At 43.6% G+C, this 144,179-nt stretch overlaps 1 protein-coding gene across 1 annotated transcript; it reads right to left on the reverse strand.

Annotated features, from left to right (window-relative positions):
• Positions 1 to 29,949: 29,949 nt before the first annotated feature.
• On the reverse strand, positions 29,950 to 116,782 carry DCAF5 (DDB1 and CUL4 associated factor 5). Its single transcript, XM_073609737.1, has 9 exons — positions 116,431 to 116,782; positions 90,981 to 91,124; positions 89,738 to 89,774; positions 89,510 to 89,649; positions 83,920 to 84,049; positions 65,970 to 66,183; positions 42,096 to 42,162; positions 38,558 to 38,685; positions 29,950 to 32,112 (listed from the first exon to the last, which is right to left on the reverse strand). Exons 1-9 carry the CDS (start codon positions 116,690 to 116,692, stop codon positions 30,400 to 30,402), a joined length of 2,835 nt encoding a protein of 944 aa, XP_073465838.1. The 5' UTR covers positions 116,693 to 116,782; the 3' UTR covers positions 29,950 to 30,399.
• Positions 116,783 to 144,179: the final 27,397 nt, after the last annotated feature.

Consider the following 144,179-nt stretch of genomic DNA (forward strand, 5'->3'; position numbering starts at 1 on the left):
AAAACTTTTCCGGGATAGTGACAACACTAATCAATATGAAGTTTAGTATGTAGTTATGTACTGTAAGGATTGATTTATGTAGGGATTGGTTTTAAGGTGCACATTATTAGAACACTTTAAACTTAAATAAAGTAGTGCTGTATATTAAAGGAGGACAGAATTAGGATATCCAAGGAATATCATTTACAGCAGCCAGGAATCTATTGGTAAAGAGTACAGATTTCAGTAAAATGTATAGTTTGTGAGGATAATATCTACAGCTGGAAGTATTTGAATTAATTATTTGAATTTAATTAAAAAATATGGTAGTGGCTATGGAAGGGGCATTTTAAAATAAAACTGACAAGCATGGGGACTTAGACAACAATTTTAGGCAAATAAAGCACACTATGAATAAACAAGTGCACACTTGGAGGGACATAGCCTCCTTGGAAAAGTGTTTATCACACCTGGAAGAATAAGGTTGGCTGTCCCTCCAAATGACAAACAGCTTATGTAGGAATGGTTCCAATTCTTAAAGCCCATACACACGATAGGAAAATCGGAAGTAAAATTTCACCCGACGAACAATTTGACGATTTTCGGATCGTTAGTATGGCGCTTTCGACAGCTGATTCTGTTTTTTCGGCAAACAAAAGCTGGATGTGCAGACTATAAAATTTTTGTCGTATGTGAACTCTACGTCCGATTTTCATTTAATCAGTATGGTTTTCGGACGAAAAAAATCATAAGAGCAATACTACGCATGCTCAGAAACAAAAGAATACATACAAAACTATTCAACACATTACGTCACTTCTGAAGTTGTATTCTGACGTACGAGAATTTTCGCAAGGTGAGTAACCTCTTCACTTTCGACAAGAGACTAGCATGCAACAAAAAACGGACGAACGGTCATCTGAAAATCTGAACTTGTGTACGAGGCTTAAAAGAAATGTGTGGACAAACTTCTAGAAGTGGTAATACAAAGGATGAAAAAGAAACTACAAAAGATAGAAATAAACGCCCTCTAAGAACAAAATGAAAATAAGGAACAACCAAAACCACTCCAGAATTTCTTATGCTCCATACACACGGTCGGATTTTCTGATGAAAAATGTGTGATAGGACCTTGTTGTCAGAAATTCTGACCGTGTGTAGGCTCCATCACACATTTTCCATCGGATTTTCCGACACACAAAGTTTGAGAGCAGAATATAAAATTTTCCGACAACAAAATCCGTCGGAAATTCCGATCGTGTGTACACAAATCCGACGGACAAAGTGCCACGCATGCTCAGAATAAATAAAGAGATGAAAGCTATTGGCCACTGCCCCGTTTATAGTCCCGACGTACGTGTTTTACGTCACCGCGTTTAGAACGATCGGATTTTCCAACAACTTTGTGTGATTGTGTGTATGCAAGACAAGTTTGAGCCAACATCCGTCGGAAAAAATCCTAGGATTTTGTTGTCGGAATGTCCGAACAAAGTCCGACCGTGTGTACCGGGGAATTACAAAATTGGATCTGGATAAAAAAAAAAAAAAAGTGCAAAAAATATTGAAGGGTTGCCACAGATTGTAAAAGCTTGCAGGTTTATAAGAAGAAGAAACAATAGATCATTTCCAAGAAACTAAGGAACCATCCCTGGAAAAAGAAAATTCACCCCCAAATCAGAGAGGAAGTCAGAGACTGATCCTATTAAAGAACATCCAGAAATAAGTCAATGGAATGTACTGAAAAATGGGAAAGGGCGGACAGAAGAAGAAGGGGGGATGATATAGAACAAGAGGAGGAAACCAAATGAGTATGGTAATTATGAGCAACCAAATTTGAGACTACCTACCCTTAATTGATTCAACCCTTTATAAAACATTTTTTCATTTGCAACTCCAAGGCCAAATAAGTAGTGGCAAATGGTGAATTTTTCAGAAGGGAATTCTAGGAACACCCCTGAGGGGCTCCACAAAATACATTATTAGTGTCCACTTGTGTCATGGGTGGAGACCTCAAGATTCTCCCATTTAGAATAGTGTATTGCTCTCATGGTTCAGAGAAACAGGATCTCCCAATCTATGGATAGTGTAGGACCCACTAATCATGGGGTACTTTGTCGCAGTAAGTGGGCTTAGCACCATATAGCAATATGGTGTGACCAAATCCCCATATTTTTTGATAATTTTTTTTTTAAATCTTTAGGTGTTTTAAACTAGCCTGGCTGGATGTAAATGTCTTTTTTGCATGTGTGCGCTGTAATATTTTCTTCTACTGTACAGTCTTATGGCTGCACCATCTTTAATGCATCTTTTAGGGTGTGCCCCCCAAATATCTTGTTTGTCCACAAAATACATAACGCAAGGAGGAATGAAGGGAAATCAAAATCGCCAACGAGAAGGAAAATGGAGATACAAAAGGTGTGTATGAATACGCAGCTGAAGCAAGAACACAGAACAGTTGTTACATACTTATTGCACCGAATACGTACTGTGGAGTGTTGTTCACTGTTTGGTGGATCTGAAGAGTTGCACAAGTCACTTTATTATTATACAGGATTTATATAGTGCCAACAGTTTGCGCAGCACTTTAAAACATGGGTTAAAAAAGTTTTGCACTGTAGAAATGAACTAATCACGGCACGTGTATACAGTATTTCTTATGATGTATTTGTATGTGTGAAACCTATCATATAGGATATTAATTTGTTTAGTATGCAATTATTGTTTATGTACTGTATGGGTTCATTTATGTAGAGATTGGCACATTATTAGGACACTTAAACATAGAAGTAGTATTTCTTGTTAAAAAAACAAAACATAGAAGTAGTATATTGAAGAAATGTGATATAGATAGATGTCTTGCGAGCTACCAATGAAGAGTGTCCAAAGAAGGTTTTAAATGTAAGAGAACCAATCCACAGCCTCTAAGCATATTAACACTCCCATAATCTGTGTATAAAATATTAAAAATAAACAAATGCAACGCTATTTGATATATCACTCGGGTGAAAAAATATATATATAATTGCCATGGGCAATGCACGAGTGAATGTTGGAGCAACTTGAATTCCCAAACAAAGAATATAAATGGTAAAAAATATATAAATGAAATACTTGTTGTCAAGCAAGTGCGCAGTGAAAGAAATATAAAAAAATTGAAGTAAACATCAAAATATCAAAAATTCGTAATTTCAGCAAGTCCACAGTGAGAAAAAAATTATAATAAAAAAAATTATATTATATACACACACACTATATATACAGTGAAAAAAATATAATATAAGCAAGTGCCCAGTAAAAGAAATATAAAAATATTGAAGTAAACATCAAAAATTCTTAATTTCAGCAAGTCCACAGTGAAGAAAATATTTATATAATTTAATGTTCCATAAAATGACTCTGTGATGATGATCCAAATAATAACCGTGAATTCACACACGTGCTCCCCCCGTGTGACTGCACTCACCTCCCATTGTGTGACCGCACAATTAAGTTTGGTCCACAACAGCAGCTGAACCACCTCTGGGCTCTAAGTAGCAGGATTTACAGGCTCCCCCACGTGTAATCCAAAGATGGTATCCTCAATTTAAAATACAAAAGGACAGATAGTGCATTATCGTTTAAATATAGAAATTAATTGGAGGTAAACATCAGGGTACTCACACTTTATGGGTGCTTGCAGTGCACCAGGCTATAGAAAACATACAATGTTAAAATTCAAATCCCCCTGAGGAAGACACGTGATCGCCTGTGTTATCACGCGTAGGGGAGGGGTCAGGATGGTGGAGGAGACAGTCACTTGCTCTTTGAGCTAGCTGCTGATTCACACAAGCTTGCAAACCATTTGGCGAGGATTTTAACATTGTATGTTTTCTATAGCCTGGTGCGTTGTAAGCACCCATAAAGTGTACCCTGAGGTTTACCTACAATAAAATTCTATATTTAAACAATAATGCACTATCTAGCCTCTTTTGTATTTTAAATTGAGGATACCATCTTTGGATTACACCTGGGGGAGCCTGTAAATCCTGCTACTTAGAGCCCAGAGGTGGTTCAGCTGCAGTTGCGGATCAAACCTAATTGTGGGGTCACACAATTGACGGTGAGCGCATTCACACGGGGGGAGCAAGTGTGTGAAATCATGGTTAATATTTGGATCATCATCACGGAGTCAATTTATGGGACATTATATTATATAAATATTTTTTAACTTTGGACTTGCTGAAAATAAGTTCTGAATATATATATATATATATATATATATATATATATATATATATATATATATATATATATATATTACTACACCAAGCCCACAGCCGGTATTTTTTACACCACCAAAGTTGCCACCACCCCACATGGATTAATAATATTCCCAAGAGTCAGTTCTGCCGCCTCCGCAGGAACTGTACCAGAGAAACTGACTATATGGAGCAAGGGTCCTATCTGAAAACAAAAATTCATAGCGAAAGCCTTCCCACTCTAAGTTGTAGATGAAGCTTTTAATTTCTATCTGTCCGATCAATCTGTGCAGCCCAAAGACACCAACCAGTCCATTGACCAACCAGTTAGGTTTGTCGTTTGTCACTCAATTTCACACCAAACACAAAGTAATGGAATGAATATTGAGCAAACATTGGTCCATCCTACTAGTGGATCCTCAGCTGCAATCCACCATCCTGGTTAACCGTTAAACCCAAATTTTCTTATAGGAAAGCCAGGAACATCAAAAATCTTATAGCCCCCAGTAAGTATAAATGCCATTCTGTAGCCTCCACACGAACCTTGTGCCTCATTCCTCTAGTTGGCATGTACCAGTGCCGTAAGGCACTGTGTTTGACATTGTAAACACGTTAACTATGGCCAAAGAGATTTCATGACCAAAAGGTAAAACATACCAGATTTCCAACTTTAACTGCTCCACAGGGTTTGTTATTTATTGTCTCATTTACCCATGTGGCCTACACTTTGTTGAGAGAACCATACGGAAAGAGGTTTGGTGAACATCACCGTTTTGTAGAGGGTGGAGACGACAAGCACAGTGTGCCCCGACAAAACGTCACGGAAAATCCTCTGCAGGCCGCCGCCTCAGGGTGTGGGTCAGAGTCTGTCCCTGGTACGTTCCCACTGGCTTCAAACGCCTCTGCCAGAGGGAAACGTATTGGATATATACCTTGGACTCTCTCACACCCGGGGGCCTCAACGAGGAAATAGAGGTTAACAATCTGATCTGATTAGTCCCCTCGGCCCCCCCCCCCCCCCCCCAAGCCCTTCTTCTCTTCCACCCTCCCCCTACATTTCCTTTCCCTCACAGAATATATATGGGTGTCCACACGGATGCGTGCATGCATACACACCTCGTATGTATGTACACATCCCCATAAGTATAACTTTATTGGCATAATCTTACTAGTGATATTACAGAGTGGTTCACATACCCATAAAGATAATAATGTCTAAATAACTTTTCCATTCAGGACCCCTCTCTCTACCCCCCACCTCCCAGTCCACATATCTTATCCTGGACCCTTAATGTTTTCAACAACAAAAGTAAGTACATAGATATAATTAGCTATAGTCGTACCACTTCATTATCCAAACACCTGGTTTGTTGTGATCTACCCTAAACAAGTGTACAAACAGGGATTTTTTATCCTATTACTACAAGCAGTGACATTTTTATTGTTATTATTTTCATTTTTATTGTTAATTTCTAATTTGATTTATTTTTATTTTTTATTACTTATTTTTATTTCATGTTATTATCACCATTTTTGTTTATTTTGACCTATCTTCATTTTTTATCTTTCATCCCCCATATTTTGGAAATCATCTTAATTGCAACATTCATCCTCATTGTTTCTCATGCTTATGTATACTCCAGGGTGCACACTTTTATGTGTGTACACATGTGAGCTAAATTCCTTTAGTCATATCAAGTTGTTCTGTAGCGCTGTTTTAGAAATATCTACCAATGCCTGCTTTTTTGCTTCAGTGTCTTTGCCAATTATCTGTATTTGCTTCCAGTTTTTATGTCCTTCATTGACAGTTTTTATTGCCATTTTTATTGTTCCTTTTATTTATCATCTTAAATGTTGAATCTGATGTGCCTCCCTCCCCTATATATTTTGCCCGATCACAAGTGGCTAGCCCCACAACCATAGGACATTAGGACCCAGGAGCTCTGGCATTAGAGCATATAAGCCCTTATCCAACATGGCCCCCATTAGGCCTGAAGAAGGAGCACATGCTCCGCAAACGCGTCGCCTATTTGTCTATTGTCCCAACTGGAAGTGTTGTCATCCCCCCGGCTTCCTGTGTGCTTGAGGTCCAGGAAATGTCGGTAACCACTGGCGCAACCCGCTCCACTTCACCAGCGTACAGCCAAGGATGGACTCCTGGACGGTTGTTTTCTCATACTTGACATGCCTATTTTTATCCTACTCCTGTGAGTATATATGCACAATTTGCTCATTAAAAATTCATTAACATACTGCACCTAGATTGGCGCCTCTGCTTTTTTCCCAAGCCTTCTCAAGAGTTGCTTCTGGTCTTCATTGGGCTGCCTTGAAAGTGCCACATTATGGACTAATAAGGACTTTTTACAGTCATTTACTTTCAATTATTTTTCTCAAAGTCCCGCTTACTTTTAGGTATGTAATATTCAGGTGGATCTTCACTGAGGCTGGTGCAAGCGCCAACTTTTTTCTATGTGGATCCCAGTCTCCTGCCTGGAATTTTATAGTAAAAATGAGAAGAGCCGTGTGAACTCCATGAACATACTTATTGCTACACAAAGAGTGAGGCTCTAAGATAGGCAGCAGTAGACCTGAGAACTGACAGGAAGAACTCAACATTTGAACCTCCTCCAAGAGAAATGATTGACCAGCAACTCACACCACTACCCTTTACCTTATGTAATGGCCTGAGTCTTTAAGAAATTCTACTAATTGTTGTGATAAACCTACATACTGTATGTGTAGTGTTCATGTTCACAAAAGTATAACAGAATATAATTTTACTAATGGCATAATCCTGAAATTCTAGCTAGTCTTAGGTGATTGTTTTCAAAATATGAGTGGATGGCATTGGCCTAGGAGTGGCTAGTCAGCAAGAGGGTGCACCCAATTATGTTCATACCAAATAACTACATTGACAATAATCTCAACTAAAGTATAAAAAAAAATACTGTTTAAGCTTCTGCTTCATGTCTGTTCACCAGCATTGATGCAGATGCCATTGTGAATTTTTTTTAACAACAAGGTTGGTCTTTATTGAAGAAGACATCATTGTACAGTTAACATTTACAGTCAAGCTCTCGTGTACAATACAAAATAAAGAAAAAGGAATCAAAATACAGAAAGATTCATTTGTGAAGCAACGTAATATGCTGAGTCAGGTATAAGAAGGAAAACAATGCTAATCATTACAGGCATCTCTGATATAGCTATCCACGTGCATATGATCCAGGCTGCTGGGTCTAAAATATTGCTTATCTGGTGGGGGTGGATAGTACATTCCCCTACGTTAATACCTTAGAGTCTGTCTACATGTCCCACTAATCACACCATGGGGCACTAGAACTGTTCGGTCCAGGGCAGCCATATTCGATCAAACTTCTGTGGACATCCTCTATTGGTGTAAGTCATTTTATAAAGAGGCAGCACCGCATTGACAGCGGAGTCCCACGCCTCCACCTTGGGGGGGGATGGTGATGCCCATTTCTTAAGAATTTCTTTCTTGGCGTAAAACAGCAGTAAGGAGATCAGTATCTTCGTATACCTAGGCCTCTGGTCATCATCATGGATGCACAAGAGGGCCAGCTCGGAGGATATCGACAGCGTTAACTGTAGGCGGATATTAATGCTTTCAAAAACGGCTGCCCAGAAATTCACTATGAGAGGGCAGGTCCAGAACATATGTAGATATGTGCTGTCTGGGGATTGACATCTATTACAGTTTGGTGATCTATTAGGATAAATCTGGTGCAGTCTCTGTGGGGTGTAATATACCCGGTGTAGGAATTTGGTATGTAGCAACCTGTCTCTAGATGAAATCAGCAACTTAGACCCATCATCGAAGCATTCTTCCCAAGTCTCCCTATCCAAACTGGGAATATCAGTCTGCCATTTGGTCCACAGTGAGTGCATCTTAGGTGAGTCAGTTTCAATCAGAGCGAGGTACAGAGTGGAAAGGGTCTTTTTAAGAGTTTCATGAGCTAGCGTTTCCTCAATAGGGTCTGGTTTAAGGTGTATGGGAGTGGGAAACTGAGCTCTAGCTGCATGCCGCAGCTGATAATATCTAAATATCATATTACCAGGGAGCCCAAATTTCCCAACTAAGTCCTGAAACGAAAGCAATGTCCCTGAGTGAATAATATCCTTGAGGACCTTAACTCCAAATCTGGCCCATAGTTGTGGGTCAGGTATGGATCTAAAGTGATGGAGGGATGGGTTCCCCCAAAGTGGTGTAAAGGGGGAGTACTGACATGGGCGCAAAAATCTCCTTCTAGCCACTGCCCATACCTTTAGGGTCGTCCTGGTGGGCCCTGGGAGCAGAGAGTAAGCCGAGGAACCCCTATAAGCTAAATTTCCTAGCTCCTTAAAGGAGCCTATGATAGCAGCCTCTAGGCATGTGGCGGCATTAGATCTGGACTGTTCAAACCACCATCGCATAGTAACTAGTACCGCTGCCCAGTAGTAGATTAAAAGGTTAGGTAGTGCGAGGCCCCCACAATGGACCGGGAGCTGTAGAGTTGACCTAGCTAATCTGGGGGAAGATCCCTTCCATAAGAATGACCCAATGTATCCATCCAGGTCCTTAAATAGTGAGCTAGGGAGCCACACAGGGCAGTTCCTAAATACATAATTAAATCTGGGTAGGTAAAGCATTTTAATTATATTGATGCGTCCTAACAGATTGAGTGGTAATTCCCTCCATTTGATGCAGTGCTCCTTAAGTTTAGTGATAATGGGCTGGATATTAAGACGACGGAAGGCTTGGAGATCCCTGGACACCACTATCCCCAAGTACTTAAATTCCTCCACCCACACTAGTGGAGTCAATGGCATCTCGTCTCGGGCCTTAGAGTCTATAGGGAAGATGACCGATTTGGACCAGTTTATTTTGACCCCGGAGAACTCCCCATACTTATTAAAAATCTCCAGAGCTGCTTGCAACGAGGGACCAGCGTCGTTGAGGTACAGTAATGCATCATCTGCATATAAGGAGATTTTCTCCTCCAGAGGGCCAACCCTAAGCCCCCTCACAGCCTCCGATTCACGGATCAGGACAGCTAGTGGCTCAAGGGCCAGGGCAAAGAGGCTGGGCGACAGCGGGCATCCCTGTCTCGTGCCCCTCTGGAGGAGAAAATAGTCAGACAGGGTATCGTTAACACGGATCCTGGCCTTGGGCGAGTTATATAGTAAGCCAATCCAATTTAAAAATTTTGGGCCAAATCCAAATCTTTTTAATACCTCCCACAGAAAACCCCATTCCACGGAGTCAAAGGCTTTCTCCGCGTCTAGGGAGGCAATGACTCTAGTGCCTACATTGTCATGTGCTGTATCAAGATTTACAAAAAGCCTGCGTATATTGATATCGGTGCCCTTTCCCGGCATGAACCCCGTCTGGTCTTGGTGAATTAGGTCTTCAATCACTGTGGCTAATCTAAGCGCCAGAATTTTGGCCAGTAATTTGGCATCTGCATTTATGAGAGATATGGGCCTAAAGGAAGCGCATTCCTCAGGGTCCCTACCGGGTTTGGGCACCAACACCACCACCGCCTCCGACATAGATTCTGGAAGTGAACCAAGATCATAAAACTGTGAGAGGAGAGAGGTCAATCTGGGGGCCAGCAGCTCCTGCTGCTGTGAATAGAACTCTATGGGGATACCGTATGGGCCAGGTGCTTTTCCCGCCTGCATGCAACTCATGGCTCTTTGAACCTCCTCCAGGGTTATGTCCTTATCAAAGGCCTTTCTTTGGTCTGAGTCCAGTTCAGGTAGCGGTATGAGGTCCAAATAGTCAGAGAGGTCGGTTGTTGTATAGTTTACCCTAGTGGCGTATAATTGCTGATAGAATTTTAAAAATCTATTACTAATCTCCCTAGGGGTGGTCAGTAGAGCACCATCTGTGTCCCTTAACCTACCCACATGCGTCGCTGCAAACTGTCCCTTTGCCAACCAGGCCAAAAGTCAGCCATTCTTGTCTCCGTATTCAAAGACTCTTTGGGCACAGGCTAGCATGGACTTTCTAGTAAGGTCCACTCTCAGTAGCGCTAGTTCTCTGAGGGTGTGCTGCCAAGAGATATAATTATTAGGGTTCGGGGTGGTAACATATACTTGTTCTTTTTCTCGGGCCTGTGCTTCCAACTGCCCAAGAGACTGCACCAATATCCTCCTTTTATTTGCAATTTTCTTAATATATTGCCCTCTCAACCATGCCTTAAATGTGTCCCATAATATGAGTGGACCGGATGAGTCGGCATTGGTCAACCAAAAGGTGCACAGTTCCTCCGGCATCTCCTCCTGGATCTCTGGGTCCATTATCCAATATTTGGATAACCTCCACAATCTCAGGCCCCCCGGAGGGGCCGCCTGGACCGTGACTAATAATGGAGCATGGTCCGAGATGCCTCGCGAGAGAATCTCTGTGGACACCGTCTCTCCAAGCATCTCTGCCGAGGCAAAGGCCATATCTATACGCGACAGCGTCCGAAAAGTGGTGGATAGGCAAGTAAATTGAGTATCTGAGGGGTGGAAATGGCGCCAGAGATCCGTCATATGAAAAGAGGACGCCCAGTGGGACAGGCCTCCACCACTCTCTTTAATCCCATCACCCTGGCTCCTATTAAGTGGGTTTCCTGCAGGATACACATTTGGGGGTTATACTGCCTTATATATTTATGTACCAGGGACCGCTTGATTGCTGAGTTAAGACCCCGAACATTCCAGGACATCACTGTAAAATCAGCCATACCCCCTGTGCAACCAGAAATGAGGGATACCTGAGTGTTGCGACCTGCGGGGCCCATCCGAGGGAGCGCAGCCGCCCACCCCCCACTCGAGCCCAGGGCACGCTAAACCAACGGGGAGCGGGGACTCCACCCCCCCGGACCACCACACAGGGAGCACAACAATGAGAGCACCATGACCAACCATGTACATCTGAGACCATATATTAAGCATAACATATAACTTGGTGATGACAACGGTCATCCAACTCCCCCCCCCACCCCGTGTACCCTCTAACTTCAAGGGACACATATTCCCGAACAATCTATGAGTCCCAAATATAAAGAATTTGGTATCGGGGAGCGTGTACCCGATTAGAGCATATCAAAAATAGAAAATTGACAACAGAAATACAAACAAAATAGTAGAAAAAAATGCAAAATGAAAAACCTCACTATAGTGAGTTGCTGGAGAGCTGACTCATGTAGTGAACACAGTATGTTCCAGAACGGCATCAGGCACATATGGCATGTTGCTGTATGGGATCATCCTTTGAGGGTATAGCCCATAAAAGAGCATGGGCATCATTAACAGCTTATAAAGAGGCTTAGAAATACAGGGGTCACTGAACCTGAAACTCCATGTATGCATACAGGAGCATCTGATGGGAACAAAACCGGATAGCGTCTGTACCTCTTTGTGCAGGAGTTCTGACAACGCTTGTTACAAAAGGTAGTCAGCAGAAGAGGTAACAAGCTAAGATTACAGGAGGAGATTCAGGCCCACACATCGGAAGGTTTAGGGAGGCAGGGTTTCAAGCCAGGCATTAGCATCTTTGGGGCTGGTGAAAATCCGTACCGTTTCTCCATCCACTACACGGAGCTTGGCAGGGAACAGGATACTGTATCAGATCGCCTTGGCTCTGAGAGCTGCCTTCACCGCATCAAAGGATCGACGCTGCCTTTGTGTCTCCATCGTGTAATCCGGGAACAGCATTAGTTTCACATTGCGGTAGGGGATGTCACCTGCTGCTCGGGCTGCTCTCAGAAGCTCATCTCTATCTCTGTAATTTAGCAGACGTAGAATTAGCGTGCGTGGAGGTGCCCCTTCTGGTCCAGGTCTCGGCGGGACTCGGTGGGCTCGCTCCACCGTGAAGAACGGGGACAGGTGCGCTGCAGGGAGAACCAATCGCAGCAGATCTTCAGTGAAGGCAGTGGGGTTGCGCCCCTCAGCCCCTTCAGGGAGCCCAACAATCCGAAGATTGTTTCTTGTGCTACGATTTTCGGCATCCTCTGCCCGATACTCCAGCGCCTTCACCTTGTTTTGAAGTGTTCTAATGGAGGCCGCATGGTCGGTCACTACGTCCTCCGTATCTCCCACCCTCTGCTCCACCCCTGTAATCCTAGTGCGGATTTTGTCTAAATCTTGCCTCAGCAGCCCTACGTCCAACTGCACCGCTTCTATTTTAGTCGTTAGCGCCGTTTGACATAGGGAAATAGCCGCCATCACCTCAGGAATGCCCGGTGGAGCAGTCTCCTCGCGCTCCGTCTGTGACGCCATGTTGCTGAGGCGCGCTGGTGTAGGCCGCAGGTCTGGAGCCGGAATCTTCTCTGCCGCTATGTCAGGGGGGAATTTAAGCTTTTTGCCCCGTTTTGGGCCCCCGGGCGTTCTTGAAGGCATACAGGGGCTGTCAGACCAAGTATAATGTGTCTATCCCAGCTACGGATATATGGACGGATTTTTCTCCAGCAGAGCTCAGTGAGGCATGTCTGCTCAGTCCACCATCCCGGCCACGCCCCCGATGCCATTGTGAATTAGGCGACTTGTGGCTCTACTAGGTCATCCAAAGTCATTCCATGTCCATTGCCAAATGTTTCAAAAACACTAAACAGATCAGGCAAAAACAAATAACATATAGTAAGTCATGATCACTTATTTGCATTTCATCCTATCCTTCACTATTAACCAGCTTTCCCTGTTAATTACAGAGACATACTGTAGCAAAATGTTGGCATCACAAGTGAAAAAATTGTTGCACCAGATGAAAATGTCTGAAAGCTCAGTGCATAGTGTATAGTAAGGAGCTGGACCAATCACAGCACACATCTGCATTTATTGAGTTAAGCTGGCCATACATGGATGGAATCTTGAGTAGACATGTGCACTGCTGAAAAATTTGTATGTTTTTGTTTCCTTCATTTTTTTTTTTTTTTCGTTTTTCAGCTCATTCGTTATGATCGCAATTAGAAAATCCAAAAATAAGAAATAAAACCTGAAAATTCAAAAGAATAACTAATTATAACTATTAAATTATAGGTATTGGAATTTCTTTTCAAATTTGGCTGTTATGCCCCGTACACACGGTCGGACTTTGTTCGGACATTCCGACAACAAAATCCTAGGATTTTTTCCGACGGATGTTGGCTCAAACTTATCTTGCATACACACGGTCCCACAAAGTTGTGGGAAAATCCGATCATTCTAAACGCGGTGACGTAAAACACGTACGTCAGGACTATAAACGGGGCAGTGGCCAATAGCTTTCATCCCTTTATTTATTCTGAGCATGCGTGGCACTTTGTCCGTCAGATTTGTGTACACACGATCGGAATTTCCGACAATGGATTTTGTTGTCGGAAAATTTTATATCCTGCTCTCAAACTTTGTGGATCAGAAAATCCGATGGAAAATGTGTGATGGAGCCTACACACGGTCGGAATTTCCGACAACAAGGTCCTATCACACATTTTCCGTCGGAAAATCCGACCGTGTGTACGGGGCATAAGTGAACGTAACGAATATGAATTTATCCGAAGTTACGAATTATCCAAAATAACAAATGCCGCATCTAAACAAATGGAACAGAACTAATAATAATAAATAATAATAATAAACAATAATAAAAACTTATTATTAATTAGTTTGTTTCCATTTGTTTAGATACAGCATTTGTTATTAGATAATTTGTATTCGTTGCGTTCACTAACAGCCAAATTTGAAAGGAAATTCCAATACCTATAATTTTTATAGTTAGTAATTGTTAAGTTATTATTAGCTATGATTTCAGATTTTCGAATATTCAGGGTTTTCGGATTTCTGAATATTTAGAAAAATTTTTTAAACGGTTCATTTGGATTAAAAAATGAACTTGGAACGAAACGAATTGCACATGTCTAATCTTGAGCATTTCTTAACCAAAATTCCATTTGTAAATGGCCTTCCCAGCTTAACAAACTGAAGCGCAAAGGAGCCAGGTGGAAAATTGTCAGAATAATAGCTGAAGTCACTGTTTTTAAGGATTCTGACCGCCATGGGTGCTGGCCGTCATAATACAATAAATGATAGGAGAGATTCAGCCATAGGCATGGTTTAGTGTGGATGGGGAAATTTATCAGATTTTGTTTGTTAATCCAACAGAAATGAATGAAAGAAATCTATGTGTGTATAGGCAGCTTTTCAATGAAGGCATCCAATGAAGTCCCACAGGCTGTACCCAGCGTTTGGTTAATCCAAGTTGGCTAAATATGTCTGTAAATCATTCATCTCTCTAGCTCCTTCTGACATGTCTTTCTATGCTGAGCTGTGATGTCAGCAACCTAGTTTGGGGGGCTGTCAGACTTGTATATTAGCTGGTTGCCCATTACAAGAAAAAAAAATTTGTTGGCTGTATTTAACGTATATACTGTACATTTCACATCATTAGACACAATTCTGCCTTATAATGAGATTAATATTTTTCTAAAGATTGTAAAATGTCTATCTCATTATTTGGGCTGTTTTTATCTGCTAAGGGCAGCCTGTCACACTTCCTGGATCTGCAAAGCTTTGAAGAAGTCTAAATGCTTTTCTTTTTGATATTACGTAAACATCTTGAGAATAGTTTCCAGCTAAACTGTGTATAATGTTCATAAAATGCTAATAAAAATGGCTTCACATTCTCTAGTTTAAAAAAGAAAAGCAAATAACAGAATGTTTTTTCGCTCATCAAGTGTAAAATGTATTGGATGTGCGTTTCCTTTTAGGTGCTGGCAAGCTAAAACTTTTTTTTCTTAGTTTTAGATGGAATGGGGAATGTTTTGTACTGCTATCTAGGGCTCAGTTGAAGAGATTTCTCCTTTTCTTTATTGTACATCATGGGACACAGAGCAACCTTATTCCTTACTAGCAGGGATGTCCCAAAGCAATGCCCATGAGAGGAGGGAGACACAGTAACCTCTGACAGGTAAAAAAACAAACTTCACACAGCAGTTTGCAAAACGCTGCAAGCAAAGGCCACGTTTTCAGGGTCTCGAACATCCACCTTGTAAAGTCTTAGAAAAGTGTGAATTGAAGATCAGGTTGTGGTCTTGCAGACTTGAGCCGCTGAAGATTGATCACAGATCGCCCAGGAAGCACCTACACTCCTGGTAGAAAAAGTCACCACCAGAAAAGGAGGACCTTTTCCTTTCACACCATAAGCTTGAGAGATAAGCTGCCAAATTCAAAAAGAACTAGTAGACTTAGGCTCGGTTCACACTAGGGGCGGCGACTTGCAAAACGACTTCTATATAGAAGTCTATGCAAGTCGCCTCAAGTCGCCCCCAAAGTAGTACAGGAACCTTTTTCTAAGTCGGAGCGACTTGCGGCGCTCCGATTAGAACGGTTCCATTGTACAGAACGGGACGCTACTTGTCAGGCGACTAGGTCGCCTGACAAGTCGTCTTAGTGTGAACCGACCCTTAGTAGCCATGTGACCACTCTTTGCCCATCAGGAAGGATAAACAGAGAGCCTGATTGCCTGACTGTGGCTGTCAAATTCAGATGCATCCTGATAGCTCAAACCACATCTAATGTGTGGAGAGCCTTGTCCCCTGGCAACTGAGGCTTAGGAAAAAAAAAAAAAAAGCAATACAATATCCTGGTTGAGATGGAAAGCCAAAACCACCGCCTGAGGCCGAAGTACCACACTGTCATGGTAAAGTATCAGGAATGGCTCCTTGCAGGAAAGAATCCGCCAGTTCATATACCTTTCGTGCCGACATAATGACAAACAGGACACCACCTTCCATGTCAAAAGAACTCAGGGAAGGGTAGGCTCAAATGGAGCTCTCTGTAGAACAAAAAGAACAAAACTTGCACAAATGCATACACCAAAAAATGAGAAGCAATCCGCCTCTGAAAACGGACCGCCAAAACTGAAATCTGGCCCTTGATTGTATTAAGGCCAGACACATACTAACCCGTTTGCAGAAAAGCCAAAATATATCCCACAACATACTTGCAAGGATGAAATTTCTTGCCTGCCCTTCCCTCTGGTTTCACATATTGGGCATTACACCTTAGGTTACTCCTTTACACATTAACAATAGGTTATAGAGCCAATATGGTGCCTAACAGTCCCTAATGGTTTCTAATGGGATAGCCCTGTACTGTGGATAACCAAGGTTTTTGACTTTACACTCTATCCAGTTAAACTATACAGGAGAGTTTTTTAACCAATTTAATTTAATCCAATTCAATTTAACTTATTCTACGTTATTCTCCGTAGTTCTGATTTATATAATTTCTCTATATGATTTTTGTGTTTATCCTGTATGCAATTTGGATATAACAAATTTGTATATCCGCTTTCCAGTCCTGGAACTAGGGGTTCTGGTCAACCACTGCTCTTCCTGTTTTTTCTATCCCTACCCGGCACAAGGTGGGGGGCAATGTTTCACCGTTGCCCCCACACCCCAGGACACCAACTAATTGTGGGTGTCAGGGGGTTCCTTTACTGTGTCGGTGGTTATTAGTCCTAAATCTGGTTTTTGTCCCTCTGACCTCTCTGATTGGTGTGGAGTGACAAATATACCATGGCAAAGGGTTTCTGGTAAGTTACAGGTAGCAATAGCTGCATGTATCAATAATTTCCTCTATTAGCAAAAGGCGATCCACTACCCTTCCAGGCTCTACAATGTCCCAATAGAATTAGCCCCCTTTTTTTTAACACAGGGGATTCTTTTGTCCTTTTTGTATTCAAAATACGGAAAAGAACATTTTGTGTCTCCTGTGGTTCATTCACTTTCTCCACTCTGGAGACTACTTTGCCTTACACCCACCGTTGGGGGATCGCTGGATATATATGGTACTGTTCAGACCATACAGCACCTCCCCTTGCCTGTCACCAACAGTAGAGCACTGCGTGGCCTCATACGTAATGCGGGCCCTGGACGGACATCCTGGTATGTTGTCCTGGCAACACGACGCCTTCCACTTAGAGGACGCCAAAGTCATGTGACCCTGGTGTGGCCTACGTCACAGGCGGACTTCCAAAGTGAGCGGCGTTGCCTGGGCAACGTGACGCTTCTCCCTCCCCTCTCCTCGGCTGAGCGCGCCCACGTCCTATTGGACGTGGGAAGGAGAGGGGCGGTGCTGTACTCGGGGGGATGACATTGCGTCCCTAACAACGAGCTATAGGACCTCCCCTCAAGCCTCCCATATAGGAATTTCAACCTAATCCAATATGGGCGGGATTATGGACGGCCGAAACCGTGCCTCCTATAGAGTATTACCAATGGGCATAGAACATCACTGACAGTGATGAGATGCCCAATACTCCGACCACCCCCACAATCCCTTTATTAGGACGCCAGGGACGGCTCATGGCAGCATTCCTGACTTGGCTGTTAACCGAAAGGCACTCCAAGTTTAGAGCTCTTGGAAACTTGATTATCCATACTCTACAAACGACTTAAAGTAACCTTAATCTAAAATCCAATCACCATGCTCTCCTGGGGAAGATATTTCCCCGGATATTCATCACTATATTAATTCTCATTTTAATTTTATCTATATATTTTTTCACTTTTTAGCCTTCCTCCTTCTAAGGCTGCCCAATATTGTTTTTTTCAAATTATACCTGGCCGTTCTGTAGAGGATAGTAATCAGCATAGGCAGTTGGTGACGAGAGTCCCTGTCAGTACTGGGAATGCGGTTTTCTTGCAGCTACATGTAAAATGTAAGTTGTGATTGTTTTAATTGGTTTAAATGCAACAGGACATATGCGATATATATCTATATGATTTGTAACAATGTAATTTTTTGAAATTCTAGAACGTGATGCATCCCTTCTCTGAGGAAGACTTTGTTTTGATATTAAGTTGAAACGCATTGGAATTTCGCTACTTGATGCCATCGCATCAATTTAGGTGGTGATTGTATTGAGTAGCAGGATGTATCACTGTATAGGAGCTACTGCTCGCTGCTTTTCTCATGTTATCTGAAGATTTTTTAATTGTGAAAACATGTCAAATATTTTCTTTGTATGTTCTAACACTTTTTTTGGAATAATAAAATACCAGTTTTTAATATAAAAAATCCATTGTTACTACATTGCCTTAAAAATCCCATATCGAGGTATATATTTGCTTTTTTGAATTCTTTGGGGATGACGGCAATGACACACCCAACCCTCTGAGCCATATATTTGTACACAATTTTTTAGGGTGGACAATACACCCACACCTCAAGCTTTTGATTCAGACGGTGGTATGTGGACTCTCCTTTATGTAAATACTTATACAATTAGGAAATAAAGGTTCACTTCTCCTCGTGTTTTAAAGAAGGGGCTAATCCCCCTTTGAGGAGTTTAGTGACCCTATTAGGTCATTCAACAAAAAAAAATTTTTGACCAACTGTTCTTCTTTTCTGGAGCTGGGTGTATCTAAACCAGCTATTAACTGTACATAATGGGGGACCTACTGGAAGGAGAATGGGAGGAACTCATGGCCAACATGCAAAAAAAACTATCAGGACAAAGAACAGATCGCGTCTGATCTCTCTTCGCTTTTTTCCTGTATTACCAAAATTCTGGAGAAAATAATCTGCCTTGCATTGGCATATTGAATCCCTGGGAAGGTATATTAGAGAGGGTATTAACCCGATAGGCTTAAGAATACAAATATTCCCCACTTTAGATAATATCACCAAAGAACTTAAAACAAACTGGGAAACAAAATTAAATGAATGCTCCAAAAACCTTATGCTGCTGCTACAAAATGAATAACAGCAACAACTGAAAGGTATGGATATGGAAATCAACACACTGTATGCTCGACTTTCCACCTTAAAAAAACATGAAGAGTATTCAGTGTATGAAAAGAAACTCAAGGAACATTTGGAAATCTTCAGCAAGAATATCCTGATCAAGAAGGAGAAAAAATACTAGAGGGAGAAAAACGCCTTCGGTGAAGGCAGGGCCTATAAGTGGAATGTCGATCAAAGAGCAAGGAGAAACTCCAGACCTCCACGACAAAACAACACCAATCAAACCAATGATTACCTCTCAGACACACCCTCCAATAATTCCTCCTCCTCTGCCTCCTCTCAGGCAGGCAGATTTCAAGGCAAAAGAAAGGGACCTTTTCCCAAACATCTGGAGATGGAAGGAGAGATTCAACAAATGAACAAGAAAAGGACCACTGACCCACAATCCAGTGAAACTACACGAGGCGGAAAAGGAGGGGGAAATGGAAGGATTAGAAGGGCTGCATCGGGGAATCCCAAAGGTCCCCCCTCCCTGAACCCTGGGAGAAGCTATAAAGAGCAGGGTGCCTACCCTAAAACTCAGCAGACCCAAATCAACAATTTTTTAGACAAGGGCAATGCACAACCCCCCCAACCCCAATACCGCCTCCCCAGATACAGCTATCAATGATACCAATGACAGCCCCACCTGCGAAGGAAAGCTAAATGTAATCAACCTTTCATCCCATAAACTCACAGCAGCAGAACAGGAAGTGCTGTCTTTAGGCCTTTCTTTTTGTCCCAATCGCAGCCTAGATAGTTTCGAAACCATTAAGGACATAAATTTGTTTGCTAGAAAGCTTCTACTCAAAAGCCCGTATACCAAAAAAACTACAGCCACACCTGAAGTGGCACCCAACATGAGAGCGGCTGATTTTAGAGCTCTCAGAGACCTCAATCTATTATTGCAAGAAAGCAGCTTTGGAGAGGAATTCTGGGAGGGAGATCTGGACAGTGAAGGCAGTGAGGAAGAACAGGAGGAATCCAGCAAAGACAAGAAAACAACGAAAAAATTCAAAAGAAAATCGCATAAATTTCCACCACTCAATCAAAACCCAGCAATAGCCCTGTTTGTAGGACAGGTTACCAAAGAAATCGAAAAGATGGAAAAATACACTTTTAAAAGTAACTTGAACAGGGAACAACAACAGGCCCTAAATACTCTTAAAAACAACACAGGGATTACGATCAAGGTGTCAGACAAGGGGGGGAATTTTGTCCTGATGGACAACGCCAAATATGAAAAAATGTGTTTGGATATACTTAACAACAAGAAATGTTACAAAAAGATTTCCTCAGCCATGGTAGATAAATTCAACCATGATTTTTTTTCCCTGGTGGACGAATCCCTCAATGAAGGGGTCATAGATAGGGATATGTGGGACTTTATACGTACTCGACATCCACGCCAACCCACCTTCTATGCACTACCGAAGGTGCACAAAAAACTAAATGATCCACCAGGGAGACCCATTATCTCCGGAAATGGCTCTATCACAGAGGGAATCAGCCAAATAATAGATCAATACCTGAGACCCCATGTCATGGACCTACCATCGTATACAAGAGACACAATACACCTGCTGCAGATCCTGGATGGAATATCCGTTCCCAGCTCAGCCCTACTCGTCACGATAGATGTGGAGGCTCTTTATAATATTTGGGCATGGCAGAAATTGAACGGGTGCTGCAACAGAGGGCAACAACTGATTGGAAATTCAATGCCTTCATCTTGTCAATGCTGGAGTACATCCTCAGGCATAACACCTTCTTGTTCAAAGGCTCCCACTACCTCCAGGTACAGGGAGTGGCTATGGGGACCTGCTGTGCACCCTCATACGCCAACCTGTACCTGGGGGAGTGGGAGAAGGACTTCCTACAGGGGGATGCAGCGTGTGTGTATATCGCCACATCTCTATGTGGCAGAGATACATAGATGATCTTTTTATCATCTGGGATGGCCCCCCTGAGCACTTGAGGGATTGCTTAAAACTCATGAATAACAATAACTTCAATCTCTTCTTTACAATGACATCTGATATCCAGGAGGTAAACCTCTTGGACGTGACCATCTTCAAAAATCCTGATGGCGGAGTATCAAGTAAACTCTACAGAAAAGAAACTGCGGGCAACACCTTGCTGCACGCGGACAGTTTCCACCCAGACCCTCTCAAAAAATCCATCCCATACAACCAGTTTCTCCATCTTAAAAGAAACTGCAGCAATGATGAAGATTTTCAGAGAGAAGCGGACCAGCTTACCATCAGACTCTTGAATAGAAGCTATACAAAAACATGTCTCAAAAAGGCTTTCAATCGAGTCAAACCGACTAATAGAAGAGATTTGATTTTCTCAAAAAAATCCATCACAGAGGATACTTCTACGAGGATCATTGTAAGATTCTCCAATGAACATCCCAGAATCAATAAAATAATCTCCAAGTATTGGTCCATTCTCACTGATGATCCAAACCTGAAAGAATTGATTGGCCCCAAACCTCAAATTACCTACAGGAAATCAGGCTCAATAGGAAACCTACTAACCCAGAGTGAATACAGGGACAGAACTAGAAAGGATCCCTGCAGAACATTGGGTACATACCCATGTGGATCTTGTGCCCAGTGCAAGGTCATTGGCAGGAGGACCACACTGGCACTGCCCAATGGGGAGAGCTTCTCCCTGCGTCATTTCGCCAACTGTAAAACGCAGGGTGTGGTCTACCTCATGCAGTGCCAGTGTGGTGCCTTCTACGTAGGTAAAACAAGACAGGAATTGGGGAAGCGAGTCGACAAGCATATGCAGAGCATGCGCATTGGGAACTTGTATTTGCCCTTGGGTAGACATGTTGCCAGACAGCACAACTATCGGCTGCCTTCTGTGAATTTCACAGTTATAGACAGGATTCACCTGCCAATTAGAGGGGGTGACTGGAACAAGGTTCTTCTCCAGCGTGAAATGCGCTGGATAAGATACCTTAGGGCCACTACCCCCCCCCAGGCCTAAATGAAACTGAAAGTTTTAGACCCTTCTTGGAGGGTTTTAGCTCCGGGAAAACGGACTACTGTGGACCCAAACACAATGCACCCCCCATCCTGGTCTTGCCTGCCCTTCCCTCTGGTTTCACATATTGGGCATTACACCTTAGGTTACTCCTTTACACATTAACAATAGGTTATAGAGCCAATATGGTCCCTAATGGTTTCTAATGGGATAGCCCCAGTCGGTAGTTATGTACTGTGGATAACCAAGGTTTTTGACTTTGCACTCTATCCAGTTAAACTATACAGGAGAGTTTTTTAACCAATTTAATTTAATCCAATTTAACTTATTCTACGTTATTCTCCGTAGTTCTGATTTATATAATTTCTCTATATGATTTTTGTGTTTATCCTGTATGCAATTTGGATATAACAAATTTGTATATCCGCTTCCCAGTCCTGGAACTAGGGGTTCTGGTCAACCACTGCTCTTCCTGTTTTTTCTATCCCTACCCGGCACAAGGGGGGGGGGGCAATGTTTCACCGTTGCCCCCACACCCCAGGACACCAACTAATTGTGGGTGTCAGGGGGTTCCTTTACTGTGTCGGTGGTTATTAGTCCTAAATCTGGTTTTTGTCCCTCTGACCTCTCTGATTGGTGTGGAGTGACAAATATACCATGGCAAAGGGTTTTTGGTAAGTTACAGGTAGCAATAGCTGCATGTATCAATAATTTCCTCTATTAGCAAAAGGCGATCCACTACCCTTCCAGGCTCTACAATGTCCCAATAGAATTAGCCCTTTTTTTAACACAGGGGATTCTTTTGTCCTTTTTGTGTTCAAAATACGGAAAAGAACATTTTGTGTCTCCTGTGGTTCATTCACTTTCTCCACTCTGGAGACTACTTTGCATTACACCCACCGTTGGGGGATCGCTGGATATATATGGTACTGTTCAGACCATACAGCGCCTCCCCTTGCCTGTCACCAACAGTAGAGCAGTGCGTGGCCTCATACGTAATGCGCGCCCTGGACGGACATCTTAGTATGTTGTCCAGGCAACACGCCTTCCACTTAGAGGACGCTAAAGTCATGTGACCCCGGCATGGCCTACGTCACGGGCAGACTTCCAAAGTGAGCGGCGTTGCCTGGGCAATGTGACGCTTCTCCCTCCCCTCTCCTCGGCTGACCGTGCCCACGTCCTATTGGACATGAGAGAGGGGCGGTGCTGTACTCGGGGGGATGACATTGCGTCCCTAACAACGAGCTATAGGACCTCCCCTCAAGCCTCCCATATAGGAATTTCAACCTAATCCAATATGGGCGGGATTATGGACGGCCGAAACTGCGCCTCCTATAGAGTATTACCAATGGGCATAGAACATCACTGACAGTGATGAGACGCCCAATACTCCGACCACCCCCACAAACCCTTTATTAGGACGCCAGGGACGGCTTACGGTAGCATTCCTGACTTGGCTGTTAACCGAGAGGTACTCCAGGATTAGAGCTCTTGGAAACTTGATTATCCATATTCTACAAACGACTTAAGGTAACCTTAATCTAAAATCCAATCACCATGCTCTCCTGGGGAAGATATTTCCCCGGATATTCATCACTATATTAATTCTCGTTTTAATTTTATCTATATATTTTTTCACTTTTTAGCCTTCCTCCTTCTAAGGCTGCCCAATATTGTTTTTGCGGTTTTCTTGCAGCTACATGTAAAATGTAAGTTGTGATTGTTTTAATTGATTTAAATGCAACAGGACATATGCGATATATATCTATATGATTTGTAACAATATCATTTTTTGAAATTCTAGAACGTGATGCATCCCTTCCCTGAGGAAGACTTTGTTTTGATATTAAGTTGAAACGCGTTGGAATTTCGCTACTTGACGCCATTGCATCAATTTAGGTGGTGATTGTATCGAGTAGCAGGATGTATCACTGTATAGGAGCTACTGCTCGCTGCTTTTCTCATGTTATCTGAAGATTTTTTAATTGTGAAAACATGTCAAATATTTTCTTTGTATGTTCTAACACTTTTTTTGGAATAATAAAATACCCGTTTTTAATATAAAAAATCCATTGTTACTACATTGCCTTAAAAATCCCATATCGAGGTATATATTTGCTTTTTTGAATTCTTTGGGGATGACGTCAATGACACACCCAAGCCTCTGAGCCATATATTTGTACAGGATGAAATTTCCTAGCATTATACCTGGCCACATAAAATTTCCAGTCCTGTAGTAAATCTTCCTTGAAGTTGCCTTTCTGGCTCTCATAAGCATGGGAATAACCACATCAGATTTCCCCTGTCTTTCAGAACTCTGGCTTCAATAGTCATGCTGTTAAAGCTAGCAACTGTAAAGGATGGTAGACACACAGTAGAAATTGCAACAAAGGGAATTAATATATCAGAGAGAACTGAACCCATGGTGTCACCAGAGCATCCACTCCAAACACCTGAGAATTCCTGGTCCTGGCAATGAACTTGTTGAAATGAACCAGTTTCGCATTGAACCTGGACGCCAACAGATCCACATCCGGTGCACCCCATTGTACTGAGCACTTCTGGGTGGACAAGCCCATTCCCCTGGGGACAACTGTTAGCGGCTGAGGAAAACCGCCTGCAAATTTTCTACTCCCAGAATGTGCACTGAAGATAGAATGGGCTCTTCCCAAGACAAAATGAGGTCCACTTCTTCCTGGGCTGTTCGAATTCAGGTGCCCCTCTGATGATTTATGCATGTTGTGGCTTTGTCTGACTGAACCTTTACCAGGACACCCTGCAGCTCTACTGACCAATGCAGGAGAACTAGATGTCTTGCTTAGTTCACCCTCTCAATTGGAGACCAAATTCTATGCATCGTCCATCACCCCCCAACACCCCCCCCCCGTAAAGTTGGCATCTGTCATCAGCACTAACACAGATGGAGCAAGATCTTCCTACCGTGTTTCCCCGAAAAGGATTAATTTTCAGGGGGATGTCTTATTTATTTACGGTATGTACAATAATCTACATTTATTCAAATAGTTGTGTCATCTTTTCTGGGAAAAAAAATATCCTGATCCTTTAAAGCATGATAAACAGCACACTGCTTGTGCAGTATCATTTACCCCTGGAATAAAACAAAAAAATGTTTTAAAAAGTTCCTCTGTCCCACCTTCTCTCCCTCCTCAACTCAGGAGTCAGCATGACATTCTGTAATCCAAAAAGTAAACCTTGGTTAAAAAGTCCTTGTAAAATGATTATATCATGTGCAGTGTCTCTCCTTGTGCAACTTTATTGTGGAAAATACCTTATTTACAGCGCCGCTGGGCATTTACGTGACCCGCCGGTGCTATTCTTCCCCACTCCGAACTGCAGAGGGAGAGACCGAAATCCCCACTGACATCCGCCCCGCTCTGAGCACTGCAGAAGGTGGGGTGGCTGACATCAACCAGGAGGAGAGGAGAAGATCTCTGGCGGGTCACGTGAGCGATAAGCGGCGCTGTAGATAAGGTATTTTACACAATAAAGTTACAAAAGGAGAAACACTGCATATATAATATAATCTTTTACAAAACGGATTACATGTTCTTACAACAACTTCAACTAGGGCTTATTTTCAGAGTAGGGCTTACATTGCATCCATCCCCAAAAATACTAGATCTTATTTTCAGGGAAACAGGGTATCACCAAACTTTTGAGCAGGCAACCACCAGACTGTTGAGTGCCTGAAAGTGAGGACATTAGAGATTCCAATGACTGTGTTCCATACCATCAGAATGTTCTGCTGCAGAAATCTGGAAAGAAATTTTGCAAAAGGGTACTGCAAATGTGCTCATGTACAGAAAAATCAAGGGATAACCCAGGGACCTGACAGACGCCACCTGATCTCCAAGAGCAAGACATTTCCCTGAAGTGAGAATCACCTTCACCTAGGCAGTGTCTAGGATCAGGCCCTGATTTTCCAAGCACTGAGCTGGAAACAATGCAGATTTGTGGAGATCCTTCCAGAGCAGTCCTATCCTCACCCATCATGGCAAGCTGTGCCTCAAAGGGCCTTCAGGGACTCAATCCACCAACTGGGGCCCACTGCCCTGGGCCTCTATAGCACCCTACTGGAAAACACCTTGCCTTCTACTGTGCAGGGTTCCATATATATGCAGGATCCAGTACTGCAGCCAACATTACAAGCACTCCTGCGTCACGTCCATTCTTCATTCGGTGTGGGATCTGGGTACCTTTCTGTTGAGCGACGATAGTCATAGGAATGGATCCTGATACCAGGTAAGGAATAATATGGCTGCTTTGTGTCCCATTTTTTTTTTAAGTAAAGAAAGGCTAGAACTCTAGTCATATTTTTATTTATACCATACAGAAAGATAAATATTGGTCTTAGTAAACCATATGCCTAAGCGTTAGCACAAAAAAACGAAAAAATAAAATAAAAGAAGTGATCTGATGTTCAAAAAACATCAGCAGCTTAAAGGATAAGTTCACCTTTGGGAACATGTTACATGTTCCACCTAATTTTAGGGTGGAACATGGAACACGTCCCCAGTGCTGCAGCCGCCGCCCGCCCTCCCTCTGGCAGCCACTGTTTGAAAAACAGCGCTGCCGTGCTGGGCTCCACCCACACAGCCGCGTCATTCAGACACACAGCTCCGTGTGTCTGAATGAACTACAAGCCCCGACATCCGAAGCGGCTGTCGGCTTGTAGCTCTCAATGAACCACCACGGAGCTGTGGAACGCCCTAGTAGTTCATTGAGTGTTCCTGTCAGGGAGTATCGGCTTACCTGTACGGGATGTACGAGTAACCTGATACACTGACAGTATGCAGGAGACCTGCATGGCACCAGGGATCTGCTGATCGCTGGTGCAATGCTTTCCAGGCTCCTGCAACAAAAAATAATAAATGCACATTTTTTTAACCTGCAAGTGAACTTATTCTTTAAGGAGCAGTAAAAAGTCTAAACGAGTCTTACATTAGGGGAAATCTGTCAAATGGATTCCTGGATAGCAGTAAAAACTCAACAGGAGTTCAAATCTTTCCTTGCCATAACCAAAACTAGTAAAAGGTTTTTGGCTTGGCATACACTTTGTATCTTTTTGAAATAATACTACAACTATTATTTTTAAGATTACATTGGCTATAATATAAACTGCAAATCTGGTATAAAATAAGTGTGTTGGTGAATTGCCAAAAAAGAAGGCTGTATACTTTTTTTTTGAGACAGTATTTGTCACAATAAAGAAACCCAAGCTGAATTCAGTGGTAGTGCATTAACTAGTCAAAACTAGACATTGCAATTGTACAAACAGTACAATTAGCCTTTTGCTGCAATACCATGTGTGGTCTCTCATCTACCCATTAGCACAGGCATGCTGAATAGCCTTACTGGTTATCGGCCATGTGATTTACTAAGTCACTGGTACAAATGCATCCACTTCCATGAATAATGTGTTAATAATGTTCACCTTTGTTCGCCATTACAGCAAATAAACTGTATTAGAAAACCTAGACCTAGAGATGATTGCACACCAAGATGCCAGGAACACAAGTCCCTCTGTTATACAAATACCCACTTAACCTTCTGAAGATGAATTCATGTCTAGATCTTCAGTGCTTTGCCATATGTCCATAACTACGATGGTTTCCCCATTGAACGTTTCATGGTAGTGGGAAACTGGTATCTTCTTAAAGCTTTTGGGTTGTGGGGCTTCTGGAATGCTCTGGAAATAATCTAAATATGCGCAGACACCTTTAGCCACTTCAGCTCGGAAGGTTTTACCCCCTTAATGGCCAGGCCATTTTTTGCGATGTGAAACTGCGTTACTTTAACTGACAGTTGTATGGTCGTGCAATGCTGTACCCCCCCCCCAAAAAAAATTGATGTCCTTTTTTCCCCACAAATAGAGCTTTCTTTTGGTGGTATTTGATCACCTCTGCGGTTTTATTTTTTGCGCTAAAAACAAACAAACAACAAAAAAGACAATTTTAAAAAAAAACAAAAAACCTTTTACTTTCTGCTAGAAGACATATCCAAAAAAAAAAAAAAAAAAATCAAATTTCTTCATCAATTTCAGCCAATATATATTCTGCTACATGATTTTGGTAAAAAAATATTAATAAGCCTATATTGATTGGTTTGCGCAAATGTTACAGCATCTAAAAACTATGGGATAGATTTAGGGACTTTTTTTTTTTTTTTTTTTAATAATTTTACTAGTAATGGCGGCAATCAGTGATTTTTAGCGGGACTGCAACATTGCGGCGGACAAATCTGACACTAAGTGACACTTTTTGGTGACCAGTGACACCAATACAGTGATCAGTGCTAAGCAAATGCGCTGTCACTGTATAAATGACACCGGCAGGGAAGGGGTTAAAATCAGGGGCGATCAAAAAGTTAAGTGTGGTCCTAGGGAGTGATTTCTAACTGTGTGGGGGGATGGTTTAATTGGAGGAAGAGAGAGATCTGTGTTCCTGATTAGCAGGAACACAAGATCTCTTTCTTCCTCTGACAAAACGTCGGTCTGTCTTGTTTACATAGGCAGACCACCGTTCTGCCTCTCCAGGGAACGATCGGCGCCCCTATAGCTGACAACAGCAATCCCATACAGGTACGTGATTTTACGCTTAAGCGCCACCCTGCCGCACTACATGTATGTGGGGTGGTCCTTAAGTGGTTAATGGCTGCATTGATTCCCTTGTGTCCTTTACTAAAGCCTCGTACACACTATCAGATGTTCAGCAGAGAATTGTGTGATGACAGACTGTTGGCCTAAAATCCGATCATTAGTACACTCCATCAGACAATTGTTGTCCAACTTTCTGCCAACAAATGTTGGATGGCAGGCTAGTAAATTTTCGTCGGACAACGGTCTGTTGTCAAATTTTCGTATTGTGTGTACACAAGTCCGTCACACAAAAGTTCAAAGTACAAACACACATGCTCGGAATCAATGCTCACCAAACACGAAATTAGCAGAAGGTGCCCAAAGGGTGGCACTCAAGAGCTAGAAGTCCACGTAGTACGTCACTACGTTCGCGTTTGTTGGCCGACAATTGTGTGCCGTTAATATGCAAGACAAGTTCCTGGCACACGCCCTTCGGACAAAAGTCTGGCGCTTTGTCTGCCAAAAATCTGATCGTGTGTACGAGGCTTTACTCTTCCTTTAAGCAGTACTTTTAATGTTAGATGCCCAGGTAATCTCAATCTAACCCCATGGTGATGAGGAAACTGTCAAATTGGTTTTCCGTTAGCAGTTATGGATCAGTAAATGTTAGGGGTGAACAGAAGTAAAATATGTTAATGTCTAGGTTCTTAAGAAAGGAAGGTATAAATCAGTTGAACTGACTGGGATGCTTTTTATGAACTATTCTGTGTCTTTGTTGTAGCGTAGAATACCTTGCATCATGTTTCAACAGCAAAAGGGATGGACATTCAGGAAAAGGCAACCAAATAGCTGCTGTGCCTGAACATTATATTTCCATTTGGCACATACCATGGGACCAAGGCCTTAGCATGGCTCATACAGACATCACCAAATGGAAGAATTTTAAGGATTTGTATAGTAGACTTATGTGGACAGTCCCGGATGAGCCCCCCCCCCAAAAAAGGTGACCCAAGCCACTACCCTTGCACAAAGGCTGTCATAAGTTCTTTTTGCTTTACTTGTCCTGTCACAGCTCTCTCACTAAAAGGAAGGTGTGAAAAGTCTGTAAAAATCATCTTTGCTTTCAGAAGTCTGAATTAAAAAGCCTGCTATCTAGGGATTGTCAGAGAGCCCCGACAAGACAGAGGGAGTAACAAAGCTCACAACAGCCTCTATGCACAGATACTGTTAGACAGAAAGAAATGGCATGCATCACTTTAATATTCATAATTTATGTACTAAACAACAGGGCTTACAAATTAATTGATAACTCCCAAATATAAAGAATAGTCCACTAAAATCACCCCCATAATTAATTGGAAAGAAATACACATGTGAAAAAAAATGTTTGTTTTCTTTAATTTGATGGGTAATTCCTAAAGTTATTGTCACAAATATTCATATCCAATTATTAAAGTGTTTGCTTTGGCAATGTACAGAAAAAAATAAAAAAATATTCAGACTGTTACATTTCAGATTATTTTCCAATGCGCTGCATTACTTCCACACAAACGGGTGGTGATACGCACCAATATTTTATCTATAGCCACAGAAGTGAGTCACACTGGCAGAAGCCAGCTCTCTCAAGTAAATGTAAAGGGAGGGAAACCAAATTATAAAAACGGATTAAAGAAAACACGGATTCCTTTAGTGCAAACTAAATGTTGGCTATGCCCCATAAAGCCAAACAGTGGCTTAAGCAATCAAATACACATAGCCCCAGATTTCAGAACCAGATTGTACACACATTTTAATGTCTCTTCAATGACATGAAGAGAGGTGAACTTAGAATTTCATTTTCTTTTCAGAAGAACTTTCAGATTCTTCTTGCCATTGTCTCTTTAGTCCACTTGGAGACTGCTGCAAACCCCCAGAGTTTGTATGACATGTGATGTTGTTATCTTTGGTACCCCTATTAGAGCCCATTTCAGGTAAACACATGCCTTTGTGCACTGCTGCCTGAGCAGAGTTGGTAGTCTCCATGTTGGAGCAACTATGACAGCACCTTCCTGACTGTTCCCCATAACTTTGCCCAGTGCTATTACAGTCTGTGCAATGAGGGGGCAAATGACCATTACTCTGATGATTAGTACAAGGAATATCTGCCCCCTCATCCTCCATTTCACCCTCCTGGTTTCTTAGGTTATTGTCTGTGCTTTTATTCTCAGGACAAGGAGATTGCTGGTTTATTGTGAGCTGATGTGACTCTGTGCCAATTTGTACCACACTAGTCTCAAGCTGATCACAGGAATCATCTGAGCATGACGTGTGGACAGCAGTTCCATTTATCTTTTTAGTTTCTGATGGGCATTCTATAGACCCTGTGTCTTGAGAAGAATTCTCTAATTCTTCCAACCAGGAGTGAGGTTCATTTTGATGCTTCTTACGAAGGTTAAGGCTTTCTAATAAGAAGTCTTTGCGCATAAGCTGTTCATTGTCACTGGGATGGTTTTTGCATTCAAGCGGACTGAACGTATGGTCTGCTTCATTTGTGGGTGGTAACACACTATTCCTTCCACTGGTTCCTGGTCTCACATCCTCACTGTCACCATCACCTGTGGAAGTATCTCCATCTTTACCTTTAGAATAAGATATATAAGAATACTGAAGCCATTTGTAGGCTTTGTAGATTTTCCTTTCTACAGAGTCTATGCTGGTACACAGTGAAGATTTTCGGTCTACTTCCCTAGGACCTCTTCGGTCAGGTGAGGATTCGGCAGACGTTGAAACATCATCTACTGCGATTTGAGGATAATCATATACATCCTCACCGATTAGGGCGGCTGTACTTTCTGCATTAACTTTAGTCTTTTCCTCCTTATTTATTTTCTTTTGCTGCCTTAATGCGTTTCTTTGTCTCATTAAGGCCCTCCGATCATTAAGGTTGTCTTCTTCATCGCTGCTACTACTGCTGCTGCTGCTGCTAGATCTTTCTTCCTCAGGACTTGGGGAACGAGGGCGAGGGAAAGGTTCACCCTCTGCTTCCGTTTCACAAGCATTGTCCTCTGAGTCAGAGTTGTTGGACATGGCTGACAGTCGTTTGTCTTGATACTTTCTCAAGGCCAGTAGTCGTAACTTTTGGGATGTAGGTCCTGGTCTTGTTGAAGGTGATTCTGATGATCTTTGTGACTCGCCTGCATGGACAGCATCATCAGATTCCCCTGGAATTTGTGCTGGAGAAGAAGGTAATGAGGTTGATGACTCAGAATCACTGTAGGCAGAGCGTTCACTGACACCAGGATGGAGCTGTAAAATTGTGCTGTCGCTGTCAGAGTCAGAGCTCCAACCTTCGATCTCCCTCCTCACCAGCGAGTCAAAGAAGGCCATCATTCGGGGGTCTTCCTGGACAGACTGGTTGGCATAATCATGGGACAAACCACTTCCACTGTTGAGTACAAGTCCAATGTATTCCTCATGGGTGTACAGACTACGAGAGTCATCCTCTATTTCACCATCAAGGTCCCCAGTACAGTTTGGTTGCTTGTAAGGGCTCCAAACCTCAAAGAAAAACAAAGATTAATTACCAGAAACAAAATAGATGCAATGCAGATGTACACCACAGACAAGTATACTTTACAGGTAATCCTAATCCCAGGTACAGTAATTTGCTATAAACATTCTTAGCATAGTCTAGGTTGCATATACTTCACAAAATAAACTCTTTTGCTTGATTTACTAGTGAAGTTAAAGTCCAACACCAGCTTAAAGTGGTTCCAATGCCTAAACATTATTTATTTTAATGCATTACTTGCATTAAAGTAAAAAATTTTAGGCATCAGTTTCCCCGCTCACCCCTTCTTTTACATACCTGAGCCCTCATTCGATCCAGCGCTGTGCACATTTGCAGCACTTCTCCCCCCTCACTTCTGGGTTTCCCTGGCTTTGCAGGAGCACCAGGAGCCATTGACTCCCACTGTTGTCAATCAAAGCCAGTGACGAGGGAGTTGGGGGAGGGGCCGAGTCCCGCTATCTGTGTCAATGGACACAGTAGCAGGGCTCAGGAGCGAGCACACGAGTGCCCCCATAGGGGCACTGGACAGAGAGAAGAAGCCAGGAGCGCTGGCGGGGGACCGGAGAAGAGGAGGTTCTTGGCTGCTCTGTGCAAATCCATTGCACGGAGTAGGTAATTGTAGAGATGTTTGTTGTTGTTTTTTTTTTTTTTTACCTTTATAATCTCTTTAACAAATATACTTAAGAATTCAAAGTCCTGCAGTCATTTAATCCATTTATTGTGGGCGTCCCTGGGGGCGTGTCATCAAGCCATCCTGGGTTCAAAATGCTGCAGAGAGTTGTGTTACTTTCATTACGTGGCACCAGTCTCTACAGTATTCAGGACCACTGCCCATTGCTGGTGGAAGAAGGAGAGGAAGAGAGCACCTGACATAATGATAACAGAAATCAACCAAATGGCCCTGATAAAAAGTTTACATACCCTGGAATGTATGGCCTTGGTACAGATACAGAAGGTGGCACACACAGGTTAAAATGGCAATTAAAAGTTAATTTCCACATGTGTGGCTTTTTGAATCACAATTAGTGTCTATGTATAAATAGTCAATCAGTTTGTTAGCTCTCACATGGATGCACTAAGCAGGCTAGACACTGAGCCACGAGGAGGTAGAAAAGAACAGTCAAAAGACCTGTGTAACAAGGTAATGAAACATTACAAAGATGGAAAAGGATATAAAAAGATATCCAAAGCCTTGAATATGCCAGTCAGTACTGTTTAATCACTTATTAGGAAGTGGAAAATTTGGGGATCTCTTGATACCAAGCCAAGGTCAGGAAGATCAAGAAAGATTTCAGCCACAACTGCCACAGGAACTGTTCGGGATACAAAGAAAAACCCACAGGTAACGGCAGGAGAAATACAGGCTGCTCTGGAAAAAGATGGTGTGGTAGTTTTTAAGGAGCACAATACGATGATACTTGAACAAAAAAGAACTGCATGGTCAAGTTGCCAGAAAGAAGCCTTTACTGTACAAGTTCCATAAAAAAGCCTGGTTACAATATGCCCAACAACCTTGACATGCCTCATTGGCTTTTTTGTGGCATTGGAGCAGTAAAGGCTTCCTTCTGGCACCTCAACCATGCAGCTCTTTTTTTGTTCAAGTATTGTTGAATTGTATAGAGCATGCTTAAAACTGGCCCACCTAAAAAAGCACCGTTGAACGCCCAGGACAAATGCACTTTGAGTTCCTATGTAGTATATAAACGTCACACTTCTATGAAAATACAACACTAATTGTAAAATCACAAGTAAAAAGCAGCTACTAAAAAAAAGCGTTACAATAAGAAAACAATATTAAAACACTCAAAATGGAAAGAGTCCTCAATCATATTGTAGCAGTGCTCTTGTCAGATAAAACAAATGAAAAGCTTCTATAAAAAAATTAATATACGAGTCAATAAAACAAAGGAGCCCAGTTATAGCTTGTGCTGCAATTTGTTCAAAACACCATCCACCAAACAATTCACCACGTGAGGAAATCTCCCCTTTGGGGGTGCACTCACCACAAGTACAGCTGTAATGCGCCTTTAGTTTAAACCCTACCTATACACCCTACCTAAGGTTCATAAGGATCCGACTAATCCCCCTGCAAGACCCATTGTTAATATCATAGATTCTGTCTCCTCAAGAATGGGACAATATTTACAATATATATATATATTTTAATATTTTTACAAAAAAGTGTGGTCAAGACCGTTCTTATTTTTTGGGAGACACAAAAAATTTTTGAATTGCTTGCAGAATGTGGATTTGGCAGGAAAGCAGCATGTCCTTTTAGTAACAGCAGATGTAGCATCTTTGTATTCTATAATACAACATGATGATGCCCTTCTAGCGTTAAATTGGGCTCTCAGTCAAAAAGAAGACCTGCCCCATAATCAGAAAATTTTTCTCAGACATGCCTTAGACTTGTGTCTATCCCATAACTATTTTTGCTATGGTAACAAATTTTATTTGAAACAGAGAGGCGTTGCCATGCGTGCGAAATTCGCGCCCACTATAGCGAATTTATTCATGGCAGAATGGGAAGACATTTTTAAAGACAAGCGATCCAAGCTGATTTTTTATAAACGTTTTATTGATGACCTCTTTTTTATCTGGGCGGGAACGACGGAGTCCCTTTGCCTTTTTTTACAGAAATTAAATTTAAAAACAACATTAAGTTGACCTCACATTGGCATAGTGAAGAAATCAACTTCTTAGTTGTAAACATTTATCGTCAGGATGATAGACTGGAGACAAAAGTCTATTTTAAAGAGACAGATAGAAATAGTTATGTTCCTACTTCAAGTGGCCACCATCCCCTCTGGCTTAAAAACATCCCGAAAGGACAAATCATGCGGGTCAAGAGAAATTGTTCCACGCAAGTCGAGAATTTTCTCTCACAGTCTAAAATTCTAACTGAAAGGTTTAAAGCTAGAGGTTATGACCCACAAATTTTGGAAAAAGTGGTTGAAGAAGTGGGTTTGATTTCCAGAGATGTTTGTTTACAAGAAAAGAACACAGTGATCTCCCCTGATTTGAAGAATAACAAAGAGTGAGGCTTTATCTCTGGGTTTCATGCCCAGTACAAAAGAAGATGAGTCAATTTTTAAACATTGGCATATCCTACTCATGGACAAGAAATTGAACACAGCACTCCCTCTTACACCACAGTTTATATACAGAAAAGCGCCCAGTTTTGGCGATCGAGCGATAAAAAAAGTTATAGATCCTCCAACACGCCCACAGTCATTCTGGGATCGTAATGATTTCTTCGCTTGTAGACGGTGCAAGGCATGTGGGGAGGTCACAAGATCAATTAGAGGTCTGGACAATTTCATATCCACATCTAACAATAGAAGTTTTGATATAAAACAGTTCATTACTTGTAACAGTACTTATGTGGTATATGCTCTAAAATACCCATGTGGCCTCATCTATGTAGGACGCACCAAAAGGATGCTGAGAGTCAGGATAGCTGAACATATTCATAACATCAAAATGGGGTTCAAGGACCATAATGTGTCCTTACATTTTAAACTGAAACACAATCAGGATGCAGCTGGTCTGGAATTTTGGGGGGTGGAACACCTTGAACCACATTGGAGGGGTCTAAATCTCTTTCGAGAGTTGTCAAAACGTGAGACCCAGTGGATCTATTTAATAGATGTGCGCTCCCCCAAAGGTTTGAACATAGAACTAAACATCGTTTTATCAGCCACACTTAGCACTTTTTTCCAGACTATAATTTTGAATCAATATTTTTAAAATATTTTTGAATCAATTTTTTAATATATCTTTATGCCAAGTAGGGATTATTTCCATACAGCTTAGTGTTTGAATCATATCAGTCCTGAAGTATGGATCGGGATACAAGAGTACATTTTAATTGTGCATGCAATATATGTCCTAATTTAAGACACTGATTATTTATCATAGTGTATTTTAAATTATAGTTTTAACTATTTTTTATGAAGAGTTTATCGTTATTAACATATTACGGTTTTTACTATAAATATGAACAGTTAGCTATTTGCACATCATTGCATATCATTTTTTGTTTTTATCGCTGCCAATAGTAGCACATCATTGCATATCATTTTATTGTTTTTATCGTTGCCAATAGTAGCTGAACGGTGTTAGACTTGTGGTCCAGGTGTCTCCGTGTTGTATGTAGCTACCAGTCTATGTATTTGATGGGTGGCATGCTATTGAATACAGAGGGTGAGACATGAATGGTTAATTAGCCACAATGCTAGTACTCCTATTTACATAAGTACCGGCCATCAGGTCATGCGATCACGCCCTCAGACGAAGTCAGGAAGTGACGAAACGCGCCGTGATCTCAGTTATTTGCCGGAAGTGACGTGCGCATTTCACAGGCTGTCGGATATCCAGGAAGTAGATCGCTGATGTACACAGACAAATCTGGTCCTCCATTCTGACGAGCTGGTGAATAACGTTTGCATTTAAGCACTTTATTACTGCTTCAGTTTAACTTCTACGTGTAACTTGTAAGAGGGGTTTTATTTGGTTATTAAAACTTCAATACAGTATCACGCTATGTGGACAATTATTTATTTTTTCACATGATTATAACGGAGTCTTGCATAGTGTGACTAGAGTTCGGTGGAAGCTTTGGTTGGAGGAACAGTAAAACTAAAGGCTCATTACAGCTGTACTTGTGGTGAGTGCACCCCCAAAGGGGAGATTCCTTCACATGGGGAATTGTTTGGTGGATGGAGTTTTGAACAAATCACAGCACAAGCTGGACTCCTTTGTTTTATTGACTCATATATGAATTTTATATGGAAGCTTGTCATTTGTTTTATCTGACAAGAGCGCTGCTACAATAGGATTGAGGACTCTTTCCATTTTGAGTGTTTTAATATTGTTTTCTTATTGTTGAATCGTGCTCCTTAAAAATAACCACACCGTCTTTTTGGAGAGCAGCCTGTATTTCTCCTGCGGTTACCTGTGGATTTTTCTTTGTATCCTGAGCAATTCTGCCGCCAGTTGTGGCTGCAATCTTTTCCTGGTATACCTGACCCTGGCTTGGTATCAAAAGAGCCCCTAATTTTCCACTTCTTAATAAGTGATTAAACAGTACTGACTGGCATATTCAAGGCTTTGGATATCTTTTTATATCCTTTTCCATCTTTGTAAAAAGTTTCATTATCTTGTTATGCAGTTCTTTTGACTGTTCTTTTCTACCTCCTCATGGCTCAGTGTCTGGCCTGCTTAGTGCATCCATGTGAGCGCTAACAAACTCATTGACTATTTATACACAGACACTAATTGTGATTTCAATTTGGGGAATTAACCTTTAATTGCCATTTTAACATGTGAGTGCCACCTTCTGTGTCTGTACCAAGGCCAAACATTCCAGGGTATGTAAACTTTTTATCAGGGCCATTTGGGTGATATCTGTTATCATTATGATTTAAAAAGGATCCAAAAAACTATGTGATAATAAATGGCTTCATGCGATTGCTGTCCTTAAATAAAAGACAGTTTTTTGGCATGATCAGTCATATTTTTAATATGAATGCCAAAATTTCACAATTTCTGCCAGGGTATGCAAACGTTTGAGCACAACTGTATGTGTGTGTATAATATATATATATATATATATATATATATATATATATATATATATATATATATATATATATACACACACACACACGATCATCTCACAAAAGCGAGTACACCCCTTACATTGGTGAAAATATTTTATTACACCTTTTCATGTGACAACACTGAAGAAATGACACTTTGATACAATGTAAATGTAATGTTATTTCTTCAGTGTTGTCACATGAAAATATATAATAAAATATTTACAAAAATGTGAGGGGTGTATTCACTTTTGTGAGATACTGTGTGTGTGTGTGTGTGTATATATATATATATATATATACACACACACACACACACATATAAATTTTTTTACCACAGATTGCAAACAGTTCATGTATATGTATATTACAAAATGTCCCTGTCCTCAGTAAGCCGTAGTCTTTTTATACTATGGTAAAACTGGCCATACATGGCTAAGTCTTTTCGTTTAGCGTAAGCTGACTAAATGGGGAAAAAAACTAAACCGATTTCCCCATCCACACATTTGAGGTGGATGCGAGAATCCCTTCGTCGTGCCATTGTATTCCCATTGGCTGCAGTGCTGATCGAATGAAAGTTTTCCAGCAAGCCCATAATACATGAGCAGTCGATCAGTAGATCGACCGCTTTTGAACAGGATTGGCCACAGATGGATCGAAATTTTGGCTGGTCCCTGTTGAAACGGTCAAATTTCAATTAATCTATGGCCAGCTTAAATTTCAACAGCCAAACCACTCACCTTTAATTAGTGTTTCTACAATGCATAGGTGAAATGTGATACCTACAGTTTATGCATGAACATCTTAGTTCCTTACTTACTATACTTACCTTTATAATCTTTTCAACACCCGAAGAACAGATCATGTAGGAGTCTGGGTTGAATCGAACTTGATTCACAATTGAACGATGTCCCTTCAGTACCATAAAAGCACCATTTACAACTCTGCCCGGTCCACCTACAAGAAGATATTAACACTGATTTGACATGATATTAAGGTAATAAAAATACAATATGCTGTAATGCTTTAACAAATTGTAACATGCATATAGCATTCCAGCTGCTGAAAACCTCTGACACACATGAACAATGCTAGAGAAATTCCTGTTAGGTCCTAAGTGTGTTTCATGGTGATTGATAGCTCTGAGTTAGTTCCAAGTCTTCCAAGTCATTTATAACTCAATAGTGATGCAATAATCTACTTTGCTTGGATAGAAATTAGCCTATTTGGGCTTGCAGACCTGCTATGGAGAGGGGGGGGGGGTGAATTACCAAAATGGTGGTAGCCAATCAGCTTCTAAATTCAGCTTGTTTAATTAAGCTTTGACAATGAAAACTAGAAGCTGATTGGGTTACTATGTACAGCTGCACCAGATTATGTGTGCACCAGTTTTCCTGTGTTCACACTCCCCTCTCCCGTTTTTTACACTTTTTGCGGATATAATCTGCCTAGATTGTACAAAGTCATAGGACACGGGAGGAGAAACTAAGCTTGCTTTGTGTAGAACACAAACTATTGTGGCTGATAAACATTTTATGCTTCTGTTAAAGTGGAAATTTGGGCTAAGCCTATCTAACTTGTTCCTACCCCCATTCTAACTACCTTGTAGAGGAAAGAGGTCTATACTTACCTATTCACAGTGCTCTTCAGTCTGGTCATGTGATTGGCTCCCAGTGCTAGCTTTAGGAAGAGAAGGGACAGTCAAGAACAGATGCCCAAAAGTGTAATGTCATCGCTCAGGCATTGCAGCTGTTGTCGCTGCGCTCTTCTCTCCTCTGAAGGTGGCTTTTGAGAGATTACGTGACCGGACTGGAGTGCCTGAGAATAGGTAAGTATAAGCATCTTCCCACTATTATTATTATTATACAGGATTTATATAGTGCCAACAGTTTACGCAGCGCTTTACAATATAAAAAGGAGACAATACAGTTATAATACAATAAAATATAAGAGGATTAAGAGGGCCCTGCTCAGAAGAGCTTACAATCTAATAGGGTGGGGCAGGTGGTACAAAAGGTTGTAACTGTGGGGAATGACCTGATGGAAGCGGTAGAAGATTAGTTGGAGACGTGATAGGCTTTCCCAAAGAGATGAGTTTTCAGGGATCGCCTGAAGGTAGCAAGAGTAGGGGATAGCCGGACGGGTAGAGGTAGAAAGTTCCAGAGGATGGGAGAGGCTCTGGAGAAATCCTGGAGACGAGCATGGGAGGAGGAGATGAGAGAGCTTGAGAGTAGGAGGTCTTGAGAAGAGCGGACAGGTTAGTTAGTATAGAAGTTAGAAGGGGGGTTGGAGCAGATGTAAGAATAGGTTTTGCGCGGTCTTCCACTTTAGGCTCTGAAGAAGGCTGCACATGACTTCAGAAAATACTGGAACACAATACTTGAAAGATGTACAGTACAATAATCCTCCAAAAAAGTATACTGTATCTAAATGTACAATATGACAATGCTTTAAAATAGCATACGGTTTCTAAATGTATTCAGGAAAAGCATACCTGTAGCTGCTGGCACAAGCTACCAGTACTACCAATTGTATGTATAGCTATTTTACCTCAATGATTAGGAAGTGTCTATAAAAGTATCCACACTGATGGAATGCTTGGATAAAAAAAGTAAAGTATGACTAGTTACTATTACACATCACTAAGGACATACCGAAAGATGTTACTAGATCCTAATTAATGACCAATGCAGGTGTCATATGAAATACCTGTACCATTTATAGTATACTGAAACTAAAAGGTACACATGGACAAAAGACAGCGATTTTCTGATCCCATCATGACTGTTCAGCAAAACAATTTTAACGTAATTAGAGACAGCTTTTTTCTGTACAGTTATTGACAACAAATTATTTCTCTTCATCAGTAGTAATACAGATGATCTCTTATAAGTTCATTAGAACATGCAGGGCACTCTGAACTCCTCCTGTGTTGAATTGTATTGTAACTGTACTGTCTGCCCTCATGTTGTAAAGCTCTGAGCAAACTGTTGGCGCTATATAAATCCTGTATAATAATCATCATTTTTGCCATCTTTGTTTTATCATCATATTCTGTTATCTTCTAGACTTTTGTAAGTTCATCTTTTTATTAAATAAACAGTGGTCTTCATCCTACTACACTATAAGCTGTTTTCTCCCCTACTATTCTCGTGAATAATCTGAGGGACCCTGGCGACGTCTGGTGCAAGTTTGGAGCACAAAAAGTGAGCATGTAGTGGCTGTGTCCCTACATGTTGTGCTTGTTTGGAACCTATGAGAACCATGGGTCGCAGATTCTGGTGAGAATCCATCTGCAGGAGGGAGACATCTGAAGGCGCCAAAGATATTTGCATCGTGCCTGATTTGACCCATATACATAGGGGTCTGGATATCTGGTGAGAGTTGATTCACACTGGGGGCACAAAAACAAAGGGAAGATATAAGGTTTGAAGAAGGATTCACATGTTGCGAGATTATGTGTTTTGATTTTTCACATTTACACGTTTTACTATAAGCCCAGGTTCACACTAAGCTGTGGGAATGAAGCCGTGCGAGTTCAGCTGAACTCGCACAATTTCACTCCTGCATTTCAGTCCCGATTTCAGCGGTGATTTCAGAGACATCGGTGCAGGTTTCTGCACAGATATCAATGTAAATCGCAGCCCGAAATCGCAAAAAGTTGTTTAAATCAGTGCGGCGTCGCAAATGCATCGGTGTACCAATTAGGATGATGCAAACATGTCAAATTGCATGTCAAATCGTACCAATGTGAACCAGGGCTCAGACTGATTATATTTGAGAAAATAGTTATATTATATTTGAGCTTCATGAATAGAGTGCTGGATAGTGATGCACTCGGTTATACTTACCCGGGGTGAGAAGATACTTCCAGCTGCCGGGGAAAATTTGAAAATTTGGGGGCAGAACCTGGAGCACTGAATAATGGAGAATTATAAAAATTAAATCTATACCCAGGGCCGAATCTACCATTGGACACAGTAGGCTTCTGTAGAGGCAGCTTTTGTCTGTACAGTTATTGACAACAAATGTATTTCATCAGTTGTAATAAAGGTTATCACTTATAAACTCAATAGCACATTTTCACAATATAGTGAGTCAGGTTAAAACAAAATAATGTTAAGTGTAAAAGGAGTGTTTCAGCAAAGGACTGCTGCATTTGGCACCAAAGGTTGTGTGTCTACAAGTTTCTGTGATGGAAATTCAATAACGCTATACAAAGAGAGGTAATCAGGTTTCTATGACAGTTCAGAGTACACAGGGTACACACAGTATAGGTAAATGTGGCCTATAAACTCCAAGCACATGCTGGCACTTCCTGCGTTAGATGAAGTCCAGTCTGCAGAGTCACAATTACATTTACACACCTGCTTCTGGGCTGGATGGGATTTTCCACATGTACAGGTTGAAGTCATCAGAGCCAGAGAGAATGTACTGAAACAAAAGAATGTTGGAAAATGTTATTTTATTCACAATAAGTTACCAAACAGGACCAGCATTTGCCAAAACTATCTATAAAAGGCGGAGGAAAGAAAAAGTGAAGATGTTGTCCACAGCAACCAATCAGATGGCATCTGTCCGTGTAGGTTTAAAAATTAATGCCAGAACTTGACTAGTTGTTTCCCACTTTCCTTTGCTCATCTACAACATCCCTGTTCATGTTGCATTAAGAATAAGATACATAAAACAGATATAACACTATACCAGCTAAGATTTGGATAAGGTATCTTGTAGATATGATGGAAGGTGAAGTGAACAAACAATGTAATCATTTCCACAGGCTGTAATGAGATATACTTTGGTAATTAGATGTTACATTGACTTGCATATTAAGATGCAGCTCTTTTACATAACACGGACAAGCTACAGTTCACTTTGCATTTACAATAAGTCTCTTTGGCTGCAGAACTAGGAATAAAAAAATCCAATGATATCATCCAGACAATCAGCCAAATTGCCCAATGGATTTGATGCGTCTTCATCCAAGTTTTGGGGTCTGCAGATTTAATCAAGGGAGTGGGAACTAGAGCAACTCCAGGCACACAATTAATAAACACATTTTGGAAATGTAGCAACTACTATATATACTCGAGTATAAGCTGAGTTTTTCAGCACATTTTTTTTGTGCTGAAAATGCTCCCCTCGGCTTATACTCGAGTCAAGCACTTTTCTGCAGCAGTGAATGACATTTTCCAAACCGACTTTGGGACCCCGTATCTCGGGGCCACTTGGTGCTAGGAACCCCAAATTTGGTTTGCAAACACAGTGGAACTAGCACTACAACATATCCAATTGGGTTCCTAGCACCTAGTTGCCCCAAGATACGGAGCCCCAAAGTCGGTTCGGAAAATGTCATTCTCTGCTGCAGAAAAGTGCTTGACATTTTCCAAACTGATTTTGCGGCCCCGTACCTCGGGGCCACTTGGTGCTAGGAACTCCATTTGATATGTTTTAGTGCTAGTTCCACTGAGTTTGCACACAAAATTTAGGGTTCCTAGCACCAAGTGGCCTCGAGATATGGGGCCCCAAACGCGGTCAACTGTGTCCATCTGCAGCAATGTCATTTCGGGACCCTTTGGGTCTAGAGACCCCAAATTTTGGCTGCAGCTAGGGGGCCTATAAGAACCCTTAACTACCAAGTTTGAAGTTCGGGGGACCTATGGCTGCAAATGGGCACAGTGAGGCTGCAAATGGGCATTGTTGACCCTCTTTTCCACTTACAGTAGCTGCGGATTTCTCACCTTAGGCTTATACTCGAGTCAATAAGTTTTCCCAGTTTTTTGTGGTAAAATTAGGTGCCTCGGCTTATACTCGAGTATATACGGTAATTCATCTGACACAATTAAAAGGGTTAACCCATCCAATATTCAGCTTTAAGTAGATGAGGTCAATTTGAGTCACCTGCCGACTTCAGTTCCTCTTCAATGTGTTTTTGGGTCTGTTTGCATGCTGAGACCACTACAGGGGGGGTTTGATCCCCCTTTCAGTTTACTTTAATATATTAGGATTGTTACAGCTGCAGGAGTGAGGTGTGGGAGCACACCTGGGAACTATGGCAGGGGGAACTCACTTATGCAGATCCCAAGAGACATTAGAAGCCAGTCGATTTTACTCAGCAACATCTTCAATCAGGTTTGGCTGCACTGACTGATAATACAATTCTTGGTTCAAGTAAGTTCCATTTAAGCCTATGCACTTAACAGGCATTTGATCAACAGTGGTAGTGTAAAGACTGGGGTCAAAGTAGATACAGGGACAGTATAGGCACCTATCCACCATTGTAAAACTGGATACACACTGTCTGAAAATCGGCTGGTTCATCAGGAACCAGATGACTTTTGGTCAAAGTATACAGCAGCCTGTCCAAGGGGCATGCTGGAAAACCAGCATCCCAATCAGCCCTTGCAGCCAATGTCAGCACACCGTGGAGCTTGCATCAACAATGTTGCATGTGTTGCTACGGCTTTTTTTGTGCAACCCAAAATTAACTTGCAGTGTGTACCGGGCTTAACGCTAATATCAGCCTTCTGGTGTTGACTTTCTCCTGTTATGTACAGTACATACCTGGTCAGTGCCATAGTTTTCTAGATCTCAGCAGCTGTTCACAAACTGTACAGACTTGCTACACATGCTACAATTGTGTCTGTGGTTGAGTTATATTGGTAAGAACTGGTGGCTTTGGGCTGAAGGCAATGCTCAAAGCAACCAATTGGATAACAAATTCGATCTAGTAAACAGGGTGACCCCTGTCTTACCTGACCACGTCACTGATCCCTATTTGGGGTCCCAGCTTTACGTATCATGATGTGCATACCCCAGAAGGGGTCATCAGATTCTGGGATGGACCACGGCACTGAACCTGTAAAGCATCGTGCAGCTAACTGCACATATTGCACCAAGTGTCATGGTGAATGCCCAAGCAGCATCCAGTGCCCAAAACAACATTACAGGCCATTGCCACAGTGTGGGGCCTCGGTCCTGCTCCCAAGGTTTTACTTAAGTGTAACTGATTCGGAAGCACTGCTTATATTGCTGTGGTTGAAGACAGTGAAGAGTTGATTAAAGAATTTTGAAGTAAAATAATAAACTGGTAAAGCTAAGAGTGTTTTCTCCATAAGGGAATAGAGGTCCATCACCTTAGGACACTAGCAAAAAAACAAAAAAAAAAACAAAATAATATATCGGTATATATAAATAAAAAAGGGAGGACTCACAGAGTGTGGTAGGGTTATAGGTAAACACCTAGGGGGCATGTCCTTTAAAAGCTTTGCCAGTGTCCAATCACCTGAAGGTACCAGCCTACAACTCAGGGTTTATGAATATCAAGCCTGTGTCCTGTACTGTACGATTAGGATAAGGTTGCACCAGACTGGTTGCAATAAGACAACAAAATTTCTTCTTCTACAATTTAGGTCATGGAACTTGTTGGTCTAGTTAGAAGACCAGGTAAACTTTCAGATCTAGTCTCATTTGCCAATAGGCATAGTCAAAGCAACCAATTCGTTTTTTTTTCGTTTTTTCAGTGGGGGTCAGAACAGGAAACATCTGGTTGTAATGAGCAACAATACAGATTGTACCTCGGCAACGGCTGTTTCCACTATGGACAATACCCTTTTAAAAGTAATGACTAATTTGTCTACCTATTACCTTAACTATCCAAAATGCATACACAGTTATGATAAAGGGTTACCTTTGTTCCCCATAGCAACAGAAAGATGTCACGCTACAGGTAAATATATGGACTTCAGCAGGCGCTCCAACAGCTGTATTAATTGTATGCTACACCAAATGTTATTTTTTTTTTAGTGTAGTTTAAAAGATTTAAGCACTCTACATCTGTCTAAAGAGACCCTAAGGCTATGCATTCCAGTGATTGAGAAACCATATTTGTAACTTTTGACTCTGGAAGGTGGCACCCCCCACCTTCCATGTTCCAAAAAAAGTATGGGAACGCAAAGCATGTATTGCAATGTGGGAAGGCTCAAGATGCAGCTTAGGAAACTCTTCAGCAGACTTGGTCACTCTGTAGGGGATACAATTTCTGGAGGGGGTTGTGGAGCAATACATGATGTTTGGGGGACTTTATAGGACACTGTTGGGGGACTAAGGGTGGCTGGAGGGGCATTGTGGGAGGCTAGACAGCATTGAAGGAGGTTGGAGGACCCTGTAGAGGCTGAGGGCTCTCAGGAACCTGGGGCCACTGTGGGCCATTATAGGTGCTTGGGGGGGCACTTTGGGATATGGGAAGTACAGTGAGAGGTTAAAGTATATGTAGCTGGCTTAATAGCCAGGGGGGAGACCATGGCCCGGTGGGTCGAGAATCACTGCTTTAGACAGTCAGAGGCACTTATTATCCTTCTCTGTCAAGATCAATGGCACAACCGTCAACCCATCCCCGCATGCCAGGGTGCTAGGTTTTCTCCTGGACTCTGAACTCTTCTTTCAGCCCCACATTCAATCACTTTCCAAAGCTTGCCGACCTCAACCTCCGCAACATCTCCAAAATACGCACCTTCCTAACCAATGAAACCACAAAGCTCCTAATTTACTTCCTGGCTATCTCTCGCCTAAACTACTGCAACTCCCTCCTCATTGGCTTACCTTTAAATAGGCCATCACCTATTCAGTCTATCATGAATGCTGCTGCCACAATCATGCACCTTACAAACCGCTCAGCGTCTGCTACCCCTCTCTGCAAATCCCTCCATTGGCTGCCACTCATCTAACAAATTAAATTCAAAATACTGATAATAACTTACAAAGCCATCCACAACTCTGCCCCCAGCTAAATCACTAACCTAGTCTCTAAATACCAACCACTTTTAGGCGATGCCTGAAAATGTTTCTTCTCAGAAAAGCCTATTCTGCCTCCACCTAACTGTACTTTCATTTTTATCATCAACTCAACCCCCACAGCTATTACCCTTTGTATCACTTGCCCTACCTTTTAGATTGTAAGTTTGAACGAGCAGGGCCCTCTGATTCCTCCTGTATTGAATTGTCCTGCTTCTCCTAACCGCTGGAGATATTTCCCCAAACCCTGGGCCTCCCTTATTTAACTGTACCCAACACACCCATCACTATCACCCTACACCCTCTGGCAGTAGTCGCAATCTACGCAATTTAGTCTCTGTTCCTTTTCTTCCCAAGGCCAGCCTCCCCCTCTCCTGTGCCCTCTGGAATGCCCGCTCTGTCTGCAACAAACTCACCGCTGTTAATGACCTCTTTGTCACTAACTCCTTTACCTACTTGCTGTCACCGAAACCTGGCTCCACGAATCAGACACCCCTTCTTCTGCTTCCCTCTCCCAGGGTGGCCTTCATTGGACTCACTCCCCTAGGCCTAATGGACGTAAGGGAGGTGGAGTGGGATTCCTCCTATCCCCCCAGAGCACCTGCCAGGTTATTCACTCTCCTCCCTCACATCATTTGAAGTTCACTGTATACATCTATTCTCCCCAACTTCTCTAAGAATTGCTGTGATCTACCGGCCCCCTGGACCATTGTCAACTTTCCTTGATGAGTTTTCTGCCTGGCTACCCTACTTTCTCTCTTCGAAAATTCCCACAATCCTTCTTGGTGATTTCAACATCCCTGCAATACAAACACTCCTGCTACTTCTAAACTTCTTAGTCTAACCTCTTCATTTGACCTGAAGCAATGGGTACAGGCTTCTACTCACTCTGATGGCAACACCCTTGACCTTGTATTCTCCTACCTATGCACTCCATGCAACTTCTCAAACAATCCTTTTCCTCTCTCTGACCACCACCATATTAGTTTCTCTCTCCCCCTGTCTTCCACCACCTTTCCCTCCAATCGCATAACCATCACCCGCAGAAACCTTCGCAACTTCAACTCTTCTCTTTTCTATTCTGCTACTGACCACCTCTATGACAAAATCTCTTCCCTGTCCTGCCCCAACCAAGCCATTTCCATCTACAATAAATCCCTGTCCTCCACCCTGGACAAGCTCGCTCCCCTCACTACACGCAGAACCAGGCCTGGACCCCTACAACCCTGGCAAACAGATGACACTAAAATTCTCAAAAAACGTAGATGCGCTCTTGAACATCTGTGGCACAAGACTAAGTCTCTCAAAGGCTTCAACTAATACAAATCTGCCCTCCAAAAATACTATTCTTTCCTCCACATTGCCAAGCAGCCCTATTTTACAACTCTTATTAACACCTTATCATTCAGTCCCCGTAAACTCTTCTCCACCTTCAACTCTCTACTTCATCCTCCACCGCCTCCACCCACTGACTCACTCACTGTCCAGGAGATTGCTAATCACTTCAAAAACAAGATTGATACAATCCGTGATGAAATCTCCACTCTACAGGTCTCCCCCAGTTAAGATCCCATGTCAACAGGTACAATTGACACTCCCCTTATTCAAATCTGCTACTACAGACGAAGTTAAACTCCTTTCTAACGCCCACCTAACCACCTGTGCCCTGGACCCTATTCCCTCTCAAATACTATAATCGCCCTCTGACTCTATCCTACACTCTCTATAACCCACATCTTCAATCTCTCCCTCACCTCTGGCATCTTCCCCAATACTCTAAAACATGCACTGGTCACCCCCATACTTAAAAAGCCGTCCTCGGACCCTACCAATCCTAACAACCTACACCCTATCTCCTTGCTGCCATTTTTCCTCTAAACTCCTTGAATGCCTGGTTTACAGCCAACTGAGTGACCACCTCATTAAGAATAACCTTCTTGATCCCCTTAAATCTGGATTTCGCCCTCAACACTCCACAGAAACTGCTCTCTTAAAACTCACAAATGACCTACTAACTGCAAAAACCAACGGACACTATTCTGTACTCCTACTTATGGACCTTTCAGCTGCCTTTGACACGGTTGAACACCACCTCCTCCTCAAAAAACTTTACTCCTTCGGTCTCCGCGACTGTGCTCTTCAGTGGCTCTAATCTTACGTATCCCAACACACCTTCAGTGTTACTTACAATTTTACTTCCTCCGCTCCTCTTCCCTTCTCCGTCGGGGTCCCCCAAGGTTCTGCTCTTGGACCTCTTATTTTCAATCTACACCTCTTCCCTGGGTCAGCTTGGTCATTTCTACGCTGACGACACACAAATCTATCTCTCCACCCCTCAACTCACTCCATCAGTCTCCTCACGCATCACTAACTTACTAACAGACATATCTGTATGGATGTCAAACCACTTCCTCAAACTCAACTTGTCCAAAACTGAGCTTATTATATTTCCTCCGCCACGTGCCTCTTCCCCTGACTTATCTGTCAAGAGCAATGGCACAACCATCCACCCATCCCCACGTCAACGTGATAGGTGTTATCCTAGACTCTGAACTCTCCTTTCGGCCCCACATCCAATCACTTTCCAAAGCTTGCCGCCTCAACCTTCGCAACATCTCTAAACTATGTCCCTTTTTAACCAATGAAACCACAAAGCTCCCGATTCACTCCCTGGTTATCTCTCGCCTTGACTACTGCAACTCTCTCCTCATTGGCTTACCTTTAAATAGACTATCCCCCCTTCAGTCCATCATGAATGCTGCTGCCAGACTCATCCACGTTACAAACCACTCAGTGTCTGCTACCCCTTCTCTGCCAATGTCTCCATTGGCTGCCACTCGCCCAACGAATTACATTCAAAATATTAACTATAAGTTACAAAGCCATCCACAACTTTGCCCCCAGCTACATCACTAGCCTAGTCTCAAAATACCAACCTAATCGCCCTCTTCGTTCCTTCCAAGACCTCCTGCTCTCTAGCTCCCTCATCACCTCCCCCCATATCCGCCTCCAGGACTTCTCCGGAGCCTCGCCCATCCTCTGGAATTCGCTACCCCAATCTGTCAAACTGTCTCCAAATGTATCCACTTTTAGGCGATACCTGAAAACTTTCCTCTTCAGAGAAGCCTATCCTGCCTCCATCTAACAACTGCACTATTTTCTCCATTAGCTCATCCCCCACAGCTATTACCCTTTTGTATAACTTGACCCTCCCTCCTAGATTGTAAGCTCTAACAAACAGGGCTCTCTGATTCCCCCCTGTATTGAATTGTATTGTAATTGTACTGTCTGCCCTAATGTTGTAAAGCACTGCGTAAACTGTCCGCGCTATATAAATTCTGCATGATAATAATAATAATAATATTGTAACTGTACTGTTTGCCCTAATGTTGTAAAGTGCTGTGCAAACTGTTGACACTATATAAATCCTGTATAATAATAATAATATTACAGGGAGAAATTCCAAAATGGAGGTGTCCTCATATTTTCCTCTTCCATGGAGAAGAGTACAAGGTATGAATAACCTGTGTGGTGGTGGGTCCCAGCACTAGAATGAGGAATGTGAGCACAGGCAGATATTTCCTGGTCTCACTTCTCGAGAAGAGCTCTATTACGTGTGTACGCTGAAAACACTTTACATTGGACGGCAATATTCAATATCTAATCTGACCATGGAAAACCATAGGGCCTGATGTATCTATAACTCACATCTAATAATAACTGTTATGCTTTGAAGAGTAAAATATTTGTATGTAGATCCAGCCATCCTGATTTCATTATAAACTGTGAGCAGTAAGGAAGGGATTGAGCCATCAGCTGAGCACATTGTGTACACAAGCCCTGCACATTCCATGGGCGGTACAGATGCCCAAGGATAACAAATCCTTTTACCTTCTGACTTTCAAGCCCCAGGGGCAGGCGGGTGCTGACAGCCTGTTTGATATGAACTGTGAGCATGTTCTGCTACAAGGAGATGTCTGCAAGGAATGTTAACAGAAGCCATGAAAACCAGAGTCCTGCTATCATTTCACAAGGGCCACATTGCTTTACTGGAAGCAATTAGGAGGGGTGGGGAAGCCTCCAGGCACCGGTAGGCAGAAAGTTGCCTTACATGGAAGCAAATCCCAAAATGGATTAGGGCTATGAAGGTGAACACTATATTGTAAATCACTGGGGCCCGCTAGGAGAGGACACCATGAAAAATACTGGCCTTCTCCGTGGAATGTGACACGGAAGAGAACATATCAGCAAGCTGACTGCTCTCATCTTTGCCTTGCACGTTCCTATCCAGATTGACAGAGATAATAAATGAGCATGATATCTAGGCCAAAGTTCCATGAGCTGTAATCCATAAGCATGCTAAGTATGGGATTGTGTTGCTGGAGATATTCATTGTTGGTGCAGCGATGAGGAATTCGTCTCATACAAGGAGTTAAGCATCTTTCCACATCTGCCTGTTTACAGTAAGACTGTCAAGCTGGCTTTGTGCATGCAGCATTTGTCCTGAAGGTAAAAAGGTGCATTCCTCATTCACTCCTACTGAAATATAATAAGAACAGGAGACAGGAGTGAAGGAACAGCACAGATCACTGTTGTGGTTACACAGTCTGAGCACAGCATTATTGAAGTATGCCACTGGAACAGCAGCAAACAGACCTAAGAATTTATAGGAGCATGTCTAACACAGGTTACAACGTCTCTTTTACCACAATGTGTTTTGGTCCAGGAGGAGACAAGTATTTAATTTATTACGGATACTTGTATAGCGCTGTCAATTTTATGTAGCGCTTTACATATACACTCACCAGCCACTTTATTAGGTACACCTGTTCAAATTGCTAGGTAACACAAATTGCTAATCAGCCAATCACATGGCAGCAACTCCATGCATTTAAGCATCTAGACGTGGTGATGATGATTTGCTGAAGTTCAAATAGAAACATCAGAATGGGGAAGAAAAGGGATTTAAAGCGGTTGTATAGTCAAAAGGAAACTAAAAAAAAGCAAAAAAAAAAAACAAAAAAACTTTAAGGCAAAGGCATAATGACCTAGTGTGCACCGCATACTAGCTCATTATGAAATACTTACCTTAGAACGAAGCCCCCGCAACGTCTCCCAGTCACCGCCGAGGGAGCTGACATTTTTCCTCTGGGATTCTTCCAGGTTCGTGGCCCCGGCGCTGTGAGTGGCCGGAGCCGCAATTACGTCACTCCCACGAGCGGGAGTCTTCTTTACGGGAAGGAGCTCTGATTTTCCAGCAGCATCTGCCGGACCGCCAGCTGCATGCAAGGTGAGTATCTCCTAAACCGTACAGGTTTAGGAGATATTCATTTTACCTACAGGTAAGCTTTATTATAAGCTTACCTGTAGGTAAAAACATGCTAAAGGGGTATACAACCACTTTAAGTGGCTTTGAACGTGGCATAGTTGTTGGTGCCAGACGGGCTGGTCTTAGTATTTCAAAAACTGCTGATCTACTGGGATATTCATGCACAACCATCTCCAGGGTTTAGAGAGAACGGTCCGAAGGGAAAATATCCAGTGAGCGGCAATTGTGTGGACGAAAATGCCTTGTTGATGTCAGAGGAGAATGGGTAGACTGGTTTGAGATGATAGAAAGGCAACAGTGACTTAAATAACCATTTGTTACAGCCAGGGTAGGCAGAATAGCATCTATAAAACGCGAAACACATTGAACCTTGAAGCAGATAGGCTACAGCAGCAGAAGACCACACCGGGTGCCACTCCTGTCAGCTAAGAACAGGAAACAATTTGCACAGGCTCAACAAAATGGGATAGTAGAAGATTGGAAAAACGTTGCCTGGTCTGATGAGTCTTGATTTCAGCTGTGTCATCCAGATTGTAGGGTCAGAATTTGGCGTAAACATAAAAAAGCATGGATCCATCCTGCCTTGTATCAACAGTTCAGGCTGGTGGTATAATGGTGTGGGGGATATTTTCTTGGCTCTCTTAGGGCCCTTTAGTACCAACTGAGCATCCTTTAACTGCTTAAGGATCGAGCCTCTTTCTGAGAATTGTGGTTTACAAGCTAAAAACTGTTTTTTTTTTTTTTTTTGCTAGAAAATTACTTAGAACCCCCAAACATTATACATTTTTTCTCTAACACCCTAGAGAATAAAATGGCGGTCTTTGCAATACTTTCTGTCACACCGTATTTGCACACTTTTTTTGGAAAAAATACACTTTTTTGAATAAAAAAATAAGACAGCAGTAAAGTTAGCCCAATTTTTTTTTATCTTGTGAAAGATAATGTTATGCAGAGTAAATTGATACCCAACATGTCACGCTTCAAAATTGTGCCCGATCATGGATTGGCAACAAACTTTTACCCTTAAAAATCTCCATAGGCAACATTTAAAAAAATCTACAGGTTGCATGTTTTGAGTTACAGAGGAGGTCTAGGGCTAGAATTATTGCTCTCACTCTAACGATCAAGACAATACCTCACATGTGTGGTTTGAACACCGTTTTCATATGCGGGCGCTACTCACGTATGCGTTCGCTTCTGCATGCAAGCTCGTCGGGACGGGGCGTGTTTAAAAAATTTTTTTTTCTCTTATTTTACCTTTTATTTTTTTTGTTTTTACACTGTTCTTTAAAAAAAAAAAAAAAAAGAATTGTGTAACTTTTATTCCTATTACAAGGAATTTAAACATCCCTTGTAATAGAAAAAAAGCAGCACAGGGCCTCTTAAATATGAGACCTGGGGTCAAAAAGACCTCAGATCTCATATTTACACTAAAATGCAATAAAAAAAAAAAAAAAAAAAAGGCTGATCTTCCCCTCAGTTGTCTCCATGTCAGGCTAGGGATAACATCTGATCGCCTCCGCCGACAGTTCCGGAACGCTGCGGTGAAGGGGGGGGGCCTCTCCCGCTGCCGATAAAAGTGATCTTGTGAAGAATCCGCTGCAGAGACCACTTTTATCTTGAAGCAGACCGACCGCTGAAGAAGAGAATACCGGGCTTATGGCAGCTAGTTGCTGCCATAACAACGATACTCCTCTTCAAAGTACCGACGTATAACGACGGTGGGCAGTTCGGAAGTGGTTAAACACAACAACCTACCTGAGTATTGTTGCTAACCATGTCCACCCCTTTATGACTACAGTGCACCTATCTTCTGATGGCCATTTCCAGCAGGATAACGCACCATGTCACAAAACTATAATCATCTCAAACTGGTTTCTTGAACATGACAACAATGAGATCACTGTACTCCAATGGCCTCCACAGTCACCAGATCTCAATCCAATAGAGCACCTTTCTGATGTGGTGGAACGGTAGATCCGCATCATGGATGTGCAGCCGATGAATCTGCAGCAACTGCGTGATGTTATCATGTCAATATGCACCAAAACCTCTGAGGATTTTTCCCAACACCTTGTTGAATCTATGCCACAAAGAATTAAGGCAGGTCTGAGGGCAAAAGGGGGTTCAAACCCGGTACTAGCAAGGTGTACCTAATAAAGTGGCCAGTGCGTGTATATTATATATTTACATCAGTCCCTGCCCTCAAGGAGCTTATTACAATCCAAGGTCCCCAACTCACATTCATACATACACATACTAGGGCCGATTTGGACAGGAGCCAATTAACCTACAAGCATGTCTTTGGAGTGTGGGAGGAAACCGGAGTACCCCAAGAAAACCCACACAGGCACAGAGAGAACATGCAAACTCCAGGCAGGTAGTGTCATGGTTGAGATTCAAACCAGCGATCCTAGTGCTACTAGGTGGAAATGCTAACCACTTAGCCACTCCTGCCCACCACTTTAATAGTCAGCCCTGTAAAATCATCCCATCTTCACTCTTGTATCATATGCTTCCAAATATTTGTACATGCACAGAAACATACCTCCAACAAGAGCACCCTGTTGTGCTATACAGCTGCATTACGTAAGGGAAGCATTAACACCTATCAAAGACTGCAATTCTGCAGACAGGGGTGGAACCATTATTAACTGATGGGGCAAATAATCTATGAACACTAGAACTGAACAGAAGGGATACAATTACAATACATAAATGGCACTTCTTCTGTAAGTGGCTGTGAGGGCAAACCGTTCAATTCCCAGCTGAAAGAAGGAATTCTTCTCTGCTGCAAAAATGTGTTCAGATCATTTTCTAATCCAGGCACTCTGATCAGACAAAACTGCCTGGAACTGACCCCAATTTTCTCTATTGTGGTTTAAAAAACTATACTTAGGCGAATAGCTAAATTTACAACTGAAATACATATAGGAGGGCTGTTCTTCCTGTTAAAAGGTTTGTATTTCTGTGTAGATTTACACAGCCCTGCCAGACAGCACAGCCAGGATAATGACTTGCAGAAAAACAGGTAGGTAATCTCCCTGCCCCCAGCCTGTAATAGGCAGTGAAGGAGCAACAAAAGACTCACAAGTTCATTACTCGGCAGTCTTATTCTGTTAGCAAGTTTCATGGAAGTTTATCTGTATGCAGCACACTTGCCTATGAAAACATAACTTCATTAGTGTTGGTTGCACGTCTGTCTGGAGTTTGGGTTTTAGGCCTCATTCACACTGGCATTTCTGTATTTAGCTTTTCTATCTGAGAAGAATAAACAACTTGTATGCCTCCCAGATCACCTTTTCCTGCATTTAGGCGTTTCCTGCTTCTAGCAGTTTCTAAGCATATCCTGGACATACAAAATTATAATTTCTCCAAACAAAGCTAAACTGACTGCACCTTAAAAGTGGTTTTAAACCCTAACAAATACCCAGTGAAGTGACTGGCCTCAGATGATACACAGAGATGGAATAAATCATCCTACATAAGTTGTACCTGTTTATCTGCAGCCATTTCTACTCTACATCCATTCAAAGTGCTGACGTTTAAAGCTTGTCAGAGTTCAGGAAATAAAAAAAATAAAAAAAGGAGGGCGGAGAGCTGAAGTTACACTCTGCAGAGCTCAGTGGAAACAGCTTTGAGAGCTGATTGGAGGGAAGGGACACATTCCCATTCACACAGCACAAAGGAACAGAGCTAAGGCTGTCAATCAGCTGGAGCCCCCACCGCTGTCACCATTTTTCTCTTGGTGTCAGGAAAAATTATCAGAAGATTCATTCTGATAGCAGAGGAAGGAAGCAGCAGACAAAAGTGACACTTTGTGTTCTTAATTGAGACAAGTAGACACTATAGAGGGATATGCTTTATTCATATTTAACATCTGAGGTTTACAACCATTTTAATACAGGTGTGAATGGCACCATTGAAAAATCATTACCTGCATTTGTATGTGATTAGAAATGCTCTCCAAGCGCATATAAATGCAGGTTTGATGGTGTCGGTGTGAATGAGGCCTTAGTCAAGGACCACCCAACCCTGTGATTAGATAGGGAAGAAGCACAAACACACACCAATACAGTCAATGCTGTGTGCTCCCCTCCTATCAGCCAGCTCTGTAAGGTACAATGTGGCACAGACTGATTGGGTTACAATGCTCCTTCCTCTAAAGACATAATGAGAATTCTTTTAAAAATACATTTTAGATGGGGGGCATGGCCTGACTCTGCATGACATAGGACGCTTCTTCCCTGAGCACCGGCGAGTGATCCCGTTTTCACCTTAATCCTGCGACTCTACGGAGAGATTTTTCACCCAGACTGGCTCAGATTGATACCCCTAATGCCCTGTACAGACGACCAGTTTTGCCGTCGGAATAAACTCTGAAGGTTTTTCCGATGGAGTTCCGACGGAATTCCGCTCAAGCTGTCTTGCATACACATGGTCACACCAAATTCCGACTGTCCAAAACGCGGTGACATACAACAAGTACGACTGGACTAGAAAACGGAAGTTCAATAGCTAATAGCTTCCGTCTTGTAATTGCTTCAGAGCATGCATCGTTTTTGGTGCGTCAGAACAGCATACAGACGAGCGTTTTTTCCGATAGTAATTAGTTCCATCGGAAAAAAATATAGAACATGTTCTATATCTAAATCCATCTGAATTTTCGACGAAAAAGTCTGATGGGGCATACACAAGGCGGAATATACGATGAAAAGCTCCCATCGGACTGTCGGAAATTCCGCTTGTGTGTACTCGGCATTACTCCTGCCATCATGTCCCCCACGAAAGCCCAAAAATCTGCAGCGGCGAAGCTCTTGCAGTACCGCCGGCAGGATGGAGAGGACATTGAGGAAGATGGTGGTGCCGAGAAGGCGGAGGGGAGTGGGGAACAGGAGGCACAACCAGGCTGCTGGAGGCGATCACACTGTGCCGGATCTCCCTCATTGCTCAGACTGAGGAGGTTAAGATGGACATCTCCTTAATCAGGCAGGACTTTCAGAAACTCCGCGACCGGGTCAGGGAGACTGAGACCCTTATCAGCACCGTTGAGGATGTCCTCCTGCCGTTACAGGCCGGATCAGATCGCATGCAAAGACAAATCAACCAGCTTCTTGCCAAGCAAGATGACATGGAGAACCAGCTGAGGAGGAGCAATCTCCGATTCATCGGTCTGCCACAGAGGGCGGAAGGTAAGGACCCGACAACATTCCTTGAGCAACTACTTATAACTACATACGGCCGAGATGCCTTCTCCCCCATGCTCGCGGTTGAGAGGGCGCATCGAACGCCTGCAAGGCCTCCCCCCCAGGGAGCTCCCCTCCACATCTTCATCGCTAAACTCCTAAATTACAAGGATCAGGATGCTGCCCTGAGACTGGCAAAGGAAAAGGGTAACATCCCTATTGGAAACATCAAAGTGGCAGTTTTCCCCGATTTCTCTGCAGAGATACAGAGACGCCGTCAGGGATTCATGGAGGCTAAACAAATGCTGCGCAGCCGCCACTTGAAGTACTCCATGTTATTTCCCACCCGTCTGAGAGTTGAGAATGGAGATTGTGTACTCTTCTTTGAGGATCTTCAAGAGGTTATCTCCTGGCTGGAACCCAGAATTGCCCCTGACAGAGCTGAATGATCATGCACCAGACGAGCCATATGGTGAGATACTTCCTTGCCCCTCGTACTCTTTCCACATTCCTTGGTTCACTATGACTATCCTCCTTGTCACACAGCTGCCCCGGCTCTCACCTTTACCTGGTCATGGTGGCACATAGAGCCCTTTATCCCCGGTGGTCACACCACCACGATTAATGCAATGGAGCTCTCCAAGTGTCAATTAAGGAAATGATATACTTTACAAAATGTGAGTCGAATTACTAAGATTCATTACCCCCCTGGGGGTCTTTTTCACACCCCTGTACTAATCTACCTACCGAAGCTATGGGAGCATGTTAGTCCTGCAAGCCGAGTGCATTGTGCAGCGAGTTTTTGCCCCACCAGCCACTGGGAACCATCACCATGCGGATGGTAATAGCAACTGGGACATGATGCCTGTATTTAATACCAACTTTGCGGGGCGTGCAATTCAGCCCCATCCTCATCCTTTACAGAGGTGGCTGATCCGACGCCTTTGTCTAACCCAGTGGCTAGAACTGTTCTGCATTTTTTTCTTTTGCTCAAAGATACTGTTTTTCCCAGTTGGCAGTTTAAAGTTGTTAAGGGATTATGCCCGCACATGTTGAGGTGGGTGTAGGGCGGGGAGGGGGGTGATATACAGTTATATCTACAAGTCTTAAGTGTGCATGCAATGCTCCAGGAGCGGGTAGTGGGAAAATGTGTACATGTTGAGTGGTTACCACATACATTGTTTAACTTCTTGTTGCTCTCCTCTTTTTCCTGGTTTGGTGACCTTCATGCCCTCTCACTAGACCACACAATAGGTGATAAAATAGAGAGGTGGTATATTGCAACTGTAATTTTATGGCATCTTTGAAATGGAATGTACGGGGCCTGTGCGAAAAAATTAAACGCTCGGCAGCCCTTGCATTCCTTAAAAAACAGCGAGCTGACGTGGTGGTGTTGGTGGAGACACATATAGAGGGGAGACTCCAGATGGCCCTCTGCCGCCCCTGGGTTGGGTGGGCGTATCATTCCACCCACACAACTCATGCTAGGGGAGTCTCAATACTAATAGCCAAATCGGTACATTTTGAACTATGTGAGGTACTCGTTGACCCTCGGGCAGGTATGTATTACTCCATGCTAAGCTGTACGGTGAGCCGTTCCTTCTCATGGCCTTCTACATACCTCCTCCTTTTAGTACAACTGTGGTCATGGAAGGATTTACTTTCATGGCTCGCTAGCCCACAATACTAGCAGTATGGCTGGGTGATTTTAACATCACATTACGTCCCGCTCTTAAAAGCCTCCAAACAGCACAGGCGCCAAGTGCCAGTGCTGAAGAGATGAAATTCTCAAAACTTATCTCCACCTTTCACCTAATAGACACGTGGCGACACAACTTCCCACACGCACGGGCCTACTCTTGCTTTTCCCCCTCCCACAACTCCATGTCCCGTATAGATTTCATCCTCATGTCATGCACCCTAGCACCACGGATCTTAGAAACCGCTTTCTGTCCCAGGCTACTATCTGATCATAGCCCATATTGGGCCTCCCCATAAATGAACCAATGAGGCCCTGGTGCCTAAACCCGTTCTTGCTCTCATTGCTGCAGGAGGACGATGAGCTCCTAAACCAATGGAAGCTATACTTTTCAGAAAATGACCAAATAGCCTCTATTGCAGCAATTTGGGACTCATTTAAAGTATATGCCCGCACGTCCCTGATCTCACATATAAACAAAATCAAAACTGACTCCACTGGCGCCTTTGACAGGGCGGTAGCGGGGCTAGCCTCCACAGAACAAGAATACGCCACTAATCCCATCCCAGCAACAGCAGCCCAATTTAAACTGCAATCCAGAGTAGTAACTCAACTCCAATTTACAAAGGCCTGACAAAAACTCTTCTTCACTAAACAAAAACTATTTGAACAGGGGGAAAAGACAGGCAAGCTCCTAGCATGCCTAGTGCATAGGGAAGACAGACCCACTGTGGTCATCACTTTACATGGCCCGGGGGGCCAACAGATCACAGATCCACACAGTGTAACCTCTATGTTTAGAGAATTCTTTGCAGACCTATACAAGACAAAGGTGACAGACTCAACAGACTCGAGAACTGCTTTCCTCCATAGTATTACCCTCCCTCAATTGAAAGGCGATCAAGTTGACCTACTCGAGGCACCCCTAACTACAGACAAAATAGCCACTGCGATTGCTAGCTTTGACAGATCCAAGTCTGTCAAGTCCAAGTCGATGGTCTCCCTATCGAGTTTTACTCCCAATTTAAAACTACTCACTCTCTATAATCACCTGTTTGAAACTTTCACCCTGCCCCCCTCTATGAGAGAAGCAACGATGGTCCTTATCCCCAAACTGGGGAAGGACCCGGGCTACCCCGAATCCTATTGCCCCATCTCTCTACTACAAGTAGATATAAAAATATTGGCCAATCTGCTTTCCTTTAGACTAAACCAAGTTATTCTGTCCCTGATACACAAAGACCAAGCAGATTTCATGCCAGGCCGTAACACTTCATTCAATCTCCGTAAACTGTACATCAATTTGCAAGCCATACATGCAGAAGCTGGATCACGGGTGGTAGTAACTTTGGACATGGCAAAAGCGTTTGATTCAGTGGAGTGGGAGCATCTCTGGAGTTGCCTGGAGGGATATGGATTTGGACCAAAGTTCATTAAATGGGTCCAGCTGCTATATCAGGCACACACGGCCAAGGTGGTAGCTAATGGCTGGCCGTCTCAGATGTTTGACCTCAGTAGAGGCATGACACAGGGCTGCCCTCTATCACCACTACTCTGTGCCTTGGCCACAGAACCCTTAGCCATTTCTATCCGAGCTAATCCAGAGATCAAGGGGCTGAGTTCAGGTACTCTGACCGAAAAAATCAGTATGTACGCGGATGACACACTGCTATACCTGGCAGACTCGGGCCCCTCTTTACGCATAACACTACAGGCAATTGAACTATTTGGGACATTCTCTGGTTTAAAGGTTAACTGGAAGAAATCCCAAATACTACCAATAGATAGTTTCCCGCCGACTGAGTCCCAGGCCAGCTTACCGTTACAACGAGTCAGCACCATCAAATACCTAGGGATACATGTTTCCAGATCAGCGACAGATTACGTGCACTTAAACATAGAACCCCTCATTTCCCACGTAAAATCTAAACTTAGGGCCTGGGCCCGCTTGCCACTAGGGGTATAGGGCTGTGTAAACCTAATCAAAATGGTTCTCCTACCCAAGATATTATATATGATATGGCACACCCCAATATACTTACCTGTGAAGCACTTAAAATCCCTCGAAGCCCTCCTTAAACCTTTTGTATGGGGGAACCAACAGACATAAACTAGCTTGGCAGGCGCTTAAAAACCCCACTGACCTGGGAGACACTGCCTTGCCTGACTTCAATCATTACTATGACAGGGGCATGGCACAGACAGGGGCATGGCGCAGACATCATGGCTCTTTCCTGAGTGGCTCTGTCACGAGTGATGCGCAGTTTCACCGACGCAGTTTAACGAAAGCAGGATAACTAAAGCTGCATGAACAACAGGAATTCTGCTCCACTCTGCAAGACGACAAGCAAACCACCTTTGAAATTTATTTTATATTAGGTTAGTTCCCACTCTCTATCCACTAACATGCTCCTTATTCTCTTCCTTCTCACATTGGTGTCTTCTATCCTCAAATTATCTTTACTCTACCCCTCCTCTCTTCCCTGCAGCATGCACATATCACCCTCACTCCTACCCTCTCCCTACTATGGCACCCATCATCTCCTGCAGTTGCTGCACCCACATGCTGACATAAACACCAGGGCCACTAGACACGTGTGCTCATGCACATCCCACTCCCACCTTGCCTTCCTCACCCTCCTCCTTCTCCTAGTCTCAGGTGACATTTCTCCTAATCCTGGTCCGCCATTTTCCAAATGCAATCCACATATCCAATACCCCTCCCCCTCTGGCAACCACCGCAATCCACTCAGTTTAATTTCTATCCCCTTGCTTCCTCAAAGCACCCCACCAATCACATGTGCCCTTTGGAACGCCCGCTCCATCTGTAACAAGCTAACATTTGTACATGACCTCTTCATCTCTCATGGCTTGAACATACTCGCCATAACAGAAACCTGGCTGCAAAATTTTGACTCAGCTTCTCCTGCTGCCCTCTCCCATGGTGGTCTCCATTGGACTCACTCCTCCAGACCCCAAAGACAGAAAGGAGGTGGAGTTGGCTTCCTTCTGTCCCCACAAAGCACCTTCCAAGTCCTTACTGTCCCTCCCTCTCTATCCCTCTCTTCTTTCGAGATGCACTGTATTCGTCTGTTTTCTCCCATTTCTCTGAGGATTGCAGCAATTTATAGGCCTCCAGGACCGGTATCACGCTTCATTGATGACTTTGGTGCCTGGCTACCCTACTTTCTCTCCTCTGAAATACCCACCATTATTCTTGGTGACTTTAACATTCCTGTCAATGTTAACAGCCCAACTACAGCTAAACTTCTCAACTTAACCTCATCTTTTGACCTAACCCAATGGACACATACTTCCACTCACTCCAATGGTAATACCCTTGACCTTGTATTCTCCCATCTCTGCAACCCTGGCAACCTCACCAACACCCCCTTTCCTCTATCTGATCACAACCTCATTACTTTTACTGTATCCTTGCCTCCAACCACCCATCCCTCCAAGCAGCAAACAATTACTTGTAGAAACCTTCGCCACTTTAACCCTTCTCTTCTCTATTCTGCTACTGACCACCTATATGACATAATCTCTCCCCTGTCCTGTCCTGACGTGGCCACTTCTGTCTACAACAGTTCACTCTCATCATCACTAGATGCACTTGCTCCTCTAACCACACGCAGAATTAGGCCCCGACCGTTACAACCCTGGCAAACTGACAACACTAGAAATCTCAAGAGACATTGCCGTGCTCTTGAACGACTGTGGCGTAAAACCAAATGCCTGCAAGACTTCACCCTATATAAATCTGCGCTTCTAAAATACAATTCATGCCTCCATGCTGCCAAACAAGCCTACTTTGTCTCTCTTATTAATTCCTTGTCATCCAGTCCCCGTTGGCTCTTCTCAACCTTTAACTCTCTGCTTCGTCCACCACCCCCTCTACCCACTACCCACTAACTCACTCACTGCCCAAGAGATTGCCAATCACTTCAAAGACAAGATCGATGCAATTCGTGAGGACATCTCCACTGTGCATACGTCTTCCCCACCCATCATACCTTGCCCAGCAGCACATTCAACACTCTCCTCTTTTGAATTGGCTACTACGGAAGAGGTTACAAAAATTTTCTCGGATGCCCACCTAACCAATTGTCCCTTGGATCCTGTTCCCTCACAACTTCTACGGTCACCCTCTTCTTCTATCCTATGCTCCCTCACCCACATCTTCAATCTCTCCCTTTCTAGTGGCATTTTCCCCTCCCCTCTAAAACATGCACAGATCACTCCCATTCTTAAAAAGCCCTCACTGGACCCTACCGACCTGAACAACTTAAGACCCATCTCATTACTCCCATTCACCTCTAAACTTCTAGAACGCTTAGTCTACAACCGTCTTAGCTCCTACCTCAATGAAAATAACCTTCTTGACCCCTTACAGTCTGGCTTTCGCTCGCAGCACTCCACGGAAACTACCTTACTAAAACTCACTAACGATTTACTAACTGCTAAAACCAACAGCCAGTACTCCATACTCCTACTACTTGACCTCTCTGCGGCCTTTGATACTGTTGACCACCCGCTCCTTCTCAATAAACTACATTCCCTTGGCCTCCGAGATTCTGCTCTATCCTGGTTCTCTGGCTATTTATCACAGCGCTCCTTCAGTGTCAACTACAACTCTGTCTCCTCCTCCTCTCCATTGCCCCTTTCTGTGGGGGTCCCCCAAGGCTCGGTTCTTGGACCCATTCTCTCAAATCTATCTGTCTACTCCTCACCTCACTCCTTCAGTATGCTTTCGCATTACTAACTTACTAACTGACATATCAGCATGGATGTCGCACCACTTCCTTAAACTAAATCTCTCTAAAACTGAGCTATTAATATTCCCCCCTGGCCGTGCCCCCCTCCATGACTTTTCCATCAAAATCAACAATGCAACCATCAGTCCCTCCCCTCACGCCAGGGTACTAGGTGTAATCCTAGACTCTGACTTGTCATTTCAGCCTCAAATCCAATCGCTGTCAAAAGTTTGTAGAATTCACCTCCGTAACATCTCTAAAATTCGCCCTTTTTTAACAAATGAAACCACCAAGCTCCTCATTCACTCCCTTGTTATCTCTCGCCTTGACTATTGCAACTCCCTTCTCATTGGCCTACCGCTCCATAGGCTATCCCCTCTTCAGTCTATCATGAATGCTGCTGCCAGACTTATCCACCTTACCAACCGCTCAGTGTCTGCCAACCCTCTACTTCAATCCCTACACTGGCTCCCAATCACCCAGCGAATTAAATTCAAAATTCTAACCACAACATACAAAGCCATTCACAACTCTGCCCCAAGCTACATCACTAATCTTGTCTCCAAATATCGCCCAAATCGACCCCTCCGCTCTTCTCAAGACCTCCTGCTTTCAAGCTCTCTCATCTCTTCCTCCCATGCTCGTCTCCAGGATTTCTCCAGAGCCTCTCCCATCCTCTGGAACTCGCTACCTCCATCTATCCGGCTATCCCCTACTCTTGCTACCTTCAGGCAATCCCTGAAAACTCATCTCTTCAGGAAAGCCTATCATGTCTCCAACTAATCTCCTACCACTTCCACCAGCTCATTCCCCACAGTTACAACCTTTTGTACCACTTGCCCCACCCTATTAGATTGTAAGCTCTTCTGAGCAGGGCCCTCTTAATCCTATTGTATTGTATTGTATTATAACTGTATTGTCTCCCTTTTATATTGTAAAGCGCTGCGTAAACTGTTGGCGCTATATAAATCCTGAATAATAATAATAATAATAATTACTATATAGCATCCCAACTGTCCCAACTTTATCACTTGGATAAGACAGACAGAGAGAGATTCCTCCAGCTAATATGTCCTAAGTAGGCTAGACATACCAAAGACTCAATCTATGCGATAGCGATAGGCTCTAGCAATACAGGACCAGGAAGCGATAGGAAAACTCTATTGTACCACTACAGACGCATATTGGACTTAGCCTCATCCAAATTAGGGATACCTCAATACAATGATTATACTACACTGTGGCATAATAAAAATCTGTTGGAATTCCTGCAACTGCCTGATGCGGACCTTTGGTCCACTCATGGCATCCTCTATCTACATCAACTAACTGCAAATGGAACCCTCAAAACCTTCACTGTGCTTAAAGAATTCACACTCCCTAACCACATGCTCTTTAGATTTCTGCAAGTAAGACATGCGCCCAAACTCAATTTCCAGCATCCAACCCTCAGCCTACTCTTAATGTTATCATGGCAATAGTCAAGAATACAGTTCCCCAAAAACTAACATCGGCCTTTTACAATATGCTTTCCACCCCTCTTTCCACCAAATTAGCATACGGCCTTAAGCCCCGTTGGGAGAGAGCGATAGGCCCGCTAGAGGATGAGGAATGGGAGGAGGCCATGGAATCCTGCAAGGCTGCCTCACCTAAACTCTCCGATAGACTAACCCAAATTTACATAATCCATCAGGCATATCTCACCCCCCTCAGGGTTGCTAGGTATAAAAATACCCAATCTACCCTATGCCAAATATGTGGGAAAGAGATAGGCACGTTTATTCACCTATTATGGTCATGCCCCAAAATACAGGGTCTTTGGACACAAGTTGTAACCTTTCTACGTCACCTTTCGACACCATGGGCTCTCCTATCACATTGGACCCAAAACAATGCCTCCTTGGGCTGCTCCCTGATACTATTGATAAATAAAGAGATGTTCCTACACGAGATGCTGTTCTCAGCATGGAAAGTGATAGCTAAGAACTGGATGAGACCCCTGCCCCCTAAATTTGTGGAGTGGAAGGTGGAAGTAAACAACACCCTACCGTACAAAAAATTTATACATGTCAACAGAGGGTGCCCTGCCAAATACAATAAAATCTGGGACCGCTGGCTGTAGGACTCCGACACCTGTTCATAACATAACTTGTGTTTCTCTCACCATGTAAATATCTCACTGTAGGCCTCTCACCTCACGGTTATTGTGGGCAAGACCCACTGTCACCTCCTGGAGCAATCTTCTCATGTGATCACAACACTTTAAATATGTAATTTATGACTATGCACTTGTATGATATGTTTTATACCCGGGATGTATGTCATACCACGTATGCACTTTTGACTAAATAAAACTTTGTTTAATTTACAAAAAAAAAAAAAAAAAAAGTTTTAGATTGCTTTTAATACATAACTGGGTACAATGAAGGTATTTTTTTATCTATGCTGCCTAATCATTCAGCACTATTATTCCTTACCTGATCTTTGTCACCAGCAAAGCAGCAGCTTTTCATTGTACAAGAGTTGAAGTAACCCTGGTTGTCAAACTGGAATACGGGCAGTCGTGAGTGAATGTCATACAAGACAGGAGGCAATCGGCGGCGCAGAGCGAGCAGCTGTGTGCCATTGCTGTTGAATCTCACGCTCATTGCACTCTGCAGGGAGAGATTTCCACCATAGCGTAGCAGGGAGCTGAAATAGAGAATATAATGTAGACATTAAATCGTCTGTATTCATAAATATAATTTTCATAACCAAATCCCTATAATTAGCAAACCCCATGGTTTTATTATTACTGTGCCCACACAGTTCCAACACAATCGAGATCAATGTCCGAGGCTGGGTTTTCCATATGTAACAGAAGAAAAAAAAAGAATTTTGAAAATACTACTGTGCACCAGTTTGTGTGTAAATGGCCTATATCAGTAAATCAAGTAAATTGAGTATTTAAAAATTAATAATAATCTATAATCATAAACACTAATAAGAAAAGGTTTGCAAGTCCCATTCATAGAGAATCTGCCACTCTGCCATTTAACAGATCTATGGACACACCCATATACTTGTAGTACCACAGCAGCTGCAGAGCCTTAGGTTACCCATTGCTGATATAAAGGATGATGACAGAGGTATGAATGTGCTAAGAATGATGTCCATTATGACATCCATCAGCTAAACCGTATGCATCTTCAGGACTAGTTGCCCTAGGTCATCATCACTGTTTATCATCCTCTATTCTTGGATGTCCTAACTTGTACTGTTCCACCTCTGCCTAAAGGACACTAAACTCTCACCGGAAACTAGTCAGCACCCTGCCTCATACACTCACAAAATCTTGACTCAATGCTATTTTACATCTTCACCCGTGAATCTATTTAAAACATGAAGTGACTTGCATTTCACAATCTTGTAGTATTAATTATCCCTTCCAATTTAGGTCAGATCATCTACCAGTTCTAGCTGCTGTCCAGAACATTGGTTGCAACCTGCAAAGAGCCTCTAGCTGGGTTAAATAAGCAAAGTTTAACATCTCACTTATCTTCTTTAGCTGGCCATACACTAGAAGAACTTTGTTTTAAAACTTTTAAAGGAGAGTTCGATTTTCAAATTGTTAGTGGGGTTAAATTGACGTTTGTTTTCGACAGCAGGTCCAGGATGGAAAGTTTTCTCAAATTAATTTCTAACAGTGGATGGGGGTTTGGGTTCACGAAATTACATTCATTTCAAAATCACATGTTAAAGCAAACCTAATTTTGAAGTACTTTTAAGTGACATCCATCAGTCATCATATGTACTGATGAGAAATGTTTATTCAAAAACCTTTTAGTGTTTGGCCAGATTTAGGCGGCCTTCACACCTTTATGCACACTTCAGATGGTGCATTGCAGTTCCCAATATTTAGAATAGCTGTTGAACACATTATATTACATCAGGCAGAAAAGGCTCCCATGCATTATGGTGCATTGCGTTATGCAGAGACATTTTTTCTTCTGTTGACAGACATTAGCTGCTCATTCCAAATAAATTAATATTCAAATAAATATTGCCTTAGGGCAATACGTGAAATATAGCACATTAACAAGCTTGCAGTAATGCACTGCAATAGAAATGTGAAAGTGTAAAAGGGCCCTTATTTCTCTATCCACAAAGCTGTAGCCTGCCAAGTTAGTAAAATTGTACAAATCTCTTTAGATTTACTGAGAGCAATGTATTGTGAGGGTTTACTTACACAATCATTTTATATTCCATCAAGTATTCTCTTGAATCATACAGTTATTGGGAAATCTGAAGGCGATTGTACAGTATACATTTTATAAATTATAATAGGACCAAACAAGCAGATATCCAGACCAAAAATGACAGCTCTTATAGTCAGATTGTGTACTCTTATGCCCGAAAAGTACGTTATATATCATTAAGCTAGGGATGAGCCGAACAGCCCCCGGTTCGGTTCGCAGCAGAACATGCGAACAGGCAAAAAATTTGTTCGAACACGTGAACACCGTTAAAGTCTATGGGACACGAACATGAATAATCAAAAGTGCTCATTTTAAAGGCTTATAGGCAAGTTATTGTCATAAAGAGTGTTTGGGGACCTGGGTCCTGCCCCAGGGGACATGTATGAATGCAAAAAAACTTTTAAAAACGGCCGTTTTTTCGAGAGCAGTGATTTTAATAATGCTTAAAGTGAAACAATAAAAGTGAAATATTCTTTTTAATTTCGTACCTGGGGGGTGACTATAGTATGCCTGTAAAGTGGTGCATGTTTCCCGTGTTTAGAACAGTCCGAGAGCAAAATGACATTTCTAAAGGAAAAAAAGTAATTTAAAACTACTCGCGGCTATAATTGTCGGTCCCGGCAATACAGATAAAAGAAGTCATTGAAAAAAACGGCATGGGATCCCCCAGTCCATTACCAGTACACCTTTGGGTCGGGTATGAATATTAAGGGGAACCCCGAACCAAAATTAAAAAAAAAAAAATTGCATGGGGGTCCCCCCCAAATTCCATACCAGGCCCTTCAGGTCTGGTATGGATATTAAGGGAAACCCAGCGCCAAAATTAAAAAAAAAAAAATTAAAAAAATGGCGTGGGGTCCCCCTTAAAATCCATACCAGACCTGAAGGGTCTTTACTTAACCGGGTGGCCCCGCCCCCTCTGAAACCCCAGGAAATCCATAGGGCTGTCCCCGTGCGTCAGAGGGGGGTGGGGTCACCCGGGGACGTCACGGTGTGGCCCTGCCCTCAGTTATAAAAGAGATGTCAAAGCGAAGATGCGTCATGTAGCGGGAGCCTCCCATGGAGGCGGGTCGGTCAAGTTTTTTCTTTTTTTTTTCTTTTTCAGTCCTTTTGGCGGCGCAAGAGAAGAAGATGACTTCATGGGACATTTTTATTTTTTTATTTTTTAAAAAAAAGGACTTGTCCCAAGCCGTGTCTTGTCATTTTTACATTTTATTTGTGAAATGGAAGGGTTACATTTGTACCCAGTTACCATTTTACACAGGGGGGGGGGCCGGGATCTGGGGGTCCCCTTGTTAAAGGGGGCTTCCAGATTCCGATAAGCCCCCTGCCCGCAGACCAAGGGTTGTCGGGGTGAGGCCCTTGTCCCCATCAACATGGGGACAAGGTGCTTTTGGGGGCTACCCCAAAGCATCCTCCCCATGTTGAGGGCATGTGGCCTGGTACGGTTCAGGAGGGGGCACTCTCTCATCCCCCCTCTTTTCCTGTGGCCTGCCAGGTTGCGTGCTTGGATAAGGGTCTTGTATGGATTTTTGGGGGGACCCCCACGCCATTTTTTTTTTAAATTTTGGCACGGGGTCCCCCTTAAAATCCATACCAGACCCTTCAGATCTGGTATGGATTTTGAGGGGGACCCCCACGTCATTTTTTTTAAAATTTTGGCACGGGGTTCCCCTTAATATCCATACCAGACCTGAAGGGCCTGGTATGGAATTTGGGGGGACCCCCACGCAATTTTTTATTTTGGTTTGGGGTTCTCCTTAATATTCATACCAGACCCAAAGGGACTGGTAATGGACTGGAAATTTCATTTTGCTCTCAGACTGTTCTAAACACGGGAAACATGCGCCAATTTACAGGCATAGACACCCCCCAGGTACGAAATTTAAAGGAACATTTCTCTGTTTTTGTTTCAATTTAAGCATTATTAAAATCACTGCTCCCGAAAAAAACGCCATTTTTAAAACTTTTTTTGCACTGACACATGACCCTGGGGCAGGACCCAGGTCCCCAAACACTTATGACAATACCATGCATAGAAGCCTTTAAAATTAGCACTTTTGATTTCTCCTATAGACTTTTATCAGCGGCTTTTGAATTTGCCGCAAACACCCCAAATTGTTTGCGATTCGGCCGAACAGGCGAACACCCGATGTTCGAGTTGAACTTACATTCGACTTGAACATCGGGCTCATCCCTACATGAAGCTGTACTAGCTACTTAGTGCTGATGCTTTGAATTGTTTAGTTTGTGTAGCATGCTATTCAGGCTGTAATTTCGTACTTATTGTTAAAAGCAACAAAAAAGAGATAAAAAAAAAAAAAAAAATGAATGCAGTCTTAACAGGCTCATTTGGTTTGAGGTGACTTGTGATGTCACTTCCTACGATGAAGGCCAACTTCTCTTCAGTAAATACCAGGCAGCCAGATCAGCATTTCTTCCTGTACTCTCTGCATAGGGATGAGGTTTAAAAAAAATGGAGGCACAGCACTACACTGCCATCAGTTAACAGGACTGCCATTTCCCAACCTCTTGAACCCACAGCAGAATTTCATTGGCTGTCGAGCTGGAACAAAAATTGATAACAACCTTACTGAAACTGCTTTAATATTGCCCACAGGCGTGAGAAGATTGCAAATGCATTTGATTCTGGTCAGAGTAGATACCATAACGATTATGGGCTCTGTGTGTTTTGTGCCTACACCGTGTGACTGAAGAATTGATAATCTGGGATGGTGTCAATCACTACTATCCCCTGGATTAAGGCCAGCTCCCAGGAGTGTCTGGTCAAAGCATATACTTGCTGCTAACCACCTCATATGGCTGGTACTTTTATGTTTTCTAAGCAAATAAGGGAAAGTAAGGACATTATACAGACCACGATACTCCACCAACATCTACTGTAAGTAAATGAACAGGATGCTGGCACTAGTAGACAAGTCAGCACAAGCCTCATCTCATACACTAATCTTCAGATTAGAGAAACAATTAAAGACTGGTTACATTTTTTGTGTCCTGAGGAAGAAATGTATAAAAAACAAAAACAAAAAACCTGTGTTTATAGCTCATGCTTGTCAGTATCGTGATCGTAATTACTACACACTAATCCAAAATGATTTAAAGAGTTAGCCTCCTGTGCATTACATTTGGAAATCTGCAACCACTCCGAAATACAGAACATTTTTCACAGTAACACAGAACACATCCCTTTGATAATTAGCATACAAAATAGCTTTTGGCACATGCTGGTTTTTAATTTATGTATAAACTACTGGGAAATGTTTATTATACTGTATATGAAAAATTATATTTACAACACAATATGCCCCAGAAAAGGTAAAATGCAGACAAAACAGAAAGTTAATATGTGTTTTGTAATTAAAAAAACTGACAAAAGTTATCACTGTAAACGGCAGTTCATCCAGCGTGTCTAAACTTTCTGGAATTTTACATGTGTATGAGTATCAATGTAAGCATTTTTCTTATGAACATCTAAGCTCAGTAAGTTTTGATAATCACCAGTCTGCAATGTGGGGACTTCCATGACCTGTTTGTTTTGCAGCCATAAATATATACTGAATTGGATCATTTTTTGTGGGCAGGGAATCTTATTGCAGATATTTTCTTTTCTGTAAGACAGTGTATTTGTAGATTGCGTGCATATATTCGGGGTGACATTTCAGCAGTGACATACCCAGGCCACTTGTTTTTTATGTAAATTTTTCTTGTTATCAACAATAGAGCATTACCCAGGCCATTTTTAAGGTGCCACAAGTCTCTGTGGCGTTGCATTTCCCAACATATTGGGTAAATGAGGATTTATAACATTGAAAGCTAAACTCCAGGCAACTATAAAAAAACAAATAAAAAACCCATATTAATCTAGTTATTATTCACTAAACAAACACATAATGGAGGCTATTTAAAAAAAGGAATATCAGACAGGGCTATCCACAGGAAACGATACCGTTTCTGCATTTTACAAATGCAGAGTTGATAGAACATTTTGTAGACAAATGTGCCCATGTATAAGTGGTAAGGTCGTAGCAACGCTAAACTACTGCTTTATAGATAGGTCCCTAAATATATTTTACATTTATATAATACACAATTCTGTATTGATGGCCTCCTGTACAGCAGCACTTTTTTTTTTTTTAAAAAAGGGTAAGTTTTATTAAGTTTTGGCATACTACAAGCAAGAACACACGTGTTCCATAAACAGTATCAGTTAGGATATTTAATAAGATAGCAAGACCAGTACCAAAACATGTTCAAAACACGAGAAAGGTGGGCAACTGGCCTGAAGTTTGATCAATTTCATCATCATTTACGCAGCCATGTACGCACATCCTGTCAAAATTGCAATGTTACAAAAAAAGCCATTGCCTATTGATACTGTTTAGCAATGTGGTCTCTCTTTTGGCATCCAAGATAAATCATCACAATTATACGATAAACACACAAGCCTGCACCCAATAGGATGTGGATAAATGCAAGGACCTATATAGATGTGGATGGTAATTTCACCCAACCTAACTGTATTTTGTCAATTTTTTTATGGGCATCCCCTGGCCATACATGTCAACAAAGAAACTCATTAATTAGTTCACATGTGTCAAACACAAGGCCCGCGGGCCAAATCCGGACGGCTAGGCCATTTCATGTGGCCCTTTCGCCCTTCCTGCAGCTGCGTCACCCCCCCTCGTCTCCGCCCCCACCTTGTCTCAGCAGTTGGCAGCAGAGAAGCAGAACTCCTCCTACAGATCCTGCAACTCTGTGCAACCGCAGCACCCCTGGTCTCTGCATTCAGCTGACTCCAGCCCTCCTCTGGTCTTTCTCCAGACACTTTCTGCAGGTTGCACATTAGATCAGAGCACACTTATTTGGTTTGCCATTGTTATGCCTGTCTCAACTAGGACCAAAAAGTTAAACAAGTTAATGTAACAGTAATATTTGTCTGATGATTTCTGTTACCAAAACTAATTTTTCAATAAATTGTACAATACACTGTGTGCACAATTATTAGACAAGTTGTATTTTTGAGGATTCATTTCATTATTGAACTACTACAGTGCTCTTGGTCAATCCAAAATGTTAATAAACCTCAAACCTGAATATTTAAGAAAGTAATAGTGAGATTTTGGCTTCCTTAGGAGAATATCTATGTGTGCACAATTATTGGGCAACTATTTGTGTGCAGATTTATTATGCAACTAAATGAAAAAGGAAAACGATACCATCTCACTTGAATTTTCATTTGTTAGGCCCCTTTCACACAGGGCGGATCCACTGTACGGACTCAGCTAGCTCAGGGTGGGATCGATTCGTTGATCCCTGCTGAGCAGGCGGATGACAGGTCCATCTCCACTCACTGTGCAGATACAGACCTGTCAGAGCCCCGCTGTTTTCTATGGGGAGATCGGATGAAAACAGACACCCTGTCTGTTTTCATCCAATCCGATCCGCTGGATGAATGGCGAACATATCGTCATCCATCTGTTTTGAGCGGATCTTGTCGGATGGGATGTCAGCGAACAGATCTCCACTGACATCTGCCTGCCCATAGAAGTTAATCGGTGGCCCGCTCGGATCCGCCTGAAAAAAGGACAGGCGGATCCGATCATGTGAAAGGGGCCTAAAAGTGAGAATAATAAACAAACAACTCAAAAATTACAAAATAAAAATTTTTGTTCTTAAATGTCAAAAAACAGTGACCAATATAGCCACCCTTCTTTTCAATAACACTCATAAGCTTTCCATTCATGGAGTCTATCAGTTTCTTGATGATCAACTTTTTGTGCAGCAGCAACCACAGCCTCCTAGACACTGTTCAGAGAGGTGTACCGTTTTCCTTCACCGTAAATCTCCCATTTAGGAAGGGCCCACAAGTTATCAATAAGGTTTAGGTCAGCCAAGTCATTATTCTTTCATCTTTACGGCCTTTACTGGCTGGCCACGCAGTGGAGTACTTTGATGCACGCAATGGAGCATTGTCCTGCACAAATATCATGGTCCTCCTGAAAAATGCAGACTTTTTTCTTTACCACTGCTTGAAAGAAGTGTCTTCTAAAAACTGTCAATAGGTTGGGAGTTGATTTTGAGTCCATCTTCAACCAAAAAAGGTCAAACTAGCTAATCTTTAATAAAACCAGCACATACCAGTACCCCACCTCCACCTTGCTGTCGTCTGAGTCGAAGTGGACCTCTGTGCCCGTTACTGATCCAGCCACAGGCCCATCCAACTGGTCTGTCAAGAGTCACTCTCATCTCATCAGTCCATAAAACCTTTGAAAAATCTGTCTTTAGATATTTCTTGGCCCAGGCTTGACGTTTCAATGTATGTGACTTGTTCAGTGGTGGTCGGGTTTTAGCCTTCCTTATCTTAGCCATGTCTCTGAGCACTGAACACCTTGTACTTCTCGGCACTCCAGGTAGGTTGCAGCTCTGGAATATAAAAGCACTGGAGGATAATGGGTTCCTGGTAGCTTCACGTTTGATTCTCTTTAAATCTTTGGGAGTTAATTTGCGTCTTTTTTTCTGAACACATTTCTTGGGACCCTGTTGACTATTTGCAAAAAAACATTTCATGGTTCTGTGATCACGCCCCAATATCTTAGCAATTTCAAGAGTGCTGCATCCCTCTGAAAGACTTTTTAAAATTTTTGGCTTTTTAGAGTCAGTTGAATTTTTTTTTGGCCCATTTTGCCTGAGGAAAAGAAGCTTCCTAATAATTATGCACACCTTGATATAGGGTGTTGCTCTCCTTAGGCCACACCCTCCCTCATTACACATCACCTGATATGCTTAAATCCAATGAGCATTTAAGTTTATACAGCTTGGAGTTGGACAATATGCATAAAAATTATAATTTGGTCAAAATACTCACTTGCCTAATAATTTGCACACAGCGTAGCTTTACACTTGAATATCTGCTTACCATTATTTTTCCTAGACTTATACTTTCACAGCTAGTTGTTCCTTAAAGAAGTAGGGCCAAAGCTCTTTTGATCCGACTTCTTCTGTGGGTCACAGGAGTGCACTTCGTTCTGCACTCCTGTGACCCATATTCAGCCAACAGCAGGCTAAAGTCCGTTGTTGGCTGGTGTCATTTAAACAGTCCAGGCTCTGGAGAGCTCTCAACTGTAATGTCGGGATCCACCCAGATGCCGAACCGATGCTGCATCCACCTAGGTGAGTATGTGTGTTCGGTTTTTTAAAACCCATAATAATTGAACGCAGAGACAATTATTTACTATGATAAAGAGTAGATACATTTATAAAGTCTTACAGATACAACCGGCCCTTTGAGGGCAACTATAATGCTGATGCGGCCGTGATGAAATGGAGTGTGACACTTCTGAATTAGATAAAACTGAAGTTTTGGTTACTTGGGCTTAATGCTGGTTAACTATGCTCCTCTCGGGGAAACAGAAAACTGTAGGTCACTTGTGAGGTAGTAGTTTTGGTTCTCAGATATGTGCAGAAATGTATGGAATATGTTGAAGTTATTGTGTTGTTGAGATTACCGTGATATAGGAATTGACCTCTGTGGCGGGTGCACATACGATGTGTTTTACAGTGAGATGTAATGCTAGCAACGTAAGATGCTAAATCTTCAATAAAAAAACTTTGTTGGATTTAAAAAAAAAAAAAAAAGTTTTGGAGCCGTTGGACTCTTCCAGTACAATATCAGGTACTTTCTGGCATAGAAGAAAAGGAGACAGAGAAGTGTTTTTTGGTGCTACATTTATTTCTTTCCCAGACCAAGAAATAAATAAATATAGACTGATCATTTCTATGTCAAGGTTGCTAGAATATAGAAGCCATTATAATTAGCAGTAGGACACAAATAACTGAAGCATCTGTCTGATATGAATCTGATCTTGTGATTGTAGACAGTGGGTACAGCTTACTTTGGAGCATGCTGCAATTTATTGTATGTCCCACCAAAGTGTGAAAACACAGACATACTTAGCACTAGATTTTACAAGTTACTCTTCCTTATAAGATCAACTGTTTTAAAGAAGACTTTTGCTAACTAAATGCCTGACTCTCAGAACTGCTACAGCTGTATTCCCAGCCTGAGGCTCAGTGTAAATAGTGTGTCATGTTTGAAGAGCCCTGCTTTCCAATCAAGGCTAGAAATCTTAAGAATGTGACTCCCTGTGAAGTCTGGAAGTGTTCTTGTTAGGACCTGCCAGGGATGTGCTTTGGTTTTGTACAGGACTGTAGACATTAGACAAACCTACTCACAGAACAGACACTCATCACCCTCTACTGGTTACAATGTGGCATTGCGCTCAGCACATCTTTGCTTTTACTATCTTTGCCATTAAATTAATAATCAGAATAGAGAATCTAATTTTGCTAACTCAATAACAATCATGACTGTTTTGTAAAGACCATGTATTTAAATATAGATATTTGGATTTAATTTTAAAAAATGTTTAGAGGTGAAATTAACTTTTAAACAAAGTGTTCAAAGAGGAGTCCATCTTTCCCTGAAGACTAAAGCCTCGTACACACGTTCCGATTTTCGGACAACCGAACCTGTTTTTTTGCGGCATGCTAGTCGAAATTGAAGAGGTTACTCACAATACAACGTCAGAAGTGACGTAATAGGTTGAATAGTTTTGTATGCATTTTTTCGTTTCTGAGCATGTGTAGTCTTGCTCTTCCAATTTTTTTCGTACAAAAACCATACTAATTAAACGAAAATCGAACAATGAGTTCACATCCGACAAAAATGTTATAGTCTGTACATCCAGCTTTTGCTAAAGCGATAAAGCAAAATCGGCTGTTGAAAGCACCGTACTAACGATCCGAAAATCGGCAGACAGCTCGTCGTACGAATTTTTCCATCCAATTTTCTTATCGTGTGTACGGGCCTTTAGGCCCCTTTCACATGTGTTGGATTCCGTTTCGATCAGCAGGGGATCTGTGCGCTGATCCCCTGCTTATTGGAGGGGAGCGGAGTGGGGGCGGATGACACATCCATGTTTGCTCAGTTTCGGCAGAGCGGACACAGACAGAGCTCTATGGAGTAAATGGACTCCACTACCTCTTATCCGCTCTGCCTAAACGGAAGAGGACAGACCCCCTTCTGTTTTTCTTTCAGTGGGCCTGATTAGACTGGAGGTATGCGGGGGTAAACAGACACAAGTCCGTTTACACCTGCCTGTCCATAGGAATGAATGAACCTTCTGATCGGGTCCACCTAAAAAATTGACAAGCGGACCTGATCATCATGCCTGTGAGAAAGGGGCCTTAGTTAATTTTGTCTTTATATATATTTAGGGTTTAACATGAACCATGATCACAGTCTCCAGCCCACCCACCCCACCCCAATGGAATTTGAGGGTTCTTCTCCCCATGCTCCTGTTATTTGAATTCAGTGCAGTTGTGCATGGCTCTGCCCACACTGCCACGTCATTCATTCACAGTAATCTGTTAATGAAAAAGAGTCCCATCTGCCACTATGGTGGAGGAACTTGTAGTTCTCAATAGAGCAAAGTGCGATGATGTTTCCCCACCTGTAATCTGTACTTCCTCCAGCCCCGTTATTGAGAATCTGTACCTCGTTACAGACCTGCAGTTGACAGAATAGTCTGCAGGAGCCAGAGCATTGCATTCACGATCCACTGCGGTTGCAGTGCTTTGCTGACTACATTGCAAAAAACAAATAAATGCACTTTTTTTTTAATCAATATGGGTGCATTAATTTTTTTTCCGCAAAAGTTCGAATTAGCCTTTAAGCAATTGAAGATGTAAAAGTATGCATGAAGCTTTGTTGCATGGAAGTAAATGGCAATTTCACTTAGGTAAAACTTGAACTGTTGGCTTTATATAAAACATCCATTTAAAAGCTAAAACATTTTGCTGTGCAATATACAATTAACAATCCCTGCAATTCAAAGCAGTCTTACAGGATTGAGCCTTGAGCAACCCACACATTTTACTGCAGTCACATATGTAGGAGTGAAACGTTGAAAAATGATTGATATTAACGCAATCAAAAGTTAAGAACTTTTCTCTTTATTAGTATACAAATTAGTTCTCTTAAAAGCTGGCGTGTCATATTAGTGTTATTTGGACCAAGTTTGTCACTCTTGCACACTCAGTGGTTTAAAGTGGACCCTGCAGTAAAATGTTTTAAGGTCTACTTTAAGAGTTTAAATAGAACAAAGACCCAGCTGTAGTTCAGTTAATAAAATCTTTATATTATGAAGTCCTTTCTCTGGGATAAAATGCTGTAAGCTGCAGTTGTTGCTAATGTTGAGGTATAAATTCATGTATCTAAAAACTGTGTGTAGGCCCTCGCCCACCCTCCTACTATTTATTATTGGTATTTATTTATCGCCCACACTTTACACCATGCTGTACATAAAATGTATACAGTATACTGTACATTCACATCAGTCCCTGCCCTAAAGAAGCTTACAATCTAAGGTCCCTAACTCACATTCATACATACACATACTAGGGCCAATTTAGACAGGAGCCAATTAACCTACCAGCATGTCCTTTGAGTGTGGTAGGAAACTGGAGTAATCGGAGGAAACCTACGCAAGCACAGGGAGAACATGCAAATTTCAGGCAGGTAGTGTTGTGGTTGGGATTCAAACCAGTGACCCCAGTGCTACCATTGCTAACTACTACGCCACTGTGCTGTCCCAATATTAAAGTATATGTCAGGGCAAAATAAAAATAAAAAACAAACATACATATACGCAGTACATTTCTACAATACATGCACATTTCCCATATTTTATCCCTTCAGACCCTACAATACATACCATTTTTGTGGATATAGTGGTGGCAGCCCTGCCCAGTTTTCTGGCAGAACTACTCTAACCCTCCTAATCTGTACAAAATAGAGACATATAATTCTCTAAACAACTTAGAGGGCTAATTAGACTCCTTGAGATAACACAAGAAGTGTGCAGATAGCTCTAAAGCCTGATAACACAAGAAGTGTGCAGATAGCTCTAAAGCCTGGTACACATGAGCTGAATATCAGCTGGTATTGGCCGGTTCAACAGGAAGCGGCTGACATTCGGCCCATCTGTACATCAGCCTGGCCAGCTTCTGTCAAATTGGCGTGCTGGAAAACCAGCATCTGATAAGTGCTCACAGCCAATGGCTGGGAGTGCTGCCAAGTGCATCCTGATGGAGGGGCAGTGGCCCTGTGAGCACACAAAAGCTCAGGAAGGTTTAACATCTGTTTATGCACCAGGTGACTGTGTTGTAGTGCACAGGAATGACTACAGGTGCCATAGAAATGAGAACGCTCTCACGTTCATCAGTAGAGAACCCATTTTTTATGGCTGTGCAATACAGATCAATCAGTGTTAACAATGCCTGCCAATATATAGGGCCGGGCAGTGGGGAACAGGTTTATCTTACATCCTAGGTCTGGGTGGAGGCATAATAGACAGGAGGGCATGTGGGTAAACCCATACAGGGTTTTTAGTTAAACATTGTATAAGTACCTCCCTACTTCCTCAGTACAGGGCATTAATGGGCCTACAGAAAACCTACCATTAGAGAAATATGGAGGCAATGACTGCTGACCTCTGCTTCTATTAAAAAAAAAAAAAAAAAAAATGCTACTTGTCTTTCGCTCGTGCTGCTCCTCTTTTTTCAATACCTAGAGCCAAAGACCTGGAACAAGTATACAGACAAGGATGTCTGACTTTTTTCTGATCTGCGTATTTTTTCTGGGCCACCGATTCAAAGTACATAATCCAAAGTTGAAATGAAAGCCAGGCAATTAGCATTTTCAGGGAGAAGTGGTATGAAAGCCCCCAAACTTTTCTCATCATAGGTTATTTTAATTATAGGTTATCTCCAGTCAAAACTGCTACTTGCTTTGTATTTGAGATATTACAAAATGAGTTTGGGACATATATGGCAGGGTGTGGCACCACATCCAATAGTATTTGAACAGAAACAAAAAAAGGGGAAGAGGAGGAAAAAGAACTTTAAATGTTGCCATTAAGATCCCAAATAGGAAAGAAAAAATAGTTTCATGTTATAATAAAAATGTATAATTTAGAGAAGCAACGATAATTTGCAAAGTACCAACCGAGTATCATTCAATTTTATCAGTACATACTTCCTTACAGGGAAGGGAGAGCAAACGTCTATTGTAAATGAAACCGATGTTGCCATACACAGCTTTATGCATTTGTAATCGTCATAAAAAACTCTGATGTACATACAGTATATCTGAATATCTTTAAAGGAAATCTATTTTAAGTTTTGAGTGGGGGGCTCACTGGAGTTGATCCAGGCTGGCATACATTGCACAAATGTATACTGTACAAATTTTAGGAACCAGACAAAATTTACTCAGAAGGTGGCCCTTTTGGCCACCTCCTGCCACCAATCCCTCGATTGAAAAAAATCAAAAAAGCCAGGCGGAAAACTGTTGGTTGAAAAGTGGCTGTATCCAATAAGTGTAATTGTACAATAAACACAGTGGGAGAATCATCCATCCACGCTGTATGAACATGAAAGTGAAGATTCCCTTTGGCAAGTAAACTGCCTCTATTCCTTTGAAAAAACCTCAAGGTGTATTATTACAGTAACCTTAACTTGTACTGCCTGATGGGATTTTCTCATTTCACAGTGCTAGGTGTTCCATAGTCTCATTACTTTGCTTATCAGTAAAGCTGATCATAGTCATCAAAGGAGTTAACATTACTGATTAACTAAAAACTATTTTATCAGTATTTGGTTTGAGAACTGTCCATTATCAGCGTATGCAAGCACGCACCTACAAATATAAGATCTTTACCTACTCTACACTGTACAACTGTCATCATAAGCCTAGTAGACACAATGATATTATTGGACGAATGATAGTCCGTTTTTGCTTTTTGCATGCTAGCCTCCCTATCGAAAACGATTAGATTACTAAAATATGAAAATTCTCATACAACAGATTAGAAATTTGGATGTCATGTGTTGTAGTGTATTTCTATTGTATTTTTGGATAAAAAACTGTACTGATTAAACGAAAATCGTATGATCTGGTATCATATGAGAAAATTTTTCGTGTTTGTCCCTTTGGAAAATTTTGGACAGCTGTGTACTAACTATCAGATTATGGTACGCTTTGAAAGCGGTGTTTTTTGTACGATATTCTGATTGTGTGTACGGGGCTTTACATAAATGGCATCTTAGAACAAGCCTGTGCCACGTTTCCTAACCACCCCCTTTCCCAGTAGGACATTCTTACCTTGCTTTTACTCCCCTGCCACGCTGATCAGTGCTAGTACCGCAAGGATATATGTGTCACTTCTGGGGAGGGACAACTTGGAGTTTACACAGAACTTTTGCTCCTCCCTAAGTCTTGGTTCACACTGGTGGGATACAGGAACCACAGCAATTTCTGTGCAGGTTCCAGCACCACATCTGAATTTCAGGCAGTTCACGTTCTGCGCGAACCGCTGCGGGTGTCAATACAAAGTTAAAGCGGGATTCCGTCCTAAAAAAAAAAAAAAAATTAAAAGTCAGCAGCTACTAACACTGTAGCTGCTGACTTTAAATACTACTTACCTGTCCTGGGTGCCTGCGATGTCGGCCACCCGAGGCTGACCCGTCCCTCGGCTCTCGGGTCCCGGCACCACCATCCTAAGTAAGGGAAACAGGCAGTGGAGCCTTGCGGCTTCACTGCCAGTTTCCTACTGCCCTCGTGTGAGCGGCGCTTGTTGAATAGCCCCGTGGTGTTCTGGGAACACACACAGTTCCCAGAAGAAACGGGACTGCTCAACGAGGAGCAGAACACACCGCGGAAGAGGCAGATTAGGAAGACTGCCTAGCAACAAGGGTTTAGGTAAGTTTAAAAAAAAATGTTTTCTTCAAATTTTTTTATTTCTTTTAGGATTTTTGGTGATTTTTTTTTTCAGGGTGGCCCTCCACTTTAATGACACCTTCAAATTGGTTTGCAGAATGCAGTGCAAACTATGGAATTGGATCACATGTGCAGACCAAAAAAAGTGTCCTGCACCATTTTGGTGCGCGTGTGATGCAATTTCAGTCATACAAACTGTATGGCTGAATTTGCATCGCACAGACATCGCATGCGATCTGCAGAGCAGTGTGGTGTAAATCAAATCCGATGTCTGGCATCACACCAGTGTGAACCCAGCCTAAAGGAGTGTGTAATGGAGATATGGGACTACAATGATTTTTTACTTTATGAAAGTCATAAATAATAAACATCATTATTAATTAATTTTTGTATGCCCAAGAAGCACTAGTTGGACATTAACTCAAGTTCTTTGAATAAGCAATTCACCATTTGTTTTGTCACCATTTGCCCCCTTTCACACGAGGCGGACTCCATTTCTACGGAGCCCGCCTTAGTCCGCCGGCTCAGTGGGAGATCAGTCCGTTGATCTCCGCTGAGCCGGCGGATGACAGGTCCCTCTCTGCTCACTGAGTGGGAAGGGGCTTGTCAGTCGCCGCTGCCGCCTATGGGGGGATCGGATGAAAACGGACAGCATGTCCGTTTTCATCAGATCTCACCCTATCCGATCTGCCAGCGACGGATCTGGACGTAGGGCCATCCGTCTGCTTTTAGCGGATCAGACCGGGTCGGATGTCAGCGGACATGTCTCCGCTGACATCCGACGCTCCATAGACTAACATGGAGCGCCCGTTCAGGTCCGCCGTCAAAACTGACAGGCGGACCTGAACGGTCCGATCGTGTGAAAGGGGGCTTAAACACCACTGGAAGGGTTTCTGAAGAGGTTATGTTAGTCGGGCCACCTGGCCGATGTAAAGAAGTAAGCCCTGGACTCATTGTCATTTCTAACATCTCCTAGGAAGTATTTTAAAAGATCTTCCTGCAGGAATTGAATTAAAAGAATGTAAGTTCAGACAAACTTGATTGTCATAAATGCCAGTTAGTGACCTACAGCTGACCAGAGATCTTGTCACAGTCCAACAGCACCACCCATTGGCACTGGAAATGGCAAAATCTTAAGATTACTGAAATATTTGGAAGTGTGCGCCTTACCTGGATGGGTGGGAGTAAGTGGGGGCACTTTACAAGTGTATATAACATCAGAACACAGACCTCGGGTCTCTCTTTCTCACTCTGACTGCACAATGGAACAGAAGGATGCCTGTGTAATGTAACTCAATTATTACTTTTCTTTTTCTGTAACTTTCTTTTTCTGTAATTGTCCCTGTCCATTGGCAACATTTTGTATTTTATTTGTAACATTACTGCTTTTTAAAGTTTATATTTTGTTATATTTGATTAATAACAAACAAATTCCTGTTTTGAATAAATTTGGTTTATATATTTTTTTTAACACTGCTCTTATTATTTAATAATCTTATTGTAAGGGATACAGGAAAGCTAGATTCCAGTATAGGCAAAAGGTGGTATTCACTTATTATATTCGTCATCAAGCAAACAAATGAGGTAATATATTTGTCAAAACTAGTGGCAGGGGAGTAAAAGGAAAGTATGTATAAAAGGTTGGTGAGGTCCGCACTAACGTTAACCCCTTGGCTTTACCCTGCTCTTCATACACATATCACATACAAGGATCACAGATGCAGTATGGAGAGAGTGTATGGGGATTACAAAAATCACTACTGACAAAATTGAAGACAAAACAATTCTCTTTACTTGGAAAGCCTAATAATGTGTGTCACATGAACGCTACTCTATATTTAAACTCTTTGCAGTAAATCTACAACCTACCTGCAATTCTGCATGGAAGTTGCATTTTAGGCTTGGTTTACATTGCAGTGCAAATCACATGCGATGTCTGTGCCATGCAATTTCAGCCATATAGATAGTATGGCTGAATTTACATCGCATTTGGGCCAAACTCGCACAGGACCCCTTTTTTGGTCCGCACCAGAATCGGATCGCATGGGTGTTAACACCCATGGAATCTGATTCCTTTCCGAACTGTCAGTTCGCACTGTGATATGCTAACTGAAATGGGGGTGTCATTAACATTGTATTGACACTTCCAGCAATTGGCATATGGCAGTGTAAACTGCCTTGCGGGTCAGGTGCACTGCGAGAACCCGCAGTGGATTCGCAGTGTTCCCGTATCGCACCTATGTGAACCAGAACTAGAAGTGCTGTGGGCAAAAATAAGTATATGAAACATTTGTGAACAATCACTTTGAATGTAAACCAGTATCTCACCTGTGTGGCTTCCTGATGTCCCAAAGTCCAACTCCCTCTTTAGAGTTGGCCGTGGCCAACAGCCTGGGCTCTACAGGGTTAAACATGACACTGTGGAAGGCTGATGGGTAATGCGCCAAGCAGAAAGGATCTAAAGACGGAAAGAAGACAATTAGGAATCATGGCTTTCCCAGAACACAAATCACAGTTTTAAAGGGTCAATCCACCCTAATGCTGTATTTCAGTTAAGTCAATTCTAATGGCACAGATCACTTCCTTGAACAGAACGGACTGACACTTTATAGCCCAACTCTTCATTTCTGACATTTCTATAGATCAACCATCTTGCTTCCCAATCTATAAGGTGGTACCTGAAGTATCCCATGTGCACAACTGGGCAATTAATTCTGCCTGCTGCCAAAGAGAACTGTGGCACAAAATGCAGGCTGTATCTACCAAAATGCTTTTCCATCACAAATGCAAGTATGTCTCTTAGGCCTGGTTCACACTTGTGACCCAAAGTCGCATGACAGGTCGCAGCCCATAGATTTCTATAAAGTATATAAAGTGGCAGTGACTTTGAAAAGATTTCTGCACTACTTTGATGCATCTTGAGTGCCGGTGTAAAAGTCAAATCAAGGTTGCATCAAAGTTGTGCTCCAAAGTTGCACAAGTGTGCGCATGTGTTGAGCATATTTAAAAGACGTTTGTATAAACACAGTATAAGTGTTGTGTCTACAATTACCTCATGGCAACAAGCAAAAGTTGAGCACAGTATACAATATCAGAAAGGTGGTGAATTTATTATTTACAATGAAAAACATTGATCTTCATATTGAGCATCATAAATTACAAATACAATAGAACAAAAAAAGACAACAATAATGGGTGGACAAAGTTCTCTAGAATGCAGGAGTCAGCAAATCTAAGCCAAAAAAATGATGAACACTTTTCTTGGGCATCTTCAATAGCAAGGTCCAACTATTTAAGGTACCCAAAAACACTGGTTGTATGTGCAGAAAAAAAAACCAGGGGGTGGGAGATAATATACGGACCTTTCCCCTCTTTCCTTCTGCAACACCTGGCAAGGGTCAGGTCATCCTGCTTCTGCTGAGATCTCATAGAATGTTGAGTAGCCCAAATCTCACCAAAGATGATCCACTACTGTGCTGCAGCATCTTCTCATGAGATTTGGGCTATTCAGCATTCTTAGGAATCTTGGCGGCAGGATGATAACCAGTTTTTCCCTCACCGTTCTTCTTTGCACTTTTATATAACATTTATAGAGTTATTTTACATTTTCAAGAAAAAAAAAAAAGGTAACCTAGCATCCTACACCCTTCCCCCCAGTCCCCACTGTCAGCACCCACACAGCCGATGTAGCGATGAAATCCTCTTCTGTCTGCAGGATTTCTTGCATGGATCAGAGCGATTCTCTGTGCCAGCGCTGACCAATCAGAATCACATCCCGGAATCAGATCTGTTCCAGAAGCCCTGCAGAAAGAAGGGGGAAGTAGAGCAGGTATTTCAAATCCATAGACTGTGCAGGCACTGACAGCTCATCACCCACAGGTAATTAGCAGGGACTGGGGAGGGTGCTAGTTCACCTTTTCCGTGAAAAAGACAGAAAAGGTGAATTTACATCTTAAGGAAGTGGGAGGAATGTCACACTGAATAAGTAGACCTTGCCTGAAATGCAATCTCTAAGGTCTAAAACAGGAATTTTGTACTCCCTGCAAAATCCTTTTCTTGCAGTCCATTGAGGGACAAAAGAAGTCTTTCACCTTCGAGTTAGACTACCACTTACAGAAGGAATGGACACTGGTAGACAAAAACTGTAGGCCAGCACAAGATAACCCCTCCTGCCACCAGCCTGCCTCAGTTTTGTAGCAGTACTGACAGCATGATCATAATCGTATAGGGGTATTCCTAAATGGATTCTAAGAAAGGGATTTTTTGAGTAAAAAAATCCCATTTCTTTCTCATCTATTGAGGGACACAGACAGTCTCTCACCTTCAGGATACCAAAAAACAGTCCAATTGAGGGGTAACGCAGCAAACAATCGCTAACAGGCCCATGAACAATACAAAAACTGTGGACTGCCTGCAGCTGAAGAGCTGTCTAGAGAACACATGCTCGAAGCTGGCAACAGATGCGACTGCAATCTCTACCCGGATGATCAAGAGACACTCACATAACCGGTAAAGTGTATATTGAGAAGGAAAAGTGAGAACCGATCCAAAAATACCATAAAATTGGATGCTATTCTACCCGATTCATTCAGAAGGTGAAACAAAAACCGAATCAGCATACAAAAATCACCACAGTCTGATCCATAGTCAACAAGGAAGAGAAGTTCCTTTTGGAGAGCAGGAGCCAGACAGAGGGATGGGAGAACAAAGTCCTGGTTGAAGGAAGATCAGGGCTGCCCTATATTAGAAAGGGGTGATATGCCTCAACTCTCCTGATCCTATTACAGGCTCAAAGGGCATGGGGATTCATGCATGGAAAGACTGTTAGGTCAGACAGGCATCCCTCGCTCAAGCAATTACAACCAGGACAAAACAGGGTAAGATATATAGGAACGCCCCATATAAGAATTAGCAACCCCCGAGATAAACCTTGCTGAAGTATTCTACCATAACCTTGAGCATTGAAAGTGTTACAGATTTAAAGATACTTCTGACTCCCCAAATTCAATGTTGAGTCCACAGAGCAACAGTCTAGAGCCTTACTAGGTCAGCAAAGGACATTCGCCTGGGTCAATTCAGAGCAGGGAAGATTACCATAAAGCCCTCCTTCTCAAGTCGGCCAAGCAGACAAAGAGGTATAAAACTGAGAAAAGGCCTAGATTTGGTCATATATATCAGATTGGGTCTGATCTATATGCTCAGTCCTTTGTCTCCAGGTGTAGGATTCCCGCACCTAGAGATGAGGCTGCAGCTGAACCAGGAAATTAGAGCACACACCTTATATTCACTACCTGCCATGCACTTGGGTGTACGGGCTACTCCCCCATGTCCAGTTGTAACCAGTTGGGTAAGTCTAACCACCACCTAATGATCTTATAGGATACCAATACCATGCAAAACATTTAGACTTACAAGCCCCACGAGGCAGGCGTTACTATGGAAGAAAGAACAGTGACCAGATTGGAAGACAAATCTTGAAAATGAACAGGCACAAGGAAAATTACATCTTGATCCAAAGAGTCAAAGAGTGAGCTGGAGGCGAATGTTCAGTTTGTATCCCTGGAATAACACTCTGCTCCTAGGTACCTGAAAGGGAAACTATCCAGGGGGTCCACAAATATTAACAAACACTGCCCCACTTTGGAAAGTAGGAGTGCGCCTTAATGTTAAGGAAGGCTTTTCTGAGGGTTTAGCAGGCTTCTTTCCCCAGATTTCGTGGGTGGCCAGAGAATCAAGTATGAGGGGGCATAGTATAATCTAGGATTAAAGCAATGAAAGGGAGAAAACTCAATAGGCCTTTCACTAGACTTCTTACACTGGGGCAGGTGGGTGATCTTGCTTCCACTGAAACCTTTAATAATAGTGTCCCCTAAAGAGCATGCAGGTCAGGTGCTCCTTGGACCTTGGGGTTGACTTTACCCGTAATGTGAGAACAATTTGATATCTTTGTTTTTTTTTTTGCATCTGATCTACTATGAAGTGGTGTGACCTACAGTGTGCCAGGGAGCTTCTAGCCATACAAATTATGACCTATGAATTTAGGAGGTCATGGAACTTTGGTAAGCCTCCATACATTTATTTTTGGTGATGGTTTATTACACTGGTGGAGGATGCACTGATGTATTTGATTTCTCAGTGAAGAATGGGATAAATCACATGGACTTTGAGTTACAAGTGGACATTTTTTCACTTTTATATATTTTTTTTAATGTTAAATAGCTTCTTTGGTATTTAACTAATCTTTACACTATAATTACTTTGTTTAGTACAGCACAGTGAGAGGGCTATTTACTAAAGCTGGAGAGTGCAAAATCTGGTGCGGCTCTGCATAGAAACCAACCAGCTTCCAGGTTTTATTGTCAAAGCTTAATTAAACAAGCTGAAATTAGAAGCTGATTGGCTACCATGCACAGCTGCACCAGATTCTGAGTGCCGTACATCGATGCGATTTGCACTGCCGATTTCATTGCAGCTTATGACTTCATTTACCAGAAGCCTATGCAAGTCACAATGAAATCAGTAAAAAGTAACGCAGGAACCTTTTTCATAATTGCTGCAAAATGAGTGGTGGTGATATGAACGGTTCCATTGCTGGCAATGAGATAAGAGAGGGCGAAAGGCTAACCTATGTATGGGGGGGGGGGGGAGTGCCACATCCTGTAATCAAGACAGAAATGAGATAATATCCCCTAAATGGACTTTAACGGCACTCAATCAATGTTGTATAGTAGAGAATATATAACAAGGTGTACAATAATATATAAAACAATACATGATTTTATTTGTAGAAATACATTAAAAACATTTGTGACGGAACATTGATTAAATTATACAATGCATATAACATGTCATTAATCAAGTTATATGTAACAAAAAACCTCCTCACATCCTACGCGTTTCGGTCTACATATACAGTCCTTCAGGGGTGTAGAGAATTAGGAGGGGTTCAACTACGATAAAAATAAAGATATACAGTCAATTAGACAATGCTAGGATTTATGAGATCATAGAGGATTGTAGAATTGGAAAGTTAACGTTAACAGCACTTACATACGTTTGGTTGGTAGAGAGGTTTAACAATGTTTCGTTGAGTCACATAAAAGCTTGCAATTAGAGTAGCACCAAAACCATCTTAACTATTTGGTGCTACTCCAATTGCAAGCTTTTATGTGAATCAACTAAACATTGTTAAACCTCTCTACCAACCAAACGTATGTAAGTGCTGGTAACGTTAATTTTCCAATTCTACAATCCTCTATGATCTCATAAATCCTAGAATTGTCTAATTGACTGTATATCTTTGTTTTTATCGTAGTTGAACCCCTCCTAATTCTCTACACCCCTGAAGGAATGTATATGTAGACCGAAACGCGTAGGATGTGAGGAGGTTTTTTGTTACATATAACTTTATTAATGACATGTTATATGCATTCTATAATTTAATCAATGTTCCGTCACAAATGTTTTTAATGTATTTCTACAAATAAAATCATGTATTGTTTTATATAGTATTGTACACCTTGTTATATAATCTCTACTATACAACATTGAGTGAGTGCCATTAAAGTCCATTTAGGGGAATTTATCTCATTTCTGTCATTGCTGGCAATGAAGTGCGACTTGTCATGCGATTTGGAACTGTCAACTGACCAGTGAATGGGGGACTTAGTGTGCCTGCAGCTGGTTTTCACAACTATATTTCTTTGGTTTATTTGACCACTTGTGCGGTCTACTAGCTCTGTTTTTTTTTTTTTTTTTTTTTTTAATGACATCAATGCTTAGCCCCTCAAAGCTCTTTTGTCTATACTTCTCCAGTGGATCACAGGAGTACACTTAGTTCACATACTCGTCAACAGCCAACAACTTATGTTGGGTGGAATTTTATTTTTACCCAAATTCATAAAGTGAACCTTCTCACCTGCTTGGGGAGACTCCCGAATGTCCCATATCAATACTCTGCCATCATCCGATGAACTAGCAAACACGTTATCATTCACAGGACTGACAGACAGACCGTATACTGCCTCTTCATGGGCGAACACATCCAATGTCTCACCACTACAGGGAGATAAGAAAATATTGTAGATCAAAATAAAGTGTTGTATATAAATTCAGGATCACAGATACTGACATTATTAGTACATACGTTTCAACGTCATGGAGGATCACTTGTTCATCATTCCCTATAAGGCAAGTAAAGACGGCTTAAACCAGGCTGTAAGTAAATGAACTATCCATAAATAGTGGTCAACAATTTCTAATTATTATCTAATTATCTGAAGAACACTCTCCTCATCTTGAACGGCTCTCCTCCTTTGTCAAGACCAGGAAACAAAACCCTCTTAAAGCGGTAAGTTCACCCTGCAAGGCAATGTCATAATGTGCTAGTATGCATTGCATACTAGCGCATTATGAGAGACTTACCTTAAAGTGAAGCCATCCAGCAGCACGCCGTCAGCACTGACAGGGCTTCAATCTTCACCCGGTCTTCCTTCGGGTTCATGGACTCTAGTCGTCTGACTGGCTGAGCCACGATGGCGTCACTCCTGCACATGCGCACGTGAGTTGCGGCTTACGGCACAGACCTCTGAAGGAACGGCACAGTGTGTCATTTGGTTCAGAGTGCATGCGCCGGTGAGGTCACCGGCCTCTACTTCGTGGAATATCTCCTAAACGGTGCACGTTTAGGAGATATTCATTTTACCTACAGGTAAGCTTTATTATAAGCTTACCTGTAGGTAAAAGTACCACAAATGACTTTACTACCACTTTAAGCATGATACACGTGCTAGTAAAAAACTCTTTAAAAATGCCCAAATATGCTTTATAATAGTTGGCCGATTTATAACTTGGGCCCATACACCAACAGAAATCTTGCTGCTGTAAGGACCTCTGCTATATGTGTGAGAGCAGTGGGTTTTCTGCAGCTGTCTGACATAACCCCCTAAAGAGAGTCAGACCAGCTCACCAATCAGCAGGGAGTGTGGGCATTGCTAATTGCACAGCTTTAGCTCTGATACAGTGAGGGGCCAATCAAACTGCTCTAATATAGACAGCAGCAGTCCTTCTCTGCAGCATATGCTTAGATTCGAGAAGTTCTGCCGCTGTGGGCTAACTGTAAGACATTACAATATCAGAGCTTTATCTAATCTCAGTTTAAATGCATGCTTTTTGATTAAACTAAAATTGGGTTTTCATTTTCCCTGGCAGCATAATTTGTGTGAAGCTATAAAACTGCACCTAAAGGCCAATAAAAATAAAATAAATCTGAAGCAATATATTTGATGCCATTTCTTTATATACAACTTGTCTTTTATGGAAGCAGATAAGCTAGAGGAATGTGACCTGGCTGTACCGTACCAGTTTTTAGAACGGGTTCTGGTACTTACCTCCAGAGAACACTCTGGTGTTGCCACTGTTGAAAGCAAGGCAGAAGATATTTGAATGGTGCTCTCCTTTCAGCTGTATGGGCTTAGCTGTAGCGTGAATGGCTTTCTCCATATGCCACAGTAAGACTCGACGGTCATCTCCTCCTGTAACAGGGCAAAGAAAATAAACATTTTTTATAACAAACATAGGAGTTTAAAAATAAACTTGAAGAGAAAATAGGGGGTTCCTGTAGTAATAGGATGTTTAAGTTATATATAAAAGCTGAACTCCAGGCAGATAAATAAGATACAAATGCCACTTTGTATTCATTAATACATCCTTAAGCATGTTTTTTTTAATGCAAGCAGTACCTGAATTTGCCTTGGTATCAACTTTCTGCAGTCTCTATACAGCAAAGCTCAGACTGGGGAAGGGAGAAGCAGATGAGCCAATCAGCTGTGCTGCAGTACAATGAGCACAGTGACAGAGAGCATGTCAGTGTGTTACTTCTCCCTTTATTGTCCAAGTCACAGGATGGGGTGATGAGGAGACCTGTGTTGCTTAACTGCAGCAGAAAAAAAAAAATCAGGTCTTCTGCTCTGCCAGATAAGGCAGAGCTGTTGAAACCTCAGGACTGGATGGGCAGGATTACAAAGCATTTGACAGGTAAATCCGCCGCCTTATAGTTACTTATCTGTGTATTTTGATGTTGGCCCGGAGTTCAGCTTTAAACCATGCAGCCACTTATTCTTTTTTAGACTGCGTCAGTTAGGCTGGGTTCACACTTAAAGTGGAGTTCCACCCACTTTTACAACTCTTCAGCATCCCTCACTAAACTGTGCACTGTAAACGAATTGGATATTTTTTAATTTTTTTTCTCAGTACCTACTGTATATCTGCTGTATTCATTTTTCACTTCCTCCTCCCTGGCCATGGCCCATCGCATCATTTCCTGTTTGCAATGCCTTCTGGGAAGGGGCAACTTCCTCTGACACTGCCGTTGCTATGGAAACCTGAACTGAAACCTATTACACTGCTTGTGCTGCACTGAGCATGTGCGAGATCTGCAAGGATGCAATCCAGGAAGAAATACAGTCTGGCTTCAGATGCCCACACTTAAGATGGCTAAGGCCTGCTGTAAGTTTATAAAATAAACTACTGCTATAAACTAACAAAACAGACCTTAGTTTACAGACTAACTTTACTAGACTACATTAAGCTTGTGTATTATAGGGGTATTTTTATTTGAAAAGTATCATTTCGGCCGGAACACCACTTTAAGCGAATTAGATGCGAGTTACCCTCACCCAATTCGCATGACAGAAGAGTGTGACTGGCTCTCAGTGGAGCGGGTTCACACATCTCCAGGGCGGCTGTGGAGCACACAGCAGGCGTCTTTGGCTCTGTTTTAGGTCCGAATTCAGGCAAAAATTCAGACCTAAAATGGTGAATGGGGACACACCGGACCCCCTGCTGTGCCCCGCACATAGTGTGAACCCAGCCTGAAAGAAGGTTCTTAGTAAACTAATGGGCTACACCTTATTAAACTATCTCAAACAATAAAATAACAGAAAAACTTTAAAGGAAGAGGTGATTAATTAATTTACCTGTTCTTTACAAAATATTATATTGCTAGTAGTATTTCATATCTCTTTTAAAGCTGCCCATAGAGTCTGGAGGACAGTTGGACTTATCAGACCAACCTCGGGGTAATCCATTACCTTGCAAGCTTGGCTGAGCTGGCCATAGATGGATCGAAATTCAGCTGGTTCAGATGGGACTGGTCAAATTTTGATTCATCTATGGCCATTCCTGTTTGAGAGGAGTCGACCTAGTGATCAGCTTCTCTCAAAAGGGACTGTTGGAAAATCAGCGCCAATCCTGCTGTCAGAATACAATAGAGCAGCAGGGAGAATTCCTTCATCCACCTTGGGTGTGTGGCCAGGGGAATACAGGTATTTTGCACTCACTTCCGGGCATAGATACCCGAGCTACCCGCGGGTATCTACTCCACTTCCGGCGCCTTCTCCGCCCCCCCCAGAAGTCTTCTGGGAGACACACAGATCCCAGAAGACAGCAGGGACCAGTGGGATAGCGCAGCGCGAGTCACGCATGTGCAGTAGAGAAGCAGGATGTGAAGCTGCAAGGCTTCACTTCCCGATTCCCTTACCGAAGATGGCTGGCGGCAACACCCGACAGCCGAGGGATAGACTGGCTTTGGGTGCCGACATTGCGGGCACCCTGGACAGGTGAGTGTCCTTATTTTAAAAGCCAGCAGCTGCAGTATTTGTAGCTGCTGACTTTAAAAAAAAAAAAAAAAATTGGCAGACCTCCGCTTTAAAAATGAATAGTTTGCTTTTATTATTTGAATTTGAAAGTAAAGGACTTTACTGAAAGAAAACCATATACACTGTTATAAATATTTGTTCAAGAAAGATTTTCCATCCAGCTCCTTCAAATTTGCTCATCACTCATCAAAAAAATGAACATTGATTTGACCCCACTAATTGTTAGACATTTATCATATGTTCCTAAAACAAAGAATTTCAAATGAAATGCTATTCTGTATTGCCAGGCTTACTTACACTTCCTTGCAGCCTGCGACACCCCCTGGCACTTCCTGGTATGGGGAAGCATGTGATCTGCTCCCCTGTGATGGAGCCTGGTCCTAGCAGCCATTCACTATGCCTGAGCACTGTCATGTGACTGAATGAGTGATGTCAGTGCCCCCCTGGGTCCCTGACACAGCTAACCTCAACACCGGATGCGGAGTAGAAAAGAGCTGCGAAGGATAGTAGGTAACTTGTACCGTATATGAGGATGCAGGATGCCCTCCCAGAGACACTCATCTTATCCTGTATGGGCCAGGTGACAGTGCGTGTCTTTTTATTTTGTTCAAACCTCTCCACTTATTGAAAGGATCAGACAGTCACCCATAGACATGAGACAGTCATTTGATTTTATCAACTTTGTGAATGTCATCTCATGTCTTCGTCTCATGTCTTTCCCCTAATTTTTTTAAAAATCTTTTTGTTTCTAAATTGCTATACAAAAAAAAAAAAATTCTAAACGTGTTTTGCTTTGTAGTTGCAATATACTGTGTGCATACTGTAGGACATGGGTGTTCAACCTGTGGCCCTCCAGCTGTTGTGGAACTACAATTCCCATAATGTCTCTGCCTTTGGGAGTCATGCTTGTAACTGTCAGCCTTGCTGAAAGCCTCATTGGACTTGTAGTTCTGCAACAACTGGAGGTAGCCATAGGTTGAGCGCCTATGCTGTAGGAGATAAGCAGCTGATTGGCAGAGTTGTTTATTTTTAGGGGAAGAGAAGATCCAAAAGGAGGCCCAGAGATAAGATGAAGGGGGAAGACTTGCATGTTCCTGCCTACTTTTACTTTCCAGACTCAGACTGACATTACGACTGTAGCTAAAACGGTCACAGTATAGTTTAGATTTGCTTCCTCTTTTTCCACCTCAGTGACACCACTAACCCAAATAACCCATATGAATAAATAGAAGAGTGGCCTCATACCGAATGTACTACTGTACCCAGAGATAGAAGGCTGGAGATAAAGTTAGAACAACATTTCCCAGCAAACACAGTGTGTAGTGGGGAATGGACCTACATTATCCATTCATTGACACAATCCATCAGACAGACTCAAGATACATAGCTGTTGGTAAGATTTGTTGACCTGACAAAGTGTCACCACGCCACCCATAAAGAGTCACTTTGACCATTCTGGGTATCGTTAAAACCTACCCCAATGTACACTCAGCTTGATTTAAAGTGCAAGGTCACAGACCAGCACCGACCCTGCTTGTGCCTCAGACAGCGGTGCAGACAAGGAGGGAGCTGTTTGACACCGAGGCCGAGCTCCGGGCCGACTGTTAGGAAAGGCCGCGGCTCCGGCCTACTCACGGGGAACGGCGGCCATCTTGCTGCACCCAGAGGCCGTGCCGGCCCTGTCCCCGGCCGCTACACATGCCCTACCTCCTCCACAAACACTGGGGACATCCAGCTTGCTACTGGGGGCCTGTGAACCCCTCCATACCGCTCTAGGAGGCCTGCCAGAGGGACCTGGTAAGTGCCGGTGGCCATTTTACTACACCCAGCGGCCTATCTAACTCTCTTAGGTCCAATCTGAGCCCCCGCCAACCACAGAAATACCTTGGCCTGGCTAATTGAGACCCCCGACAGGGTATTTAGTGAACAATCACCCCAGCATGTACCTGTGGTGCTGCCCTGGCTCCAGAGACTGAATGTGGCGGCCATCTTGCTACACCCTGGCAGCCCCCTGTCTCCTTTGGGCCTAATCTTAGCCTCACCCACCACCTGGGGACACCCTAATCTGACAGACTGTGGCCCTAGACGGGGCACTAGCAAGCATATACCCCCATAAGTACATGAACTGTCACCACGGCCCTGAACACAAGTGGCGGCCATCTTGCTCCACCCAAGCTGCGGTATCTACATAGGCTCCTGGTATTCTTACCCCTCTGAGCCTGGATCGCTCTCTACACAGCCACAAGAGAGGCCCAGCGGGGTCGGCGCCCACCAGTGGTCCCCATCCATACAACTTTGCAGAGAAGCAGGACAGACCATGTATGGCTAAGCAATGAGCTGCTGAGCTCCGTAACTGCCCGTAGCTGACAGGCTATTTTTCAGTCGTCGCACATCTTTGAAAAGCATGTCCACACACAGTGCTCGATCTACTGAGTCCACGGACCTACAACAGGGCACAATCCAACGATACCTGCTCCGCACATCCCAGTCTGATTCCCGCACTCCCAAAGATAAGATGACGTCCGCTCGAAACCCGGGGAAAAGCAAGCCTCCTCCTCCCACTCAGCCGGCGACAGACAGCAGCGAGGATTCGGATGGTCCTTCCATCCTGCAATCGGACCTATCAGCTGTGGCATCCAGGTCTGAGACCCCTGCTGCCCCTCTTTCAGACACGGGTCCTAGAGATGTGGCCCCTCAAGCTTCAGGAGGAGCGAATAGATCCGAGGCCTCGACCCTTCTGGCAGCCTTCAGAGCGGAGTTTGAGTCCTGGGCGATCAAAATGGAGACCTCACTCCACAAAGACCTCCAGGCCCTCCAACAGCAGGTCTCGACTAATAAGACCGCAGTGTCTGCCTTAACTGACATTCAATCTGATCATGCAGCTCGCATCACGTCCCTTGAACAGGCCTCCAGGGAGCACTTGCACCGTATAAGACAACATCAATTACGCATAGAAGACGGAGAAAATAGGAGCCGCAGGAATAATATACGGTTGCAGGGCATACCGGAGGCCACAGTGGGTACAGACTTAAAACCTTCCGTCATTGCCATCCTCAACATAGTCCTGGGCAGAGAGGTTTCATCTCCCATTGAATTAGACCGGGTGCACAGAGTGGGGGGGCCGAGGAGAGAACAAAGTGACCGCCCACGCGATGTCCTCTGCAGGGTTCATTATTACACCCTTAAAGAAGAACTTATGCGCAAGGCATGGCGTTTGGGTCCCGTGGACTTTGATGGTTCTGCTATCAACTTATACCCAGACCTCTCTCGCAACACTCTCCACATGCGCCGAATGGTCCGCCCACTACTAGATCTGATACGCCAAACCGGAGCAACTTATACGTGGGGACACCCCTTCAGTATTAAGGTGACCAGAGCTGAGCACAAATTTATCCTCTCCGACCCGGATCAACTCCCAGCCTTTTTCAGCTTTCTGGAACAAGACCCAATTGAGGTACCGAACTGGCTGGACCCGCCGGATGACCGCATTAGGGTGCAAATACGGGACCCTCTCCCACAACGACGCAGGCAGCCGAGGTCCAGATCACATTCTATAGGCCCCAGAATACGTCGGCCTACCTCCCCAGAAGCTTAAGGTACCTTTAAGACGTTACTTGAAGCCATTTCAACGTTCCCCACATGACTAGCACCCTCTAAGTGCGCTGCTCCTCTCTTGTCTCTTGATCAGGTCAAGGTTTGGAATCCCCACCATCTCTCTACAGAATTTTTGGAGTTTTTGTTGTTGTTTGTTTTTTGTTTTTCCCTTTTTACATTTTTCCTCCTTTGTTCCACCGGATTTCAGCAAGCTATGTTACACTAAGAGACAAGATGACCTGCTCCGTAACCCAATGTCTCAGGATAGAGGGAGCAATACATAGGCAGGCCTTCTCCCTGCCCTTCGCTAGTGTATTGTACCTGGCTGGGGTTCGGGAGAGGCTAAAGGACTGCAAATTTCTGATGTTTGATTTGGTTAGGCTATTATTGAGTTTCTAACATATTTTACCACAATGGCCTTATATTTAGGTACCTAGGGGAAATGTTCCACCTGGATACAGGGAGAGGGGCCGATGGATGGACTGGATGGGTCCACGGTCTCTTGCCATTATCCACATGGACACCTCTAGCTCTCCGTATACGGTTTCTCATACACTGCTTAGTCTCACCTTAAAATGTTATTACACATTGTTACTGATTTCAGTATTATTACACAGAATTGTTTCCGGGACCCCTGTTGGGGTCTATGGATAGCATATGTTGAAAATGTTTACTTCCCCCTTCCCAGGAAGTTATTTTGCGGATTGATGTCTCCTCTATGAAGGAGGGAGGGTGGGCTTGTGCGGAGTCATTTGCCCACGCGGACCGCCACCCTCCTTCACAGACGATCTGATGTGTGTTCTGCTGTTTAAATGTTTGTTACACTGATGTGCCTCAAGTAAGCTACATATGCCTGTCATGCTACTGGGCTCACGGCTCAGACTCTCCACTTCGACCTCCCACCCTCAATAGGCCGGGCACGGATAGTGCCTTTATACGTGATTTTTCACGTGGTGTCCCATTTTCGTGGACCCCTTAGACTTGTTAGGCTCCTTATTTAGGTGTCCCCCCTACCTAGTTCTGTCCTGGTATATTTTTGCCACCTTATAATCCCCCCCCCATCCCTCTTCCTCCCTCTGCTGTCTCTAAGCTGACTCTCTTCTTCTCATTCCACTATGGCCCACACAGTACTATCCCATCCCCGCCTGAAATTTTGCTCCTATAATGTAAATGGCCTCAATATAGCATCCAAGAGAGGACAAATCCTCTACCAAATGCATAAACAACAGGTCAATGTGTTACTGTTACAGGAAACTCATTTCCACACAAACTCCACCCCTTCCTGCTCCAACAGGTACTTTAACAGATGGTTTCACAGTACAAACCCATCTCAGAAAACCAAAGGCGTTTCTGTTGCCTTCCACAAAACGCTTCCGATTGACCTGATAGACCAAGTCTCGGACCCCCAGGGAAGGTATGTGTTCGTAAAGTTCTCCTTATGGGGCACGAAATTCACTATTGCCAATCTCTACCTACCAAATACTAATCAAATATCGTCTGCTCTGCGGTACATGAGGATCTTGTCGGAATTTGCAGAGGGTAAAATAATCATAGGCGGGGATTTTAACGCCCCCCTGGATCCACTCTTAGACTCATCAACATCTCGCTCATCCATCTCCTTTACTAAGTTAAGGGCATTTAAACGCGCTATATATGATTTACGTCTAATCGACATATGGCGGGTTCTGTTCCCCAAAAACCGCAACTATACCCACTTCTCACAGGTCCATCACTCTTATAGTCGTATAGACTATTTTCTTCTTGACCACAGCTGTTTAGATTGGTCACCTGAATGTGAGATAGACTCAATGGTCTGGTCCGACCACTCACCTATATATCTGACACTAATGATTCCCTCCACACCGGTGAGGGAGTGGACGTGGAGGCTGAACGACTCCATCCTCACAAACTCTGACTGCTCCCAAAAGGTCTCAGAAACCATTTCTAATTTTTTAAAAGATCATGCATCAGACACTACCTCGCTACCCATACAATGGGAGGCACTTAAAGCTGTCCTGCGAGGAACCTTTATTCAGATGGGGACCCGCTTGAAAAAGGTTCGCTCAGCCGCAATAACCTCAGCAATACAAAAGCTTCGAGACCTTGAGACCCAACATAAATGAGCTCCAACGGTGGGGACTCTTACAGAGGTCTCAACGGCTCGATCCCAACTCAAGGACTTATATGAGGCTTCGGCTCGCACCTATGCGGACAGACTTGCATTACATCAGTACCGATTCCAAGATAAATGCGGTAGACCGTTAGCTCGCACCCTTCACCCAAACACGTCTTCCACATTTATACCCCAGATTCGGGCCCCCTCTGGACAAATGCTCAGTGAGCCCTCCAAGATATCACAAACATTCCGAGATTTCTACCACACACTATACAATCTTTCGCCCGGCGTCTCTTCTAGCCCTACCCTTACACCTGACACCGATAGACAGTCTTATGTTGAGGAGACAGAGCTCCCTACATTGGACGGCGATACTGTAGAAGAGCTAGAACAGGTAATTACAACAGATGAGGTCTTGGGGGCGATAGCGGCCACCCCGTCCGGTAAAAGCCCGGGGCCAGACGGCTTCACCCCTAAATTTTACAAGACATTTGCTCCCCTATTGACCCCCTTCTTGGCTAGAGTATTCAACTCCATATCAGAAGGCTTGGCGTTTCCTCCACAAACGCTTGAAGCCCACATTACTATTATCCCAAAACCAGATAAGGACCCTACTGTGTGCGCTAATTATAGGCCCATATCGTTAATTGGAGTGGACTTGAAAATATACGCCAAAATTTTAGCCACTAGGTTGAAGCCGCTTCTCCCCCGCCTCATACACCTGGACCAGGTGGGCTTTGTAAGTGGTCGTGAGGCAAAAAATAACACCCTGAAAACTCTGCTTCTTACCGACTATGCACGCACCCATGATGTCCCTCTATGTCTTTTGACGGTCGATGCGGAAAAGGCATTTGACCGGGTGGACTGGCAATTCCTCCAGATGTCTTTGAAACAGATAGGTCTAGGCCCCAAAATGCTATCCCGAATTATGTCCCTTTACTCCTCTCCTTCTGCTAGAATACGGGTGAACGGCTCATTATCACCCTCATTTCCCATCCATAACGGGACACGACAAGGCTGTCCTTTATCTCCCCTTCTCTATGTCCTTGTTATGGAACACCTGGCAATTGCCTTGCGCAATAACCCTAACATCTCTGGTGTATCGATAGGTCCTATTCATTCCAAACTGGCTCTCTTTGCGGATGACCTACTAATGTTTGTAACCCAACCCCACCTATCTTTAACACATATTATGCAGGAATTCACGAGGTTTGGGAAGATGAGCAATTTCAAAGTGAATCATACTAAGTCAGAAATACTGAACATTTCTTTATCACAGGAGGCCCTCCGCCAAGTCTCCATCAAGTTTACCTTTAGAACAGGCTCCACTTCCATCCGTTACCTCGGAATCCAAATACCCACAGAAAGGTCCCAATTGTTCTCTCTGAACTATGCTACCCTTCTGCTTAGAACCAAGACTGATCTATCAAACTACACGAAAAAACGCCTATCTTGGCTAGGCAGAGTGAATGCTCTAAAAATGGACGTCCTCCCTCGGTTTCTTTACTTGTTCCAGACAATTCCCATTTCAATACCCTCCTGGTTCTTTAAGAAACTCCGCCAACTGTTCTCCTCCTTTATCTGGGCGGGGGCTCGTCCTCGGATACGCTATGAGACGCTGTCGCTTCCCAAGATTCGTGGTGGAGCTGGAGCTCCGGATGCCTCTATATATTATAGAGCAGCAGTACTAACACGTTAACTGGTTTCATCATTCCTCCACCAAATTATGGGTACAAATAGAGAGCCATTTCAATTCAATAGATCTCCGCGCACTACCGTGGACGCCTACTGAATTCCTAAAAGGGGGATTACCCCTGAGTGACCTCACACGACAAACTATACAAATTTGGACCCGAATGAATTCCTCCAAGACCCTATCTCCTCTGAAAGGACCCATGACTCCACTGTTTGGAACTCCGGCTTTTCCACCAGCCCTACAAGTAGAGTTTTGGCCCTTGGTGCAAGAAGGACCACAGACGACTTGCCCAAGTCCTGCGTTCAGATCCTTCTCTGACTCAAGACGTTCCCACCGGCCCACCTTCCCATGCTTCGACGCACTGGCTGCAGAGGCAACAGGTGCTATCTTTTATTCGAACCTTCCCATCCTTACCTGATGTACTTACTGATACAACTGACTTGGAGAACATGCTGCTCCAGATTGACCCTCCTACACATGTGGTCTCTCAACTATACTCTCTCATACATATAGTCTATAATCCTGACCTCCCCCCATACACACAGGCCTGGAGGGAAGAATTGGGTCACCCCATCTCACCTGTAGATTGGCAAAAATGCTTCATTTTGACTCATAAAATATCCTTAGCCTCCAAATCGCAAGAAAAGGGATTCAAATTACTGACCCGTTGGTATAGATGCCCCTCGACATTATGATGGATAAACTCGACACTCCCGGATACCTGCTGGCGTTGTTTGTCATCAAAGGGAACCCTACTCCACATTTGGTGGGAGTGCCCCCCTGTGCGGAGGTTCTGGCAAAAGATCCTCGATCTGTACTGCAGACTCATGGCGACCTCGGTTGCATCCTCTCCTGAGGTGGCCCTGCTATCTATGCTCCCTGGCCCGCTTAAATCGGTCAAAAAAGACGTTCTACGTCACTTTTTAGCGGCAGCTAGAACGGTACTGCCCAGACATTGGAAGTCGACGAGCATGCTATCCCTGGGAGATTGGGCATTTGAAGTGGACCAAATTAATAGTCTGGAAAGGATGTTTTCGCAGGAAACGGGTAAGGAGGAACAATTTTCCAAGACCTGGACCTCGTGGTCTATCTTCCGCTATTCCGCTAAATTTATTCCATGGGCTACAGAGGACTCCACCAATGCAACTGTGTGACCAGGGTGGAATGTCTTTCTCTTAATATCTGTATTCCCTTTCTCCCTTGTCCCCTCTATTCCCACCCCTCTTTTTCTCTTTCTCCCCTTATATGTTACAACACTATACGATCACCTAAATCATTCTCTCTAATCTCATCAGACAAGTAATGTGACACACACTGAGCTTCCCCATCAGAGAAAAAACATTTAGCACAGCAACAATAGCCCTAGCTTGTTTGCAATAGGTGGACGCCACTCGGTGAGTGGATAGTGGTGCTCACCTGCACTCTACTCAGTTTAGACGGTATAGCTACGCAGGCTAAATATCAAACCAAATCAATAAAAGCTCACAAATTGCTTAAGACATAAGATGATATGTTACCAATATCGCAATGATATCTATTTCTACTTTTATGTGTTTTTGTATTACATTGCTGTATACTGTACACTTTTTCTTTCTCAATAAAATAAGATTGAATTAAAGTGCAAGGTCACCTTTTCACAAAAAATAAAAAGATAAACGAACACCCTACACCAGGGCTCAAAATTTCAAGTCCTGAGCTACTAGCCAGGCCTTAAGGGTTACTCGCCACCAGTTGCCCCACCCAACCCCTACCCTGTCCCCCCCCCCCCCCCTAATTCCACCCCCCCTAAATTATCTCATGAAATGACACATAAATGTTTTATGCAGAAATTTAGTTACAAAAATAAATATTAACAACTTTATCAGTGCAGCCTCACCTGTGCCCATCACTGCAGCCTCACCTATGCCCAACAATGCAGCCTCACCTGTGCCCAACAATGCAGCCTCACCTGTGCCCAACAATGCAGCCTCACCTGTGCCCAACAATGCAGCCTCACCTGTGCCCATCAATGCCACTTGACCTGTGCCAACAATGCAGCCTCACCTGTGTCCATCAATGCCACTTCACCGGTGCAGTGGGAAGAGAGAGAGCGAGAGAGAGAGCAAGAGAGAGAGAGAGCGAGAGAGCAAGAGAGCAAGAGAGCGAGAGAGTGAGAGAGCGAGAGAGCGAGCGAGAGAGCGAGAGAGCGAGAGAGAGAGCGAGAGAGCGAGACTGAGAGAGAGCAAGAGAGCGAGACTGAGAGAGAGCAAGAGAGCGAGACTGAGAGAGAGCAAGAGAGCGAGACTGAGAGAGAGCGAGAGAGCGAGACTGAGAGAGAGCGAGACTGAGAGAGAGCGAGAGAGCGAGACTGAGAGAGACTGAGAGAGAGCGAGACTGAGAGAGAGCGAGAGAGCGCGCGAGAGCGAGAGAGAAGAGGAGGATTGCTGGCCGGATCATCACAGAGCGGGGAACATCACTGTAACAGCTTTCAATTGAATTGCCGAGTGTTCCCCCCGCACGCCGTCACATACAGTCCCGCCTCCTGGCTCGGGTACTTTGATATATGTCACACCTCCAGGTATTGGACCCGTGTACTGTCTATCAAAGTACCCTAACCAGGAGGCGGGGCTGTATGTGCGTCGAAGCGCGGGGAACATTCGGCAATTCAAAAGAAAGCTGTTACAGCGATGTTCCCTGCTCTGTGATGATCCGGCCGGCTCTCTCTTCCCCTGGGCAATCGCTGGGAGAATGGCTCCCATTCCACCCTGCCTGCCGATGGTGCTCTTCCCTCCCCCTCCCCCCTTTCGACAGTGCTTGTCCCTCCCCCCTTCCAAGGCAGCACCACTTTCCCCAGCAATCATTTTCCACTAGCATTCAAATTTTGAGGGCTGCTCTACACCCTCCCCACCCCCCGTTCCCTGTTGCACTTGCCTGTATAAATCATTAGCTGTCAATGTCCACGCAGCTGGTGCAGTGGTCACGGATTGGAAAGTCATACTTTTTTCTGTGACGGATCAGAGCACTTCTGATTGGTCAGGTGTTGGCATGTGGCTGCTCTGACCAGATTTGCTCTCATGTCTCAGTGTTACCAGCAACAGAAGGGGGAAGATCAGCGTAGCTTTTAAATCCCTAGACTGCTGCACCAGCTGCCTGGGTACCCATGGGGTTAAGCGCAAATGGGACAGAGGGGGAGTAGTGGTGAGGGTGTAGCGTGTTAGTTTACCTTTTCATACTTTTTGGAAGGGGTAAACTTATGCTTTAAAGCTTAAGAATATAAATATATTTGAATTCCTAGAAGTGGCCAAAGATTCCCTTAAAAACCCTATTGCTTAGATTGTTTTTTTGAAATCCCATTTCCCACATGTAACCTGTTCACTCCAGTGTGATTTGTTGTGCGACTCCTGTCTTTACACGCACATGAACTTTAATGGCATTCCAGTCTTCGTCCGTAGAGTTCAATATTGAGTTGGCCCACCCTTTGCAGCTATAACAGCTTCAACTCATCTGGGAAGGCTGTTCACAAGGTTTAGGAGTGTGTCTATTGGAATGTTTGACCATTCTTCCAGAAGCACATTTGTGAGGTCAGGCACAGAAGTTGGACTAGAAGGCCTGGCTTGCAGTCTCTGCACTAATTTATCCCAAAGGTGTTCTATTGAGTTGAGATCAGGGTTCTATGCAGGCCAGTCAAGTTCATCCACCCCAAACTCGCTCATTCATGTCTTTATGGACCACCTTGCTTTCTGCACTGGTCCAAATCATTTGGTGGAGGCGGGGTTATAGTGTGGGGTTTTTTTTTCAGGGGTTGGGCTTGGCCCCTTAATTCCAGTGAAGGGAACTCAGCATAACAAAACATTTTGAACAATTTCATGCTCCCAACTTTGTGGGAACAGTTTGGGGATGGCCCCTTCCTGTTCCAACATGACTGCGCACCAGTGCACAAACAAGGTCCATAAAGACATGGATGAGCGAGTTTGGGGTGGAGGAACTTGACTGGCCTGCACTGAGTCCTAAGCTCAACCCGATGGAACACCTTTGGGATGATTTAATGCAGAGACTGTAAGCCAAACCTTCTCATCCACATCAGTGCCTAACCTCAAAAAATGCGCTTCTAGAAGAATGGTCAAACATTCCCATAGACACACTCCTAAACCTTGTGGACAGCCTTCCCAGAAGAGTTGAAGCTGTTATAACTGCAAAGGGTGGGCTAACTCAATATTGAACCCTACGGACTAAGACTGGGATGCCGTTAATGTGCATGTAAAGGCAGGAGTTCCAATACATTTGGTAATTTAGTGTACATAATGCTATAGTGCTTGGCCACCACGCCAGGGCAGGCGCAAACTGAGCAAAGTGAACAGGTACTTGCGGTTGACAGAAATGCAGAATGGTTCAATGACAGTCCAGGTACAAGGCAGGCAAGGTTAAGAATAGTCTGGGTCAATCCATAGTCAAAAGGCAGAAAGAGTTAAGAGAATAGTCCGATATCCAACCCGAGGTCGTTAATGAGGGAATACAATCTAGCAAAGCAGGGCAGACAAACAGGGAGCCTGGAAGATGTATTACACATGCTATCACAAGCATGAGAGTGCAGGCTTAGCTGGCTTAAAGCCCAAAAGGGGAAACTCCGCTTGTCTGCCTCCTCCCCCACTCCAGTGCCACATTTGGCACCTTGTGGGGGGGGGAATGGGTACCTGGTTTTGACATGTACCCGCTCCCACTTCCTGCAGAGTTTGCCGCGGTGAACTCAGAGGAAAATTTGACCCTCGCCACAGCCAGCTCATTGAGAAAGCGCAGCACGATTCACGCATGCGTAGTAGGAAACTGTCTGTGAAGCCGCAAGGCTCCACAGCCTGTTTCCCTTACCCAAGATGAGGCGGCGCCAGCACCCGAGAGCCGATTCAAGAATCGGCTTGGGTGAGAACACTGTGGGATCACTGGACAGGTAAGTGCTCTAATAGTAAAAGTTAGCATTTACAGTATTTGTAGCTGCTGACTTTTAATTTTTTGGTGGTGGTGGGGCTTGAGCTCCTCTTTAACCACTTCAACCCCAGAAGGATTTACCCCCTTAATGACCAGGCCATTTTTGCGATACAGCACTGCGTCGCTTTAACTGATGATTGAGCGGTCGTGCAATGTTGTAACCAAACAAAATTGATGTCCTTTTTTCCCCAAAAATAGAGCTTTATTTTGGTGCTATTTAATCACCTCTGCGTTTTTTATTTTTTGCGCTATAAACAAAGACTGACAATTTTGAAAAAAAAAAACAAACATTTTTTACTTTTTGCTATAATACATATCCAAAAAAACCATACATATATAAAAAACAAAAAAAACAAATTGCATTCATCAGTTTAGGCCAATATGTATTCTGCTACATATTTTTGGTAAAAAAATCCCAATAAGCGCATATTGATTGGTTTGCGCAAAAGTTATAGCGTCTACAAAATAGGGGAAAGATTCAGGGACATTTTAATTTTTTTAATTGTTTTTACTAGTAATGGCAGGAAGCAGCGATTTTTAGCGGGACTGCGACATTGCGGCGGACAAATCTGACCCCAAGTGACACTTTTTGGCGACCAGTGACACCAATACAGTGATCAGTGCTATAAAAATGCACGGTTACTGTATTAATGGCACTGACAGGGAAGGGGTTAACACTAGGGGGCGATCAAGGAGTTAAAGGGGTTGTAAAGGCAGAAGGTTTTTTATTTTAATGCATTCTATTCGTGCCTATGTAGTCACCTAAATTGCTACATAGGCACAAGTCACTTGAAACCTTGACATTTTCTGCACTACCAAAGACTGAATTTAAAATCTATTATCAACCACTAAAAAATATTTTTTATATTATATATATAACACACACACACACACACACACACACACACATCTTTTTCACGGAAAGACTCCGTTCAATAGAATGTGTTAATGTACTTATTTTTGTTCACTAAAGGATACCATTAATTCATGCTGCACTTTTATGATATAGTTGTTGAGATTAGTTGTTGAGATGAATTGTTTGGGATGACGACATTTGGCTATAATTGCTGATTGGGTGAAAACACTCACTATCACACTAAGCACATTCATTTCCACACTGCAGGCTGACACACCAGTTTGCAATTAGCACAATTAACAGTGCTTTATTTGTAAGTCCCCTTTCACACGGACGGACCGTTCAGGTCTGCCTGTCAGTTTTTTAGGCGGACCTGAACGGACGCTCCATGCAGGTCTATGGAGCGACGGATGTCAGCGGTGACCATGTCAGCTGACATCCGATCCGCTAAAATTAGACATATGGCAATACATTTGCATCCGTCCTGGCGGATTGGATGAGATCTGATGAAAACAGACATGCTGTCTGTTTTCGTCCGATCCCTCCATAGGAATCAGCGATGCCCTGACAGGCCCCTCCCCGCTCAGTGAGCAGAGACGGACCTGTCATCCGTCGGCTCAGCGGAGATCAACGGAGAGATCTCCTGCTGAGCTGGCGGACTACGCTGAGCGGATCCACCTCGTGTGAATGAGGCCTAAAACTTGTTTTACGCACAGGGTGAGAACACCAGTTATGATATTTATTTTATTTGTGATTAACCACACTATCTAGCACTCACTTCTCAGTCAATCACTGTGGAGTATTACCCTTCAGGTGACGGCAGTGTCTTTTTCCCTATTTACTGCACATTTCACCTGGGAAGAGTGACCCATTGCGGAGGAGCACTCTTCAGGTGATGGGCAGCGCCACCCACCCTATTTTTCATATAATTTAGACAATACAAGGTATTTAGTAAGAGGCATGGTGAGTTTTTTTAAGTTGGAATTTTTTCCCACAATTCTTTGCAAAATTAAGATTTGTTTTTTAACAAAATTGTCATAATAACAAATTATTTCTCACACACAGCATAGGCATACTTGCAACTACACCCCGAAATACATTCTGCTACTTCTCCTGAGTATGGCGATATGTGTGAGACTTTTACACAGCCTGGCCACGTACAAAGGCCCAACATGCAGGGAGCACCATCAGGCGTTCTAAGAGCATAAACTGCACATTTAATTTCCTAATGACCTATCGCAATTTTGAAGGCCCTGGAGCACCAGGACAATGGAAACGCCCAAAAAATGACCCCATTTTGGAAAGCAAGCACCCCAAACGTATATTCTTTGAGGCATAATGAGTCTTTTGAACAGGTCATGTTTTTCCACAAGTTTTTGGAAAATGAAAACGCATTTTTATTTATTTATTTATTTTACACAAAGTTGTCAATTTCTAAGATATTTCTAACACATAGTATGTACATAGCAAAAATTATACCCCAAAATATATTCTGCTACTCGTCCCGAGTATGGCGATACCACATGTGTGAGACTTTTAAACAGCCTGGCCACATAGAGAGGCCCAACATGCAGGGAGCACCATCAGGTGTTCTAGGGTCATACATTTCAAATCTAATTTGACTACCTATTACACTTTTGTGAGACACTGTAGTGACACTGATGGCCACTGTAGTGGTATGGATGTAGCATGGATGAGCACTGTAGTGGTATGGATGTGGCATAAAAAGAATGCACAATCATAGAACAAAACATGGTAACAAATAAACCAATGAAATGTCCCCTGTTCAAAAGTCTGCATACCCTTAGTTCTTAACCACTTGAAGACCAAGCCTTTTCTGACACTTTTTGTTTACAAGTTTCATTCAGTATTTTTTGCTAAAATATTACTTATAACCCCCAAACATTAAATATTTTATATATATATATATATATATATATATATATATATATATATATATATATATATATATACACACAGAGATCCTAGGGAATAAAATGGTGATCGTTGCAATTTTTTATGTCACAGTTTTTGCACAGCAGTCTTTTTTAAAACGTACCGTAATTTATTTATTTTTTCTAAAACATACATTTTAATGAATTTAAAAAGAAAAAAAATAAACAAAAAAAAACACTCGCTCTAACATTCACGGCGATACCTCACATGTATGGTGCAATCAAATTTATTTTACTTTTTACTCTGTCCCTTTAATTTTTTCTAAATTACTTTGATTCCTATAACAAAGAATGTAAACATCCCTTGTAATAGAAATAATGATAACTGGTCCTCTTTATGCAGAGATCTGGGGTCAAAAAGACCCCAAATCTCTCCTTTACCTTTAAAAGCAAAAGATCAAAAAAAAAAAGTTTTTGATCTTTTGCTTTAAAAAAATAAAAATAAAACAATAAAAATTATTCACTTGCCTGGACCAGAAGTGACGTAATGACGTCGCTCAGATCCTCCAAGGCCATAGAGGCAATCAAAAATAAGAGGAAAATAAAGCCACGCTATAGGAAAGGGTGACATTTCTCTTTAACCACTTGTGTACTGCGGTATTTTTTTTCATATTTTGCACAAGTTAAAATCTATTTTGCTAGAAATAACTGTAAAGCCCCTAAAAAGGTTTATATCTTCCTCAAAAGCAGAGACCCTGAATAGTAAAATGGTGGTTGTTGCAATTTGTTATGTTGCATGATATTTTCAGTTATTTATCAAATGCCTATTTTCAGGAAAAAATACACTAAAATGAATCTCAGTGCAACACAAACACTATAATACCCATTATTGGTAAAATATAAAAGAAGGGGTTGTGTCGATGAAATAGATACCAAACAAGTCATGTCTTAAATTTGCGCATGTACGTGGAATCCAGTGGCAAATTTTTGGAGGGGTGCAAACGAACTGAAAAATTCTGAAACAAAAACATCAAATGCAGCCTCACTGCACCCCATCACACGCAGCCAACTGTACCCATCATATGCAGCCACTGTGACCATCATATGCAGCCAACTGTACCCATCATATACAGCCAATTGTGCCCATCATATGCAACCATTGTGCCCATCATATGCAGCCAACTGTGCCCATCATATGCAGCCAACTGTGCCCATCATATGCAGCCAACTGTGCCCATCATATGCAGCCAACTGTGCCCATCATATGCAGCCAACTGTGCCCCATCACATACAGCCACTGTGACCATCATATGCAGCCAACTGTACCCATCATATACAGCCAATTGTGCCCATCATATGCAACCATTGTGCCCATCATATGCAGCCAACTGTGCCCATCATATGCAGCCAACTGTGAGCAACATATACAGCCACTGTGCCCATCATATACAGCCAACTGTGACAACCGCTCACCCGCCATCATTCGTAATGATACTGCACACTTATGGGGCATTGATGTGTATATATACATGCTTGCCTCACGCTTCACTTTTTTATGTGGGAGGGCTTTAATTTTTTTCTTTAATTATTATTTTTATTTATTGTGTACAATTCTTTTAACACATTTTTTATTATTTGTTTTTTACTTTATTTGTATCACATAGGGGCTAATAAGCCCCTATATGATAGCATAGGCAGGTGACAGGTACACTTTCTGGAGATTTGGGGGTCTATAATGCCTCATTTTCACTGAGCGGATCGGTTCGGGTCGGTACAGTTTGAATGGTCTAGAATGGTCCGGTCTATTCTGGTGAGCGTTTCCACTGCAAGTGGGACCACAACGGGCCATACAGGGTTTAGACAAAATGCCTCAGCATAGCACAGCAGAGAGTTTTCTGTCAGCCAATCAGTGGAATGTATCGTAGCTCCGCCCTAACCGAACCGTTCCATTTTCTATGGCCCCACATCTGAAGCAGGACCCTGAATGGAGCAGTACGGTTCGGTTGTATGGGCCGCTTTCATAATGGAAACACCCAAAATAGCATACCGTACCGAACCGATCCGCTCAGTGGAAACGAGGCATTAGACCTTCAATGTCTCTCCTGCCCTGTAATGCAAGTAACCAAGCACATACGGTGTTTGAATAGCTGCATGCTTGGCTACACTAACTTTGGAATGACAGCTGTGACCCCAGAAATGACGCAATACCCATTGATACTGGGGTCATTAGGGATTGGGGAATGGACATTCCCAGGAAATCCCCCTGCTTTCACCTAGGGAAGCAGTTTCCTATGGACCCAGACTCTTCAGTGGAACAGGAGAGCCCAGGAACCAACATGAATGCCCCTTTGAGAGCCAGGTAAAGGTGATTTGGAGGCCACTAGGTCACTTTTCTTTTCAAACCCTTCACTGGCTCTTAACCATTTCAATACCTGGCACCTTCACCCTCTTCCTGCCCAGGCCAACTTTCAATTTTGAATGACTATATTGCCATTGTGCCACACTGTACCCATATGACATTTTTAACATTTTTTTGAGACAGACAGAACTTTCCTTTGGTGGCATTTAATCACCACTGGGTTTTTTTTTTTTTTTTTTTGCTAAACAAACGCAAAAAGACAAAGAAAATTTTGAAAGGCTGAACCAGGCAGTACATCCGACTTATATCTGACTCATACTTACAGAAGGGAGACAACAGGAAGTGAGAGGAAATCTACCCCTAGGAAGGGAAATTCACTCCTGTAATCATGGGAAAAAGGTGTCTCCACTGAAGCTTTTATCACCAAGGCTTGTTTCCACGACAACCCAAAATTTTCAAAATCCAATTGTTATTGGGACAGAAAGTGAGGAGAAATCTTCTGAACAGGGGCACAGACAGAAGAACAAATGTTACAGGGGTGATATCCCTTCCCTGTGCTATCCAAAACCTAAAAACGTTTTTTTGGGCTGGAGTTACACTTTAAACAATGTACCTGTTCCACCTTACATACAAATTCATCTCAAGAACAAACCTTCAGACCCGATCTTGTTCATAATCTGGGTAATGCCTGGATCAGCGTAAAGCAGGCATCCTCAAACTACGGCCCTCCAGCTGTTGCAGAACTACACATCCCATGAGGCATTGTAAAACTCTGACATTCACAGACATGACTAGGCATGATGGGAATTGTAGTTCTTGAACAACCGGAGGGCCGGAGGGCCGTAGTTTGAAGACCCCTGGCATAAAGAGTGTTTTGAGAGCCTTGCTGGTTATCATCTGTCCTTTCTTCACACGGACAAAACACGAGGAAAGGACTGCCGAAAACTGGCAAGTCTGTTTACATGTGATTGGACACAGCTGATCACATGGTAATGGGCTACTGTGATTGGCCCTTTACCTTGATCTGTTATCAGATGTGTCTAAAGGACACAGTGGTCACAGAGCGTGCTCGATGCGCACCCCAGGGGATGGGGACATCCTCCCAGAACTGGACAAGCACACTATATCTTTTGGATCTAGTGCAGTCAGCAAATGGTTAAAGGCATAGTTCACCTTTACCAAAACATCTGTAGATAAAAACAAACTGTGCAGCTTTGACAAAAAACGAAATAATGCCCTTGCTATAGGTGTAGGTCAGGTACGTACTTCCTGAAGCCTGACTGGAAAACTCCTAGGATGTTGCTGTTCACCTCCTCCATCACTGGAGTGAGCTCCCAAACTCTGAGCTACTGAATCAGGGGAGAGAAAACACATTTGGGGAGGTTGGATTTTGAGAACGCTTGCCCCTGTTATAGTGGAGATGAGTAGTAATAATTAGGCCTCACACAGCAATGTCCTGGGAGTTTTCCAATCAGCCTACATGAGGTACACCTGAGCCGCACAGTTCATTTTTATTTACAGACACCTTTGATCTCCATAGGCAGATTATTGGTAAAAGTGAACCAACCCTGTAAAGCCGCTACCAACCTGGCAGCTGCTTTAGGCACTCGTCTCCCATGATGTCTATGAACAGACATTGGCAGACAAGCAGAAAAAAGAAAGAGAGTCCTGGAAGCTCCTCATCCCCTGAGAACACCAAGAACACCGAGAACACCACAGAGAACACCGAGAACACCACAGAGAACACAGAGAACACCGAGGACACCACAGAGAACACCGAGAACACAGAGGACACCACAGAGAACACCGAGAACACCGAGGACACCGAGGACACAGAGAAGAACACCGAGAAGAACACAGAGAACACCGAGCAAACAATGTGTATAGATTCTGTTCTCGGGGGCCCGGGAACATCCAGGACTCTATTTTCTATATCAGTGCTCTCCAAACTGAGGCCCTTTAGGCATTATTTCTTCCTCTGACACCAACAATGGGATGTAATTTCTTTCTCTGGCACCAAAAAGGGGGCACTATTTATTGCACTGACACCAACAATGGGGCACTATTTATTGCACTGACACCAACAATGGGGCACTATTTATTGCACTGACACCAACAATGGGGCACTATTTCTTCCTCTGACACCAACAATGGGATGTAATTTCTTCCTCTCACACCAACAATGGGACACGATTTCTTGAACTGACACCAACAATGGGGCACTATTTCTTGAACTGACACCAACAATGGGGCACTATTTCTTGAACTGACACCAACAATGGGGCACTATTTCTTCATCTGACACCAACAATGGGGCACTATTTCTTCATCTGACACCAACAATGGGGCACTATTTCTTGAACTGACACCAACAATGGGGCACTATTTCTTGAACTGACACCAACAATGGGGCACTATTTCTTCATCTGACACCAACAATGGGGCACTATTTCTTGAAGTGACACCAAAGAAGAGACATTGTCTACTCTCCCTGGTCACAGTCAGCCCCCCTAAAGTCTTGATGACAGTAGACGGCCCTAAGGTTGGAGATGATGTATATCATTGTATGATGACGTGGGACTCTATTCAGCGGCTCTGTATATCTGTATAGATCGGATCTGTATATCTGTATAGATCGGATCTGTATATCTGTATAGATCGGATCTGTATATCTGTATAGATGGGATCTGTATATCTGTATAGATGGGATCTGTATATCTGTATAGATGGGATCTGTATATCTGTATAGATGGGATCTGTATATCTGTATAGATGGGATCTGTATATCTGTATAGATGGGATCTGTATATCTGTATAGATGGGATCTGTATATCTGTATAGATCGGATCTGTATATCTGTATAGATCGGATCTGTATATCTGTATAGATCGGATCTGTATATCTGTATAGATCGGATCTGTATATCTGTATAGATGGGATCTGTATATCTGTATAGATCGGATCTGTATATCTGTATAGATGGGATCTGTATATCTGTATAGATCGGATCTGTATATCTGTATAGATGGGATCTGTATATCTGTATAGATGGGATCTGTATATCTGTATAGATCGGATCTGTATATCTGTATAGATCGGATCTGTATATCTGTATAGCTCGGATCTGTATATCTGTATAGATCGGATCTGTATATCTGTATAGATCGGCTCTGTATATCTGTATAGATCGGATCTGTATATCTGTATAGATCGGATCTGTATATCTGTATAGATGGGATCTGTATATCTGTATAGATCGGATCTGTATATCTGTATAGATGGGATCTGTATATCTGTATAGCTCGGATCTGTATATCTGTATAGATCGGATCTGTATATCTGTATAGATCGGATCTGTATATCTGTATAGATCGGATCTGTATATCTGTATAGCTCGGATCTGTATATCTGTATAGCTCGGATCTGTATATCTGTATAGCTCGGATCTGTATATCTGTATAGCTCGGATCTGTATATCTGTATAGATGGGATCTGTATATCTGTATAGATCGGCTCTGTATATCTGTATAGATCGGCTCTGTATATCTGTATAGATCGGATCTGTATATCTGTATAGATGGGATCTGTATATCTGTATAGCTCGGATCTGTATATCTGTATAGATCGGATCTGTATATCTGTATAGATCGGATCTGTATATCTGTATAGATCGGATCTGTATATCTGTATAGATCGGCTCTGTATATCTGTATAGATCGGATCTGTATAGATCGGCTCTGTATATCTGTATAGATCGGCTCTGTATATCTGTATAGATGGGATCTGTATATCTGTATAGATGGGATCTGTATATCTGTATAGATGGGATCTGTATAGATGGGATCTGTATATCTGTATAGATGGGATCTGTATATCTGTATAGATGGGATCTGTATATCTGTATAGATGGGATCTGTATATCTGTATAGATGGGATCTGTATATCTGTATAGATGGGATCTGTATATCTGTATAGATCGGATCTGTATATCTGTATAGATCGGATCTGTATATCTGTATAGATCGGATCTGTATATCTGTATAGATCGGATCTGTATATCTGTATAGATCGGATCTGTATATCTGTATAGATGGGATCTGTATATCTGTATAGATCGGATCTGTATATCTGTATAGATGGGATCTGTATATCTGTATAGATCGGCTCTGTATATCTGTATAGATCGGATCTGTATATCTGTATAGATCGGATCTGTATATCTGTATAGATCGGATCTGTATATCTGTATAGATCGGATCTGTATATCTGTATAGCTCGGATCTGTATATCTGTATAGATGGGATCTGTATATCTGTATAGATCGGATCTGTATATCTGTATAGATCGGATCTGTATATCTGTATAGATCGGATCTGTATATCTGTATAGCTCGGATCTGTATATCTGTATAGATGGGATCTGTATATCTGTATAGATCGGATCTGTATATCTGTATAGATGGGATCTGTATATCTGTATAGATGGGATCTGTATATCTGTATAGATCGGATCTGTATATCTGTATAGATCGGATCTGTATATCTGTATAGCTCGGATCTGTATATCTGTATAGATCGGATCTGTATATCTGTATAGATCGGCTCTGTATATCTGTATAGATCGGATCTGTATATCTGTATAGATCGGATCTGTATATCTGTATAGATGGGATCTGTATATCTGTATAGATCGGATCTGTATATCTGTATAGATGGGATCTGTATATCTGTATAGATCGGATCTGTATATCTGTATAGATGGGATCTGTATATCTGTATAGCTCGGATCTGTATATCTGTATAGCTCGGATCTGTATATCTGTATAGCTCGGATCTGTATATCTGTATAGATGGGATCTGTATATCTGTATAGATCGGCTCTGTATATCTGTATAGATCGGCTCTGTATATCTGTATAGATCGGATCTGTATATCTGTATAGATGGGATCTGTATATCTGTATAGCTCGGATCTGTATATCTGTATAGATCGGATCTGTATATCTGTATAGATCGGATCTGTATATCTGTATAGATCGGATCTGTATATCTGTATAGATCGGCTCTGTATATCTGTATAGATCGGATCTGTATAGATCGGCTCTGTATATCTGTATAGATCGGCTCTGTATATCTGTATAGATGGGATCTGTATATCTGTATAGATGGGATCTGTATATCTGTATAGATGGGATCTGTATAGATGGGATCTGTATATCTGTATAGATGGGATCTGTATATCTGTATAGATCGGATCTGTATATCTGTATAGATCGGATCTGTATATCTGTATAGAAGGGATCTGTATAGATTGGATCTGTATATCTGTATAGATCGGTAGACAAGTGGTTCATGTTTTGAAGGGTGAGGGGAAAGCTTCCAGTGTCGTGGTGACACCGGTCTGAGAGGAAGAAAGGGATATATTCCTCTCACTTCCTGTTGTTTCTCTTGGACAGGAAGTGAAGGGAGGTGTCCCCAGTGATGTGATGGAGGGTGTCATATGAAAACAAGGAAGTGTGGCCTCCCCATAGGTTTCCCTCACACATTGTACGACTGAGGGAAATCTCTGCCTGACAGCCGGGTCCAGCCTGAGAGGCCAGTGTCTGCCCTGACTGCTGACCCGATGACGGGGATTGGTGGGCTCGCTGTAAGCCCCGCCCCCTCTAGGGTAATAAGATTGGATTGGGGGGGGGTGTTCGGGTGACTCGCCTGACACCAGTAGATGTCCCCCGTGATTGGAGAACTCGATGGCGTTGACACATCCGAAGTGGCCCAGGAGGTCCTTCTTGTAGAGGTTCCTGCAGGCCTGCAGCCTCCTCCTCTGGAAGTCCTCCTTCAGGACCGGCTCTCCGTGCAGGCCTCTCCGGGACAGGAAGCCGCCGACGACTGACCTCATGCCGCATCCCTTGTCCCTCCTCATGGTGGCGGCTGAGGGCCCGGCCTGTCCTCCGCTCCGTCCGCCTCTCGTCATCCAGACATGGCAGCGCCGAGCTCTTTGGAGTCAAGTTGCGGGGCCGCTGTGAGCTCCGCCCCCTCCCCTCAGCTGATCCTCCGCTTCCTCCCCCCTCCCCGTCCCCGCCGTACTGCGCTGTCACCTAGGGCAGCGCTATCACAAGAGCATACACTATACGATCACATTGTACAATCTCCTATGGAGTGCCTGACCTGATTCATGGAAGAACATTGTACAGAGTGTGGGGAGGCAGTAAAGCCACATACACACCATGACAATAGCCAATCGATGATCAGGGTTTATTTCTTTCTGTTTGCATGCCTGTCTCATATCAAAAACTATGAAAAAAAAATGTTTCTATGATGAATATCTTACTATTACTATAAAGTTGTTCCCAGCACTCACGTGTCTCTGGTGCTCGATTGCCGATTTCATTGAGAAAGATCTCTTATATCCATTGTTCTTGTCTATTACCATCTTGCTCGGGGGCATGTGAAGCTCACAAGCATTATCTTCCGGGATCAGGTGCGGCTGAGCGACCAGCATGCACCGCCCCTTCTCGCGCATGCGCGGTATGTACGGCGCAGCGCCGTACACTTCTGACGTTGCCTTCACAACGGGCATCGTCGTAGGAAGTGCCGCCCCCTTTGTGATGGCAGCAAAGCCCTCGGCACTGCCCAGTGACTCCTGGGAAATGATGACAGACATCTCTTAGGAACACTAGCGCGCACGGGCGCCGAGGGAAATGACGTCAGGCACCGTGGAGAGGAAGAGGCAGATTACATGGGACCCCCGAGCAACAGACCTGAAAAGGAGAGTAAACAAAAACAAAGAATTTCCAAATGTTGTTAATTGTAGTGAATGCAGCCGAATAATGCAAAATTCATTTTATGAGTGGAAATCCGCTTTAAGTTACAAAAATTCTCATAAGACTTCTGGACGAGGTATTGTACCCGTACGTCGCTGGACATCAAGTGGTTATACCAGGATGATGCTTGGCTGGTACTGTTTCTTAGAACCAGTGTTCTATTGATTTCTGCCCTCCGTCCAATAGTACCCGTGCATGCGCAGAACAGAAGGGCGTGCCAGCTGATTTCCTGATCAGCTGGTATGACGTCACCATAGCGCATGCGCACATCATAGGAGGCTTTTTTTCAACGGGAGATATCATTTCACGGCCACAATTAAAAGCTATGCAAAGAGCAGAGGACACTGTAGTTGTCAGATTGAGCCTCACTGTTGCAGGGCGGGTTGTGGGTGTGTTGAAGGGCTGTGTTGTCTGTGTTGCAACCCACCATTACACACAGGCAAAACCCGCCATTACACACACCAAACCCGCCATTACACACACCAAACCCACCATTACACACAGGCAAAACCCGCCATTACACACACCAAACCCGCCATTACACACACCAAACCCGCCATTACACACACCAAACCCACCATTACACACAGGCAAAACCCGCCATTACACACACAAAACCCGCCATTACACACACAGGCAAAACCCGCCATTACACACACAGGCAAAACCCGCCATTACACACACAGGCAAAACCCGCCATTACACACACACAGGCAAAACCCGCCATTACACACACAGGCAAAACCCGCCATTACACACACCAAACCCGCCATTACACACTCCAAACCCGCCATTACACACACAGGCAAAACCCGCCATTACACACACCAAACCCGCCATTACACACACAGGCAAAACCCGCCATTACACACACCAAACCCGCCATTACACACACAGGCAAAACCCGCCATTACACACAGGCAAAACCCGCCATTACACACACAGGCAAAACCCGCCATTACACACACAGGCAAAACCCGCCATTACACACAGTCAAAACCCGCCATTACACACACAAAACCCGCCATTACACACACAGGCAAAACCCGCCAGTACACACACCAAACCCGCCATTACACACAGGCAAAACCCGCCATTACACACACAGGCAAAACCCGCCATTACACACACAGGCAAAACCCGCCATTACACACAGGCAAAACCCGCCATTACACACACAGGCAAAACCCGCCATTACACACAGGCAAAACCCGCCATTACACACACCAAACCCGCCATTCAACACAGGCAAAACCCGCCATTACACACACAGGCAAAACCCGCCATTACACACACAGGCAAAACCCGCCATTACACACAGGCAAAACCCGCCATTACACACACCAAACCCGCCATTACACATAGGCAAAACCCGCCATTACACACACAGGCAAAACTCGCCATTACACACACCAAACCCGCCATTACACACAGGCAAAATCCGCCATTACACACAGGCAAAACCCGCCATTACACACAGGCAAAACCCGCCATTACACACACCAAACCTGCCATTACACACAGGGAAACCCGCCATTACACACAGGCAAAACCCGCCATTACACACACCAAACCTGCCATTACACACAGGCAAAACCCGCCATTACACACATCAAACCCACCATTACACACAGGCAAAACCCGCCATTACACACAGGCAAAACCCGCCATTACACACAGGCAAAACCCGCCATTACACACACAGGCAAAAGCCGCCATTACACACACCAAACCCGCCATTTTACACACCAAACCCGCCATTACACACACCAAACCCGCCATTTCACACACCAAACCCGCCATTACACACAGGCAAAACCCACCATTACACACAGGCAAAACCCGCCATTACACACACCAAACCCGCCATTACACACAGGCAAAACCCGCCATTACACACAGGCAAAACCCGCCATGACACACAGGCAAAACCCGCCATTACACACACAGGCAAAACCCGCCATTACACACACCAAACCTGCCATTTCACACACCAAACCCGCCATTACACACAGGCAAAACCCGCCATTACACACACCAAACCCGCCATTTCACACACCAAACCCGCCATTACACGCAGGCAAAACCCGCCATTACACACACCAAACCCGCCATTACATACAGGCAAAACCCGCCATTACACACACCAAACCCACCATTACATACAGGCAAAACCCACCATTACACACACCAAACCCACCATTACACACACCAAACCTGCCATTACACACAGGCAAAACCCGCCATTCAACACACCAAACCCACCATTACACACAGGCAAAACCCGCCATTACACACAGGCAAAACCCGCCATTACACACCAAACCCACCATTACACACAGGCAAAACCCGCCATTTAACACACCAAACCCACCATTACACCCAAGCAAAACCTGCCCTTCAACACACCAAACCCGCCCTGCAACACAGACAAAACCCAACCTTGAGCACACTGTAAACCCCCCCGCAACCTGCAAGGCACAATATGACAAATGCCGTGTCCCTCCGCTGTTTGCATAGCATTCAGTTGTGCCTGTCAAATGGTACCTCCTGTTGAAAAATGCCTCCTACGATGTGCGCATGCACTATGGTGACATTACGCCAGCTGATCGGGAAATCAGCTGGAGTGGCGTACAATTCTGCTTATGCACGGGCACTTTTCAACAGACGGCACAAATCGACAGAACACCGGCAGTCGGCTCTCTTGTAAAAGCAATCTAGTGGCTAATTAGTCTGTGGACTGCTTTTACAAGCAGCGGGAGGGGACACCCCCCCCACCATCTTGCTCGGGCTCTCCCATCCCACCAGGGGACCCAAGTGACCAGCTAGCACGCCGGAAAGCCAAACAAAGCCAGGATCAGCCTTGATCAGCTCTCAGTTATGTTAACCCAGAAGCAATGACCTGACATTAGGGGTGCTGAAATTAATCGTTGCATCGATGCATCGCGATTCAGGTGTCCCTGATGCAGCATCGATGCATAAGGACCAGAAAATCGATTGCCGGGTGACGTCATCCCGAATTGCCCCGCCTGGGAGAGCGCTCCGAGCGTATTGTTAAAATTACTTTGTTTTAATAAATCCCATGTTACAATGAATGATGTGCCCCACTGTATGTGCTTTTTAAAAAAAATATGTCACTTCATACCAAATTTCACAGTAAATACATCCCGCTCATGTGACTGCCCAGCCCGACCCGTTCCGCCTCTCTCCACTCTCCTCTCACGTCTCTCCTGAGTCCTGACGTCAGCAGGGAAGAGAGGCGGGCGGGGCTGAGAATTCCCCGCTGATGTCAGGAGAGACGTGAAATGTTAGAGGAGAGAGGCGGGACAGGCCAGCCGGGCAGTCACATGAGCGGGCTGTATTTACTCTGAAATTCGGTATGAAGTTCTATATTTTTTTAAAAAGCACATACAGCGGGGCACATCATTCATTGTAACGCGCCATTTAATAAAACAAAGTAATTTTAACAACAGTAAGTAGAGTATGTGTTTGCTGTGTTTGACCGGCACAAGTGGCTACGTTTTTGACGGGCACAAGTGGCTGCTTTTGATGGGCACAGTGGCTGCATTTTTGACGGGCACAGTGGCTGCGTTTGACGGGCACAAGTGGCTGCATTTGACGGGCACAAGTGGGTGCGTTTGACGGGCACAAGTGGCTGCGTTTGATGGGCACAGTGGCTGCATTTGATGGGGGAGGTTCAGTATTTTTCAGTTTGTTTGCGCCCCCCCCCAAAATTTTGAGCACCAGCTGCCACTGGTCAGCACAGAGGCAGTACAGGGAACTTCACAGGGCTGTTTGTCAGCTGTGGATTGTAATCCCTCCTGACCTCCCAGCAGCAGTGTGTGTGAATGCCTATACCCTGTAGTGCACCGGATTAGTGCACTTTTTAAGGGAGTGAGGTTATTTTTAATTCAAAGCGGAGTTTCAGTAAATTTTTTGTTTATTAAAAGTCAGCAGCTACAAAAAGTGTATCTTCTGACTCTTAATAAAAAGACACTCACCTGTCCCACAATCCAGCGACGTGGCCACCCAAACCCTCCATTCTCTCCCCCGCCTGTCCACAGAGCTGGCAATACTACTGTGGGCATCCGGCTGTGACAGCTTCACAGCCGGGTGCGCATGTCTCACTGCGCTGTCCTGCATAGCTGAGCAATATTTTGGGAACTGTGATGTGTCCCAGAAGATTGCAGGGTGGAAGGGCCGCCTAGGTGGCCCAAGCAGAAGTGGGAGCCCGTCAGTAATCGTGATGCATCGCGGAATCGAAACGAAGACCAGATAATCGTAATCAAATCGAATCATGAGACCAGTGAAGATGCGCACCCCTACCTGACATCACTTCCGGTTTACCCTAAAAAAAAAATCTAAAGCATTTAGAAACACAGATCTTGATGTTTTGAATGCTTTTAAGAACAAAGGAGGGATTTTGAGTCTTGTAGACCTCAGATCTCTCCTTAAAGAGGTTGTAAACCCTAAAAAAAACCTGGAGGACAAAGACATAATGAGCTATTATGCATTGCATACAAGCTCATTATGAAATACTTATCTTAGAACAAAGCTGTTGCAGCAGCGCCTGCACACCGCTGAGACGGCTGACATTTTCCCCAGAGTTTTCATCCGAGTTCGTGGGCTCCAGCGCTGTGATTGGCCGGAGTCGCGAGGACGTCACTCCCGTGCATGCGCGCGGGTCCGCCAAGTCATGGCACAGGGCCTTTAACAAATGGCACGATTGGGCGTTCCTTCAATGCGCATGCATACAGGCTTACCTGTAGGTACAATTAAACAGCAAAACTTTAAAGAGTACCTGGCATGTGCCTAATGCTGTCACATGGATGTTTACATTCCTTGTGACAGCAATAAAAGTGATACAAAAAAAAAGTAAAGCAACGGTGTAAAATAAAACTAATGATGGGAAAAAAAATAAAGTGCCCCCATGCTCACATGCAAAGGCACACATCGGTTCCGCACACAAACAGCGATTGTCCCACACATGTGAGGTATCCACAAACAGTACATGGGCAGTAATTCTAACAGTAGACCTCCTCTGTAAATCTAAAGTGGTAACCTGTGAAGGCTTTTGAAAGTGATTGTAAAGTCTCGTTTAAAAAAAAAATAAATAAAAACACTTACCTGCTCTATGCAGTGAATTTGCACAGAGCTGTCTGGATCCTCCTCTTATCGCGTCCCTCTTCTGTGCTCCTGGCCCCTCCCTTCTGTTCAGTGGCCCCACAGAAAGCAGCTTGCTATGGGGCACCCAAGCCCAGCCACAGCTCCCTGTGTCTATTCAGACAAGGAGCTGCTGTTCGGCCCCGCCCCCTCTCTTCCTTGATTGGCTAGCTGACTTTGATTAACAGCTGCAGGAGCCAATGGCTCTGCTGCTTTGTCTCAGCCAATCAGGAGGGAGAGTCCTGGACGGTCGAGGGATTCGTGGACATCCCTGGACTGAGAGGGGGCTCGGGTAAGTATTAGGGGGGCTGAGGGGTGGCTGCTACACACAGAAGGCTTTTTATCTTAATGCATAAAATGCATTAAGATAAAAAACTTTCTACCTTTACAACCCCTTTAGGCTGGGTTCACACTAGGGAACACAGTGGCTCACAGCTCCAAATGCTTTTTTTTTCTGTCCGATATTCTCATCATGTGTACAGGCCTTTAGGCTCCCCTTCACAGTTGGTGTTTCAGTTCACTTGACAGCGCACAGAAAATCAGTGCATCACGCATGCAGTGCCACTACTTGTTAATGGCACCCGAAGCGCAGGTAGCAGGTGTGCGTTTGCCATGCATTTTGATGCACAGCAAACTTTATGTGAAAAAATAGCCATTCTTTGCGCCCAAAATAAGTTTTGGTGCTTCTTTGGGGCGTTTGTCACATGTAGGGCAGATAATTCAAGTGAACGGGCTGATCTATGAGCGACGAGTGGAAACATTCCAAAATGCGTGCAAAAAAAGAGAATGTGAGTACCTGCTACACTGAGGTTTGAGCCCATACTAACAGACCACTTACCTATCATGCCAAGATTACCCATTTCTATGGAATCGAACAGAAATGCATCACAAACAAAAAAAACAATTCTTCCCAGAGTCCAAGATCCTTCACTGTTCATATCACTCCAGCAGGATAAAAAAAAGACATCTAATGCGTTTCGGAGGCCAATAATCCTCCTTATCCACTTCCCGTCCAGCATACATACAGGGTATAAGTGTATATACATCCTGGACAAGAAGTGGGTAAACAAGGATCATGGCTGCAGCTGCACAGAATACACAGATCAGTGATGCTAGCTAAAGCCAGTAGCACCGATTGTTTGAGAAAACACTGACAGGGTGGTTGACTTCTACTGGTCTACTGATTGACTTCTGTACAACCAGCCTGCCCATACAAGGATCAAAACTTGTCCGGTCCCTGCTAAAACGTCAAAATTTCAATCCATGTATGGCTGCCTTTAGTCACTTCCGGTTTTGGTTCTTTGTTTACCTGGCCAAGGAGGCAGCCAATTAAATCAATCTTCGTTTAATTGGTTGCCTTGGAGAGCAGAGGAGGGATCAGGGGTCTATAGATCCCTGATCTCTAAATAAATAGTACCTGTCACACCCCAAGCTATCACAAGAAATGTTGTTTATCCTGTGTGATTGCAATAAAGTTGAATCAAAAAATTTTGTAAAAAAATGTAAAGCAAAATTTTAATAAAATTTTAAACCTTGACTTGTTTTGCATCTATTTAGCGCAACATCATATTTTAAATTTTATCAATTTTTAAAATTGGGTATTCTATTAGGTTTCTGTGCGTTAAAATATATTTTTTCCTGAAAACTTTAATTTGATAAGTGGCTGCATAAAAATCAAGCCCCGTACATCCTCTCAGATCCTCACCTTATGCCTGAACCTGTGACAGTTGTATCCACGGCACAGCGAATCACTGATCCAAGTGCCGAGCGGCAGTGCTCCACCCTGGTACCATGTGATCACTGTGACCGATCACCATTATCATCAAACTCCACCAACATGTGACGTTTACAACAAGACTCTACCAAAATGTGACGTTCACATGGAGACTCCACCAGCATGTGACATTCACATTGAGACATCACCAGCATTTGATGCTTACATTGAAACAACCACAATCTGATTTTCACATGAAGACTTCACCAGCATGTGGCGTTCACATGGAAGCTCTACCAGCATGTGATGTTCACATGCACACTCCACCAGCATGTGACATTCACATTGAGACTTACCCAGCATGTGACGTTCACATTGAAACTTTACCAGCATGTGATGTTCACATGGAGACTACACCAGCATGTGATGTTTACATTGGAACTCCACCAGAATGTGACATTCACAACGAGACTCTACCAAAATGCGACGTTCACATTGAGACCCCACCAGAATATGACATTCGTGGTGAGACTCCACCAAAGTTCCAGGGGAGCCATGGGAACATCAGTGAAAATGGGGGCAGGGTTACAGAAAAGGATAGGCAGATACTGGTAGTAGGGACAGAAACAGAGGAACAGAGAGGGCAATTTGTCACAAAGTCCGTTATCACCAAACAGTATCTTGTTTACTGGGTGCTCGGGTTCAGGACATTGCAGATCGGATGGACATACTTTTGGGTGAAGCTGGGGAGAACCCGGTTGTCATGGTACATATTAGTACCAACGTCAAAGTTAGAGGAAGATGGAGTGCCCTACAAAGTGATTTCAGGGACTTTGGGGCTATAGTGAAGAAAATGACCACCAAGGCAGTATTTTCAAAAATACCGCCTGTACCTCGAGCAACACCAGAGAAGCATCAGGAGCTTAGAGAGCATAACAATTGGCTGAGAAACTGGTACAGGGAGGAGGGGTTTGGCTTCATGGAGAACTGGTCTAACTTTTCGGTCGGTTACCATCTCTATAGCAGGGATGGACTGCACTTAAATGGGAGGGGTACAGCTTTTCTGGGAGTAAAGATGGCCAAATAGTTGGAAGAAATGTTAAACTACGTGATAAGGGGGAGGATCAGAGGATGATTTGCTAGTGAACATGAGGGAGAGGATCTCTGTATCAAGCCATCATCACTGGAGCAGCCTCTATGTCAGTGTTTCTCAACCTTTTTTCAGTCTAGGCACCCTTTAAAATTATAGACAACCTCAAGGCACCCTTTAAAATTATGGACAGTCCCATTCTAAAATGTAAAAAACTATTCTAACAGCTTTACATAATGCAGCAACATCCACACATAGGACATCCAATTTTAGAGGTGAGGTTTATTCTTCCAAAGCAAATACACTTTTGCACACTGGTACTGACTAGTATTCCAGTGTTTCTCTTCTCTCTCAGTTTCTCTCCATCAGTTAGCTAATGTCACCCCAGTGCTGAGGGAAAGGGGCACAGGAGGGTCAAACAAGGATGCTGCGGAGGCAACAGACATCCTCCTTATTACCTGATAATGTCATTGGTTGTTAGGGTGCCAGTGTCTAGAAATTCGTAATGGTGCATAATGAAAACCTGTGGCTTTGTGTAAATAAAAAACATGGTTGATTCATCTGCTGGCTTGTATCCAATTTTTTTTTATCAATTTTTAGGCATTTAGCCAAGGCACCCCTGAAGAAACTTCAGGGCACCCCAGGGTGCCTGGGCACCCTGGTTAAAAAAGGCTGCTCCACATCATTACTTTCTTGAAAGATTCTCATCAGCACCTATCTCCAAGAAAGCATTACCACCAGCTCTCTTCACTAACAGGGTTGCCACAGTATATTTTCTGCATATGTGAGGAGGTTGGAGGCCGGTAGTGCTTTTTTCCCCAGGTTACATAGTTACATATAGTTATATAGTAGGCAAGGTTGAAAAAAGACACAAGTCCATCAAGTCCAACTTACGTATGTGATTTTATGTCCGTATTACATTCTATATCCCTGTATGTTGTGGTCGTTTAGGTGCTTATCTAACAGTTTTTTGAAATTATTGATGGTCCCTGCTGAAACCACTGCCTGTGGAAGAGAATTCCACATCCTTACCGCTCTTACAGTAAGGAACCCTCTACGCAGTTTAAGCCGCTTTTCTTCAAATTTTAGTGAATGGCTGTGTGTCTTATTAAATTTCCTGCGGAAAAGTTTTATCCCTATTGTGGGGTCACCAGTACGGTATTTGTACATTGAAATCAAATTATATCCCCTCTCAAGCGTCTCTTCTCCAGAGAGAATAAGTTCAGTGCTTGTAACCTTTCCTCATAACTAATGTCCTCCAGTCCCTTTATTAGTTTTGTTGCCCTTCTCTGGACTCACTCGGTTCCAGCACATCATTCCTGAGGACTGGTGCCCAGAACTGGATGGCCCGGGGGGAGGGAGGGAGGCAAGGAATTAGGGTGGAACTGGGGTGGAGACTTCTGTGCAATCCTTCCTAGACCCACCCCATAATTTAATTAATATTTTTTTTTGGTTCACAGGGGTAAAAGGATTGGGTTAGGGTAGGTGGGAAGTGTGGCATGTTTTTTTTTTCATGGAATGGAGTGTAAAGAGAGAGAAAGAAAGTGGGGATTCAGATTTAGGGAAGGAGGGAGGGGTGGGCAGGGGTGCACGGAACTAGGGTGGGACTGGGTTGGTGACCTCTGTGCAATCCTCCCTAGATCCACCCCATAATTTTAATTATTAACTTTTTTGGTTCACAGGAAAATTGGGTAGGGGTTTTCTTTTTCCCTCATCCCCTCTCAAAAGTTTTAGTATATGGAAGGGGAAACCTTAGAATATTATGTCTACCTATGGGAGATGGCAATAATATATGACTTATATACCTTAGGAATGTTATGTATTATGAGCATTGTGATATGTGAATATGTTGTATTTTTGTATGTTGAGTCTTTTTAGAATGCTATGTAATAGGTTTGTCTTTTGCAAAAATGTAATAAAAAATGATTAAAACAGAACCGGATGGCATACTCCAGGTGCGGCCGGACCAGAGTCTTGTAGAGGGGGGAATTATCGTTTTATCTCTAGATTTAATCCCGTTTTTAATGCATGCCAATATTCTGTTTGCTTTGCTTTCAGCAGCTTGGCATTGCATGGCATTGCATGCCATTGCTGCTCCTGTCATGTACTAAGACCCCCAAGTCATTTTTCATCCTAGATTCCCCCATAGGTTCTCCCCCCCCCAGTGAGTAGATTACATTCATATTTTTTCCACCCAAATGCATTATTTTACATTTTTCTACATTAAACCTCGTTTGCCATGTAGTTGCCCACACTATTAATTTATTCAGATCTTCTTGCAAGGTTTCCACATCCTGCAGGGAAGTTTTTGCCCTGCTTAGATTTGTATCGTCCACAAATACAGAGATTGAGCTGTTTATCCCATCCTCTGTTTACAGGCCTTACGTTATCTAGATGGCAGCTCACCTCCTCATAGAAGGTTAATAGATAGGTTTGGCAAGAACAATTCTTAATGAATCAATTCTTAATGAATCTTCATGAATCATGAATCATTCAATTCTTCGTGAATGTTACTAACCACAACATACAAGGCCATCCACAACATCAGCTACATCACCAACCTCATCTGCAGACGTCGCCCAAATCGTCCCCTCCACTCCTCCCAGGACCTCCTGCTCTCTAGTTTCCTTGTTACCTCCTCCCATGCTCGCCTTCAGGACTTCACCAGAGCCTCTCCCATCCTCCAGAACTCCCTGCCCCGATATGTCCGATCAGCCCCTAACCTGTCCACCTTTAGGAGATCCTTGAAAACTCATTTATTCAGGGAAGCCTATCCCACACCCACCTAACAACTGTCCCCGAGCCACCACCATCAAATCATTCCCTGCATCTATTACCTTTTGTACCACGACCCCCTCCCTTTAGAATGTAAGCTCTTCGAGTAGGGCCCTCCTGTCCCTTCTGTATTGAACTGTACTGTAATTGTGCTGTCTCCCTCTACATTGTAAAGTGCTGCATAAACTGTTGGCGCTGTATAAATCGTGTGTAATAATAATAATAATAATAATGAATCCATGCTGCTTACTGCTAATGATACCATTATCATTACTAAACTCTTGTATATAATCCCTTATCATCCCCTCCACGAGCTTGCATACAATTGAATTTAGGCTAACTGGTCTGTAATTCCCAGAGATGTATCTTGGCCCTTTTTTAAAATATTGGTTCTACATTGGCTTTTCTCCAATCAGCAGGTACCATTCCAGTCAGTAGACTGTTTGTACAAATTAGGAACAATGGTCTGGCAATTACTTGACTGAGTTCCTTAAGGACCCTCAGGTGAAAGCTATCTGGTCCCACTGACTTATTAATGTTACATTTTTTAAGTCTATTTCTAATTCTGTCCTCTGTTATTATTATTATTATTATTATTATTATACAGTATTTATATAGCGCCAACAGTTTACGTAGCACTTTACAACTTGAGGGTAGACAGTACAAATACAATACACTTTGATACAATAGGAATGAGAGGGCCCTGCTCCTTAGAGCTTACAATCTAAGAGGGAAGGTCAAAAGATACAAGAGGTAATAACTGTGGGTGATGTGCTGATTGAGAAGATAAATGTACAGTTGTTAGGTGGGGGCCAGATAGGCTTCTCTGAAGAGATGAGTTTTCAGGGATCGTCTGAAAGTGGATAAAGTAGGAGAAAATCGGACGGATTGGGGTAGAGCATTCCAGAGGATGGGGGAGGCTCTGGAGAAGTCCTGAAGGCGAGCATGGGATGAGGTGACAAGGGAGTTTGAGAGCAGGAGGTCTTGGGAGGAGCGAAGAGAACGATTAGGTTGGTATTTTGTGACTAGGTTAGAGATGTAGCTGGGGGCCAGGTTGTGTATGGCTTTGTAAGTTATAGTTAGTATCTTGAATTTAATTCGGTGACTGAGTGGCAGCCAATGGAGGGATTGGCAGAGGGGTGTAGCAGACGCTGAGCGGTTTGTGTGGTGGATGAGCGACTGGCAGCAGTGTTCATGATGGACTGAAGTGGGGATAGCCTATTTAGAGGTAAACCAATGAGGAGGGAGTTGCGGTAGTCGAGGCAGGAGATGACCAGGGAGTGGATTAGAAGCTTTATGGTGACATTGGTTAGGAAGGGGCGTATCTTGGAGATGTTGCGGAGATTGAGGCGGCAAGCTTTGGATAGTGATAGAATGTGGGGTCGAAAGGTTAGTTCAGAGTCCAGGATTACACCTAGGACCCTGGCGTGGGGAGATGCGTTGATAGTTGAGCCGTTGATATTGACAGGGAAATCAGGGGAAGTGGCACCTGAGGGAGGAAATATCATGAGCTCGGTTTTGGATAGGTTGAGTTTGAGGAAGTGATGTGACATCCAAGCTGATATGTCTGCTAGTAAGTTGGTAATGCGTGAGGAGACAGATGGAGAGAGCTGGGGGGTGGAGAGATAGATTTGGGTGTCATCAGCGTAGAGATGATATTGAAAGCCATGGGAGGCAATCAACTGACCCAAGGAGGTGGTGTAGATTGAGAAAAGGAGAGGTCCAAGAACAGAACCTTGGGGGACCCCAACGGAAAAAGGAAGAGGAGAGAAGGAAGTAGAGTTGTAAGTGACACTGAAGGAGCGATGTGATAGGTAGGATGAGAACCAGCGAAGAGTACAGTCACGGAGACCAAAGGAGTGGAGTTTTTTGAGGAGGAGGGGGTGGTCCACTGTGTCAAAGGCAGCAGAGAGATCCAGGAGAAGTAGTACAGAATAGTGTCCATTGGCTTTAGCCATTAGTAGGTCATTTGAGAGTTCAAGGAGAGCAGTTTCCGTGGAGTGTTGAGGGCGAAAACCGGACTGGAGGGGATCTAGAAGTTTATTCATGGTCAGATGGTCGCTTAGTCGGTTGTAGACCAGTCTTTCAAGAAGTTTGGAGGAGAAGGAGAGTAAGGAGATTGGATGTAAGTTGTTGAGATTGGTGGGATCCAGTGAGGGCTTTTTTAGAATGGGGATGACTAGCGCATGTTTTAGAGAGTTTGGGAAGATGCCACAGGAGAGGGAGAGTTTGAAAATGTGAGTTAGAGAGTGTAGAATCGAGTCAGAGGGTGAGCGTAGCATTTGCGAGGGAACAGGATCCAGGGGGCAAGTGGTTAGATGGGTGCTAGATAAAAGTTTAGCAACCTCAGTAATAGTAACAGGGTTGAATGAGGGAAGTAATGATTGTATCTGTGGACATGGGGTGTTGCATGGGGGAGGTTTTTGCGCATTGTTGATCTCCTCATGAATTGTATCAATCTTAGTTTTGAAGTGATTGGCAATCTCCTGGGCAGTGAATGAGTTGGTGGGTGGAGGCAGTGGAGGACAGAGTAGAGTATTGAAGGTAGAGAAGAGTTGACGTGGACTGGATGAGAAGGTGTTAATGAGCGTGATAAAGTAGGTCTGTTTGGCAGTGTGAAGGCAGGAGTAGTATTTTAGGAGGGCAGATTTATATTGTGTAAAGTCTTCCTGGGTCTTAGTCTTATGCCACAGGCGCTCAAGAGCGCGGCTACGTTTTCTGAGACTTCTGGTGTCATCTGTTTGCCAGGGTTGTAGCAGTCGGGGCCTAATTCTGTGTGTAGTGAGGGGGGCAAGCTTGTCTAGGGAGGAAGACAGTGAGCTGTTGTAGATGAAAGTAGCTTGGTCGGGGCAGGACAGAGGTGAGATTTTGTCATAGAGGTGATCAGTAGCAGAGTAGAGAAGAGAAGGGTTGAGGTGGCGAAGGTTTCTACGGGTAACCGTTAGGCGGTTGGAGGGAGAAGAGGTGGAAGACAAGGAGAGAGCAAAACTAATAAGGTGGTGATCAGAGAGTGGGAGTGGATTGTTGGAAAGGTTGCACGGAGTGCACAGATAGGAGAAGGCAAGGTCAAGGGTGTTGCCGTTGGAGTGGGTAGGAGCCTGTATCCATTGCTTCAGGTCAAGCGATGAGGTGAGACTGAGAAGTTTTGAAGTAATAGTATTGTTAGTGTTAACAGGGATGTTGAAGTCCCCAAGAATGATTGTGGGGATTTCAGCAGAGAGAAAGTAGGGTAGCCAGGCAGAGAAGTCATCAAGAAAGGCTGATACTGGTCCAGGGGGCCGGTAGATGACAGCAATTCTTAGAGAAATGGGAGAGAATAGACAAATGCAATGTGCCTCAAAAGAGGAGAGTGTCAGAGAGGGAGGTGGGTGAAGTACCTGATAGGTGCTGCATGGGGCTAGAAGGATTCCCACTCCACCTCCCTTCCGTCCACTTGGTCTGGGGGAGTGAGTCCAGAGAAGGCCCCCATGGGAGAGGGAAGCAGGAGAAATAGTGTCCGATTCATGAAGCCAGGTTTCAGTAATGGCAAGTAGGTTAAAGGAATTTGTGATAAAGAGGTCGTGAAGGGCGGTGAGTTTGTTGCAGACAGAACGTGCATTCCACAGGGCACAGGAAAAGGGGGGGCTGGTTTTGGAAAGAGGAATAGAGACCAAGTTCTGTGGGTTATGGCTCCTGCCAGAGGGTGTAGGGGGATGGGAGCGATGGGCAAAGACAGATGATGGTGGCCCAGGGTTTGGGGATATGTCACCAGAGATTAGGAGAAGCAGGAGGGTGAGGGAGGTAATGTGGGAATGTGATTTATGTGAAGGGGCATGTCTCAGAGTACTGGAGGTTTTATCAGTGTATGGATGTAGAATGAGCAAGAGTTGGTAGGAGCAGTAGTAGGGAGAAGACAGAAGGCAGGGTGATATGTATAAGCAGGCGGGTGGAGAGGGGGGGGTGAAGGTAAGAGAGTTTGAGGAGAGAGGACAGGAGTGTCAGAAGCAGTGGTAGAGAGTGCATGTTACAGAGCGGAAGGAGAGCTTATTAGAGAGACGGGTCACCTGTAGTCTGTTAGGTGCTTTCCAGTGCAGATTGCTGTATTTGTTTGCTTCGTGCAATCGCTGAAGTGCAGAGATTGAAGTGCATATCACTTGTAGAAAGAATCACTTAGAGAAAGAAGCCATTGCAATGTGCACCCCGAGCAATGTGCTCACCCCTTAAGGATGCTCAAATATATACTGTTATAAGGGTGGGGTTGAAGTTCGTTAATTAATCATGAGTGACTATACGAATGCCTAACAATCAAAAGTGGACTTTTTGCTTCTAAAGTCAGGAAAGCAAAAGGCCAGAGGCCAAGATAAGATCAACACATAAAACTTAGGTAAGACAGTCCAGAGCTACAAATAATGTCATGGTTGTGCACACAGGGCAATAGATAGAGAAGGCCACATACCAACACATACACACAGAGACAGCAAGCAGATCCCAATTTCAGTTAACGGTGGAAGATGTGGTTTAGCTGACACATACCAACACATACACACAGAGACAGCAAGCAGATCCCAATTTCAGTTAACGGTGGAAGATGTGGTTTAGCTGACACATACCTGTAAAGAGACAGAGAAGGAATGATCAGGTGAGGCAGAACTTAATGCAGAGATTGAAGTGCATATCACTTGTAGAAAGAATCACTTAGAGAAAGAAGCCATTGCAATGTGCACCCCGAGCAATGTTAGCCATGAGGGTGCTTCCTGTGACGTGTCATGAGGATAAACATTACAGTTTTGGTTACTGAAGCCCTCCGATTCACTTGTGAAGACTGAGGAGAAGAATAAATTCAATACCTTCACCATGTCTCCATCCTTAGTAACCAGATTCCCTTCATCATTCTTTATGGGACCAATATGATCTGACCTCTCTTTCTTACTATTTATGTACTTAAGTTTCTTTTACTCTCCTCCGCTATGTGCCTTTCGAGTTCTATCTTAGCCGCCCTGATTGCACCTTACATTTCTTGTTGCATTCTTTGTAAATTTGGAATCCTGATGATGATCTCTCAGCCTTGTATTTTTTGAAGGCCTTCTCCTTTGCTTTTATATGAATTCTTACATTGGAGTTAAGCCACCCAGGACTTTCAGCTACCACCCAGCTCTTTTTAATTAATTACGCATTGGGATGCACTGGTTAATACCCTTATTTAATATTCTCTTAAAGCATACCCATTTTTCCTCCGTGTTCTTTGTTCCTAAGATTATATCCCATTTAGTATCTTGTGCGTTGCATCGGCTATGAGGGGAGGTTGGAGGCCAGTAGTCCTTTTTTTTCTTGCAGGTGTGCGTCAGACCAGTTTTGATAGAGGTTGAAGGCTGGTAATCCTTTTTTCCCACAGGTTTGCGTCGGACTGGCTATGAGGGGAGGCTGGAAGCCGGTAGTCCTTTTTTTTTTGTAGGTGTGCGTCACACCAGCTTTGAGGGAGGGTTGGAGGCTGGTAGTCCTTTATTCCCACAGGTATGTGTCAGGCTGGCTATGAGGGGAGGTTGGAGGCTGGTAGTCCTTTTTTCCTGCAGGTGTGCATCACACCAGCTATGAGGGGAAGTTAGAAGTAGGTAGTCCTCTTTTCCCACAGGTGTGCGTCAAATTGGCTATGGGAGGTTGGAGGCCGGCGGTCCTTTTTTTTTCTTGCATGTGTGTGTTGGACCAGTTATGGGGGAGGTTGGAGGCCAGTAATCCTTTTTTCTTGCAGGTGTGCGTTGGAACGGCTATTAGGGGAAGTTGGAGGCTGGTAGTCTTTTTTTCTCGCAGGTGAGTGTCGGACCAGCTATGAGGGGAGGTTGGAGGCCAGTAGTTCTTTTTTCCCGCAGGTGTGCATCGGACCGGCTATGAGGGGAAGTTAGAGGTAGGTAGTCCATTTTTCCCATAGGTGTGCGTTGGACCGGCTATGAAGGGAGGTTGGATCTGGTAATCCTTTTTTTTCTTGCAGGTGTGTGTTGGACTGGCTGTGGGGGGAGGCTGGTAGTCCTTTTTTCCTTCAGGTGTGCATCAGACCGGCTATGAGGGAAGGTATTGTTAGTAGTAGTAGTAGTAGTAGTTAGTAAGGTTGAATAAAGACACCAGTCCATCCAGTTCAACCCAAGTGAGTGTGGGTGCGTGTCTACAATTATCCCTAACCCTGTACATCACACACTCACATCAGTCCCTACCCTCAATCCAAGGTCCCCACTCATATACTAGGGCCAATTTTGGACAGAAGCCAATTAACCTACCAGCATGTCTTTGGAGTGCGGGAGGAAACCGGAATGCCCGGAGGAAACCCACGCAGGCACAGGGAGAACATGCAAACTCCAGGCAGGTAGTGTCATGGTTGGGATACGAACCAGCAACCCTTCTTACTGCTAGGTGAGAGGGCTACCCACTACACCACTGTGCCGCCCCTGTGTAGTGGGTATTGGTAGGTAGTCCTTTTTTCTTGCAGGTGTGCGTCAAACATTTCTATTAGGGGAGGTTGGAGACTGATAGTCCTTTGTTCCCGCAGGTATGCGTCGCACCGGCTATGAGGGGAGGTTAGAGATAGGTAGTCTTTTTTTTCCCACAGGTGTGCATCACGCTGGCTATGAAGGGAAGTTGGAGGTAGGTAGTCCTCTTTTCCCACAGGTGTGCATCAAATCGACTATGGGGAGAGGTTGGAGGCCGGTAGTCCTTTTTTTCCCTTGCAGGTGTGCGTTGGACCGGTTATGAGAGGAGGTTGAAGGCCTATTGTAACGAGCCCCTTGCTCGCTCGGTTCCACTCTCCCGACACTCCTCTGCAGCTATTGAATCAGATTGCAACGTCTGATGGTTCGGTCATCCAATGCTCCGGGATTAGAACTACAGCTCTGTGGCGTTCTAGTCCAGTTGTGATAGCTCAGAACAAACATCAGGCAGGCTGTATGTAAGTTCAACCAGGAATCTCTCTTTATTGACAGGAATACAGTCTTATTTATACAATAAAAGAGGAGGTGCCTGCTCATATTACTCTAACAATACAGCTGTAACCTAATTAACCTAATTAACCTAATTAACATGAGCTAATTAACTAATCCCTTTAGACAGTCTAGATGACTCAGACATGACCTTTAGGCCAGACTGGCTGTCTTGTAGTTCAGTCAGGGTCCCTGGACAGCCTCCAGTACAACAATCCCAGGCCATCATAGTCAAAGCCTTCCGTGGGGCTGTCATCCGCTGTCCACGGGCACACTTGGGCTACATACCACTGGAGGGCTCTGTAGCTCTCGTCCAACCGCATTTCTGCCCGGATCAGCCTGCTTAACTCAGCTGTCCACTCCTGGTTCGGCTGTTCCCCCAATAACAGCAATCGTACTTCATACTGCGACCAGTACCTTACATGGATGGAGGGGAGAACGTTTCCCTGGTTTCGCTGCTCACGGGCTAGCGCTTCCTTCCAGAGTTTGCAGCGGATAGAATCAAACCATTCTAGCAGGACCTGCTCTGATACTGGTCCTCTGTGCTGTATCTCCTTCTCTTGCAACCTCCTTCTGAATTCCTCATCCATGGTGGCTGGTATCTCTCCTCTCCTGCTATCTGGACCTTGGATCCAGGTGATCGTTTGGATGTGTTCACGGCAAGGAAGCACGATCCCACCATTCCCTCCACGGTTCTCAAGTAAGTCTTTCAGCGTGGCTCTCCTGCAGGCTGGTTTGGAGTGTTCCAGTAACTGGAGAGCAAATCCCACTGCTGCCACCAATGTAACGAGCCCCTTGCTCCACTCTCCCGACACTCCTCTGCAGCTATTGAATCAGATTGCAACGTCTGATGGTTCAGTCATCCATTGCTCCGGGATTAGAACTACAGCTCTGTGCTGTTCTAGTCCAGTTGTGATAGCTCAGAACAAACACCAGGCAGGCTGTATGTAAGTTCAACCAGGAATCTCTCTTTATTGACAGGAATACAGTCTTATTTATACAATAAAAGAGGAGGTGCAGACCTCCTGCTCATATTACTCTAACAGCTGTAACCTAATTAACCTAATTACCCTAATTAACATGAGCTAATTAACTAATCCCTTTAGACAGCCTAGATGACTCAGACATGACCTTTAGGCCAGACTGGCCGTCTTGTAGTTCAGAAAATCCAATCAACATTATCACAATCAACATAGACTCTTCTTCACACAATAGCAGAGTTAATCAACACAAACAATAATGGGGATCTAATGACTCTTAGATCCCATACTAGAGACTTATTTACAATACACATTTTAGCAGACAACAGACAGACAGGTGCTGGAATTTAAATCAGCATCTCCTAATAGTATCTGTCCCAGCATTATGAATCAGCCACTATTCCAATATGGCAAATCCAGGGTCCCCAGAGTCTATGTGTCCTGGGGGACCAGGACCCGAATCCACAGTAATACCACCTCAAGGGTCCCCAGGCATACAGCTCACAAAGAGCACCGTTCCCCCAAATGCAAGGGCCCACGATCGATCGGCAAGAGGCTAGCATACAGTCCCCTCCAAAAGTCTCTCTCCCGGCTAGGTCTGTCACACCTATAATCCTTTTTTCTCACAGGTGTGTGTTGGGCCGGCAATTAGGGGACGTTGGAGGCTGGTAGTTTTTTTTTCTCACAGGTGAGTGTCGGACCGGCTGTGAGGGGAAGTTAGAGGTAGGTAGTCCTTTTTTCCCATAGGTGTGCGTTGGACTGGCTATGAAGGAAGGTTGAAGCTTTTTTTTCTTGCAGGTGTGTTGGACTGTCTGTGAGGGGAGGCTGGTAGTCCTTTTTTCCTGCAGGTGTGCATCAGACTGGCTATGAGGGAAGGTTATTGGTAGGTAGTCCTTTTTTCTTGCAGGTGTGCGTCAAACTTGCTATGAGGGGAGCTTGGAGACTTTTTTCCCACAGGTGTGCATCAGATGGGCTATAAGGGGAAGTTAGAGGTAGTTAGTCCTTTTTTCCCCAATCAGTGTGCATTGGACCAGCTATGAGGGGAGGTTTTAGGGCAGTAGTCCTTTTTTCCTGCAGGTGTGCATCAGATCAGCTATGAGGGAAGGTTATTGGTAGGTAGTCCTTTTTTTCCCATAGGTGTGCGTCGGACCGGCTATGAGGGGAGGTTGGAGGTACAGTGCCTTGAAAAAGTATTCATACCCCTTGACATTTTCCACATTTTGTCATGTTACAACCAAAAACGTAAATGTATTTTATTGGGATTTTATGTGATAGACCAACAATAAGTGGCACATAATTGTGAAGTGAAAGGAAAATGATAAATGGTTTTCAAATTTTTTTACAAATAAATATCTGAAAAGTGTGGCATGCATTTGTATTCAGCCCCCTTTACTCTGATACCCCTAACTAAAATCTAGTGGAACCAATCGCTTTCAGAAGTCACCTAATTAGTAAATAGCATCCACCTCTGTGCAATTTAATCTCAGTATAAATACAGCTGTTTTGTGAAGCCCTCAGAGGTTTTTTAGAGAACGTTAGTGAACAAACAGCATTATTAAGGCCAAGGAACACACCAGACAGGTCAGGGAAAAAGTTGTGGAGAAATTTAAAGCAGGGTTAGGTTTAAAAAAAAATATCCCAGGCTTTGAACATCTCATGGAACACTGTTCAGTCCATCATCCGAAAAGAAATGGAGTATGGCCCAACTGCAAACCTACCAAGACATGGCCATCCACCTAAACTGACAGGCCGGGCAAGGAGAGCAGTCATCATAGAAGCAGCCAAGAGGCCCATGGAAACTCTGGAGGAGCTGCAGAGATCCGCAGCTCAGGTGGGAGAATCTGTTAACAGGACAACTATTATTTGTACACTACACAAATCTGCCCTTTATGGAAGAGTGGCAAGAAGAAAGCCATTGTTGAAAGAAAGCCATAAGAAGTCCCATTTTCAGTTTGCGAGAAGCCATGTGGGGGACACAGCAAACATGTGGAAGAAGGTACTCTGGTCAGATGCGATCAAAATTGAACTTTGAAGCATCATGTTGTGGGGATGCTTTTCTTCAGCAGGGACAGGGAAGCTGGTCAGAGTTGATGGGAAGGGAACCTGTTAGAGTCTGCAAAAGACTTGAGACTGGGGCAGAGGTTCACCTTCCAGTAGGACAACGACCCCAAACATACAGCCAGAGCTTAAATGGAATGGTTTAGATCAAAGCATATTCATGTGTTAGAATGGCCCAGTCAAAGTCCAGACATAACTCCAATTGAGAATCTGTGGCAAGACTTGAAAATTGTTGTTTACAGACGCTCTCCATCCAATCTGACAGAGCTTGAGCTATTTTGCAAAGAAGAATGGGCAAAAATGTCACTCTCTAGTTGTTTAAAGCTGGTAAAGACATACTCAAAAAGACTTTCAGCTGTAATTGCAGTGAAAGGGGGTTCTACAAAGTATTGACTCGGGGGGGGGGGGCTGAATACAAATGCACACCACACTTTTCACATTTTTATTTGTAAAAAAATAAATTTGAAAACAATTTATCCTATTTTCCTTCCACTCCACAATTATGTGCCTCTTTGTATTGGTTTATCACATAAAATCCCAATAAAATACATTTACATTTTTGGTTGTAACATGACAAAATGTGGAAATTTTCAAGGGGTATGAATACTTTTTCAAGGCACTGTAGGTAGTCCTTTTTTCCATAGGTGTGCATTGGATTGGCTATGAGGGGAGGTTGGAGGCTGGTAGACCTTTTTTCCTGCAGGTGTGCATCAGATCAGCTATGAGCGAAGGTTATTGGTAGGTAGTCCTTTTTTCCTGCAGGAGTGCGTCGGACTGGCTATGAGAGGAAGTTATAGGTAGGTAGTGTTTTTTCCCCACTGGTGTGCGTCGGACCGGCTATGATGCGAAGTTGGAGACTGATAGTCTTTTTTTACCCACAGGTGTGTGTCGGACTGGCTATAAGGGGAGGTTAGAGGTAGGTAGTCCTTTGTTCCCTACAGGTGTGCATCGGACCAGCTATGAGGGGAGGTTGGAGTCTGGTAGTCCTTTTTTTCCAGCAGGTGTGCATCGGACTGGCTATGAGGGGAGGTTGGAGGCAGGTAGTCCTTTTTTCCCCACAGGGGTGCATCAGAATGGCTATGAGGGAAAATTAGAGGTAGGTAGTCCTTTTTTGCATAGATGTGGACCGCCTATGAGGGTAGGTTGGAGGCCGGTAGTCATTTTTCCTGCAGATGTGCATCAGACCGGCTATGAGGGAAGGTTATTTGTAGGTAGTCCTTTTTTCCTACAGGTGTTAATCGGACCGGCTAAGAGGGACGGTTTGAGGCCGGTAGTCCTTTTTTTCTTGCAGGTGTACATCGAACCATCTATGAGGGAAAGTTGAAGGCCGGTATGAGGAGAGGTTATAGGCAGGTAGTCCTTTTTACCCACAGGTGTGCGTCGGACCATGTATGAGAGGAGGTTGGATAGCGACTGCAAACAACATCGGAGGAAAGAAGGCACCCCTGCCTGGTACCTCTTCTAAGCTGTATAGATGGGAATAGGAGACCATTGACTAAAAGGTTAGACATGGTATCCCTATAAAGTATAGTGACCCATTGTTGAAATTTAGCGCCAAAGCCAAATGAGCACAACGCAGCCATAATAAAGGGCCATTCTATTGAGTCAAAGGCTTTTGCGGTGTCTAGCGAAGCCAGTGCACAAGACTCAGGCAGAAGTTTTCGAAGTTGAGCTATTGTACCCTCAAAGGGTACATTGTTTAAAGGACCATAGAAGAAGTATTTATTGATGGTAATTAGACTTGAGGGGGTAACAATGGAATCAAGGAGTTTTTTGGGTTGGCCTAGCGGAGGCTCCCTCCTGGGGTGCTAATATATCAGGGGGGACTTGTTGATGTTAATATGCAGGAATACAGATTAGGAATGTAGGCATTCTAGGACTCAAAAGGGTGTTCAGGTGGTATCTGTTAATCTAATCTAATTACGCATATCAAAGGGGACTTGTTGATGTTGATATTCGGGAGTGCAGATTGGGGCGGTTTATGACTGCAGCTGTTCACGGCTGGGGGTTGTTTGTCTAAAAAGACTAAAGCATATCAAAGGCCTGAATGGAGACGGCCAATCAAATTGCTCAGCCATTCAGTGTCTAGTGAATATAACATGGCGTTCAGTCTATAGTTTAGTCCTGTCTGTGTGTGACTATGAAGGGGCAGATCTAGGAAAAATGGGACTCTAAATTATATACTCTGTTGGATTTTTGTCATCTGTGGACTTTGGACTTTGTTCTGTGTTGGAAGTCAATAAAGTGCATCTCTCTGGAAGAATTGGGTTGCTGCGGAAGAGTACTTACATCATCATTATAATAACTACTAATTAATTATCATACCCACTACACCACATCATATCACTACATTATATGATAATATATCGTACCACCACCCAATATAACACTATATATTATATCACTACACTGGTCAGTTTCACTTCCTGTGTTGTGACCCAAGGTGCTCATGGAGCCGTCGGATTGTGGTTTCAGCAGCGGACCCAGCTACTGTACATTCTGTATATCTGACTTGGAAGGGGTGAGAGTAAGATACTGATCCTCACTGCCTCTCCTTGCAAACCTTATGCCACTGCTTATCTGTGCTACAGCTTTCCCACTTCCTTTCTCCTATCTCCCTGTTATTTGAAATACCATAATTAACCCTCTGTGTCCCTGGTGCTAGGGGAGGACTGTGCTTCTCTACTCTGCGTCAATGGACACATGTACACTGCTGCTTACTTGAATAGTTAACTCTTTACATCTTAACATCTGCAGGCTGGTGCTTCTGGTATAAGCCTAGGTTCAGACTTGTGCGATCTCAAACATCGCATGTGATTCGCACCCGCACCGCAGGTGCCGACCACATCATTGTCTGAGCAATGCGAGTTCAGCCATACAGTTGTATGGCTGAACTCGCATTGAATTCACACAGAAAAGGTGCAGGGACTTATTTTTCCCCACACTGGAATCAGATCGCTTGGGTGTTCTCTGCGATCTGATTCCTGTATGAATTAACAGTTCATACTGCGATCTGTGAACCGATCTGAGGGTGTCATTAACTTTGTAATCACACCCGCAGCAGTTCACAGAAGGCAGTGTGAACTGTCTGCGGGAAGGATGCGATGCAGCAATTGACAGGCAGTGGAGGCAGCAATATGCTGCCTCCTCACCACCTGTATGTGCACTGGTGAGGCTGCATTGATGGGCACTGTAAGGCTGAATTGATGGGCACTGATGAGGCTGCGCTGATGGGCACTAATGAGGCTGCGCTGATGGGCACTGGTGAGGCTGCGCTGATGGGCACTAATGAGGCTGCACTTGATGGGCACTAAAGAGGCTGCGCTTGATGGGCACTGGTGAGGCTGCATTGATGAGCACTAATGAGGCTGCACTGATGGGTTGTCAGGGCTGGGTTCAGCCCTTCCTTCTCTGAGCTGGCCGCTCAGCTGTCGGCTAATTGCCAGCTCCTTTCTCTCCACAGTGACTCAGCTATTGATGATCTGCTCGTCAGTCCTGGCTACTTAAAGCCATCCAGCTCACTTCATCTCTGCCTTCACCTTTGGTCACATCTCAGAGACTTCTCCTGGGCTCCTGTTGAAGACTTGCTCGGCTGACGTCCCTTCTGGCTCCTGATCCTGCTTGCTGTACTACTACCTTGATCTCTGGCTCTCTAACATTGGCTGACTACCCGATCTGGTTACTGAACTCTGGCTTTGTATTGACTACGCTTACTCTGTTAACTTTTTATTATTATTAAACAAGTGTGATAAACTGTACTTCTGTCTCAGTCTGATTCATGGTTTCTGACAGTAGGCGAAGGCCACAAATTCAGAAGATGCGGTCAGTCCACTTGTTGGTAATATTTTTTCCAGATTGGATGACCAGGGTCACCCCATGGATCAGTTTGCCTTGGCGTTACAAATGCTCCTGAGTCTCACAGCTCACCTGGAATCTTCCACTATGGCTGCTCCGGTACAACCTGTGTTGCAGGCCGTCCCTGCTGCTGCTCCAGTCTCTGTGCAGGCACCCTCCTTGAGTATTACCTCTATAAGAGGCATGTCTGGTTCCGCTCTGCTTCCCCAGCGATTTGGGGGTGATCCAGTTCAATGCAGAGTGTTTCTCAACCAGGTTGAGCTATACTCAGGCGTTTCCCATGGACAGAAGCAAAATAGGTTTCGTGATATCTTTGCTTTCTGAGAGAGCCTTGGCCTGGGCAAACCCTCTATGGGAGACGCAAAAACCTGTGGTCCTGAGTTACCCAGAATTTGTGGCTTTCTTCAAAAGGGTATTTGACATTCCTGCACACTCCGCTTCTGCTGCCAAGTACCTCATGTCCATCAGAGTACGAGAACTGTTGCCGATTACGCCATTGAATTCCGTACTCTGGCAGCAGAGGTTGCTTGGAACAATGAGGCCCTCGTGGCTGCCTTCTCTCGGATAACATCAAGGATGAGATAGCAGCCCAAGATATACCCACTGAGCTGGAGAGGTTGATCACATTTGCCATCCTCATTGACTTCAGACTCAGAGAAAGACTCCTGTACATTTGTCTCCAAGCTTTGCAGTCCCACCCTTGCCTCCCTTACCTCCCATGCCTCCTGGTACCGAGTCAGTCTGTGAAGATGAACCCATGCACTTGGGCTTCACGCAAGAGAGCCCTTAGGAGGAGGGAGAGATTGTGCCTTTGTTGTGGCCAGGCTGGTCACTTTTTGAAGTCTTTTCCTACCCGTCCAAGGAACGTCCGAACCTTGAGGTCCTGTCACGGACAGACCTTAGGTGGCCTTGTTTCGTCTTAAGTTTCCCAGAAAGATAAGCCCCTGGTTTCGGTTACCCTGTCTTGGGCTGAGTCATCCGTCGAGATACAGGCTCTAATCGACTCTGGGGGTGCAGGCCTGTTCATTGATGCTGCCTTTGTATCGAAGCACTCGATTCCACTGCAGCTACGTGACACTCCACTTGCCATTGAGGCTCTTGACGGGAGACCTCTACAGCCTGCCCATGTGACTCATGAGACTGTTCCATTGTCCATGGCCGTAGGGGCCCTTCACCATGAGATAATCCAATTCCAAGTTATTTCCTCACCTAAGTTTCCACTGGTTATTGGTTATCCTTGGTTACAGAGGCACAACCCTTCTTTTGATTGGCTCCGTGCTGAGGTTCTCTCCTGGTCGCCACAGTGCAGTGAGAGATGCTTCCATAAGGTAGCCAAGGTCCTGTGCACCTCTTCACTCTTCTCCCTGCCGGAGGAGTACCGCGATTTTAGCAATGTCTTTGACAAAGGTCAAGCCGGTACTTTGCCTCCATACCGGTCATATGATTGAGCAATTGACCTTCAACCTGGTGCCATACCCCCTCATGGCCGGGTTTACCCTTTGTCGGTCTTGGAGGATAAAACCATGGAGGAGTATGTTGCACTTTCTCAAGGTTTCATTCGCAAATCCTCGTCTCCTGCTGGTGCTGGTTTCTTTTTTGTGAAGAAGAGTGGTGAACTGAGACCTTGTATCAATTATAGGGGTCTCAATTGTTTCACGATTAAGAATGCCTATCCCATTCCGTTGATTATGGAGTTATTTGTCCGCCTCAAGGGAGCAACGGTTTTCACGAATCTTGATTTGAGAGGGGCATACAATCTCGTCAGGATTAAGGAGGGCAACGAGTGGAAAACTGCGTTTAATACCAGATCAGGTCATTATGAGTATCTCGTAATGCCTTTTGGCCTTTGTAACGCTTCGGCAGTTTTCCAGGAGTTCATTAACGATGTCCTCCGAGATTTGTTGCAGTTATGTGTGGTGGTTTATCTCGACGATATCCTCATATTTTCCAAGTTCCTGGAGAGCCACCACACAGATTTCTGTCGTGTGCTTCAGAGACTAAAAGAGAACAATCTCTACTGTAAATTGGAAAAGTGCGAATTCTATTGTGAACAGGTTAAAT

Source organism: Aquarana catesbeiana, linkage group LG13, assembly GCF_042186555.1.
Source record: "Aquarana catesbeiana isolate 2022-GZ linkage group LG13, ASM4218655v1, whole genome shotgun sequence".
In the NCBI taxonomy this organism is placed as follows: Eukaryota; Metazoa; Chordata; class Amphibia; order Anura; family Ranidae; genus Aquarana; species Aquarana catesbeiana.

Excerpts from the sequence above, each read along its gene's own strand:
- DCAF5 (XM_073609737.1), bottom strand. The coding sequence starts at position 116,692 with ATGACGAGAGGCGGACGGAGCGGAGGACAGGCCGGGCCCTCAGCCGCC. Across the intron at positions 89,650-89,737 it reads ATCCTCCATGACGTTGAAAC|TGGTGAGACATTGGATGTGT; the intron begins GTATGTACTAAT and ends ATCTCCCTGTAG. Across the intron at positions 38,686-42,095 it reads CCCATCCAGCCCAGAAGCAG|GTGGACCGGGCAGAGTTGTA; the intron begins GTGTGTAAATGT and ends ATCTTCTTGTAG.